We start from the raw sequence: 144,179 nt of genomic DNA, 5'->3' as shown, positions 1-144,179 counted from the left end.
ATTGAGGAAGTTAATGATGATGATCATGAAACTTAAGATCAAGTTACTACCGAACCTCGTAGGTTAACCAGAGTATGTTCCGCACCAGAGTGGTATGGTAACCCTGTTCTGGAAGTCATGTTACTAGACCATGATGAACCTATGAACTATGAGGAAGCGATGATGAGCCCAGATTCTACGAAATGGCTTGAGGTGGGATCCATGTATGAGAACAAAGTGTGGACTTTGGTTGACTTGTCCGATGATCGGCAAGCCATAGAGAATAAATGCAACTTCAAGAAGAAGACTGACGCTGACGGTAATGTTACTGTCTACAAAGCTTGACTTGTTGCGAAAGGTTTTCAACAAGTTCAAGGAGTTGACTATGATGAGAACTTCTCACCCGTAGCGATGCTTTAGTCTGTCTGAATCATGTTAGCAATTGCCGCATTTTATGATTATGAAATTTGGCAAACGGATGTCAAAACTGCATTCCTTAATGGGTATCTTAAAGAAGAGTTGTATATGACGCAACTAGAAGGTTTTGTCAATCCAAAAGGTGCTAACAAATTGTGCAAGCTCCAGCGATCCATTTATGGACTGGTGAAAGCATCTCGGAGTTGGAATATACGCTTTGATAGTGTGATCAAAGCATATGGTTTTATACAGACTTTTGGAGAAGCCTATATTTACAAGAAAGTGAGTGGGAGCTATTTAGCATTTCTAATATTATATATGGATGACATATTGTTGATTGGAAATAATACAGAATTTCTGGATAGCATAAAATGATACTTGAATAAGAATTTTTCAATGAAAGACCTCGGTGAGGCTGTTTATATATTGGGCATCAAGATCTATAGAGATAGATCAAGATGCTTAATTGGACTTTCACAAAGCAGATACCTTGATAAAGTTTTAAAGAAGTTCAAAATGGATCAGTCAAAGAAAGGGTTCTTGCCTGCGTTACAAGGTGTGAAGTTGAGTCAGACTCAATGCTCGACCACTGCAGAAGATAAAGAGAAAATGAAAGTCACTCCCTATGCCTCAGCCATAGGTTCTATCATGTATGCAATGTTGTGTACCAGACCTAATGTGTGCCTTGCTATAAGTTTAGCAGGGAGGTACCAAAGTAATCCAGGAGTGGATCACTGGACAGCGGTCAAGAACATCCTGAAATTCTTGAAAAGGACTAAGGATATGTTTCTCGTTTATGGAGGTAACAAAGAGCTTGTCGTAAATGGTTACGTCGATGCAAGCTTTGACACTGATCCGGATGACTCTAAGTCGCAAACCGGATACATATCCGATAACCCCCAGAACCATTCCGATGTCCGAATATAGTCGTCCAATATATCAATCTTCATGTCTCGACCATTTCGAGACTCCTCGTCATGTCCGTGATCACATCCGGGACTCTGAGCAACCTTCGGTACATCAAAACTCATAAACTCATATTATAACCCGCATCGAAACGTTCAGCGTGCGGACCCTCCGGGTTCAAGAACTATGTAGAGATGACCGAGACATGTCTCCGTTCAATAACCAATAGCGGAACCTGGATGCTCATATTGGCTCCCACATATTCTACGAAGATCTTTATCGGTCAAACCGCATAACAACATGCATTGTTCCCTTTGTCATCGGTATGTTACTTGCCCGAGATTCGATCATCAGTATCTTCATACCTAGTTCAATATCGTTGCCGGCAAGTCTCTTTACCCGTTCCGTAATACATCATTCCGCAACTAACGCATTAGTTTCAATTCTTGCAAGGCTTTAAGTGATGTGCATTACCAAGAGGGCCCATAGATACCTCTCCGACAATCGGAGTGACAAATCCTAATCTCGAAATACGCCAACCCAACAAGTACCTTTGGAGACACCTGTAGAGCACCTTTATAATCACCCAGTTATGTTGTGGCATTTGGTAGCACACAAAGTGTTCCTCCGGTAAACGGGAGTTGCATAATCTCATAGTCATAGGAACATGTATAAGTTATGGAGAAAGTAATAGCAATAAACTAAACGATCAAGTGCTAAGCTAACGGAATGGGTCAAGTCAATCACATCATTCTCCTAATGATATGATCCCGTTAATCAAATGACAACTCATGTCTATGATTAGGAAACATAACCATCTTCGATCAACGAGCTTGTCAAGTAGAGGCTTACTAGTGACACTCTGTGTGTCTATGTATTCACACATGTATTATTTTTCCGATTAATACAATTATAGCATGAATAATAAACATTTATCATGATATAAGGAAATAAATAATAACTTTATTATTGCCTCTAGGGCATATTTCCTTCAATAGGATCGATTGTCGTACTATCAAGGGGGGGCTCTCGATGAGTAGCTTGATCGTATCATTCGTTGAGAGCTCAAACCATTGCATCCTTGCATCATCTTTCTTGGTTCTTGTTTGGTTCTCGTTGTGATTCTTAGAGCTTATGGTCATCTTGATGACAAGCTCGAGTTCATCGAAAACGGAGTTCACATGCATCTTCTATGATGTTTTCAATGTTGGAGGTTATGCTCGTTCTTCTCTGTTGAAGGTCTCACTCCTCCATTTGTTAGGCATACCTCCCCTGCCTCTTCTTACGTCTCTGTTGAAGGTCTCACTTCTTCTCTGTTGAAGGTCATCTTGTTTCCAACAAGCTTGAGTTTGCTCAATTCGGAGCTCATATGCAGAAGTTATGGCAGTTCTTGTTTTCTTGAGTGTGGTTTTTGTCTGGTCCCAGCGGTAGTACCACGAGCCCAAGCGGTAGTACCGCTTGGAGCTCTCAGCCGTAGCACCGCTGCAGTGCCGCTCTTCTACCGCCTCGATTTTGGGTCCTGCTCTTTTCGTGTCAGGTTTAGCAGTAGTTGCACGACAGTAAGGCACGGTAGTACCGCCTAAGCGGTAGTACCGCTTTGGTCGGGCGGTAGTACCATTTCTGCTTCACTGCCGCCATACTCTGCTCTGCCTGCCTCTTTTGGTCCCGTGTTCTGCTCCTCCAGCGGTAGTACCACAGGGGTGAGCGGTAGTACAGCTTATATGCGGTACTACCGCCCCAAGGTTCATGTTTTGTTGCTCCTTTTCCCGGTTTCTTCCACCTGAGCGGTAGTACCGCTCGTGTGCGGTCTGAGCACATAACAGTTGGATTTTTCCCCTCCTATAAAAGGTGGTCTTCTTCCCCAATGAACCTTATACTTTGAGCTCGTGTTCTTCCCCCATTGTTGACCTTCTTCGAGCTTGCTAACTCTCAATCCCTTCATGGATTCTTGCTAGTTTTTGAGGGAAAATAGAGAGGAGATCTAGATCCACATTTCCACCAATCACTTTCTCCTCTATGTGAGGGGAACCCCTTGGCTCTAGATCTTGGAGTTCCTCGTGTTCTCTTCTTCGATCTTCCTCTCATTTTCCTCCCTAGCATTTATTGCTTCGGTGGGATTTGGGAGAGAAGGACTTGGGCACTCCGTGTGCCCTTGCCATTGCATTTGGTGCATCGGTTTGAGTTCTCCACGGTGATACGTGGAAGTTACAAGTTGAGAAGCTTATTACTCTTGGGTGCTTGGTACCCTTGAGCTTGTTCCTCTTGGATGCTTGGGCGCCCTAGACGGTTGAGGTCACCTCGGAGCCATATTCCATTTTGAAGCTTCGTGGTGTCGTTGGGGAGTTAACCCCAACCTTTGTGGTGTTCGGAGCTCAATCATTGTGGTGTAAAGCTCCGAGCAAGCATCGGGGTCTCCAATTAGGTTGTGGAGATCGCCCCGAGCAATTTGATGGGTTCCGGTGACCGCCCCCAAGGGTTGCCAAAGTGTACGGGTTCGGTAACTGCCCCCAAGGGTTGCCATTTGTACGGGTTCGGTGACCGCCCTCAAGGGTCCCTTAGTGGAATCACGGCATCTTGCATTGTGCGAGGGCGTGAGGAGATTACGGTGGCCCTAGTGGCTTCTTGGGGAGCATTGTGCCTACACACCGCTCCAAACGGAGATTAGCATCTGCAAGGGTGTGAACTTCATGATACATCATCGTCTCCACGTGCCTCGGTTATCTCTTACTCGAGCCCTTTACTTATGCACTTTACTTTGTGATAGCCATATTGTTTCTTGTCATATATCTTGCTATCACTTAGTTGTTTATCTTGCTTAGCATAAGTTGTTGGTGCACATAGGTGAGCCTAGTTGTTGTTGGTTTTGTGCTTGTCAAATTAACCGCTAGGTTTATTCTGCATTTGTTCAAGCCTAAACCGTAATTATTTTAAAGCGCCTATTCACCCCCCCCCCTCTAGGCGACATCCACGATCTTTCAAAGGGCCATTATATTGCTGAGTGTGTTGCTGAGTTGTGTGACACTTGTGGCAAGCCGGTGAAGGAAATATGCCCTAGAGGCAATAATAAAGTTATTATTTATTTCCTTATTTCATGATAAATGTTTATTATTCATGCTAGAATTGTATTAACCGGAAACATAATACATGTGTGAATACATAGACAAACAGAGTGTCACTAGTATGCCTCTACTTGACTAGCTCGTTGATCAAAGATGGTTAAGTTTCCTAACCATAGACATGAGTTGTCATTTGATTAACGGGATCACATCATTAGGAGAATGATGTGATTGACTTGACCCATTCCGTTAGCTTAGCACTTGATCGTTCAGTTTGTTGCTATTGCTTTCTTCATGACTTATACATGTTCCTATGACTATGAGATTATGCAACTCCCGTTTACCGGAGGAACACTTTGTGTGCCACCAAACGTCACAACGTAACTGGGTGATTATAAAGGTGCTCTACAGGTGTCTCCAAAGGTACTTGTTGGGTTGGCGTATTTCGAGATTAGGATTTGTCACTCCGATTATCGGAGAGGTATCTCTGGGCCCACTCGGTAATGCACATCACTATAAGCCTTGCAAGCATTGCAACTAATGAGTAAGGAGACTTGCCGGTAACGAGATTGAACTAGGTATTGAGATACCGACGATCGAATCTCGGGCAAGTAACATACCGATGACAAAGGGAACAACGTATGTTGTTATGCGGTCTGACCGATAAAGATCTTCGTAGAATATGTAGGAGCCAATATGGGCATCCGGGTCCCGCTATTGGTTATTGACCAGAGAGGTGTCTCGGTCATGTCTACATAGTTCTCGAACCCGTAGGGTCCGCACGCTTAACGTTCGTTGATGATATAGTACTATATGAGTTATGTATGTTGATGACCGAATGTTGTTCGGAGTCCGAGATGAGATCACGAACATGACGAGGAACTCCGGAATGGTCCGGAGATAAAGTTTGATATATGGGATAATAGTGTTTGGTCTCCGGAAGGGTTCCGGAATTCACCGGAAGGGGTTCCGGATGTTTCCCAAAATGTTTGGGTACGAGAACACTTTATTTGGGCCAAAGGGGAAAGCCCACAAGGTTTTTGGAAAGCGCAAAAGGAAGTTTTGCGGAGTCCAGGGGCCAGACGCTAGGGTCCCTGGTGTCTGGGTCCAGACGCCGAGAACCCTGGCGTCTGGCCCTGAAGTCCGAGAAGGACTCTTGCCTTTCGGGTGAAACCGACTTGGTGGAGGCTTTTATTCCAAGTTTCGACCCCAAGGCTCAACATATAAATAGAGGGGTAGGGCTAGCAACCAAGACACATCTAGAAACACCAAGCCGTGTGTCGGCAACCCCGTCCCCTCTAGTTTATCCTCCGTCATAATTTTCGTAGTGCTTAGGCGAAGCCCTACGGAGATTGTTCTTCACCAACACCGTCACCACGCCGTCGTGCTACCGGAACTCATCTACTACTTCGCCCCTCTTGCTGGATCGAGAAGGCGAGGACGTCACGGAGCCGAACGTGTGCAGAACTCGGAGGTGCCGTGCTTTCGGTACTTGGATCGGTCGGACGTGAAGACGTACGACTACATCAACCGCGTTGATATAACGCTTCCGCGAACGGTCTACGAGGGTACGTAGACAACACTCTCCCCTCTCGTTGCTATGCATCTCCATGATCCTGCGTGTGCGTAGGAAATTTTTGAAATTACTACGTTCCCCAATAGTGGCATCCGAGCCAGGTTTTATGCGTAGATGTCATATGCACGAGTAGAACACAAGTGAGTTGTGGGCGATATAAGTCATACTGCTTACCAGCATGTCATACTTTGGTTCGGCAGTATTGTTGGATGATGCGGCCCGGACCGACATTACGCGTACGCTTATGCGAGACTGGTTCTACCGATGTGCTTTGCACACAGCTGGCTGGCGGGTGTCAGTTTCTCCAACTTTAGTTGAACCAAGTGTGGCTACGCCCGGTCCTTGCGAAGGTTAAAACAGCACCAACTTGACAAACTATCGTTGTGTTTTTGATGCATAGGTAAGAACGGTCCTTGCTCAGCCCGTAGCAGCCACGTAAAACTTGCAACAACAAAGTAGAGGACGTCTAACTTGTTTTTGCAGGGCATGTTGTGATGTGATATGGTCAAGACATGATGCTAAATTTTATTGTATGAGATGATCATGTTTTTTAACCAAGTTATTGGCAACTGGCAGGAGCCATATGGTTGTCGCTTTATTGTATGCAATGCAATCGCCCTGTAATGCTTTACTTTATCACTAAGCGGTAGCGATAGTCGTGGAAGCATAAGATTGGCGAGACAACAACGATGCTATGATTGAGATCAAGGTGTCGCGCCAGTGACGATGGTGATCATGAAGGTGCTTCAGAGATGGAGATCACAAGCACAAGATGATGATGGCCATATCATATCACTTATATTGATTGCATCTGATGTTTATCTTTTATGCATCTTATCTTGCTTTGATTGATGGTAGCATTATAAGATGATCCCTCACTAAATTAGCAAAGTATAAGTGTTCTCCCTGAGTATGCACCGTTGCAAAAGTTCTTCGTGCTGAGACACCACGTGATGATCGGGTGTGATAGGCTCTATGTTCAAATACAACGGGTGCAAAACAGTTGCACACGCGGAATACTCAGGTTAAACTTGACGAGCCTAGCATATAACAGATATGGCCTCGGAACACGAAGACCGAAAGGTCGAGCGTGAATCATATAGTAGATATGATCAACATAGTGATGTTCACCATTGATACTACTCCATCTCACATGATGATCGGACGTGGTTTAGTTGATATGGATCACGTGATCACTTAGAGGATTAGAGGGATGTCTATCTAAGTGGGAGTTCTTAAATAATATGATTAAATTGAACTTAAATTTATCATGAACTTAGTACCTGATAGTATCTTGCTTGTCTATGTTGATTGTAGATAGATGGCCCGTGCTATTGTTCTGTTGAATTTTAATGTGTTCCTTGAGAAAGCAAAGTTGAAAGATGATGGTAGCAATTCCACAGACTAGGTCCGTAACTTGAGGATTATCGTCATTGCTGCACAGAAGAATTACGTCCTGGAAGCACCGCTAAGTGCCAAGCCTACTGCAGGAGCAACACCAGATGTTATGAACGTCTGGCAGAGCAAAGCTGATGACTACTCGATAGTTCAGTGTGCCATGCTTTACGGCTTAGAACTGGGTCTTCAACGACGTTTTGAACATCATGGAGCATATGAGATGTTCCAGGAGTTGAAGTTAATATTTCAAGCAAATGCCCGGATTGAGAGATATGAAGTCTCCAATAAGTTCTATAGCTGCAAGATGGAGGAGAATAGTTCTGTCAGTGAACATATGCTCAAAATGTCTGGGTATCATAATCACTTGACTCAACTGGGAGTTAATCTTCCTGTTGATAGTGTCATTGACAGAGTTCTTCAATCACTGCCACCAAGCTACAAAAGCTTCGTGATGGACTATAATATGCAAGGGATGAATAAGACTATTCCCGAGCTCTTCGCGATGCTAAAAGCAGCGGAGGTAGAAATCAAGAAGGAGCATCAAGTGTTGATGGTCAATAAGACCACCAGTTTCAAGAAAAAGGGCAAAGGGAAGAAGAAGGGGAACTTCAAGAAGAACAGCAAACAAGTTGCTGCTCAGGAGAAGAAACCCAAGTTTGGACCTAAGCCTGAGACTGAGTGCTTCTACTGCAAGCAGACTGGTCACTGGAAGCGGAACTACCCCAAGTATTTGGCGGATAAGAAGGATGGAAAAGTGAACAAAGGTATATGTGATATACATGTTATTGATGTGTACCTTACTAATGCTCGCAGTAGCACCTGGGTATTTGATACTGGTTCTGTTGCTAACATTTGCAACTCGAAACAGGGGCTACGAATTAAGCGAAGATTGGCTAAGGACGAGGTGACGATGCGCGTGGGAAATGGTTCCAAAGTCGATGTGATCGCGGTCGGCACGCTACCTCTACATCTACCTTCGGGATTAGTATTAGACCTAAATAATTGTTATTTGGTGCCAGCGTTGAGCATGAACATTATATCTGGATCTTGTTTGATGCGAGATGGTTATTCATTTAAATCAGAGAATAATGGTTGTTCTATTTATATGAGTAATATCTTTTATGGTCATGCACCCTTGAAGAGTGGTCTATTTTTTCTAAATCTCGATAGTGGTGATACACATATTAATAATATTGAAGCCAAAAGATGCAGAGTTGATAATGATAGTGCAACTTATTTGTGACACTGCCGTTTAGGTCATATCGGAGTAAAGCGCATGAAGAAACTCCATACTGATGGACTTTTGGAACCACTTGATTATGAATCACTTGGTACTTGCGAACCGTGCCTCATGGGCAAGATGACTAAAACGCCGTTCTCCGAAACTATGGAGAGAGCAACAGATTTGTTGGAGATCATACATACAGATGTATGTGGTCCAATGAATGTTGAAGCTCGTGGCGGATATCATTATTTTCTCACCTTCACGGATGATTTAAGCAGATATGTGTATATCTACTTAATGAAACATAAGTCTGAAACATTTGAAAAGTTCAAAGAATTTCAGAGTGAAGTTGAAAATCATCGTAACAAGAAAATAAAGTATCTATGATTTGATCGTGGAGGAGAATATTTGAGTTATGAGTTTGGTCTTCATTTGCAACAATGCGGAATAGTTTCACAACTCACGCCACCCGGAACACCACAGTGAAATGGTGTGTCCGAACGTCGTAATCGTACTTTACTAGATATGGTGTGATCTATGATGTCTCTTACTGATTTACCGCTATCGTTTTGGGGATATGCTTTAGAGACGGCCGCATTCACCTTAAATAGGGCACCATCGAAATCCGTTGAGACGACGCCTTATGAACTATGGTTTGGTAAGAAACCAAAGTTGTCGTTTCTGAAAGTTTGGGGCTGCGATGCTTATGTGAAAAAGCTTCAACCTGATAAGCTCGAACCCAAATCGGAGAAATGTGTCTTCATATGATACCCAAAGGAGACTGTTGGGTACACCTTCTATCACAGATCCGAAGGCAAGACTTTTGTTGCTAAATTCGGAGTTTTTCTAGAGAAGGAGTTTCTCTCGAAAGAAGTGAGTGGGAGGAAAGTAGAACTTGATGAGGTAATTGTACCTGCTCCCTTATTGGAAAGTGGTTCATCACAGAAAACGGTTTCTGCGACACCTATACCAATTAGTGAAGAAGTTGATGATGATGATCATGAAACTTTAGATCAAGTTGTTACTGAACCTCGTAGGTCAACCAGAGTAAGATGCGCACCAGAGTGGTACGGTAATCCTGTTCTGGAAGTTATGTTACTGGACCATAACGAACCTACGAACTATGAAGAAGCGATGGTGAGCCTAGATTCCACAAAATGGCTTGAGGCCATGAAATCTGAGATGGGATCCATGTATGAGAACAAAGTGTGGACTTTGGTTGACTTGCCCGTTGATCGGCAAGCAATTGAGAATAAATGGATCTTCAAGAAGAAGACTGACGCTGACGGTAATGTTACTATCTATAAAGCTCGACTTGTTGCAAAAGGTTTTTGACAAGTTCAAGGGATTGACTACGATGAGACATTCTCACCCGTAGCGATGCTTAAGTCTGTCTGAATCATGTTAGCAATTGCCGCATTTTATGATTATGAAATTTGGCAAATGGATGTCAAAACTGCATTCCTGAATGGATTTCTGGAAAAAGAGTTGTATATGATGCAACCAAAAGGTTTTGTCGATCCAAAGGGAGCTAACAAAGTGTGCAAGCTCCAGCGATCCATTTATGGACTGGTGCAAGCCTCTCGGAGTTGGAATAAATGCTTTGATAGTGTGATCAAAGTATTTGGTTTTATACAGACTTTTGGAGAAGCCTGTATTTACAAGAAAGTGAGTGGGAGCTCTGTAGCATTTCTGATATTATATGTGGATGACATATTACTGATTGGAAATGATATAGAATTTCTGGATAGCATAAAGGGATACTTGAATAAAAGTTTTTCTCTGAAAGACCTCGGTGAAGCTGCTTACATATTGGGCATCAAGATCTATAGAGATAGATCAAGATGCTTAATTGGACTTTCACAAAGCACATACCTTGACAAAGTTTTGAAAAAGTTCAAAATGGATCAAGTAAAGAAAGGGTTCCTGCCTGTGTTACAAGGTGTAAAGTTGAGTAAGACTCAATGCTCGACCACTGCAGAAGATAGAGAGAAGATGAAAGATGTTCCCTATGCTTCAGCCATAGGCTCTATCATGTATGCAATGCTGTGTACCAGACCTGATGTGTGCCTTGCTATAAGTCTAGCAGGGAGGTACCAAAGTAATCCAGGAGTGGATCACTGGACAGCGTTCAAGAACATCCTGAAATACCTGAAAAGGACTAAGGATATGTTTCTCGTTTATGGAGGTGACAAAGAGCTCATCGTAAATGGTTACGTTGCCGCAAGCTTTGACACTGATCCGGACGATTCTAAATCGCAAACCGGATACGTGTTTATATTAAACGGTGGAACTGTCAGTTGGTGCAGTTCTAAACAAAGCGTCGTGGCGGTATCTACGTGTGAAGCGGAGTACATAGTTGCTTCGGAAGCAGCAAATGAAGGAGTTCATATTCGATCTAGGTGTCATACCTAGTGCATTGGGTCCAATGAAAATCTTTTTTGACAATACTGGTGCAGTTGCCTTGGCGAAGGAATCCAGATTTCACAAGAGAACCAAGCACATCAAGAGACGCTTCAATTCCATCCGGGATTTAGTCCAGGTGGGAGACATAGAAATTTGCAAGATACATACGGATCTAAATGTTGCAGACCCGTTGACTAAGCCTCTTCCACAAGCAAAACATTATCAGCACCAAGGCTCCATGGGTGTTAGAATCATTACTGGGTAATCTAGATTATTGACTCTAGTGCAAGTGGGAGACTGAAGGAAATATGCCCTAGAGGCAATAATAAAGTTATTATTTATTTCCTTATTTCATGATAAATGTTTATTATGCATTCTAGAATTGTATTAACCGGAAACATAATACATGTGTGAATACATAGACAAACAGAGTGTCACTAGTATGCCTCTACTTGACTAGCTCGTTGATCAAAGATGGTTAAGTTTCCTAACCATAGACATGAGTTGTCATTTGATTAACAGGATCACATCATTAGGAGAATGATGTGATTGACTTGACCCATTCCGTTAGCTTAGCACTTGATCGTTTAGTTTGTTGCTGTTGCTTCCTTCATGACTTATACATGTTCCTATGACTATGAGATTATGCAACTCCCGTTTACCGGAGGAACACTTTGTGTGCCACCAAACGTCACAACGTGACTGGGTGATTATAAAGGTGCTCTACAGGTGTCTCCAAAGGTATTTGTTGGGTTGGCGTATTTCGAGATTAGGATTTTTCACTCCGATTGTCGGAGAGGTATCTCTGGGCCCACTCGGTAATGCACATCACTATAAGCCTTGCAAGCATTGCAACTAATGAGTTAGTTGCAGGATGATGTATTACGGAACGAGTAAAGAGACTTGCCGGTAATGAGATTGAACTAGGTATTGAGATACCGACGATCGAATCTCGGGCAAGTAACATACCGATGACAAAGGGAACAACGTATGTTGTTATGCGGTCTGAATGATAAAGATCTTCGTAGAATATGTAGGAGCCAATATGGGCATCTAGGTCCCGCTATTGGTTATTGACCAGAGAGGTGTCTCGGTCATGTCTACATAGTTCTCGAACCCGTAGGGTCCGCACGCTTAATGTTCGTTGACGATATAGTACTATATGAGTTATGTATGTTGATGACCGAATGTTGTTTGGAGTCCAGGATGAGATCACGGACATGACGAGGAACTCCGGAATGGTCCGGAGATAAAGTTTGATATATGGGATAATAGTGTTTGGTCACCGGAAGGGTTCCGGAATTCACCGGAAGGGGTTCCGGATGTTTCCCGAAATGTTTGGGTACGAGAACACTTTATTTGGGCCAAAGGGGAAAGCCCACAAGGCTTTTGGAAAGTGCAAAAGGAAGTTTTGCGGAGTCCAGGGGCCAGACGCCAGGGTCCCTGGCGTCTGGGTCCAGACGCCGGGAACCCTGCCGTCTGGCCCTGGAGTCCGAGAAGGACTCTTGCCTTTCGGGTGAAACCGACTTTGTGGAGGCTTTTACTCCAAGTTTCGACCCCAAGGCTCAACATATAAATAGAGGGGTAGGGCTAGCACCCAAGACACATCAAGAAGAACCAAGCCATGTGTTGGCAACCCCGTCCCCTCTAGTTTATCCTCCGTCATAGTTTTCGTAGTGCTTAGGCGAAGCCCTGCGGAGATTGTTCTTCACCAACACTGTCACCACGCCGTCGTGCTGCCGGAACTCATCTACTACTTCGCCCCTCTTGCTGGATCGAGAAGGCGAGGACGTCACCGAGCCGAACATGTGCAGAACTCGGAGGTGTCGTGCTTTCGGTACTTGGATCGGTCGGACGTGAAGACGTACGACTACATCAACCGCGTTGATATAACGCTTCTGCGAACGGTCTACGAGGGTATGTAGACAACACTCTCCCCTCTCGTTGCTATGCATCTCCATGATCCTGCGTGTGCATAGGAAATTTTTGAAATTACTACGTTCCCCAACAGCCGGCACATGAGTCGGGGGTTTGTCCGCTTCTGCGAGATCAGGCACCATCTCTTATGATGTATGGAGTGTATTGTGCTGAACTCACGTTTTTTGAGTCTCCTAATGAGAGGGAGGTTCCTAACGAGATCCAGAGCATGACCACTGGGATTGTCAAGGTGACCAGAGGAGAGGTTTCTGAGACCCAGATTGTGCAGAGGCTCCGGGCGTTGGTCCCTGGGGACTTCCAGTGGGAGCTCGTCGGTCTTGCAGAAAAGAGTTTGAAGGTTGAGTTCCCTTCGGTAGAGGATTTGCAAAGGCTTCTGAGTTTTGGGATGTGCAATGTGCCAGGTACTGATTGCATCCTCGAGTTCCATGAGTGGAAGCAGGTAGAGCCTCGGGGTAAGCCGCTTACTCAAGCGAGGCTGCGTTTCTCCGGGGCTCCTTCGAAGCCCATGCAGGATGCTCGGGTCGTGGCTAGCTTGGGCATTATGGTGGGGAAGACTGAGCGAGTGGACATGGCTTTTACCAGAGCTCACGGGATAGCTCGTCTACTGGTTAGTATTTTGGACATTGAGTACGTGCCCGAGTTCGTCAAGTGGACATATCTAGGCCAGATTTATAACCTTCAGATCGAGTTTGAGGATGAGAGCCTGTTGACCGAGGTGGCTAACGGGACTGATGTTGATATGCACGACGGAGATGATAGCGCAGGAGCGAAGGAGCCACAGGTCGATGATACTGGACGAGAGTTGTCCAAGGAACCAGGGACCATGTCTACGACGACCGGGGATGGGGCGGCTCCACCCTCCTCGGTGCCTACGACCTCGCTGAGATTTGGGTCTTTCGAGCCTGCTTCTGCACCCGCGAGGCTTTGGAGTGATCGGGTGGAGTCTGACGAGGCTTTTGAGCTCGCGCTGCCTACTTTGGTGTTTGAGGATGCTCTGAGCCCCGCTCCTGGGGCCTCGACGGTCTCAGTCAGGGGAGAGGAGGAGGCTGTCTCTCCTCCGGTCGAGGGTCCGGTGATGGAGGTTTTGTCTTCGGGAGGGGACCAGGGGCCGGCGGCCCCAGCTCCTTCTTCTCTTTCCGAGGTGCAGGTGCTGCAGGGGACAGCGCCGTCTTCTGAACGGGACTCGGGGCAGGTGGTACCCGTGTCTTTTTCGCCGCCTGTGGTGGACGAGATCTCGGCGGAGGCGGTCTTACCGCTGGGAGTGGGCCCGGGGCAGGTGGCCTCGGAATCATCTTCTCCCATCGCGCTGTCGACTCTGCAGGGGGCGGTCTCGCCGGCGGGAGGGGGCTCGGGGCAGGTGGCCTCGCTGTCTTCTTCACCTGGGGCGCCTATGGTAGCCGTCCCTCCAGTGCTGGGTGTGGAGTTCGGGCAGGTGGCCTATGCACTCCCATCCCCCGGTGCTTTGTCGTCTCCGTGCAGTGGGGCGCGACCGTCGTCTGCGGCACTGGCGAGTGCCCCACTGCTTCCTGGCGTTAAGGCTGGGGCGTCTGTGGAGGCTGACCGGCTTCGTATTTGGGGTGAGGCCGAAGGCCCCACCTCGGGCAGGTTTTCTCGGGAGGAGGTCATAGCTTTTGGAGGGATTCGGGATCCGGTTTCTGAGGGATGACGGTTCAGCTGCTGTCTCCAGAATCAGCGAGAGGTTGACGACATTCAGCAGCGGTGCGACATGAGGGCGGCCAAGCTTCGTGACGTTGAGGTCACTACTGGTATGTCCGTCAATACTTCTAATTCCATTTTGCATTTTTCTAATACCGAGATTATTAATAATGCAAATCAATTAGGAGTTTCACTAGGTAGTAATGATAGTGAAATTTCAAAATATGTTAATGATCTCCTGGATTTAGAGGCTGAGCGGGCGTTAGAGATGATTCATAACTTAGCAGCGGTAAAGCCCATGAGTGACTCCGAAGTTGATGCTTTGGGGGTCAGGGTACTCGATAATTTTTGTGCGGATCTTATACCTCCTCTACCTGAACCGGAGGAGGATGATGATACTTCTGAGAATGATGTGGTTCGACCTTCTGAGACTGGTTGTGAGGACCGGTTGCAGATTCAGAACATTACTAAACGCAAGTGGAAGCGAAAGGTGTACCCGGTGTCCGCGGTGCGTAGGAGTGCTAGAATCCGTACGATAAAAAAATTCCATGATGAATTATGAAAGGGATCTTTTGGAATAGCAGAGGTCTAAAAGACTTGGCTAAAAGAAGGTTTCTTGCAGAGGCGTCTATCAAGCATAGGTTAGATTTTATTGCATTGTCCGAAACTGGTAGAGATAATTTTGCGCCTCAATTTCTTAATACTTTGTCGGGAGGTATTGATTTTGACTCGCACTGCCTACCACCGAGAGGGAGATCGGGTGGGATCTTGCTCGGAGTTCGATGCGATTCGCTGGAGGTTCGTAGTGTGGTGATGGGGGATTTTGCTGTTAAGTTTCGGGTATGGTCGACGGCCGATGGGTTCAATTGGGATTTGGTGGCGGTATATGGTGCCGCACAACCCGAACTCAAACCCGAGTTCTTGGCTGACTTGGTTAGGATTTGCGGCTCTGAGCAGCTTCCTATCCTGGTAGGGGTGATTTCAATATTATTAGAAGGCGTGAGGAGAAGAATAATGATAACTTTGACGGAAGATGGTCGTTCATGTTTAATACTATCATTGAAAGCTTGGATCTGAGAGAGATTGAGCTTTCGGGAAGAAAATTCACTTGGGCTAACGCGATGCCAAATCCGACGTTTGAAAAGTTGGATCGAGTATTGGCTAGCGTCGAATGGAAACAGAAGTTCCCCTTCGTTACAGTTCAGGCTCTCTCCCATGGAATTTCTGATCACACGCCTTTATTTCTGGACTCTGGTGAGGCCACCCACGTGGGTAACAAAAACTCGTTCTCTTTCGAGCTTGCTTGGTTTGAACAAGAAGGTTTCTTTGATCTCGTAGCCAGAGAGTGGGCTAAGGACACAGGTGGTAGGACTGCGCTTGAGCGCTGACAGAATAAGATCCGGCATTTGAGAAGTTTCCTGCGTGGGTGGGCTAAGCATCTTAGTGGGATTTATAAGGTTGAAAACGAACGGCTCCTTACCCTTATTCAATCCTTAGATGTAAAAGCAGAAACCACAATTCAGCCGGCCCCTGAACTTCATGCCAAGCTTGACACGGAGATGAGGCTGAAAGAGCTTCTTCGTGAAGAGGAATTGAAGTGGGCGTTACGGGCCAAGGTCCGACGAGTAGTCCAGGGGGACGCGAACACTCAATTCTTTCACATGATCGCTAATGGTAAACATAGAAAGAAGAGGATCTTTCAGCTTGAACAAGATGAAGGAACGATTTTAGGACAGGAGAACCTAAAATTATACATTACCGAGTATTACAAGCAGCTATTTGGACCACCAGAGGACAACTGCGTCTCTCTGGATGAGGCTAGAATTGAGGATGTTCCTCAACTAACTGCAGTGGAGAATGATATTTTAGCTGCTCCTTTTACGGAGAAAGAAGTGTTTGAGGCCATATCCTAGATGAAAAATAATAAGGCTCCCGGCCCGGATGGATTTTCGGCTGAATTTTACAAGAAGTGCTGGCATATTATTAAGGGGGATCTGTTGCCTTTGTTTAATGATCTATTCTCTAGACAGATTCAGCTTTTTCGACTGAATTTTGGAACGATAACCCTTCTTCCTAAGAAAACAGAGGTTGTGAGAATTGAGCAATTCAGGCCCATCTGTCTTCTTAATGTTAGTTTCAAAAATTTTACCAAGGTCGGGACTAATAGGCTCACACAGATCGCGCATACTGTGGTACAGCCTACCCAAACCGCTTTCATGCCGGACAGGAACATCCTAGAAGGGGTTGTGGTCCTTCATGAAACGCTCCATGAGATTCACACGAAAAAACTAGATGGTGTTGTTTTCAAGGTGGATTTTGAAAAAGCGTACGATAAAGTAAAATGGCCTTTCCTCCAGCAGGCCTTACGCATGAAGGGTTTTGATGAAGCTTGGCGACGCCAGGTAGAATCTTTCACGCAAAAAGGGAGTGTTGGAATAAAAGTGAATGACGACATAGGTCATTATTTCCAGACACACAAGGGCCTGAGACAAGGAGATCCAATGTCTCCTGTTCTGTTCAACATTGTGGTTGACATGTTGGCAATTTTAATAGGAAGGGCAAAGGAGGCCGGTCAGGTGGGTGGTCTGGTGCCCCATCTAGTTGATGGTGGTGTGTCCATCTTGCAGTACGCTGATGATACAATCATCTTTATGGAGCACGACTTGGCTAAAGCGAGAAATATGAAGCTGGTGTTATGCTTATTTGAACAATTGACAGGATTGAATATTAATTTTAATAAAAGCGAGTTGTTCTACTTTGGTAGAGCCAAGGAGGAACAAGAGGCTTATAGGCAATTGTTTGGATGCGAATTGGGGGCATTACCTTTCACGTACTTAGGTATACCCATTCACCATCGTAAGCTGACTAATAGAGAATGGAAGTGCATAGAGGACCGGTTCGAGAAGAAATTGAGCTGCTGGAAGGGCAAACTCATGTCATATGGAGGCCGACTGATTCTTATTAATTCGGTGCTCATGAGTATGCCTATGTTTCTCTTATCTTTCTTCGAAGTCCCAGTTGGTGTTAGGAAAAGGCTGGACTTCTATCGATCACGGTTCTTCTGGCAAAGTGATGAACTTAAGAGAAAATACCGACTTGCCAAATGGGATGTCATCTGTAGACCAAAGGACCAGGGGGGGCCTTGGTATTGAGAATCTTGAAGTGAAGAATAGATGTCTTCTCAGTAAGTGGCTGTATAAACTTTCTATTGAGACGGAAGCCACGTGGGCACATATTCTCCGTAATAAGTATCTGCAGTCGAAGACGTTATCCCAGGTAACTGTGAGACCGACAGATTCGCCGTTTTGGAAGGGGCTTATGAGAGTCAAAGTTGCCTTCTTTAATCGAACAAAATTTATAGTCGGAAATGGAAACACCACTCGCTTCTGGGAGGATACATGGCTTGGGGAAACGTTGTTAGCCATTCAGTATTTGTCCCTGTATCGTATTGTTCAACAACGTGATGCTCTTGTGGCCACGATTTTGCAGTCCATTCCACTTAATATTCAGTTTAGGAGGGCACTTGTGGGCGAACGGTGGGAAGCATGGATTCATTTGGTGCGTAGAATGATGGAGGTTCAGTTATCTCATCAGTCCGATCAGTTGTGTTGAAAACTTACTAGGTCTGGACAGTTCACAGTTAAGTCAATGTATATCGATGTCATTAACTCTTGTGTGATTCCTAGTTCCAAAGAGGTTTTGAAAGTCAAAGTTCCTTTGAAAATTAAAATGTTTATGTGGTTTTTTCATAAACAGGTCATCTTAACAAAGGATAATTTGGTTAAGCGCAACTGGACAGGATCTACTAGGTGTAGTTTTTGTGATCGGGACGAATCTATCAAGCACCTCTTTTTTGACTGCCCGTTGGCAAGGGTCTTATGGCACACGGTGCATATTGCCTTTAACATTACTCCGCCGAATTCGGTCAGTACGTTATTTGGAACGTGGCTGGATGGGATAGAGTCCGAAACAGCTAGACACATTCGTGTAGGAGTATGTGCTTTGTTGTGTGCAATTTGGAATTGCATAAATGATTTGGCTTTTAACAGAACAACAAATGTTCATTTTTTGCAGGTTTTATTCCGAGCTACTGCGCTAATCCGTATTTGGTCATTACTCACTCCGATGAAGGCCAGGGAGCGTTTGGTTACTGGATCTGTCCAGTGGGAGATAGTAGCGCAGGATATCTACAACCGGTTTGGATGACGGTCATGTAATAGGATAGGCAATTAGTTTACCTATCTTTGTTTTGCCAGCCGGTTGTGGCTTCTGGCCTTTTTGTTCGTTGGCGTTGTGGCTCTTTGTGAGCTTGCCGATTTTTTGGTTTCAGACTTTAAGACCTTGTTGAACTCCTTTATTTATTTATATATGTGGCTGTGTGCATCGTTCTGATGCAGAGGCCAGTGAGTCCCCCCTATTCGGAATAAAAAAGTAGATTGTAATGAGGGTGTTGACTGAGTAATGCAAGTATTTACCCGGAAAAAAACTTATTCAATTTAGCTATATGTAAGTCGCCAGAAAATTAAATTTGGGTCAGTCACTTTTTAGGTCGTTGATTTCTACTTTAAGATTTGTGTACTTTCTTTTTCTGAATTATTCTGTGTGTAGTCTTGGTTTTTTTTTACTGAACCCATATTTGGGTCAGTCAATTCTTAACGGTACGAAGCCTATTCCAGTGCGACGTAGCCTTCTTCTTTCTCCTCTGATTTTCTGTTTTTTGTATCTATGCGTTTTTCTTTTTTCTTTCCTTTATTAGTTTATTTTGCAGGTATTTTTCGAATATTGGATGAGTGTAATTATATACATACAAATACTATATAATTTGCATCAAAATTTCATGATTATATGATTATTTTTTGCATATTACAAAAAATGCAATTTTGGTGCAAAGTTGTGTGTAAGTTTTAAATTTTCTTTCTTTTGGAAGGAATTACCAATGCACTAATTCATTCTTTTTTATAGAAAAATTATTATTTTGATATTATTTTAGTCTTTATTTCATAGTCATTCTACTTTAAGGGTAATATCAATGTCACTAATTCATTCGTTATTAGATTATTTTTCTGCAAAAAGTTCACTTTTATATACTTATTCTTGCATATTTTTTAAAAGTGCATTTTTGTGCTTATTTTGACGTTGTTGATTTTAGATTCTTTTTCCCATTTTCTTTCTTCTTAAATGGCAACCAATGCCATTAATTCACTCTTCCTTAGGAAATTTAATTTGAGTTTTTTATATTTTATTTTCATTTTGTTTCTTCTTAAAGGGTCATACTAATGTAATTAATTAATTCTTAATAAAATTATTTCTTTTCCAAAATTCCACTATTATATGCTTATTCTTGCATATTATTAAAAACACAACTTTTGTGTAAATTGTGTGTAAATTTTATCATTATTTTATTTTATAGTTTTCACTTTCTTTCTTATTAAAGACTAATACAAATGCCACTAATTCATTCCTTTTTAGATTTTTTTTCCTTTTTGTGTGTGTAAGTATAAATGCAATTGCTAGATATATGCGTGTAAGTTCTAGTTGAATGCGAAAATCGCCCTATATGTGCTTATTCCTTGCATATTTCAAAAGTGCAATTTCAGTGCAAAGTGGTGTGCAAGTTTTGATAGTTTTTTTTTCATTTCCGTTCTTCTTAAAGTGTTTCATTATTTCTCTCTATCAGTTTGATTTTGTATTTCTTTTCTTCTAAAAGGGTAATAGCAATGCGATGAATTCATTCTTCCATAGAGAACTTCCTTTTTTTATTTTGTTTTAGTTTGTTTCAGTTTTATTTTGTTTCAGTTTTCATTTCCTTTTTTGTAGGGGTAATACCGATGTCACTAATCCATTACTTCTTAGAAAGTACTTTTTTGCGGAAAACTCACTATTATATGCTTAATTTTGCATAGTAATAATACATTTTTCATATGTATGTATGTATGTATGTATGTATGTATGTATGTATGTATGTATGTATATGTGTTTATTTGTATTGTATGCGTGTATAAAAAAATATACATGTGTGAGATTGCACGTATAGTCACTAACCATTGCATGCAAATATATATAGGAGTGCTATTCAGCGTTCACCTACAAAGGCTTGATCAACACTACATATACTAGAGCAGCCTATAATCAACGTATGGAAAGTTTTGCCACCTGAAGCAAGAAGCGACCCAAGAAGCTGGATATGGAAAGTTTTGGAGAAGCTAGATGGTTTCAGAACAGGCCTTAAGAAAAAGAGGTTGGCTTGAGAGTATAGGAGTCGAGCAGCCCATGCTCCAGCTTGGGCACGCAGCATGAGCTTGTGCGGCGGCATGCGCTGCAAATCGATTGACCAAAATTTGTGGTCAGTCGACTTGTAGGTAGCCGTTCCCAAACTTATTCATTGTTTTAAATATATATGGCACAAATATTGCCATATCTTTACGATAAATTCATGGGGTTTATCCTTTATTCCACTGTTTTTGCCTGGTTCAAAAAGCATAGCCATTCTTTCTTTTGGTATACTAATGTAAAAGTGATGTTTTTGGTATTTTCTTCGAGAACATGGAGTTCTATGTCAATGATTTACCATCTTTTTGTTTTCTGGCAAACTCATGTACCCATTGACTTGGTACCCTTCATGTCGTTGCCAGTTTGAGGGCATCTCATAGGCGCTCAATGAACCAGCTGTCGAACAAGGAATCATGGAATCATGCAGTTTCACAATAGTTTGTTGTATTTGGATGTTGTGCATGCAAAAATGTGTAGGTGTTATTGCATATAAGGAACTAATGACTGCATAGCTTTCAAGATAAGAAGATAAAATGGCCTGCTCAAATTTGTCTAACTTGGAGTGATCTTGATCATTCCGATCATTGCAAAACCATGCACTTTAACCTCATGGATATATCGAGGCTCTCCTATCGGCAAAACTCAACGACCTTTTCGGTCGTATAGCCTTTAACTATGCTTCCCTTCTTTCGGGTGTTCTTGATTGATTGATTCCCAAGTCCCAACACAACGCTCTCAGAATTCTCATAAAGCATTCACTAGTGCAGAACCGGGCAATAGCACCGGTTCGTAAGGCCCTTTAGTGCCGGTTTGGTAACTGGCGCTAAAGTGTAGGCACTAAAGCCCCCCCCCCTTTAGTACCGGTTCAGCACGAACCGGTGCTAAAGGGCAACCACGTGGCACGAGCCAGCTTCGGGGGCAGGCAGGGAGCCCTTTAGTACCGGTTGGTGTCACCAACCGGTATTAAAAGGTTTGGGGGGTTTTGGGTTTATGATTTATTTTTCATTTAATTTTGTGTTTTCCATTTAATTCTTTTTCGTTTGCTGGTATTTTATGATACTACATATTGTACACGTTATGCATATATATAAATAGAATTTCTAGTAGAACCGATCTGCTCCTTTGGGAGCCAGTGGCATTAGCCTAATTGGTGCCTTCGGAGCACGATAACAATTGAAAGTGGTTCATGGGGGCGGTAGCGGGTAGTAGTATTCTCCTTTGGGATCTATGACCTGGTCGAGCAAAAATCCCGCTATTTCCTCTTAAATTGCTTCTATGCGGTCCTCTGTTAGGAGCTTCTCCCGCACCTCTTTGAACTGTTAAGAAGGAGATCAATATGCATGTGTATTAGTTGTGTGACTAGATATCGATAATGGTGTAAAAATTGTGAATAGTGTTCTGACAAACGTACCCACTCCTGTCTTTGAGATCTGCTCCTTTCGGACGCCATCATGCGAATGTTCTCGCAAACGTAGTATGCACACAGATTATTCCCCGGCGCCTGCTTCAGGGCCTTTACGAGAATGGAATTTGATCAGATAATAATTAATCAAGCATGATAATTAAAGAGATGGCAGCTAGGTAGTACTACTTAATTACTTACCTGGGGTCGATACAATTTCAGATTTTATTTCCATGGGCCTGGAGTGGCCGTGGTGAACTTTGCCCAAGCCCTGCCCGCCGACAAAGAAAATGAATAAATGGGTTATTAAATAGTTGTTATCAGGAAATGACGAACTAATTAAATAGGCCGAGATATAGTTAATAATGACCGAAATTACTTGTTGACTATCCCCTTCACGATGGTGTAGTCACTTGCTTTCTTAAGTAGTGAGTCTAGTACTTCAACTGTTCCTTCATCAACTTTAATGATTAACAAGATCCAGTGAAATCTGCATGCACACACGTTTGCATGTCTTAATTAAGCGGGAATATGTAAGCAAAAACATGTAGCTAGCTAGTAGGCAAAAACAGAATTTGTAGTACAAGACAGTGTGACTCACTCGAAGTTGTAAGGAAGTAGTATATCTTCATTGTATTTGAGGCGCTTGAAGAACTCTAGCATGCTTTCCTCTACACTTTTTTCGTAATATGAATCTAATTTCCATGTGTATTCATTAATGGTATTTGGGTCAATGAACCCAATGCCATAGCGTCCATCTTTTTTCATTTCATAAATTTTCATCCTGCATAATACCACAGAAAAGAATATAGTGAGGATAATTACAGGTAAGGATTGATCAAAATGATCACTACAGCTAGCTTGAGACTTAAATTACAGAAAGAAATCACTTACAGACAATAGCAACTAACGATAGATTTGTCGAGTGCGTCTTGATTGTATAGCTGAAATAGTTCTGAATACTCAACGGTCACAGCTTTCTCATGGTAGTAATGATCCTTCTTGACATTCACCATGAGGGACTCTCGATTGGAAATCTTGGTAATGTCCATGTACTATTGATGCAATTCATACATTCTCGTTGGGAGCTTATTGACCTCGTCTGGCTCGACCAAAGGTTGGCCCCGGACATATTTTCGTTTTATTTCCTCCTCTCTAGTTGGAGACATGGGCTCGATATCGAGGAGTTGTCCAACAGTGATCCCGATTGTTTCAGCCTGCTCAATATGCTCCTCGGTTATTACCACATCGCCCACCCCGGGAACGTTAATGGTTTGCCCACAATAATATTGGGCGCGCCTACTCTCATGTGTTGTTGGCACAACAAGCGGGGGGATTGATTGTGCCGCCTGTTCTCCCAGCTGGGGAACGGTTTTACCGCTCCTTTTGCCAGCTGATTTGCTCGATCTCGAGCTCACCTCTTTCTGTAGACGTGCTCGATTTAACTTCTTGATGTGGCGCTCATAGTCTGTGTCAACAGGCTTGGGAGCTGGTGCTCTAGCCATACGAATGAAGTGGTCAATCTTTTCCACAGGCACTTTCTCCCTTGGCGGCGGTGGCAGTTTCGGTGCAAAATGGGCTTCCACCTCGGCCTTCGATATGGCTACGTTTTCCTCCTCGGACTTGTCATAAGGCCTCTGCGGAAGAGGCGCGAGGCTTGGACCATATTGAAATCGCTTGCCTCCGCCTGTACCTCCAATACTACCTCGACTTGTACCACTACGCACCATAGCTGAGGCGGCTCTTTTCCGTGATTGCTGAGGCGGCGAAGACGGCTGACGTGGCTGAGTTGGAGGAGGAGGAGTCGCCTGAAGCTGTGCCGGACTTGGAGGAGGAGTGGCCTGAAGCTGTGCCGGACTTGGAGGAGGAGTGGCCTGACGCGTTGGTGGACTTGGAGGAGCGGGAGTCTGCTGACTCGGTGGCGGACTTCGACGAGGAGTCGGATGACGCGGTGTCGGTGGCTTTCGAAAGATGATGCAATCCTTTCTCCATAGAATGATACGATGGTTGGCCTCGAATATTGGTCCACCACCTCATCAACCAAGACACGAGCATAGCCCGGTGGAATCGGTTGCAATGGAATGTTGCCTCGGGGGGATTTGTAAAAGCAAGGGTGTCCGCCACCTTCATGGATATGTTCTTCATTTTGAAGTGTAGCTTGCAGTTAGTGTTCTCCATGATGTCATCCACTGGGTAGCTATCCAGCAATGCGTCGCCCGGGGCGGAACCCACGCTGCTTCTCGGCATGGATGGGACGGTGCTATCCAATGGTGGATCATCTGCTAGCTGCTGAGACCCCCTTTGCTGGCTAAGTGAGTCGATCTGCTCCTGCTGCCGCTGGAATTTGACTGCCAAGTCCGCGTGCGCTGATTCTAGGCCTTGAAGGCGTTCATAGTCTAGCTTCCTCTGCTCCTCCTCCATCTTCCTCTTCTTCTCCTCCACAATCTTCTTTCTCGCACGGGTTCTGTAGTCGGCGTTCTAGTCCAAAAACCCCTCATACCACGGAATAGCTCCCATGCCTCGTGTTCTTCCCGGGTGTTCAGGATTTCCTAGGGCACGCGTAAGCTTGTCGTTCTCTCTGTTGGGCTCGAACACCCTCGATCGAGCCTCTTCTATTGCAACAAGTAGCTTATCTTCGGCTCCGTCCAGACATGCCTTCTTCGAAACTTTGCCTGTCTTCGGGTCCAACTCCCCCCCATGCGCATAGAACCATGTCCTGCACCTGGGGGGCAGCTCAATGTTTCTGGAGTGACACCTGCATCCAGCATCTCTTTCTCGGACTTATCCCACTTAGGCATTCCCACCGCATAGCCACCTGGCCCCAGCTTATGGAACTTATCCTTTTTTGCGGCATTGGCCTTGTTTATTCTCGACCGTTCCTTAGATAATTTTGAATCCTTGAATTTCAAGAAATTGTCCCAATAAGCACTTTGCTTCTCTAGTGTTCCCTCGAATACTGGAGTCTTCCTTCCTCCCTTTACATACTTGGCCCATTCACGAATCTTGTGGTTCTTGAATGCAACCGCCATCTTCCTAAGAGCAGCGTCCTTGACTTTCTCCACATCTGCATCTGTGAAATGATCTGGTAGGGTGAAATGTTCCATGAGCGTTTCCCAATGCAGAAGTTTTTGTCTGTCATCGACAAAAGTAACTCCTGGACGTGGCTTTGCTGGCTCTCTCCATTCTTGAAGGGAGATCGGGAGTTGGTCCTTCACAAGAACTCCACACTGACGAATGAACTTGTCCGCAATCTTCTTAGGCGCTAATGGTTCGCCATTAGGTTTGATGGCCTCGATATTGTACTTTACGCCCTCCTTCAACTTTTTGTTCGGGCCTCGTTTCCTGTTGCCTGAAGATTTGCTCTATCCGGATGGCTGAAAGAAGAAAGATCGATTCGTTAATATATCTTCAAGTCATTTAAAACATGTGATGATCACCAGATGCCTGCTTATATAAATATATATACCTCGCCGGTCTTTGTTGTTTCAAGATCAACATTTTCTTCGTCATATTCATAGTTCATGACTTCATCAATTCGGTCGTCGCGATCGAATATCATATCACCCTCCCCGGTGTTGTTTAGATATTCGGAGCCGTCATAATCTTCTTCATTCTGATCATCATCTGGCCCGCGAGGATTGCGTATGATATTGAACAGGGCCTCTTCTCCCTCTCTGCCGGTATTGTCCGCCATAGGTTTTGTTTAACTAATCCAAAATAAATATATTCAAATTACAATGCATGGATGCAATCAATTAATAAGGAAAAACTGAATCAATCATAGTACATAATAAGCATCATCGAATATAATCTCGAATACGTCATCTCGAATAATAGACATAATCTTGAATACATCATCTCGAATAATATATGTAATCTCGAATAAATCATCTTGAATATTATATATCGAATACATCACTAGCTAGCTAGCTAATAAAGATTGAATACTAGAGAGTAATCTAGGCGGTGGACAACCAAAGTGAAGGAACCATCACTGGATCATAGCTCGGGTGATCTTCCCAAAGAACCTGCCAGGTATTGGAGAACCTGATGTCCATAGCAGCCATGTAGCGATGGACGTGCTCGTCCTCCTCCCTGACACGGCGACGTACCACCTCCGGCGGGGCCGGCTCCTTCCGCACCGAAAGTGGCCCACGCGAACGCCACCAAAGGAGATGAGGGTCGACAACGGGACCCGGGGCCGGGTTCCTCACCAAGCATTGTGCCCCTGAAGGTAGCACCTCCCAGTGCCAGCCCGGCGGAGCCCAGTCCCGGACATGGGTCCTCTGAAGCAGGACGTCGTCGTGAACGGGTCGACGGCGAGGATGCGGGCCGGGCATCGTCGACAACAAGTACTATATGCCGCAAAAGTAAAGTAACATTTTTTAAATGATGGATTGTGATTTCATATATGCAAATTCTAAATTTTATAACTAAAACTAACATTTCTAATATTTCTATAACTAAAACTAACATTTCTAATATTTCTATAACTAAAAAACATTTCTATATAACTAACATTTCTATATAACTAACATTTCTAATATTTCTATATAACTAACATTTCTATATAACTAACATTTCTATAACTAAAACTAACATTTCTAATAATTCTATAACTAAAAAATAGAAAGATTGCTAACAATTCTATAACAATGTGTGTGTGTGTGTCTATGTGTGTGTGTGTGTGTGTGGTTGGCGGCCGGGGCAGGAGCTCACCGGCGAGGCGCGACGACGGTGGGCGGCGACGGGGACGGGGACAGAGACGGAGATGGCAACAGGGACGGGGCGATGACGACGGGGACGGGACGGGGACGGGCCGGGCAGGGATGACGGGAGGACGGGGCGGGGCGCGACGACGGGGCGCGGCGCGGCGAAGGGGACGGCGACGAGGGGCGGCGGCGACGGGGCAGAGGAGAAAGAAGCAGGGAGAGATGAGAAACTGACAATTTTTTTTGAAGTGTTTTCTTATATAGAACCCACCTTTAGTACCGGTTGGAGCCACCAACCGGTACTAAAGGTCTGTTTTGGCCAGGCGAAGCGGTGGGAACCGCACCCCCTTTAGTACCGGGTCGTGGCGCCAACCGGTACTAAAGGCCCCCCCTTTAGTACCGGTTGGAGCCACAAGCCGGTACTAAAGTGTGTGCGCTGCCAGGCGAGGGGCGCAAAAGTTTAGTCCCACCTCGCTAGCCAAGGGGCACTCGCACCTGCTTATAAGCCCCGCCGTCGCTGCTGTCTCGAGCTCCTCTCTTAAGCAGGCCTTCTGGGCCTACCTCTGCTGCGATGCCCTGTTGGGCCTACTGGGCTAGCGGGCCTGCATCCTGGCCCAACTAGAATTTGGGTTTCTAGTCATATGCAGGCCGCTGTGGCCCAGTAGGTGGGCTTTTTCTTTTTTTTGCTTTATTTATTTTTGTTTTATTTATTTTTGAGTTGTTTTTTGCTGTATTTAGAGTTTCTTTGTGAATATTTTTGCTTTAGGTACAAAAAATTACGAACTTTCTGTTAGTACCGGTAGTTTACAAATTTGAATAGTTTAAATTTTGAATTATTTGAAATTTGTGTGAATCACTAGTTTGTGAATAACTTAACTTTGAAAATAGATTTTTCAGTGATTCTTTTTTCTTATGTTTAATATTAGTGTGTTTTATCATTATATTTAATTTGGTAATGCTTAGGTTATTTAAAAAATGAAATGCCTTTGTAACGGATGAGTTTTCGTCCGAAACCCTGATACTTCGAAAGAGATTGTCCATTTTGTACACGAAGTGCATTCAGTTTTTGCGGTAACCCTCTCTACATTTTTGCACATGCTATGTGGGTGAAATTATGATACCATGCCAACTTTCAACCTTTTCTGAGTTCATTTGAAATGCTTTTCAATTTTAGGGTCATTTAGCTGAAAAAATCAGTAAATGCATGAAAGAATTTGCTTGCACATAAAATTTCTTCGCGTTTCAAATGCCAAAACACATAATTAGCTACCCTAACTATTACAGAGATTCCCTCCTGGGTGTGAAACACAGAAGAAAGTGATGATAGTGAAGCCGATCACATCCCAGATCTTTGGGTGTGAAACACAGAAGAAAGTGATGATAGTGAAGCCGATCACATCCCAGATCTTTGGGTGTGAAACTTTTTCTTCGCCTCCTGTGTCCCCTTGCGCCGTAGCCATGGAAAATCTTCATCATTTAACTGGATGCTCGGGTCAATATTCACTGTGAATGGAGCAATTTCATCAAACTTCTCATAATCTCCTGACATGTCTGTCTTGTCATCCACTCCCACGATGTTTCTCTTCACAGAAAGAACTATGTGCCGCTTTGGCTCATCATACGATGCATTCGCTTCCTTATCTTTTCTTTTTCCAAGTTTGGTAGACATGTCCTTCACATAGAAAACCTGTGCCACATCATTGGCTAGGATGAATGGTTCGTCTGCATACGCAAGATTTTTGAGATCCACTGTTGTCATTCCGTACTGCAGGTCTTCCGTTACCCCGCCTCATGTCATATTGACCCATTTGCACCGAAACAAAGGGACCTTCAAACCACGTCGATAGTCAAGTTCCCATATGTCCTGTATATAACCATAATATGTTTCCTTTCCCGTCTTGGTTTCTGCATCAAAGCGGACACCACTGTTTTGGTTGGTGCTCTTCTTATCTTGGGCGATCGTGTAAAATGTATTACCATTTATCTCGTACCCTTTGAAAGTCATTATATTCGAAGATGGTAACTGGGACAACAAGTACAGGTCATCTTCAATAGAGGCGTCATGCATGGTACGTGTCTGCAACCAGCTGGCGAAACTCCTGGTTTGTTCATGTGTAATCCAGTCATCAGACCGCTTCGGGTGTTTGGAGCGTAGCAAATTCTTGTGTTCATCCATATACGGAGCCACCAAGGCGGAATTCTGTAGAACTGTGTAGTGCGCTTCAGTGAGAGAATGTCCGTCCATACATATTATTTGTTCCCCTCCTAGAATGCCTTTTCCATCCAGTCTGCCCTTATGCCGCGATTCAGGAACACCAATCGTCTTAAGGTCAGGAATAAAGTCAATACAAAACTCAATGACCTCCTCATTTTCATGGCCCTTGGAGATGCTTCCTTCTGGCCTAGCACGGTTATGAACATATTTCTTTAAGACTCCCATGAACCTCTCAAAGGGGAACATATTGTGTAGAAATACAGGACCCAAAACGTTAATCTCTTCACATAGGTGAACTAGGACGTGTGTCATGATGTTGAAGAAGGATGGTGGGAACACCAACTCGAACTGACAAGACATTGCACCAAATCATTCTCTAACCTTGGTATGATTTCTGGATCGATTACCTTCTGAGAGATTGCATTGAGGAATGCACATAGCTTCACAATGGCTAATCGGACGTTTTCCGGTAGAAGCCCCCTCAATGCAACCGAAAGCAGTTGCGTCATAATCACGTGGCAGTCATGAGACTTTAGGTTCTTGAACTTTTTCTCTGCCATGTTTATTATTCCCTTTATATTCGACGAGAAGTCAGACGGTACCTTAATACTGAGCAGGCATTCAAAGAAGATTTCCTTCTCTTCTTTGGTAAGAGCGTAGCTTGCATGACCCTGATGTATGCCGTCTTTTCTGTGCATATGTTGCTGGTCCTCCCGTGCCTCAGGTGTATCTTTTGTCTTCCCATACACGCCCAAGAAGCCAAGCAGGGTCACACAAAGATTCTTCGTCGCGTGCATCACGTCGATTGCGGAGCGGACCTCTAGGTCTTTCCAATAGGGCAGGTCCCAAAATATAGATTTCTTCTTCCACATGGGTGCGCGTCCGTCAGCGTCATTCGGAACAGGTTGTCCACCAGCACCCTTTCCAAAGACCACCTTCAAATCCTTGACCATATCATGTACATCAGCACCAGTACGGTGGCGAGGCTTCGTCCGGTGATCCGCCTCACCTTTGAAATGCTTGCCTTTCTTTCTTACGGGATGCCTGCTCGGAAGAAATTGACGATGTCCCAGGTACACATTCTTCTTACAATTAGCCAAATATATACTATCGGTATCGTCCAAACAGTGCGTGCATGCGCAGTATCCCTTGTTTGTCTGTCCTGAAAGGTTACTGAGAGCAGGCCAATCATTGATGGTCACGAACAGCAACGCCTTTAAGTCAAATTCTTCCCCCATGTGCTCATCCTACGCACATACACATGTTCCATTCCACAGTTGTAAGAGTTCTTCAACTAATGGCCTTAGGTACACATCAATGTCGTTGCCGGGTTGCTTAGGGCCTTGGATGAGCATTGGCATCATAATGAACTTCCGCTTCATGCACAACCAAGGAGGAAGGTTATACAAACATAGAGTCACAGGCCAGGTGCTATGGTTGCTGCTCTGCTCCCCAAAAGGATTAATGCCATCTGCGCTTAGACCAAACCATACATTCCTTGCGTCATCTGCAAACTCCTTCCCGTACTTTATTTCGATTTTTCTCCACTGCGACCCGTCAGCGGGTACTCTCAACTTTCCATCTTTCTTACGATCTTCTTTGTGCCATCGCATCACTTTGGCATGCTCTTTGTTTTGGAACAAACATTTCAACCGTGGTATTATAGGAGCATACCACATCACCTTGGCAGGAATCTTCTTCCTGGGGCGCTCGCCCTCGACATCACCAGGGTCATCGCGGCTGATCTTATAGCGCAATGCACCGCATACTGGGCAAGCGTTCAAATCCTCGTACTCACCGCGGTAGAGGATGCAATCATTAGGGCATGCATGTATCTTCTGCACCTCTAACCCTAGAGGCAAGACAGCCTTCATTGCTTCGTACGTACTCTCGGGCAATTCGTTGTCCTTTGGAAGCATATTCTTTATCATTACCAGCAACTTTCCAAATCCCTTGTCAGATACACCATTCTCTGCCTTCCATTGTAGCAATTCTAGTGTGGTGCCTAGCTTTTTCTTGTCACCTGCGCAATTCGGGTACAACAATTTTTTGTGATCCTCTAACATGCACTGCAACTTCTTCTTCTCCAAATCACTTGCGCAGTTTCTCTTTGCATCGGCAATGGCCCGACCTAGATCATCAATGGGCTCATCCGATGCCTCTTCTTCAGCTTCTTCCCGCATTGTCGGCTCAGCTTCTTCCCGCATTACCGGCTCAGCTTCTTCCCTCATTGTTGTATCATCGTATTCAGGGAACCTGTTGGGGATATTACTACTGGGCATAAACCGGCCTATCTGGGCCGGATTAACTTCACCAGTAGTTAAGCAGGTTAAAGCCCATGAAGATAGATGAGGGCTCAAGACCCATAATCGGTTGAGAGCCTGTAGCCGTAAACCGGCGTCAATATGTAACTTGTATTGTAAGTTAGGAATAAGTAGAGACCAAACCGGACACATCTATGAGTCGGTGTTAGGACTCTGTAAACCGACGGGCGTCACCCATGTATATAAGGGGACGACCCGGCGGCGGTTCAAGGACAACAGACAACAACTCGAGACATAGGCGAAGCTTGTTTGCTCCCTAGTCATCGAAACACCCATCAATTCCATCACAACTAGACGTAGGCTTTTACCTTCATCGAAGGGGCCGAACTAGTATAAACTCTCTTGCGTCCTTGTGTCCGCTTTAACCCCTTCAAGCTAACCCGTCGCGATGGCTCCACGACTAAGTCCTTTCTCTAGGACATCTGCCGTGAAAAAACCACAACAGTTGGTGCCCACCATGGGGCTATCGCACGATGGTTTCCGGTTCTTGGAGGGCCGCTTTGAAGGACTCGAGGGCTACGTTGTAGGCCGGATGACTAAGAGTCATCGCGGCAAGCTCTACATCGACGACGCAGGCTGGGCCCCCGAGGCCGGCTCAATTGAGTACGGGTACCGGGTCCCCTTTGGTAGCATTCACGTTTTCATTGGCAAGATCAGTGAACCGGGCCCTGAGCTGGACATCTGCACTGACCTCGTCGAGACGGCTCAGCGTGCGCGATCCGCCCGGGTTAAACCGGCCATGAAGCGTGCCTTCGTGGGAATGATCCATGGAGGGAGTTATGATGACGGATCGGAGCTTCACGGGGCGACTGCCGTTTGTTCCGGTGACGAATCTTCGACCGGAGAAACCGAATCTCTTTATCAGCTACAAGATGGCCGGATTGAGAGCTGTTCCGATGGCGACAGTATTCCGGACCCCTCTGATCTACCTAACCGGGTGAGAATATTCATGACCAGAACACAAGCAGCGCTTCATTCTTCGACAACCGCGGCAACGATCTCCGGTTCAGCAGCGGCAACGGCTGCCGGGGCAGGAGGCCCTGTGCGCCCGCCGGCTTAGGTTCTATCAGAACTATTTGATGCGTTGGCTGTGCTTATGGCAGCAGTTAATCCACCAGATCAGGACGCTCACAACGCGGAGATTGCAAAGGTAAAGGAACAAATCACCCAGGCCAAGACGGATCTGGCAGCTGAGGATACCAGGATGGCCGCGGAGCGGGCCGCTTTAGACGCACAGGCCTACAGGCTTATGTTGGACCAGAGCGCGTCGCATGAAGTCATGAGGAGGAAGCACCGATCCCGCTTACCTCCGGTTTTCGAGGCCAGAGACCTTTTCAATACTCCAGGACCAAGAGCCGGCAATCCGCTGGAGGGGAACCGGGCAGAAGCCCCTAGGACCGTTGTGCCGGTTCAGCCCCGTCAGATGGACCCACCTCGTCAAAACACCGTTATACCTCAGGATGCTTTAACACCTCCGGGTCACTACTCCAACCCAATGGACAATCTTGTTGCCATTGCTGCATGACTGGAGGCCATTCCAATTGAAGGTGACTCGCCGCAGGCAGTAGAGACGCGACGGGTCAAGGGACTTCTGAGGACAGCTTTGGCCCAACAGGAAGCGTACTCGTACAGCCGCGGCCGGATCCACTCGACCCCCCGTCCAAGCCGGAGCTATAGCAGACATATGGATGAGCCAGCAGTGTCGAGTAATGAACGACGTGGAGCACCCCGTGGCAACAACCCGACGGGTGGTGCTGATGACGCTCAGGAAGTGGTGAACCGGGCCCGAGCGCGCAGGGAGGCCGAGTTAGCCACGCAGCATCAGGCTCGGCAGCTCACGCCGGTTCGTCCAACCATCTCGATCGAACCTGGTGTTACTTCTAGTTCTTTGGGGGTGCCTTGCCTTATTCCCGCTTTACGCAATGTGCGCCTGCCCAAGGATTTCAAAGGCCCATGCAAGGTACCAAATTACACGGCGGATCAACCTCCGGAGACATGGGTGGAGAGCTATGAGATGGCCATGGAGATGCTGGATGTGGATGACACGGCGTGTGCGAAATACTTCACCATGATGCTTGAAGGAACGGCCCGTACTTGGTTAAAAAGCTTGCCAGCTAATTCTATCAATTCATGGGCCCAATTACGAGCCCGGTTTATCAACAATTTCAAGGATACCTGTAAACAGCCTATGTCGATAGTGGACTTAGCTGCATGCGTCCAGGAGGAAGGAGAATCAACGACTCATTGGGTGCGCCGGGTTTCACAAGTGTTGCATTCCTCAGACCGCATCAATGCTGACACCGCAGTATTAACCCTAGAAGGCAACTGCCGGTTTGGGCCCCTGAAGTTGAAATTGGGACGGATGAAGCGTCATTGCACTGACATGGGGACCCTCATGGCCGCTTTGGTAAAATATGCTGATTCTGATAATACCAAGGATCCCGAATCTGATGATGACAAGACAGGGAAAGGGAAGAAGAACAGCAGCTCCAAAGGTCAGCAGCATCACTGGGTAGGCAATGGCGGAGGAGGCAAGCGTAAAGCGGATGGTAACATGGATTTTGTGGCTAATACCAACGCACAGGACAATGGCCAGCGACGCAAGGATAGGCCGAAAAATCGTAGTGGAGCGCCCAACCCTAACCCAAACCGCCTGAACTATCTGCTAAGCCAGCCCTGTCCAAGACATGGGACAAAGGAGGAGCCAGCAAACCACCTTTGGAAGGATTGCTTTATTATGCAGGAGTTCAAGAATTCTAATAATTTCCGGTATGATCACGGATCTGGCGGTGGCTCAGGGTCCGAGCCGGGTTACGGTGGAGGAAGTTCCGGTTCAGGATTTAATGGTAATCCGGGCGGGCATAATGGTCAAAACAGTCAGAACAACCAGGGTGGTTACAACCAACAGCAGCAACAGTCAGGTTACCAGAGCAACCCAAAGCAGTTGAGTAGTGGGCAGTACCATGTCTTCACCACTAGCTTGGACAAGCGGGACCGGAAGGTTCAGAGGCAGGCAGTCAACTCTGTTGAAACGGCCATACCCCGTTATCTACGTTGGTCTGAACAGCCGATCATATGGAGCAGAGAGGATCGCCCACCCCAGGTCGATAATCCGGGTCAGTTGGCTCTGATAGTGGCGCCTCAGGTGGGAGGTTATAATTTCACCAAGGTGCTCATGGATGGGGGGAGCAGCATTAACATCCTGTACTATGAGACCTTCCGTCGTATGGGACTAACATATAAGAATCTCAAACCGTCTAATACGGTGTTCCACGGTGTAGTGCCTGGCAGATCAGCATATCCCATTGGTAAGATAGCTCTCGAAGTGGCCTTTGGGGATGATCATGATTCCAGGTCGGAGACATTGACGTTTGAAGTGGTGAAAATCGAAAGTCCATATCATGCCCTGTTTGGGCGACCGGCGTACGCCAAGTTTATGGCTCGGCCCTGTTATGTGTATTTGCAGCTCAAGATGTCGGGTCACAAGGGGACAATAACGGTTCATGGAAGCCGCAAAATCTCTTTGGAATGCGAGGAAGGAGATGCGGCTTATGCAGAGTCGGTTTGTGCCACCGAGGAGTTGAAGTACTATAAAGACAATGTTGATCCAGCAGACATGACTCCGTTGAAGAAGCCAACTACGGAGCATGATCCGGCCCTGAAGTTCAAATCGGCAGCAGAAACTAAGCTTGTTGACTTCGTACCTGGCGATTCGTCCAAGCAGTTCAGCATCAGTGCCAACTTGGATCCGAAATAGGAAAGCGCGCTCATCGAGTTCATCCGTGAGAATCGGGACATTTTTGCATGGAAGCCCTCTGACATGCCAGGTGTACCGAGGCAACTCGCTGAGCACACCCTTAATGCAGATCCTAAATACAAACCGGTGAAACAGTTCCTCCGCCGGTTTAACGAAGAAAGACGCAAGGCGATTGGAGAAGAGGTAGCCAGGCTCTTAGCAGCTGGCTTTATTATTGAAGTTTTCCACCCTGAGTGGCTTGCCAATCCAGTGCTGGTCCTTAAGAAAAATGGCACCTGGCGCATGTGTGTGGATTACACGGATCTTAATAAGGCTTGTCCAGCAGATCCTTTTGCCCTCCCCCGTATTGATCAAATTATTGATGCTACGGCGGGTTGTGAGCGTTTAAGTTTTTTGGATGCGTATTCTGGCTACCATCAGATCAAAATGGCAGTTAAGGACCAGGAGAAGACATCATTTATAACTCCCTTTGGAGCCTTCTACTATGTGTCTATGCCCTTCGGGCTCAAGAGTGCCCAGGCAACTTACCAACGGTGTGTACAAAATTGTCTTCACAAGCAGATTGGCCGTAATGTACATGCTTACGTGGATGATATCGTGGTTAAATCCAGGGAGAAGGAGACTCTGATTGATGATTTGAGAGAAACCTTTGATAACCTGAGAACATACAAGATGATGCTTAATCCGGACAAGTGTGTCTTTGGTGTACCGGCGGGCAAGCTATTGGGTTTTCTAGTGTCCAACAGGGGAATTGAGGCTAATCCGGAGAAGATCACGGCTATCACCTCCCTGGCTAAACCGAAGTGTATCAACGATGTTCAACACCTGGCAGGCCGGATTGCTGCGCTTAGCCGGTTTATCAGTCGCCTGAGTGAGAAGGCAATCCCTTTGTATCAGATGTTGAAAAAGACGGATCAGTTTATCTGGAGTTCTGCTGCTGATGAAGCATTTGAGGACTTAAAGCGGCAATTGGCCAATCCGCCTGTGCTCGCCGCTCCCATTGACAAGGAGCCGTTACTGCTATATGTTGCTGCTAATGTTCGGGCGGTCAGCGTAGCTATTGTGGTGGAGCGAAAAGAGGCAGGTAAGGAGCATCCGGTTCAATGTCCAGTCTATTATATCAGCGAGGTGCTCATTGAATCCAAGCAAAGGTATCCGCATTGGCAGAAGCTGGTGTATGGTGTTTTTATGGCAAGCCGGAAGCTTAAACAATATTTCCAAGGGCACTCAATTACGGTAGTCAGTTCTGTTCCTTTGGGAGATATCATCCAGAACCGGGAAGCAACTAGCCGGATTGCAAAGCGGGCTATAGAGCTGGGGCCGTACGGTTTGAAGTATGTGCCTCGGACAGCGGTTAAGTCTCAAGCATTTGTTGATTTCATCAATGATTGGACAGAAATGCAAGCACCTGAAGAAAAGTCGGATCATACATATTGGACCATCCATTTTAACGGATCCAGGCAGTTGGAAGGCTCGGGGGCTGGAGTCGTATTAACTTCCCCACGAGGTGATAAGTTTTGTTATGTTCTCCGTTTAATGTTCCCTTGTACTAACAATGAGTATGAAGCCTTGCTCCATGGTCTCCGGATGGCTAAGGAGATGAATCTAAGTCGAGTTAAGTGCTTCAGTGACTCAGACCTTGTGGCTCAGCAAGTGTCCGGCACTTGGGACCCCAAGGACCCACTCATGGCAGCATATCGTCGTGAGGTGGATATTGTTGCAGGTTATTTCAGAGGCTATCAGGTGGAACATGTAGACTGGCGGAAAAATGAAGCGGCAGACGCTTTAAGCCGGCTGGGCTCTCAGCGCAAACCGGTCCCGCCCAATGTTTTTCTGGATGTGCTGCACAACCCGTCGGTGAAGATCCCTGGTGAAGAGGATTTGGCTATTCCTGATCCGGAGGCTCAATTGGTGGCAGTTCTTCATGTTATTCTGGATTGGACGCTTCCTTACCTGGCGTACAAGAACCAGGGAGAGTTGCCAGAAGATGAGATTCTGGCCCGGCAGATAATCCGGCGATCCAAGTCCATGGCTGTCATCAACGGTGAGTTGCATCATTGCAGTGTATCAGGAGCTTTTCAACGTTGCGTGTCTCCTGAAGAAGGCCGTGACATTTTGCATGAGATCCATGAAGGAGATTGTGGTCACCACGCCGGTTCAAAGTCTCTGGTGGCTAAAGCGTTTCGCCATGGTTTCTATTGTTTAACTGCTCATGCTGATGCGAAGGATCTGGTCAGACGATGTGATGGTTGCCAAAGGTTTTCAAGACGTGCTCATGTACCGGCTCAAGAATTGAGAATGATTCCAATTACTTGACCGTTTGCAACTTGGGGGCTGGATATGGTTGGGCCTTTCGAAAGGTCCAAAGATAAGAAGACCCACCTCCTGGTGGCGGTTGACAAGTTTACAAAGTGGGTAGAGGCAGAACCTGTTAGCAAGTGTGATGCGGCCACGGCGGTTTAGTTCATCAAAAAGGTGATTTTCCGGTTTGGCTTTCCACACAGTATTATCACAGATAATGGTACCAATTTGTCCAAAGGTGCTATGAAGGAGTTCTGCGAATGGGAGCATATCCGGCTCGACGTTTCATCAGTGGCACATCCACAGTCCAATGGTCAAGCAGAAAGAGCTAATCAAGAGATCTTGAGAGGCATCAAGCCCCGGCTCATGGTTCCTTTGCAGAGAACGCCGGGTTGTTGGGTAGAAGAATTACCATCTGTGTTATGGAGCATCAATACAACACCCAACAGATCAACAGGATACACACTGTTCTTCATGGTTTATGGAGCGGAGGCGGTTCTCCCTAGTGATATCTGTCATGACTCACCTCGTGTCATGGCTTATATTGAAGCGGACAACGAGACAGCATGGCAAGATGCTTTGGACCGATTGGATGAAGAGCGTGACATCGCAGCCGCCCGATCGGCGATTTACCAGCAGGATCTTCGTCGTTATCACAGTCGTCGGGTCAGAACCAGAGCCTTTCAGGAAGGAGATTTGGTGCTTCGGCTCATCCAAGATCAGACTGATATGCATAAGCTATCCCCACCTTGGGAGGGGCCTTTCGTGGTCAGTAAGAATCTGCACAATGGGTCGTACTATCTGATCGATATTCGAGAGCATAAGGACTCATGTACATCAGAGGAGGAGACTAACAGGCCGTGGAATATAGCTCATCTTCGGCCTTACTATACCTGAGCCATTGGCTATACTTATGTACATATTACGACAATGTATATATTATGAGTAAATATAATAAACCGGAACCTCAACTAAAGCGGGGTATCTGTTCTTTTACATCATGTGAGGTTACACGGAGTTGCTCTAAAGCGGCCTCCGGTTTACCCCTTGAGTTCGCTTTGCTAAAAGCATCGTGTTATATCACTTGGAGGATTGGTCGTGTCCGAACCAATACCATGCCTCTTGATAGGCGAGAGCCACCAGATCACTTGGGGACTTGGTCATGTCTGAACCAGTCATGCCTCTTGATCGGCCTAAGGCCACAGAATCACTTGGGGGCTTGGTCGAACCCAAACCATGACCACGCCATTTGGTCGGCATAAATGCCACAAGAATCACTTGGGGACCTGGCTAACTAGAACCATAGTTACACCTAACGGGAGCTTGGTCGCGTTTGGCCATGGTAATGCCATTTGATCAGCTTAAATAAATCTTTTTGGCAAACCTTTTTGTCATTGCTTTTGCTTCATACTTTTCTTTGAAGGGGGTTTTTTGCTTTTTATTGTGTTCTTTAAACCGACAAAGTTTTTTAACCAATCAATTGACGGAACACAGTTCACGTCAATCCGGAGACTATTTGTCCGGTTTGATCCTTGTTGTTAACATCCTCTTATGGAGTAATACGGTGTTTATTATAACCCGGCACGGTTTACATGGTAACCAGCGTTATATACATATACAGGAGTTGTTATTTCCTCCAACAGCGTGGGTTTGCAAAACTCCGCTTCAAGGTTGGCCAAGCCAACTTCACACTCAACGGTGGCAGGTATTATGTATCTCAAAATTTTGATCGTATACTTAAAATTTTGTTTTGGATGTTTTGACTTTATATATACAGACATCATATTCCGCCTGACGGTACAGCCGCGGTGGCACTTAACGAATTTCTTATTTCAGAAAGTGTTTTGGAAGGTTCATTACCACAGGAAGAACAAGTTATGCACGAAGGCATATCAACATCAAAGGTATCAGCTAGCCTATTACAAGGCAACATGGTGCCCATAATAACATAATTGTTTTTCACAAAGGAGAGGCAGTTTTAAAACCGGCTTCCGATTTAAGCTTGGCCACCAGCCTGGCCTAATGGTTGTGGGTCATCCTGCGCCGCTTCAGCTTCCGTTTCTCTACCCAGTGGCTGGAAATCCACAGTTGTCCAGTAGATTCCCATTAATGCTTGAAAAACAGCTTCGTCATGGATTAGCGAAGACGGGTCAATATCGGGAGCGTAAGTATGCTTACGGATTGGAGGGATCAGATTTTCCGATTCATGGATTGGTGCAGCTATTCGCTTGTTCTGGCTGTCATATTGGGCTTGATAATGAGACAAATCTGCTTCCTCAGCCAGTTGACAAGCTAGCGGACGTACCTCCCGGTTTATGGCTCGCAAATCCGCTTCACCAAATTCTGACCCGTCTTCCTTCAAGCTGGGATAACCCTGAGCCGCTTCAATAGGATCAAAATACGGCACCTAGGCTTTTGCCCGGATTAAAGCATTGATTGCACCGGTTCGAGCAGCAGATTTCTTCGGCTCTTCAACCCGGGCAGGAAGCACTGACAGTTTCATCAGAGTATCTTGAATCAAACTGGGCGCCGGTTTGTTATGAGACGCGGTACAGATGATCCGCTGAGCACTAGTATACAATTGTTGAACCAATGTATAGGCGGCTTTTAATTTCTTCCGCACATCTGACCCCAAATGACCAATGCGTGTCCCTGAAATACCATAAAGGGTTAATAAACTGGCGACTCTATAAGAAGGCAGAACCAATTCAGAAGGCAAGCTGGCTTACCAAAGATAGCAGTGGTCATGGCATGAACGTGCCGCTTTATGCTGGTCAGTTCATCCGTCACCGGTTTTAGTGCAGCCTCGGCATCCTCTGCTCGTTTGATCAAAGCGGATTTTTCAGTGGCCCAATCCGCCCGTTTCTTCTTGAAGTTCTCCTTAAGTTGTTCCATGGAGCTTAAGGCACTGGCCAATTCCTCTTTTGCTTTGGAGGTTTCAGCCTGTTGGGTTTTCAGGTTTTCTTGCAGATCGATGACTTGGTTTTCTTTCGCTTCAGCTCCGCCTGCGGGCATACAGATATATGTTTCAACAAATCGGTAGAAGGATTCAAGTACCAACCACATAACAAGTTATGCGCTTAGCACTTGGGGGCTAATGCGTATTCGATCTTCATCTTTCAATTGTTTACAAAGTCCCAAGATCAATACAAGCATTCAACTTGGCACTTGGGGGCTAATGGCTATTTGATCATAGGTATTCGGATGCGACAGTTTCAATTACTTAAAGCACCGGTTTAACTACGCTAAGTTGAACCGGCCCTTGGGGGCTACATCAGCAAATTTTAAAGCATCAAGATTTATATTATTAAGTCCCGGTTTGAAAGAATAGTTCAAACGGCCCTTGGGGGCTAGGAGAGTCAGCAAGAATAAAAGCATACAAGCAGGAAGGAGCATATGGAAGTTACCTCATATTTATCTTTCATCGTATTAACCAGACCGGCTTCGTAGTCACGGCTGGTATACAGCCGGTTCAGATAGCCGGAATGGATATCTTGGGCGTTCAGAGCAGCGTAAGCCGTCAGATCAGCGTTCCACGTGCCTTTGCCAAAAGCAGCAAATTCTTCCTTGGCAGAATGTTTGGATAAAGCGACAGGGTTGCTTGGCTCAGTATGGCCAGTGCCAGTAATGACAACCTCATCATCCTTGGTACCGCCGGTTTGCACTGGAGCTGTTGGCTTGTCAGTAGGTTTTGCTGGACCGGTGGAGCTTTCAATCTGGATGGAACCTGTGGGCTGATGGATAGGACCTGAGGTATCAGTAGGTCTCTCTTCAGCAATAAGATCATCATCTGGCTGCGGTGGATTGTTGGGAATATCCTCAGAGATAGCCGCTTCAAGAATGACATCTTCTTCGGCTGCTTTGTCCAGGCGGGCCTTCTTGCTTGGCCTAGGTTTGGCCCTGAGAAGAATAACCAAATTAAATACAGCATGTGTTCTAAGGCAAGGTACTGCAAACATCACAATAAATATAGCTTACCCAAGCACCGTTTTGAGCGGTGGGAGCTGAGTAGCCGATGACTCGCCAGAAGATGAGTGGGAAATAACCTAGTAATCGGAGTCAGACGGATTAAGAGGTTGACGAAAGCAGCACGCTGTAGGAAAAGCACTGACAAGCGAATTAGAGACCTCGGAATGACGTTTCCGAAACGGACTGTTCGGTAAACCGGCGGAGGTAACTACCTGGCCGCTGTGCCGGGTGGTGCGGCGAGCTTCGTGTTGTTGAGTCTTCATTAGAAGTTTAGGATCCAAATAAGCAAGAGGATGAGAAAATTTAACTTTTCGGTTTGCCTGACGGATTTTTTGTGAACGCAAAGTTTCTGAATCAGAAGAGAGAATAATTACCTCTGCAACATCCGCGTGGCTGGCTTCAGCATCATCCTGACAAATATCATCATCAATAAGACGCATGAAAAATAAACCAAGTGAGTCAAGCTCTACCTCAAAGTCCGGATTATCCACCTCATCATCAGGGGCTGGATTAGAAGATGCAGTGGTTCTTTTCCTGTGAGCAGTCTTCTTCACGGCCTTAGTCTTTTGCCGGGTTGCTCTTTCCGGTTTGTCTGGTTTCCCTGGTTTCTCCTGCGGCAGCTTTTTGCTCCAAAACGGATCATCGCCCTGATTATGCAGACACTAATATTACAAACAATGACCAGACATATCAATAATAGATTCAGCAAAGAGAAAAATCAAAGTCTTACAGCTGGCGGTTTGTTGGTGGCACAGAAGGGAAGCAGGCCGGTTCTAGCACAGACGTGTTCCGGTTCATTCAGTATCTTGCGCACAGCCTCTGTGATTTCTTCACCGGAGAGTTGGAGTTTTGAATGTCGCAGTTGGTCATCAACACTATCAGTATACTCGCACATCAAACCGGAGCGCTGACTAAGGGGAAGTATGCTCCATGATATCCAACAGCGAGCGAGATCAACCCCGATTAAACCGTTGGCCATAAAGGCTCTGAGCTTTGACAGCTGGGGAGCATATTTGCTTCTCTCCTGGGCAGTCAATCTTTGAGGAAAAGGGTGTGTATTGCTGAGCCGCTCCGGACGAAAGCCAGGCAAGGGATTCTCACCAGCAGGGGAGGTGTCTTTGCAGTAGAACCATGTCTGATTCCACTCCTTGGGGTGACTGTGCAGCTTGGCATGAGGGTATGTGACCTCTTTCCTTTTCTGAATTGCCATGCCACCCAACTCCGTATTAGAGCCATCGGTAAACTCGGTACGGCGGTTTAGATGGAAAAGATCTCTGAATAATTCCACTGTGGGCTCCTCTTGAAAGAACACCTCATAGAGTACTTGGAAGTGGCACATATTTGTAACAGAGTTGGGGCCAGTGTCTTGCGGATGGAGTTGGAAATCGGCTAAAACATCCCGGTAAAATTTAGAACCGGACAGCTTAAAGCCCCAGGCTAAGTGATCTACGAAAACAACAACCTCTCCTTCTCGAGGTGTGGGAGGGCATTCTTTGCCAGGAGCCCTCCAATGGATGATATCTTTGCTGCCTAAAGCGCCAATCAGGACTAGATCGTTCAGTTGATCCTCTGTGACGCGAGAAGGAACCCAATTGCACTCATATACTTGCTTGGCCATGATGGAATCTACAAGGCAGAAGATCCCGGTTCAAAAATGCATTTGATCAAGGTACATTGGTATGGGCACTGTTAAACCGGAAATAGAATTATCTGAACCGGAGTTTCATGAAGCAACCAACATCCGGCGGTTCAACAAGGGGACTAATGGTATATACCGGTTTGTAAAAAAATTCTACAAAGTTAAACCGCCTGGTCTAAGCATTGAACAGTCAAGACTGCAGATGAGTAAGTACACAAAAACAGATTTCACAAGATTATACTACAGCTTTGGATCTGGAACATGTTTATAAAGGAGATAAATATTCAAGGCCCAAAAGGAGCAGTGCCGAATCAATAAGCGAAAGTACGGATAAGATCTATGGTCTCAATATGCGAAAGTGAAAACGGAGGATAAAAACTACTGCTACACAGAGCGAAGATTCACAGACTCGTCTAAGGATCTATCATATGAACAAGAAGCAAGCGATGAACACGGGAGAACATGGAAACCCTAGAATAGATCTATGATGGAAAGGATAGAAGACTTACCGGAGCTGAGGAAGAAGCGGAAGGTCGCCGCGGTGCTCTGGTACGCTCAGGGTGATGCAGCGGCCAAGGTTGGTGCAGAGGTCGACGGCGGCGGCGGAGCTCCGAAGACTGGGCGACGCGAGGAAGATGAAGCAGAAGGGCACGAAGGGGAAAAAATAAATGACCCTTCGGTCCTATTTATAAAGCAAGGGACAAGGATCAGGCGCGAAAATCAAGGGGCCGCAAGTTTGGAAACAGAGCTGTCGCCTCAATTATCGCAGATCTATTAAACAAGAAGGTATCATGGATAATTTCTTTATGACAGATGACGTCACGCCGGTTTACAGCAATGAGAGAAGATGACATCACGGCGGTTCACCAAACTACAAGAAGATGTTGAAGATGAAATTTTTGCTAAGGATTGACATGAACCTGTTCAAATCAATCTGGGGCCTAATGTTGGGGATATTACTACTGGGCGTAAACCGGCCTATCTGGGCCGGATTAACTTCATCAGTAGTTAAGCAGGTTAAAGCCCATGAAGATAGATGAGGGCTCAAGACCCATAATCGGTTGAGAGCCTGTAGCCGTAAACCGGCGTCAATATGTAACTTGTATTGTAAGTTAGGAATAAGTAGAGACCAAACCGGACACATCTATGAGCCGGTGTTGGGACTCTGTAAACCGACGGGCGTCACCCATGTATATAAGGGGACGACCCGGCGGCGGTTCAAGGACAACAGACAACAACTCGAGACATAGGCGAAGCTTGTTTGCTCCCTAGTCATCGAAACACCCATCAATTCCATCACAACTAGACGTAGGCTTTTACCTTCATCGAAGTGGCCGAACTAGTATAAACTCTCTTGCGTCCTTGTGTCTGCTTTAACCCCTTCAAGCTAACCCGTCGCGATGGCTCCACGACTAAGTCCTTTCTCTAGGACATCTGTCGTGACAAAACCACGATAGAACCCATGGCCAGGATAGCTGTCGTCGTCCTCTTCTTCTTCATTGTCTTCCATCGTAACCCCTCTTTCTCCATGCTTGGTCCAAACATTATAGTGGGGCATGAAACCGGACTCAAACAGGTGGACGTGAATGGTTCTTGACGTAGAGTAATTGTGACCATTCTTATAGCCAGCACATAGACAAGGCATAAAACCATCCGCCCGCTTGTTTGCCTCAGCCGCAAGCAGAAAAGTACGCACGCCATTAATGAACTCGGGAGAGCATCGGTCATCGTACATCCATTGCCGGCTCATCTTTAATACACAGCACCGAAAACACCAAATTAATACAATACATAAAGTTCATACATAAAGATCATACAACACTTAAATGCAACAAACAAATAACTCTCTAGCTAAAGAATTTAAATGCAACAACAAATGTGATCAATATCGCAACTAAGGTAACAATTGATCCAACAGCATAATGATATCAAGCCTCACTATGAATGGCATATTTACTAATCTTTCTAATCTTCAAGTGCATTTTCTCCATCTTAATCTTGTGATCATCGACGACATCGGCAACATGCAACTCCAATTCCATGTTCTCCCCCTCAATTCTTTTCAATTTTTCCTTCAAATCCTCGTTTTCTCTTTCAACTAAATTTAACCTCTTGACAATAGGGTCGGTTGGAATTTCCGGTTCAACTACCTCCTACATACAAATATCTATGTCAACTTGATGGGCATAATTTGTCATAAACACGAAATGCAATGAATAGTTTTAAAAGAGAATATACCACATTTGAATCATAACCCGGACAAGGGCCGACGGGGATGGATATCAAAACCATGGCACTATGTATAACAAACAACGTATGGGTAAGATAATTATACGAGTAACTATATATCCAAATCACACAAACATCAATTTTTTATATAAAACTTCATGAACAAGAGGCTCACCACAAGGTGGTGCCGGCGACGGGACATTGCGAATGATCGACGGTGGTCACGACGGAGATTTAGAAGGTACTAAGTAAACCACACCTACATATGCAAACTAAGTGTTATTTTTGACCTCAAATTGCATATAAATCAAATACTAGCACATATATATAATTCCTCCCAAATTAGTAAACTCAAAAATCAATCACTATATAAAGCATTGCACGAGCTAATCTAGCAATGAGAGATGAAAGGACAAAGTTGCTAACCTTTATGATTATTTGAATGGATGGGGCCTTCAAATCTTGACAAATTTTGGGCAAAATGTGTGATGAGCTTGAGAGGAAGAGGGAAAAGAACAGAGAGGAGAGGGGAAAGGGGAAGGACAGAGCGAGCTCGGGTGGACGAAGGGTCAATGTAGGACGACCTTTAGTACCGGTTCGTGATACGACCCGGTACTAAAGGTGCTGGAGGGGCTCCGGACTGACAACATCCTGCCACCACTCACTTTAGTACCGGCTCGTGGCACGAACCGGTGCTAAAGGTTCACCACGAACCGGTACTAATGAGAGCGGCCAGCTAGCCGTTGGAACCGGCACTAATGCACACATTAGTGCCGGCTCAAATTCAAACCGGCACTAATGTGCTTCACATTTGACCCTTTTTTCTACTAGTGATTAAAAGGGATATGTGCTATGTAAGAATACACGGTTGTACATCTTATCTCATATGCACAATGTGATGAACTATGATACCCAAGAACGATGAAGGAAATATCATCTCTACATTGCATGTAGTCTCACCATGTCTGGCTGTAGGTCATCCAACATGTTTGGATCGATCACCTTGTGAAAAATGATGTTACAAAAATCACACGACTGCACTAGTATTTGTCGGATATTGGGTGGCAAGATATTCTTGACTGTGACTGGAAGCGTGTGTGTTATAAGAACATGGTATTCACGAGGCCACCGAGGAGAGCGGCGTCATATTTGAATTTAACTAAACTTCGATCAGCTATCCAAGTTCTTCATAAGTTCAAACTTGGGCCCTTCCCACCGGTGTCCCCATGCGGCGTGCTCTTGCCTGCAGTACATCGTGCGCCTACACACGAGAGTTATATCTCGCATTAAGCAAGACAGTAGTAGTTCTCATTGAAGGATTTTTTTTTCTACTGTAGCAATTGGGCCGGCCCGCTTAATGAAAGGAAAGGATTTGAAAAAGCGATCGAAACCAGGATTCGAACCCTCGTTTCCTGGATGCACTGAACGCACAACCTCCTTTAAGGTAAACTAGCAAATATGTCCGTGCATTGCAACGGGAGAAAAACAATATATATAAACGAGTCAACATGCCACGTCTACTCCGGTGTCTACCTACTTCAATACAATTGCACGCCACATCCTCTCTGAGTCTTATAAATGTTTGGCTTATTTCCTATTATTTGTAGTCAAAATAGTTCATGACAAACATACCACTTTCGATAATAATTGTGGCCATGGTGGTCTTTCTAATCCACCTTGGTATCTTTGATCCAAAAAAATTTCATTGAAAGTTCATAGATCCATATGATTTTTTTTCTAGGCGCTCTTATTATACGAGTGAATTAATCCTATAGAAAGAAAATTGTACAAATTCTTTTGCACTACATTCCATAGGAAGTTTCATTCCGCGCACTAACCTTTTGGAACGATCCTTCATTTTTATTAAAGTGCATTCTAACTAAAATAGCTCGCTCGCAAATTTAATCAAAAATCAAATAAGTAAATGCCACATATGAACCCAAGGAATAAAATTTGAGTCTATTGTTCACCTCCTGTAAGAAGATCATGCGCTGGCATTGAATGGAACTAAACTTTGTACTGCATGGAAGGCATTTGTTTGTTTGCACATTTGGGAAAGCGGGTCAGGCCACAGGCAATGATGGTTGATGGATTCTTAGGGGAAAATAATCAATAGGGGGAAAAATTAATGGCAAACAATTCTCAATAAAAAAGTGTCGGTAGAATAATTCAAACTTGTGTGTTGGTCTGCATCTGTTAAATAGAATTGAACAACAATAAAACTAAACTATGTATGTTGTGTCTTCCTAAGCATACAGGCAGCTGAAAATGCAGTGAACATATTTGGTTGACAAATTTAAATACATTATAACTGAGCACTTTTCCAGCCCTCCCAGGCCATCAACATTTCTATCAGTTGGATCGACAGTTTTAGGCTTTTTTGACCGTCAGATTTGCTCTTAATCCCACCTAATCTTCTGTACAGGCTAAATCACCTGTCAGGCTGGGCTAGCCTTCTCGGGCTGCTGCTCCAGCGTTTTTTTGGGCGTCTGTGGTTCAATTGGGCCTACTGGCGTACTGGGCCTGTACTACAACCCAACGCAACACGCAATTATAAAATGCAGAAGTGTACAACCCTAAGAGCATCTCCAACAGGCGCCGGTCGCGCCGCGCGCAAAAAACAGATATGCCGCGCGCGCATCGCCTGGTTTGGCTGTCGGTGTACTAGAGTAGGGGTACCCTAGTATCCCGAACTTGTGCACGGGCAGTCGCAGCATCCCGCGGCAAGGCTTGCCGGGTGACCGCCAAGGTCCTCCGTGGTTCCCCTGGAGCCATTCAAGGAGACAAGACCCCGGCAAGAGGAGCTTGCCGGGAAGGCCAACCAAGGCATATCAAAGCCAAGGAGACAAGACCCCGGCAAGAGGAGCTTGCCGGGAAGGCCAACCAAGGCATCTCAAGGAACTTGCCGCGACGCGCCACACGTCCCTGCAAGGCCCGGTGAGCGACAAGCTCCCGGACGCGGCAAAACAACGACCGTGGCAAGGCGCTTGCCGCGGCAAGCCACCACTCTGTGTCCGCGCTCCAGCACATCCACCAACGTGTCGCTCTGGGACCCTTCCAGGCGTACGTGGCGGGAGGCTGTGCAGCCAGCGGTGCGCGGTGGCAAGCGGCGTTGACAAGATTGCCATCGTGGCGAGCAGTGGCGCCCCTGACGGTCCCTTTTTGCACTATTTAGGCGACACAGACGGGCATTTAATGCCCTTGTCCCCTGCCGTCAGGGTTAGGTATGATACACTGTAGCAGGTAGCTGTACCAACCGCAGCACCTTTCCATTTTTACCCTTGTCTACGTTGCCACCTGTCGGTGACCCCTTGAGCATATAAAAGGAGGCCCATGCGCAACGTAGAGGGGGGGTCGGGAGAAAAGAGAACACTCATGCTCGGTCTCGTTAGCTGCTGGAGGGTACTGTAGCACTCCGCGCTCCCGAGCAAGAACTCAATACAAACCACAAAGCAGGAGTAGGGTTTTACGCATCCGTGCGGCCTGAACCTGGGTAAACTGCTCGTGTGCTTCGCCTCGATCCGCTCTTCGTGCGACCTTCGCCCCCGCCGAACCGAAAGGGACTCGGTCCGCCGGTCCCATAGGTGCCCGTGGATCAGTACCCCATCAACTGGACAGAGCAAGAAGAGGAAGTTGATTTCTGGTGACTATTTTCCGGCAGAGCTTCCCGAAGCCGCCGCCAAGAAGGTCCCCAAGATCAACGCCAAGAGCGCTGAGGAGCAGTCTGCTCCGGCAAGCCCTAGGGTTTGTTCCGTTGAAGCAGAGGTTCCCGATAAGTTTTGCTCCGACAAGCTTGTCGGGGAACGTCAAGCTCCCGCAGAGCCGCAGGTTCTCGCCGTAGAAGCGGATGTTCCCGCAGTAGCTGAGATCAACGCCAAGAGTGCTGAGGAGCAGTCTGCTCCGGCAAGCCCTAGGGTTTGTTCCGTTGAAGCACAAACTCCCGACAAGTTTTGCTCCAGCAAGCTTGCCGGGGAACGTCAAGCTCCGGCAGAGCCGCAGGTTCTCGCCGTAGAAGCGGATGTTCCTGCAGCAGCAAATTTGCCTTTAGTCCTTGTTGTCAAGCCACAAGCTCCAGCATGGGCACAGCAGATTGTCCGTTTCCTTCAGACAGAAGAACTTCCCGAAGAGCAAGAAGAAGCGGAAAGAGTAGCCCGGCAGTCAAGTATGTACCAGTTTGTCGACAAGACACTGTACAGAAGAAGACTCAACGGTGTGAAATTGAAGTGTATTCACCGGGAAGACGGACAAAAGCTGTTGGCAGAGATACATGGAGGCATATGTGGTCACCACATTGGCGCAAGAGCACTTGCCGGCAAAGCATTTCGGCAAGGTTTCTTTTGACCGACAGCCCTCCAGGATGCAACTGCACAAGTAACCAAGTGTGAAGCGTGCCAGTTCCATTCCAAGCAGATACACCAACCAGCTCAAACTCTCCAGACGATCCCTTTATCCTGTCCATTTTCGGTCTGGGGGCTCGACATCCTCGGCCCCTTTCCCCGAGCAGTCAGGGGCTTTGAGTACTTGTACGTTGCAATCAACAAGTTCACAAAGTGGCCGGAAGTGGAAGCAGTGAGGAAGGTGACAGCACAGTCAGCAGTCAAGTTCTTCAGGTCGATTGTTTACCGCTTCGGGATCCCTAACAGGATAATCACCGACAACGGTGCGCAATTTACGAGCCGCACCTTCATGCAGTACGTCCAAGATCTTGGCGCCAAGGTCTGCTTCGCTTCTGTTGCTCACCCGAGAAGCAACGGTCAAGCGAAGAGGGCAAATGCTGAAGTGCTGCGTGGGCTCAAGACCAGGACTTTCGACAGGCTGCACAAGTGCAGAAGAAACTGGATCGAGGAGCTGCCGGTGGTTATTTGGTCGATCAGGACGATGCCAAATCGAGCCACTGGCCAGACACCTTTCGCTCTAGTCTATGGAGCAGAGGCAGTTCTCCCCACAGAACTCGTATACGGGTCACCTCGAGTGCTCGCTTATGATGAGCTTGAGCAAGAGCAGCTGCGACAAGATGACGCGCTGCTCCTTGAGGAAGACCGTCTTCAGGCTGCTGTGCGAGCTGCTCGCTACCAGCAAGCTTTGCGCCGCTACCATAGCCGCAAAGTTAATGCCAGAAGTCTCGAGGAAGGCGACCTTGTTCTTCGGCATGTTCAGTCCGCCAAGAATCCCAACAAGTTGATGCCGAAGTGGGAAGGCCCTTACCGGGTGAAACGAGTCACTAGGCCTGGCGCTGTCCGCCTTGAGACCGAAGATGCCTTTCCGGTGAGCAACTCCTGGAACATTGAGCACCTTCGTAAGTTTTACCCGTAAGGCGCGGTTGCCGGAACTTGTTCCGGCAACCACCTTTTGTACAAGTCTTGCCGCTGTTGCATGTAATCCTTTATACAAAGCCGGGCGCAGACCCCGTGCATAAGTAAAGCTCATGTGCTCCGCACATCTTGTCAATTTCATGCTTCCTATTTTTTGCATGTGTTATCTGACACTTTGTGCAGCACCTACCCCCGGTAAGCAATAACGAGCCGTAAGGCTCCATATCTTTATATTCTCCTCTTTCTTTTTTCTCAAAGAAAGGAAGGTTCCCTCGCCCACAAGTTTGACGGGGGAAAGGAGAAGATAATGGTATGGACCAGGCGTCGTTCAAGAAAGTTTTGCCTTACCGGGAAGCAAACAACAGAAAAGCTAAGTTGCCAAAGTTTGAGCAATCAGATTTTTTAAACTTTTAAGTTATCTCCCTTGAACGACCGCACTTTGTATGGAAACCTGTGCGCGGAGGAACCAACTCGTAGCTAGTTGCGCCCTTACTTTGTTTCGAGTCCGCTCAACAACTTAAGTGAGCTGCGACTAGTTGCGACGAGGTTTTTTGTCGGTAGCGGCACCGCCAGCAGGCTGCTGACATCCTGCACTCAGCGCTCGCGGCTAAGGTGCCTGCACCGGCAAGTTCCCTAAAAGCGTAGGGCAAAAACATACAAAGGGAGGAATCAAGTAAAGGGAATAACATTGCAATCATTACCCAGAAAAGAGCTATATTACAAAATAGCTTGTCGCGGCTCTAACAGATTGTTTTCGTAACATGACCAGCAGCGACAAGAAAAGAAGGAAATGGGCGGCCTAGTCTACACGATCGCCCTCAATCCTCTTGATACCGCTCACCTTGTCCACAATGGGTGCGACAAGGGTCTTGAGCGCCTCCAGGTAAGCATCCGGCGGCAGGGTCTTGAGGACGTTGGTGAGGTTGAGGCCCGGGTTGCGGAAAACCACCTTCATCAACACCTTTTGAAGAGCTCCCGCGCAGATCTTGCACGACTCGTCAGCCAGCTGCTTTGGGATCTTCTCCCGGAGCCGCTGGAGGGCCGTCGCCACGCCTTTGAAGAACAAGGTGAGCTTGGCGCTGGGTTGAAGGTTCTCATCGGAGGAATACCCGAGATCCTCCACCCCCAGCTGCGCCAGCTCCCTGTCGATATCTGCGGCAGCACTCACAAGACCCTCCGTCCAGTGCTCCACTTTCACCAGCGTCTTGGTCAAAGTGGTCAGCTTCAACTCAAGATCTGCGTTGGAATCCTTGGCGGCGCTAAGCTCTTTGCCCTTCTCAGCGAGACGAGCCTGCAGCTCTGAGTTGCTCTGGGCGTCCTTCTCCCGCTCAAGTTTGAGCGCGGCAAGCTCTTCACCACTCGCCTTGAGATCGGCCTCCAGCTGCGCCACCTTCGTCTCCAGCTCCTTCTTGGCGGCCTCGGCAACTGCGGCAGCATCCTCTGCTTGCTTAAGGGCTCCGCCGAATTCTTGCTCACGCGCGGCAAGCTCCTCCTCGTGGCTATCGAGGTTAACTTTCCGCTGCGCCAGCTCGCCCTCCTGCGCAAACAGCTTCTCAGCGGCAAGCCGCTGTTGCTCTTCAACTTCGGCTTTCTCGAGGAAGAAGGCCTTCTGCGCTTCGGCAAGTTGCTCCCGCTCCTCTGCCAGGGACCGGAGAGTTTCCTGGTAGAGACCCCAGAGCTCATCTGTGCGCTTCTCGATATCTGCTCCCGCCTTCGCGACAAGCGCCTCGCGGGATTTCAGCTTGGCTTGCCGCGCGCGGTAGAGCGACAACAGCTTCCGCAGCAGCCGCTCCTCCTCAGGCTCGCCGCTGCTGCTGCTCGGCGCGTCAACTAGCGTCAGCCCAGCGGAGGCGAGCACCTCTCCGTCGAAGCTCTCTCCCTTGACCGGCGCCCTGGAGCTTGACGCCCAGGGGAGGTTGATGAAGACGCCATCGCCGGCCTTCAGGTAGACGCTTGGCCGGGGCTCTTCGGAGCCTGGCGCTGCGGCAGCGGCGGACGGGTCGGCGGTCGACGTAGCGCCTGGCGCTCCTGCGGCCTCAGGGCCGTCAGTGCGATCGCCAGATCCCTCGCCAGCTGCTGCGGCGGCAGCTTTGGCGGCCTCGTCGCCAGCGGGATCATCAGCGCCGGCTGTTTCTTTAGTGGCAGCTGCGTTGTCGACAGCAACCTCAGTCTCCATCGGCTCCGCAGCAGATGGGTCTGATTGCCGGAGAAGCGAGAAAAATCAAGCAAATATCCAAGAAGAAGAACCCAAGGGAAGCCTTGAAGAGAAGATTACCTCTACTGGGTTCAGCAGTCGTAGTCTCCGTCGCCGGGGGAACGCTGGTGTTGTCCCTTGCCGGAGAACTCTCACTTGCCGGAGGACTCTCCCTTGGCATTTCGGGGACGGTCTCCGGGCGCTCCTGGTGGGGCTACTCTGTGCCTACACAAACCAGCAGTCAGATGTCAGCCAAGAAAGAGTATCCATGCGCGCCTAACAACGGCAAGTAAACCATATACTTACGCTGGGGACTGCTCTAGAGAACAGTTGCCGGGTCCGGCAAGGTGGTCTCGGGCGCACCTCCTGCTGTCGCGGTGGGTTCGTCCTCGATGACAATCACCGGGACCTTGGCTCTCTTCGCTGCTCTCTAGGCCAGAGTCCTGAAAAGGAGCAAGTTCAGAGTAAAGCAAATGAGATACAAGATAAAACAACAAGAATTGAAGAACTACAGGTACAACAAGAGAAGCTTACTCTTCTTCTTCCTCCTCGTCGGAGCTAAACGCGGAGAAGTTGAAGTCCGGCCCATGTCCAGCGCGAGGAGGCGGAGGAGTAGGTTCCCTTGGCCGCTTGGCGGGAACGGTGGCGGTGGCCTGAGACGACCCCGCTCCAGTTGCCGCAGCAGCATGAGGTGCTCCCGCAGCACCAGTGCTTGCCGCGGTGGAGCGCGTCACGCGGCGCGGCGACTGTTCACCCGCCTGCCGCCCCGCTACGTCCCCAACCTTGTGGAGACGCCTTCTTGGCGGGGATGGAGACTCTGCTTGTGGCGAGCTGCCTGAAGATGAGGAGGAAGAGGAGTTGATCTCCAGCGAGCCGCTCGTATCCTTGGCGGGCTTGCTCGACTCGGCGTTATGCCCGGCAAGCCCTTTCCCGCCGGCGGGCTCCCCTCGCTCGGCACGGCTTGCCGCCTCTGCTGCATCTGCCTCCTCCACGGTGAATCCAAATTCGCCCGCGGCTGCGGCTGCCGCCGCCTCTTCTAGCCTGATGGCGATGCGTGTCATCTCCTCATCGGTGGTGTCGCGGGTGAGCCTATCCTTTTCATCGGAGCAGATCGGCACTTCTACCAAGTCGTCAAAGAACTGCTGCACAACGTCATCTGCAGGCTCTTGCCAAGTTGGGGCAATTCCATGCGAATCGCACAGCGGCATCATTGCACGGATGCGGTCGAGCGCAGAGTTGTTGCACAGCGGAACAACACCCCCCGGCAACCTAAACACTTCGGGATGCTGAGGGTCGTACTTGAATAGCTCCTGGAGCATTGCGTTGAGCTCCAAAACAGTGAAGTTGAAATTGAGGCCTGGACGCAGCCTCATGATATCCACCGCATTCTTGAATTTTCAGGTGGGTCTCCCCCATTCCTGCAGGGGGCAATGCGGCGGCGAAGAAAGTCTGCGCCAACAGCGCCTACAGTGAGCCCGGCAAGCCTGAGGCGTAGGATCCGAGCGACGGCAATCTTCAGCCTGTCATCTTCCGGGGCCACGTCACTCCAATCGCTGCCGCGTGCTACTGGGGTTTGGCGCCGGGCGGTAAACGGCTGCGGATTCTCCTCGTCAATCCAGCACCAGTCTGCTCTCCATTCTTCCCACTTGCCGCGGAACTCTCCCTCCAAATAAGTGTCCTTCTTGCCGGCCCTCGAGATCTAGGCGATTCCGCCGGATAAAGGTTCTCCTCTCTCTACTCGGGGCATAAAGAAGTGGCGAAAAAGGGCTACATTGGGATGGACTCCGACAAAGTTTTCGCAGAGATGTGTGAAAACTGCCATGGTCAGAACGGCATTGGGGGTGAAGTCAAGGAGGTGGAATCCGTAGGTGTTCATGATATCGCAGAAAAACTCAGAGAAGGGCGGGCAGAGCCCGCAGTAGAAGAACAAGGCGAAGAAAGGATATCCGTTTGGAGCCATTTTCCAAGCGGCGGCTGGAAGTACCTTCGTGCGCGGATGCGCTCGCGTCTCCGTCGACCAGAAGAGATAGTAGTTCTCCCTCAGCTCCCTCGCGGCAAGCTTGGGGGGGAAGACTGCCCGCTCCTTTCGCAGCGCCGCAAGCCGCTGCGCCTCGGTCGACTTCACAACCTTCCCCTTGTCGGCTTTCGGAGCCATGGCGGAAGTGGTGGAGGAGGTCGACGGCGTTGGTGGTGCTGGTGGTGATGGGGGGCGAGGCGCTGCTCTCTTTCAGCTTTGGGAAGACGAGGGAACGGCGGAGATTTCCGAGATTGGAGTAGCAACCGGCGAATGGGCAAACTGCCCCTGTTTCCCCTGCTTATAAGGAGGGAGGGGGCGGACGTTCCGCATTTCCGAATAAAGAAACCACCCACGATCTCTCCCACGACGCCGCATTCAACGCGTGCCGTTCGGGGAGGGCGCGGTGGATACGGAGAAAGATGCTGCGTAATCTAGGCCGCGCGTGCCCGTGCCCTGTTTTGGGCCTGGCCCAACAGCGCTCGGCACCGTGTATGGCCCAGGCCCGGGGGCTCCTGTCGGTGTACTAGAGTAGGGGTACCCTAGTATCCCGAACTTGTGCACGGGCAGTCGCAGCATCCCGCGGCAAGGCTTGCCGGGTGACCGCCAAGGTCCTCCGTGGTTCCCCTGGAGCCATTCAAGGAGACAAGACCCCGGCAAGAGGAGCTTGCCGGGAAGGCCAACCAAGGCATATCAAAGCCAAGGAGACAAGACCCCGGCAAGAGGAGCTTGCCGGGAAGGCCAACCAAGGCATCTCAAGGAACTTGCCGCGACGCGCCACACGTCCCGGCAAGGCCCGGTGAGCGACAAGCTCCCGGACGCGGCAAAACAACGACCGCGGCAAGGCGCTTGCCGCGGCAAGCCACCACTCTGTGTCCATGCTCCAGCACATCCACCAACGTGTCGCTCTGGGACCCTTCCAGGCGTACGTGGCGGGAGGCTGTGCAGCCAGCGGTGCGCGGTGGCAAGCGGCGCTGACAAGATTGCCATCGTGGCGAGCAGTGGCACCCCTGACGGTCCCTTTTTGCACTATTTAGGCGACACATACGGGCATTTAATGCCCTTGTCCCCTGCCGTCAGGGTTAGGTATGATACACTGTAGCAGGTAGCTGTACCAACCGCAGCACCTTTCCATTTTTACCCTTGTCTATGTTGCCACCTGTCGGTGACCCCTTGAGCATATAAAAGGAGGCCCATGCGCAACGTAGAGGGGGGGTCGGGAGAAAAGAGAACACTCACACTCGGTCTCGTTAGCTGCTGGAGGGTACTGTAGCACTCCGCGCTCCCGATCAAGAACTCAATACAAACCACAAAGCAGGAGTAGGGTTTTACGCATCCGTGCGGCCCGAACCTGGGTAAACTGCTCGTGTGCTTCGCCTCGATCCGCTCTTCGTGCGACCTTCGCCCCCGCTGAACCGAAAGGGACTCGGTCCGCCGGTCCCATAGGTGCCCGTGGATCAGTACCCCGGCATTGGCGCGGAGCGCAGCACTGGCTCCAGCAGCCGCGCTAAAATGCAGCGCGCAAAAATGCAGCGCGCGCGACTCGCACAAACAACATATGCATTCGAAAACAAAAGCAAAAAATCAAAAATAAATAGTTCAATTTCATTTATTACAACTCAAACAAACAGTTTATCATTCAATACAATAAATAGTGCAATTAAACACAATAGATAGTTCAACAATACAATAACGAACGCACAAATCATGATGCTCTTTGTCGTCCATTCCATGCCCACCACTCCTCAATGAGATCCTTCTGAAGATCATTATGCGCTGCAGGACGTCGAATGGCATGATAGGAGGCAACAAAATGGGCCACCCTTTCAGCCCTCCGTCGCACTCGCACGGGATATCCCAAGAGCTCATACTGAGAGTAGTCTACATCTTGGCCACGCTCATTCTCGATGATCATGTTGTGCATGATCACACAAGCGTGCATTATGTACCAAAGCATCTTTTGATCCCAAAATCTAGCCGGTCCTCTCACAATAGCAAATTGGGCTTGCAAAATCCCAAAAGCTCTCTCCACATCTTTTCTAACCGTCGCCTGAGCATTGTGGAAATCAAGATTTTTCTTACCTTCTGGCTTTTTCAACGGCTTGACAAAGGTTTGCCACTTTGGATAGATGCCATCCGCTAGATAATAGCCATAGTTGTATGTACGGCCATTTGCTACAAACTGCACCGGTGGCAACTCCCCATTTGCAATCTTACTCATCAGTGGTGACCGGTTGACAACATTGATGTCATTCAAAAATCCAGGCATTCCAAAGAATGCATGCCAAATCCAAGTCTCTTGATCGGCCACCGCTTCAAGGATTATAGTCGAACCCTATTTTGGCCGTGGAATTGCCCATGCCATGCCTTTGGACAATTCTTCCAAGTCCAATGCATGCAATCTATTGAGCCAAGCATGACAGGAAAACCGCGAGCTTTGTTCATCGCTAAAAGCCTTGCGACGTCTTCAGCGTTGGGAGATCTCAAATACTCCTCGCCAAAGACTTGCACAATTCCGACTGCGAAGCGCTTGACACACATGATGGTTTGGCTCTCACCCATAGCCAAGTGATCATCAACTAGATCAGCCGGTATACCGTATGGCAACATACGCAAAGCGGCTGTCACCTTCTGAAAGGTGCTATGCCCGAGCTCTCCAGCGGCATTCCTCCTTTGCTGAAAAAAGCGGTCATGGCTCGCTAGTTTCTCTGCAATGCGTCTGAACAACTCGGTGCTCATTCTAAACCGGCGACGAAAATACGACTCGGGGTATGTGGGATTCTCCGCAAAATAATGCCTAATCAATCTGTTGTGGGCATCGATCCTATCCCTCCAAACTTTTTGCCGACCCATAACCGAACCACCGTGCTTCGGTTTTTTATTAATATGCATAGCTAGGATCATTGCAAGATCCTCCTCCTCTTCCATATCAAATTCTTCTTCGGAAGAATCATACGACGAACTCATCTACAATGTTGAATACTATGCTATAAATAAAAAACTACAATCAACATGCACGAAATTCATGGCTTTTGGGCAATACATACCTTCTAGGCATTTTGTCGAACACCTTGCGGGCGCCGAGCGGCAGCGAGCGCGCGGGCGCTGTTCGTTGGCGGACCAGCACGCGCGCGGGTCGGCGGGCCTAGAGGGGGGCCGGAGAAAGTGCGCGCGGGGCGGGGATAGGCCGGGGAAGCACCGGAACGGTCGCCGGGTGGCGCGGTCGGCGGCGGCGGCGCGGCTGGATGGGGGGTGGGAGGTGCGAGCGAGCGCGCGAGAGTCCAGCGCGCGGGAGCGGGCGCAGCAAATAAGCAGCGCGCGGTTGCGTTTCGGCCCGCGCGCTGGACTATGTATGCCGCGCACGCGGTTTTCGCGCACCCGCTGGAGCAACTATTCCGGTTGCGCGCGTGCTAAAAGGGGGGATTTTGCGGCGCGGCGCTAGTTTTGGCGCGCCTGTTGGAGATGCTCTAAAACCGGTCACGACCCTGCTCCTCCTCTGTTCTGATTGTGCGGCCTGACCACGGTCTCGGATTGCATCGGCGGCTGTGCTGGGTTTGCACGAACGAGGCGTACATCGCCTCCGTGGTCCGTCAGTCCAGCGGCGCGGCAGGATGGTCCGTTTCTAATGGCCGGCGCCTCATCTGCTGGTAACTGCTCCGCTCAGACTTCAAACACGCAATCATACTTTCGTATTGAAGCACGCATTCATGGCCGGGCTGACGACTCATCTCCTTGAAACTTCAGTTTCTACTAGGTGGTATGTGTATATATGCTTCTTCCTCCCTGCCTTTCATCCGATCCAATCGATCTGTTAGGGAGAGGGAATAAAAGCCAGCGAGGCTGGCCTATGCGGACGAGGCAGAGGTGATGCGGGGGCGTGCCGATGGCGTGCGAAGTGCGGTGATTCGGCTCGCAAAGCGGCGTGATGCAGGGTGGCTCCACGTAGGCATGGACGATTAATGTAGAGCGAGGCGACGCAGCTTCCAGCAGGTGATTTAGACAGGGAGACGGCCGCGACGCAGCTTCCAGAAGGTGATTTAGACAAGGAGACGGGAACCACACCTTCGTTTGGTTATAGGTCATTGAAGGCTATCAGCCGGCGTGAAGGTAGTTCCTATTCTTGGTAGTTAAGTACGTCACTTACTGTCCGCGATTAATCCAGGTACGTTACTGGCAACCTACACATGCTTGAGTTCATGCGCATGTGTGAAAATATGTTTTTGGTTAGGTTGCTTCTTCGTCTTCGTCTTTCCTGCAGAATTTATTTCCCCTACAATTTGCCTCTCCCACCCAGTGATTCCAATGTGCTAATGTGTTTTCAATCTCAATTTTGTACAGGAAGTGCTCATCCTGTTTCTGGTTAATTGATTTGGGCAAATCTTGGAGGTTGATTCTTGTATATTGGCTTGGAGTATTCTTCTCCTGACAATGTGCAACAGCTGATATCCAGCTAATTAGTTCACGTAGACTGGCAAAGCAGATCCCTTCATACTTTAACATCCATCTATCTAGGACGTGTGAATGCATGTATATGTTTTACTCATGACATGGTACTGTTTGTTGATGTATCCGGCAGATTTCTTATAATGATACAGTAAAATGAGCAAAAAACACAATCAAGATATTCTAGAAAGAGGTGATGCCAAGAAAACACCAACAATCTCTTTCCTAAATACATGGTACAACATCCAAGAAAGGACGAATGTATACATACATGCATGATATAGCATATATTGACTTTACTGCTTATGAATCTATGTCTTGTGTTGTTGCTGCTACCAATGTACTCTCATGCATATTCTGAACCATGAAGTGCCTGGGTTCTTTTAATCTACTGTATATAATGAACCAACAAACTCTAAGCACACAATTCTTTTAATTTACTTGACTTAAGCTACATGCGTGCATAATTAAAAAAATATCATGTTAAGCTGATCCATCTCATTGATAACATCATATATCTGATCTTGTCAGTAGAAATTGTGATACGCAGTTGACAGGAAACTTGGACGGTTGGATTTTTTTAATCTGTTGTACACTGGTCAGGAAACTTCTCGATAGCTTCCTGATGCTCTAACTAGAAGTTAGGCTATTTCAAGTGCGAAAAAACATCCAAAAGGCTATTCATCTTGCATGGTTCCATCTGTACAAGGTGAAATCATCACTACTGATGTTTTATTTATAAGAAGGCATCTTCATTGATGCTCCCAAAATCTTAGGCTTAGCAAAAAAATTCAATTGGCCAAAAGGAACCAATCATACTGTTATTTGATTTCCAATGTGTATATATTCCCTATATCATGAAATGAGCCACATGATCTTTCTTATTAATAGTATTGGCATGGAAAAACTCACACTTCTAATGACTGTACGGTACTTGTTTGCTTTGCGCATGTAAAAAGATAAAGTGACCCTCCCATGAGCACATCAGGTTTCTTTTTGTTAGCTAATTATGACCATTACCAGTGTTGTGTACCACTTACACTTGCAATTCTGCAGAAATTCTGGCTTTCAAGTAAAGAAGAAAACACAATCAGATGCTAAATTGTCCAAGACGGATTATGCCGAGAGGTAGGTGGCCCTGATGAATCATAAGGCAGATTGAGAATGGCGAGCACAACGGCAAGGGAAGAATGACAAGCCTGCCTAGCCACCCAAGGACTAAGGCCATGTTCGGGAGAGGAGAAGCAAGGCCATGGCAACTAAGAGCCACAACATTCCAACGTGGGTTCAATATTATGTTCATGGATTCTTCTGCACATTCTTGATAGAAGAGATTATAAATTGGGTAGTGCATATTGCCTTTACGCAGTCCAGGTATGTCATTAGTGGAAATATTGAATCCTTTTAACACTGAGGGAGACCAGTGAGATCTTTTCCTGGACTATGTAACCCCAACTAATCAGCTAAAAATTGTGTTAAAAAACTAATCAACTAAAAATGATGGATTATAAAATAGAGCAGTGCAATTACAACAAGTGAACGAAATAAAGCAGCGCAATCACAACAAGTGAACGCCCATCACTGATTTAGGGTATGATAGACCAAATTAGCTTAAAGTTACAAATATATACAGTACATTATCATATTAAAACAATATATTTGTATCAATCCTTAACATTAGAGTGCAAAAATAGATGGGCGCAGCAACGCGCGCCATAAATGATCTAGTGTAGGTTCATAAGAACACAAAAGGTACACATGCTTCCTACTCCCTCCGTTACTAAATATAAGTCTTTTTAGAGATTTTAATACGAACTACATACGGATGTATATAGACATATTTTATATCATAGATTCACTCATTTTAGTCCATTCTGGAATCACTAAAAAGACTTATATTTAGAATAGAGCAAGTATATTCCAAGCAGATCAAGCAGAATGTTCCTTTGGATAGCTTATCTTGTCTCACAATTGATACGGTGCCAAGCATGCAGTGCAATCATCTCATGCTCATTCAAACAGTTGTTGTTGTTTTTGTTGAACTGTCACGTTACTCTTGTAAACCTGTGATGTATATCTTGTTGATGTTGTAACTATTAGTCCTAGTCTCCAGGAGCCTTCCTAGTCTAGAGCCATCTCCTGTAATCATGCCCTGCATGTAGGGCAGCAACGTGTATATGTAACCGGCTCTGACTAAGGCAATACATCACGTGAGATTCATTATCCTGTTTGGTAATCAGAGCCATGACTACTCCTCCCTCCTCTCCGCGCGAGGCTGATGCCGATCAAGCCACCGCTGCCGCAGCCGCCACCGCTGCCGCCGCCGCAGCCGCCGCCGCTGCCACCCTCCCTGCCGTAGACCTGCGCCCTCGTGCTCCGGCCACCGTCGACGCCTCTGGCTCCGTCGACATCTCCGACTCCACCGGTCTTCCTCTTTCCACCCTCCCTCCCAACACCACTGCCAACACCGTGACCCTGCCGTCCTCCTCCAACCCCAAACCACCTCTTCCCACTAGCGTCGCCGGCGTGATCAACTTCAAGCTCGCCCTCAACGGGGCCAACTTCACCCGCTGGTGCAACTACATCACCCTGCTGCTCGGGCGTTATCACGCGGAGGACCACGTGCGGGCTGTCTCGGCTCGTCGGATGGGCGATCCCGACTGGCGCGATGACGACAACACCGTCGTCCTCTGGTTCTTCTCCACCATCGAGGGGGACCTTCTTGACGTGGTCGCGCCGGCCGGCTCGTCTGCCTTCACCATCTGGTCCCGGCTCCATGAGTACTTCCTGGACAACGAGGCGGAGCAGGCCATGCATCTGGGCCAAGAGTTCCGGTCGACCATCCACGGCGATATCAGCGTCAACGACTACTGGCGTCGCCTTCAGGGCCTCGCCGCTGCTCTTGCTGATGTCCGGGAGCCGGTCACCGACCGCACCCTGACTCTGCAGATGCTCGACGGCCTCGGGCCCAAGTTCGCGATGCAGGTGGCCATCATCCAATCGACCGTGCCCCTCCCGACGTCCAACCAGGCGCGATCTCGGCTCGTCCTCGCCGAGCTCTCCATGGACAAGCGCGCGCCGAGGGGGCGCAGGTCCTTGCCGTCCAGCATGATGAGCACGGTGACCGCGCTGGAGATCATGGCGGTCCTCGCGGCGGCGACCGCGGTGGCGATCGCGCCCCCAACGATGGCAATGGGCGCGGTGGCCAACTTGGAGTAGTGCGCGCCCAGCGTGGAGGCCGTGGGCGCGGCTGTGGGCGTGGGCGTGGTGACGCTCCTGCCGGCCGCGGCGCCGGCGCCCAGCCCTGGCTTGGGTACTTCGCGCCGATGGGACTACCGTTTCCTCCCCCACGCGCGCCCTGGATCCCTCCCAATTCTGCCGGCGTCCTCAGCCCCCGCCCCGGCGCGCCGCACGAGGCGTATCCGCTCCTGTTGAGCCACGCCCCGCCACCCCCGGCTCCTGCACCCTACAGCGCTCCTCCCGGCTTGGATGCGGCGGCCATGTACCATGCCGCCCTCACCTACGGCTCCGCCTTCCCCACCAACGCCGAGTGGATCATGGACACCGGCGCCGCCTCCCATGTCACCGGGGATCCAGGTACCTTGTCCTCTTATCATTCTGTTTTAGCTCCTTATACTCGTCACATCATCGTTGGCAATGGTTCTCGCCTTCCCGTCCTTGCTGTTGGTACTGCTCACCTCCCTCCCAAGCCCTTTTATTTGCGCCATATCCTTCTTTCTCCCAATATTGTCAAAAATCTTATTTCCGTACGCAAGTTCACCCGTGACAATTTATGTTCTGTGGAATTTGACCCTCATGGTTTTTCTGTGAAGGACCTAGCCACCAAGGCGCTGCTCCTGAGGGTCAACAGTGACGGGGACCTTTATCCTTTCTCCGACAATAATGGCGCTACCACCTCCACTGCCTTCGTCATCTCCACGACTGATCTCTGGCATAGGCGGCTTGGGCACCCTAGCTCCTCCACGTTTTCCCATTTTCCTTCAGATTTTCTTTCTGCATGTAATAACAAGGCTCGTTCCTCACACTTGTGTGATGCGTGTCAAATGGGCAAACATACTCGGCTACCTTTTCCCACATCCACCTCTTATACTTGTGCCCCGTTTCAATTAATCCATTGTGATATTTGGACCTCCCCTGTTGTTAGTTACTCTGGCTACAAGTACTATCTGGTTATTGTTGATGATTACACGCATTTTTCATGGAATTTCCCTCTACGCACCAAGTCTGACACATGTGACACCCTTCTTCGCTTCTTCAAGTTTATCTCTACACAGTTCGATGTACTCATCCGGTGTGTGCAATGCCATAACGGGGGCGAGTTTCTCACCACGTCTCTTCGTGATTATTTTTCTTCCCATGGTGTTGTGTCCCGTCTCACCTGCCCTCACACCTCTCCGCAAAACGGGAAAGCAGAATGCCATATTCGCACCACTAACGACGTCATCCGCACGCTGCTCCTCCAAGCCGCCCTACCACCTCCCTTCTGGGTTGAGGCCCTACACACCGCCACCATGCTTCTCAACATCCGACCCTCTCGTGTCATTCATCACTTCACCCCATATTTCCTTTTATATGGTGTCCATCCTACATACGACCACCTCCGGATGTTCGGATGCCTCTGCTTCCCGAACCTCTCCGCCACAACCCCACACAAGCTCTCGCCCCGTTCCGCACGTTGTATTTTTCTTGGCTATCCACGCGAACAGAAAGGTTACCGGTGTCTCGACCTAGCCACCCATAAGGTTATCGTTTCCCGGCACATCACTTTTGACGAAAGCGTTTTTCCCTTCTCTGTTTCCGCCGGATCCGCAGCCGCAGAAAATCCTAACCCCCACGTTCCCCGTACCTCGTACCGCTGCACCCTGCCAGATCTCCCGCCCGGCAAGCCCGCCCCTCCCGCACCGCCAGCTGGCCCAACCACCGCGCCTCCACCATCCCCTCCCAGTCCCGCCGCTGGACCCGCCCGCCATGCAGCCAACCAGCCGCGAGCTGCGGGCCCCTCCAGCCATGCACCACCTACCCCGCCCACGTCTCCCGCGTGTTCCCCGTCCTCCGCGCCCGACTCCCCACCACTCATGCCTTGCACCGCGCCTCCCTTGGGATCACCGCCAGGGGGTTTGACCCCATCGCATCTCTCGGGATCACCCCGCGCATCGCACTCGCGTTCCGTGCGGTCTCCTTTCCTTCCCAGTCCCACGCCGCCACGCCTCCCGCTGCCTTCTCCCAAACCCCAGCTACCGCCACATGCCGTCCATGTTTCCCCGCCCAGCAACCCACACCCGATGCGTACCAGGAGCAAAACCGGCTATGCCATGCCCAAACAAGTCCTTGATCTCCACGTTGCCGACGTACCTTCCCCTATCCCTTCCTCGTACCGTTCAGCCCTTAAGGACCCGCACTGGCATCCGCGATGGTCGATGAGTATAACGCGCTAACTTGGAATGATACGTGGTCTTTGGTTCCTTGTCCTGCAGGTGTCAACGTGGTGACCGGGAAGTGGATTTTCCGTCACAAGCTCCATTCTGACGGCTCTTTGGCGTGATACAAGGCACGTTGGGTGGTGCGTGGTTTCACCCAACAGCCGGGTGTGGACTACAGGGAGACATTCAGTCCTGTGGTCAAGCCGGCCACGATCCGGGTGGTCCTCAGCATTGCGACCGCCAAATCTTGGCCCATTTGACAAATGGATGTCAAGAATGCCTTTCTCCACGGTGATCTTGCCGAGGTTGTGTATTGCCAGCAACCCTCCGGTTTCGTCGATGCCACCTCTCCCACACATGTTTGCCGTCTGAACAAGTCCCTCTATGGGCTTAAACAAATGCCTCGCACTTGGTTCCTCCGGTTCACCCGTTTTCTGCACTCCCTCAGTTTTGTGTCTTCCAAGTGTGACACCTCGCTCTTCATCCTCCAGCGCGGCACCTCTCTAGCGTATCTACTCTTGTATGTTGATGACATCATTCTCACCGCCAGCACCACCTCTCTCCTCGAGTCGCTCGTGCACGCTCTCACCGGCGAGTTTTCTATGAGTGATCTTGGTGACATTCACCATTTTCTTGGGATCAACGTCCATCGCTCCACCACCGGTCTCTTTCTCTCCCAGGAGCAGTACACGCTTGAGATACTCGACCGCGCCCAGATGCTCAACTGCAAGCCCATCTCTACTCCTGTTGACACTAGCAGCAAGATTTCTGGTGCCGACGGTGTCCCTTACAATGATCCCACACACTACCGTCGCCTCGCTGGTGCACTCCAGTATCTCACGCTCACTCGCCCGGACATCTCTTATGCAGTGCAGCAGCTATGTCTTGTTATGCATGCACCGATGGAGGGACACTACCAGCTGCTCAAGCGTGTGTTGCGCTACCTCCGTGGCACCACTCACTACGGGCTCCAGCTCTACCGCTCTTCCTCGCGTGATCTTCTCGCCTACAGTGACGCTGATTGGGCCGGTTGCCCCGACACCCGTTGTTCCACCTCCGGGTTTTGTGTGTTTCTTGGCTCTAACCTCGTCTCTTGGTCATCCAAGCGACAGCACACTGTGTCCCGATCCAGTGCTGAGGCTGAGTACCGCGCAGTTGCCAACTGCGTCGCCGAGTCCTGTTGGCTTCGCCAACTTCTTGCTGAGCTTCATCGCCCTCCTCGACGAGCCACCATTGTGTATTGTGATAATGTGAGTGCCGTGTATCTCTCATCCAACCCCGTTCAGCACCAGCGCACCAAGCATGTCGAGATTGATTTGCATTTCGTGCGCGACCGTGTGGCCCTTGGAGAGGTCAAGGTGCTGCATGTTCCGACAGAGTCCCAGTTCGCCGATGTCTTCACCAAGGGGCTGTCGTCTTCGGTTTTTCGTGACTTTCGCTCCAGTCTGAACGTCTTCCCTGGCGCCGTTCGGACTGCGGGGGGTGTTGAACTGTCACGTTACTCTTGTAAACCTGTGATGTATATCTTGTTGATGTTGTAACTATTAGTCCTAGTCTCCAAGACCCTTCCTAGTCTAGCGCCATCTCCTGTAATCATGCCCTACATGTAGGGCAGCACCGTGTATATGTAACCGGCTCTGACTAAGGCAATACATCACGTGAGATTCATTGTCCTGTTGTTTTTGTCTGTGCATGATGATTGTCTCATGTGAAATTACATTAAGCGTGCCTAGAGACTATAAAAACTTGCGAACTGTAAATGATCCATAAACAAACAAATGCATGTAGTGGTAGAACAATATGATAGACACACACATCCTTGTATAATTGTTCTCTGCATGCATACATATTGTTCTGAGTGTTGTGTTGGAAATATGCCCTAGAGGCAATAATAAAATGGTTATTATTATATTTCTTTGTTCATGATAATTGTCTATTGTTCATGCTATAATTGTGTTATCCGGGAAATCGTAATACATGTGTGAATACATAGACCACAACACGTCCCTAGTGAGCCTCTAGTTGACTAGCTCGTTGATCAAAAGATAGTCATGGTTTCCTGACTATGGACATTAGATGTCATTGATAATGGGATCACATCATTAGGAGACTGATGTCATGGACAAGACCCAATCCTAAGCTTAGCTCAAAGATTGTGTAGTTCATTTGCTGTAGCTTTTCTGAATGTCAAGTATCATTTCCTTAGACCATGAGATTGTGCAACTCTCGGGTATCGTAGGAGTACCTTGGGTGTGCCAAACGTCACAACGTAACTGGGTGACTATAAAGGTACATTACAGGTATCTCCGAAAGTGTCTGTTGGGTTGGCACGAGTCGAGACTGGGATTTGTCACTCCGTATGACGGAGAGGTATCTCTGGGCCCACTCGGTAATGCATCATCATAATGAGCTCAATGTGACCAAAGGGTTGGTCACGGGATCATGCATTATGGTACGAGTAAAGTAACTTGCCGGTAACGAGATTGAACAAGGTATTGGGATACCGACGATCGAGTCTCGGGCAAGTAACGTACCGATTGACAAAGGGAATTGAATACGGGATTGATTAAGTCCTCGACATCGTGGTTCATCCGATGAGATCATCGAGGAGCATGTGGGAGCCAACATGGGTATCCAGATCCCGCTGTTGGTTATTGACCGGAGAGGCGTCTCGGTCATGTCTGCGTGACTCCCGAACTCATAGGGTCTACACACTTAAGGTTCGGTGACGCTAGGGTTGTAGAGATATTAGTATGCAGTAACCCGAAAGTTGTTCGGAGTCCCGGATGAGATCCCGGACATCACGAGGAGTTCCGGAATGGTCCAGAGGTAAAGATTTATATATAGGAAGTCCAATTTCGGCCAGCGGGAAGGTTTCGGGGGTTACCGTTATTGTACCGGGACCACCGGAAGGGTCCCGGGGGTCCACCGGATGGGGCCACCTATTCCGGAGGGCCCCATGGGCTGAAGTGGCGTGGGAACCAGTCCCTGATGGGCTGGTGCGCCCCACCTAAGGGCCCAAGGCGCCTAGGGTTGGAAACCCTAGGGGGCCGTTGCCCCCCGAGGGGGCATGCGCCCCCCTGGTTGGAAACCCTAAGGGGGCCGTTGCCCCCAGGGGCTGCCGCCCCCCCCCCCCCTTTAGATGGGATCTCCAAGGGGGCATGCGCCCCCCTAGCCCCTATATATAGTGGAAGGGAGGGAGGGCAGCCGCACCTTGCTCTTGGCGCCTCCCTCTCCCTCCGTAACACCTCTCCTCCCCGCTTGTGCTTGGCGAAGCCCTGCCGGGATCCTGCTGCATCCACCACCACGCCGTCGTGCTGCTGGATCTTCATCAACCTCTCCTTCCCCCTTGCTGGATCAAGAAGGAGGAGACGTCTTCCCAACCGTACGTGTGTTGAACGCGGAGGTGCTGTCCGTTCGGCACTTGGTCATCGGTGATTTGGATCACGGCGAGTACGACTCCATCATCCCCGTTCACTTGAACGCTTCCGCTCGCGATCTACAAGGGTATGTAGATGCACTCCTATTCCCCTCGTTGCTAGAATACTCCATAGATTGATCTTGGTGATGCGTAGAAATTTTTTTAATTTCTGCTACGATCCCCAACAGTGGCATCATGAGCTAGGTCTATGCGTAGTTACTATGCATGAGTAGAACACAAAGTAGTTGTGGGTGTCGATATTGTCAATTTGCTTGCCGTTACTAGTCTTATCTTGATTCGGCGGCATCGTGGGATGAAGCGGCCCGGACCAACCTTACACGTACGCTTACGTGAGACCGGTTCCACCGACTGACATGCACTAGTTGCATAAGGTGGCTGGCGGGTTTCTGTCTCTCCCACTTTAGTCAGATCGGATTCGATGAAAAGGGTCCTTATGAAGGGTAAATAGAAATTGGCAATTCACGTTGTGGTTTTGGCGTAGGTAAGAAACGTTCTTGCTAGAAACCTATAGCAGCCACGTAAAAACTTGCAACAACAATTAGAGGACGTCTAACTTGTTTTTGCAGCAAGTGTTTTGTGATGTGATATGGCCAAAGGTTGTGATGAATGATGAATGATATATGTGATGTATGAGATTGATCATGTTCTTGTAATAGGAATCACGACTTGCATGTCGATGAGTATGACAACCGGCAGGAGCCATAGGAGTTGTCTTTATTTATTTATGAACTGCGTGTCAACATAAACGTCATGTAATTACTTTACTTTATTGCTAAAGCGTTAGCCATAGTAGTAGAAGTAATAGATGACGAGACAACTTCAAGAAGACACAATGATGGAGATCATGATGATGGAGATCATGGTGTCATGCCGGTGACAACGATGATCATGGAGCCCCGAAGATGGAGATCAAAGGAGCAAATGATATTGGCCATATCATGTCACTATTTGATTGCATGTGATGTTTATCATGTTTTACATCTTATTTGCTTAGAACGACGGTAGCTTAAATAAGATGATCCCTTGTAATAATTTCAAGAAAGTGTTCCCCCTAACTGTGCACCGTTGCGAAGGTTCATTGTTTCGAAGCACCACGTGATGATCGGGTGTGATAGATTTTAACGTTCGAATACAACGGGTGTAAGCCAGATTTACACATGCAATACACGTAGGTTGACTTGACGAGCCTAGCATGTACAGACATGGCCTCGGAACACAGAAGACCGAAAGGTCGAGCATGAGTCGTATACAAGATACGATCAACATGAAGATGTTCACCGATGTTGACTAGTCCGTCTCACGTGATGATCGGACACGGCCTAGTTAACTCGGATCATGTCAAGACTGGAGGGATGTCTATCTAAGTGGGAGTTCATTTAATAATTTGATTAGATGAACTTAATTATCATGAACTTAGTCTAAAATCTTTACAATATGTCTTGTAGATCAAATGGCCCACGTTGTCCTCAACTTCAACGCGTTCCTAGAGAAAACCAAGCTGAAAGACGATGGCAGCAACTATACGGACTGGGTCCGGAACCTGAGGATCATCCTCATAGCTGCCAAGAAAGATTATGTCCTAGAAGCACCGCTAGGTGACGCACCCGTCCCACAGAACCAAGACGTTATGAACGCTTGGCAGACACGTGGTGATGATTACTCCCTCGTTCAGTGCGGCATGCTTTACAGCTTAGAACCGGGGCTCCAAAAGCGTTTTGAGAGACACGGAGCATATGAGATGTTCGAAGAGCTGAAAATGGTTTTTCAAGCTCATGCCCGGGTCGAGAGATATGAAGTCTCTGACAAGTTATTCAGCTGGAAGATGGAGGAAAATAGTTCTGTCAGTGAGCACATACTCAAAATGTCTGGGTTGCATAACCGCTTGACTCAGCTGGGAGTTAATCTCCCGGATGACGCGGTCATTGACAGAATCCTTCAGTCGCTTCCACCGAGCTACAAGAGCTTTGTGATGAACTTCAATATGCAGGGGATGGAAAAGACCATTCCTGAAGTATTTGCAATGCTGAAATCAGCACAGGTAGAAGTCAAAAAGGAACATCAAGTGTTGATGGTGAATAAAACCACTAAGTTCAAGAAAGGCAAGGGTAAGAAGAACTTCAAGAAGGACGGCAAGGGAGTTGCCGCGCCCGGTAAGCAAGCTGCCGGGAAGAAGCCAAAGAATGGACCCAAGCCCGAGACTGGGTGTTTTTATTGCAAGGGAAGTGGTCACTGGAAGCGGAACTGCCCCAAATACTTAGCGGACAAGAAGGCCGGCATCACGAAAGGTATATGTGATATACATGTAATTGATGTGTACCTTACCAGTACTCGTAGTAGCTCCTGGGTATTTGATACCGGTGCGGTTGCTCACATTTGTAACTCAAAGCAGGAGTTGCGGAATAAACGGAGACTGGCGAAGGACGAGGTGACGATGCGCGTCGGGAATGGTTTCAAGGTCGATGTGATCGCCGTCGGCACGCTACCTCTACATTTACCTATGGGATTAGTTTTAAACCTCAATAATTGTTATTTAGTGCCAGCTTTGAGCATGAACATTGTATCAGGATCTCATTTAATACGAGATGGCTACTCATTTAAATCCGAGAATAATGGTTGTTCTATTTATATGAGAGATATGTTTTATGGTCATGCTCCGATGGTGAATGGTTTATTCTTAATGAATCTCGAGCGTAATGCTACACATATTCATTGTGTGAATACCAAAAGATGTAAGGTTGATAATGATAGTCCCACATACTTGTGGCACTGCCGCCTTGGTCACATAGGTGTCAAACGCATGAAGAAGCTCCATGCAGATGGACTTTTAGAGTCTCTTGATTACGAATCATTTGACACGTGCGAACCATGCCTCATGGGTAAGATGACCAAGACTCCGTTCTCAGGAACAATGGAGCAAGCAACCAACTTATTGGAAATCATACATACTGATGTGTGCGGTCCAATGAGTGTTGAGGCTCGCGGTGGCTATCGTTATGTTCTCACCCTCACTGATGACTTGAGTAGATATGGGTATGTCTACTTAATGAAACACAAGTCTGAGACCTTTGAAAAGTTCAAGGAATTTCAGAGTGAGGTTGAGAATCAACGTGACAGGAAAATCAAGTTCTTGCGATCAGATCATGGGGGAGAATACTTGAGTCATGAATTTGGCACACACTTAAGAAAATGTGGAATAGTTTCACAACTCACGCCGCCTGGAACACCTCAGCGTAATGGTGTGTCTGAACGTCGTAATCGCACTCTATTAGATATGGTGCGATCTATGATGTCTCTTACCGATTTACCGCTATCATTTTGGGGCTATGCTCTAGAGACTGCCGCATTCACTTTAAACAGGGCTCCGTCGAAATCCGTTGAGACGACACCATATGAATTATGGTTTGGGAAGAAACCTAAGCTGTCGTTTCTAAAAGTTTGGGGATGCGATGCTTATGTCAAGAAACTTCAACCTAAAAAGCTCGAACCCAAGTCAGAAAAATGCATCTTCATAGGATACCCTAAGGAAACCATTGGGTATACCTTCTACCTCAGATCTGAAGGCAAGATCTTCGTTGCCAAGAATGGATCCTTTCTAGAGAAGGAGTTTCTCTCGAAAGAAGTAAGTGGGAGGAAAGTAGAGCTTGATGAAGTACTGCCTCTTGAAGCAGAGAGTAGCGCAGCTCAGGAAAATGTTCCTGTGGTGCCTGCACCGATTAGAGAGGAAGTTAATGATGATGATCAAGATACTTCAGATCAAGCTCCTACTGAACTTCGTAGGTCCACAAGGACACGTTCCGCACCAAAGTGGTACGGCAACCCTGTCTTGGAAATCATGTTGTTAGACAACGGTGAACCTTCGAACTATGAAGAAGCGATGGCGGGCCCAGATTCTGACAAATGGCTAGAAGCCATGAAATCCGAGATAGAATCCATGTATGAAAACAAAGTATGGACTTTGACTGACTTGCCCGAAGATCGGCGAGCCATAGAAAATAAATGGATCTTTAAGAAGAAGACAGACGCGGATGGTCATGTGACCATCTATAAGGCTCGACTTGTCGCTAAGGGTTATCGACAAGTTCAAGGGGTTGACTACGATGAGACTTTCTCACCCGTAGCGAAGCTGAAGTCCGTCCGAATCATGTTAGCAATTGCCGCATTCTATGATTATGAGATATGGCAAATGGACGTCAAAACGGCATTCCTTAATGGCTTTCTTAAGGAAGAATTGTATATGATGCAGCCGGAAGGTTTTATCGATCCTAAGAATGCTAACAAGGTGTGCAAGCTCCAACGCTCAATCTATGGGCTGGTGCAAGCATCTCGGAGTTGGAACATTCGCTTTGATGAGATGATCAAAGCGTTTGGGTTTATGCAGACTTATGGAGAAGCCTGCGTTTACAAGTGAGTGGGAGCTCTGTAGCATTTCTCATATTATATGTGGATGACATACTGTTGATGGGAAATGATATAGAATTCTTCGAAAGCATAAAGGCCTATTTGAACAAGTGTTTTTCAATGAAGGACCTTGGAGAAGCTGCTTATATATTAGGCATCAAGATCTATAGAGATAGATCGAGACGCCTCATCGGTCTTTCACAAAGTACGTACCTTGACAAGATATTGAAGAAGTTCAATATGGATCAGTCCAAGAAGGGGTTCTTGCCTGTATTGCAAGGTGTGCGATTGAGCACGGCTCAATGCCTGACCACGGCAGAAGATATAGAAGAGATGAGTGTCATCCCCTATGCCTCAGCCATAGGGTCTATTATGTATGCCATGCTGTGTACCAGACCTGATTTAAACCTTGCCATACGTTTGGTAGGTAGGTACCAAAGTAATCCCGGCAAGGAACACTGGACAGCGGTCAAAAACATCCTGAAGTACTTGAAAAGGACCAAGGATATGTTTCTCGTTTATGGAGGTGGCGAAGAGCTCGTCGTAAAGGGTTACGTCGACGCTAGCTTCGACACAGATCTGGATGACTCTAAGTCACAAACCGGATACGTGTATATTTTAAATGGTGGGACAGTAAGCTGGTGCAGTTACAAGCAAAGCGTCGTGGCGGGATCTACATGTGAAGCAGAATACATGGCAGCCTTGGAGGCAGCACAAGAAGCAATCTGGGTGAAGGAGTTCATCACCGACCTAGCAGTCATACCCAATGCGTCGGGGCCGATGACTCTCTTCTGTGACAACACTGGAGCTATTGCCCTTGCCAAGGAGCCCAGATTTCACAGGAAGACCAGGCATATCAAGCGTCGCTTCAACTCCATTCGTGAAAGTGTTCAAAATGGAGACATAGAAATTTGTAAAGTACATACGGACCTGAATGTAGCAGATCCGTTGACTAAACCTCTCCCTAGAGCAAAACATGATCAACACCAGAACTGCATGGGTGTTCGATTCATCACAATGTAACTAGAATATTAACTCTAGTGCAAGTGGAAGACTGTTGGAAATATGCCCTAGAGGCAATAATAAAATGGTTATTATTATATTTCTTTGTTCATGATAATTGTCTATTGTTCATGCTATAATTGTGTTATCCGGGAAATCGTAATACATGTGTGAATACATAGACCACAACACGTCCCTAGTGAGCCTCTAGTTGACTAGCTCGTTGATCAAAAGATAGTCATGGTTTCCTGACTATGGACATTAGATGTCATTGATAACAGGATCACATCATTAGGAGAATGATGTGATGGACAAGACCCAATCCTAAGCTTAGCTCAAAGATCGTGTACTTCATTTGTTGTAGCTTTTCTGAATGTCAAGTATCATTTCCTTAGACCATGAGATTGTGCAACTCCCGGCTACCGTAGGAGTACCTTGGGTGTGCCAAACGTCACAACGTAACTGGGTGACTATAAAGGTACATTACAGGTATCTCCAAAAGTGTCTGTTGGGTTGGCACGAATCGAGACTGGGATTTGTCACTCCGTATGACGGAGAGGTATCTCTGGGCCCACTCGGTAATGCATCATCATAATGAGCTCAATGTGACCAAAGGGTTGGTCACGGGATCATGCATTACGGTAAGAGTAAAGTGACTTGCCGGTAACGATATTGAACAAGGTATTGGGACACCGACGATCGAGTCTCGGGCAAGTAACGTACCAATTGACAAAGGGAATTGAATATGGGATTGATTAAGTCCTCGACATTGTGGTTCATCTGATGAGATCATCGAGGAGCATGTGGGAGCCAACATGGGTATCCAGATCCCGCTGTTGGTTATTGACCGGAGAGGCGTCTTGGTCATGTCTGCGTGTCTCCCGAACCCGTAGGGTCTACACACTTAAGGTTCGGTGACGCTAGGGTTGTAGAGATATTAGTATGCAGTAACCCGAAAGTTGTTCGGAGTCCCGGATGAGATCCCGGACGTCACGAGGAGTTCTGAAATGGTCCAGAGGTAAAGATTTATATATAGGAAGTCCAGTTTCGGCCAGCGGGAAGGTTTCGGGGGTTACCGGTATTGTACCGGGACCACCGGAAGGGTCCCGGGGGTCCACCGGATGGGGTCATCTATTTCAGAGGGCCCCATGGGCTGAAGTGGCATGGGAACCAGCCCCTGATGGGCTGGTGCGCCCCACCCAAGGGCCCAAGGCGGTTGGAAACCCTAGGGGGGCGTTGCCCCCCGAGGGGGCATGCGCCCCCTGGTTGGAAACCCTAAGGGGGCCGTTGCCCCCAGGGGCCGCCGCCCCCCCCCCCCCTTTAGATGGGATCTCCAAGGGGGCATGCGCCCCCCTAGCCCCTATATATAGTGGAAGGGAGGATATATAGTGGAAGGGAGGAAGGGCAGCCGCACCTTGCTCTTGGCGCCTCCCTCTCCCTCCGTAACACCTCTCCTCCCCTCCGTAACACCTCTCCTCCCCGCTTGTGCTTGGTGAAGTCATCTTCACGTCTTCCCAACCGTACGTGTGTTGAACGCGGAGGTGCTGTCCGTTCGGCACTTGGTCATCGGTGATTTGGATCACGGCGAGTACGACTCCATCATCCCCGTTCACTTGAACGCTTCCGCTCGCGATCTACAAGGGTTTTTAATTTCTGCTACGATCCCCAACATGTTGATCGTCCTGAAGAAATCCGTACCTGAACATCCATGCTGATGGTCATGAATAAATCCCATATAGCCGCTGAACTTGCCATGCGAAATTCAAACAGGGGCAACCCCTCGCCCACATGTGTGCATCCTGATAGGTCCAATATAGCTGCAGAACTTGGCATGCTCATAAATCCCATATTTCTCTTTCTTAACATATACATTGCTTTTTTTAACACACAAAACATGTCATTTTATTCACAAGTACGAAACTGAGCAAAGGGAGATTCCACTTTCCAGAGAGGAGGGCGTGAGGAGCAACAGCGGGAGATTAGAGAGAAGAATACATGAGTTGTTGCACCATGCGTCTCTGTCGCCCGCTAGCTCTCTGCAGAAGCACCTCCTCTGTTCCGGAGACCTCCCCTCGCTAGCCACTCGGCGTGATGGTCAGCTGCTAGAGCTCGCGCCCCTTTTCTCTCCTTGAGATCTTTGTCGCTCTCTACTGCTCTGAGTCAACTCGCGGGCATATAAAAAGTGATAGAATTTACAATAAAAGAGCGAGGTGGGATTCACTTACGTGCATATACTTTTCATTGCTCCTTGTCGGCGGAAACAAATACGGAGGATGCCCAGCCCATGCGGTGGACCCTATGTGCAGCCCACGTACAAAAATTCCTAGACAAACTTTTTTCGAAGAGCCGATTTTCCATATTTTTTATTTTTGTTTTCTTTTGCTTTTTTCCTTTTTTTCTCCCGTTTTCCATTCTTTTTGCATTTGTTCCTTCGGTTTTATTTTTTGTTTTCTTTTTCCTTTGGTTTATTTTGTTATCCTTTTCAGTTTTTTATTATTTTAGTTCCTTTTATTTCTCTTGGTTTTTATTCTCCATTTTTTGTATATATTGACAATATTTTTCTAATATTTGTTGAAGGTTTTTCTAAATTTAGCATTTTTTAATATAGGTATTTTTAAATTATTTATTAATATTTTCCATATACAAGATTAAAAAATTATACATGGTCAACATTTTTTATATACATTCTAAAAAAGGCTTAATTAATAGTTTTGAAATAAAAAGATTACATTCTTTTAATACATGGTCAACATTTTTTCTATACACATGTAAAATTTTCCAAATGCTTGATTAACATTATTCAAACACTTGTTCAACATTCCTTCAAATGCTTAATTAACATTTTTACATACATGAATAATTTTTTTCATCAATTTTTTAATACATGATCAACATTTTTATATACACATTTAACATTTCCCAAATGCTTGATTAGCATTTTTCAAATATTTGTTCAACATTTTTATTCAAATTCTTGATTAAAAATTTTAAATACATGATAAAAAAATTCATCATTTTTTAATACTCGATCAATAATATTTATAAACATGTTCAACATTTTCTAAATGCTTGATTAACATTTTCAAATACATGTAAAGTATTTTTCTGAATGCTTGATCAACATTTTTTCAAATATTTGTTCAACAGTTTTTAAATACTTGTTCAACACTTTCTGAATGCTAGATTAACATTTTTGAAATAATTGTTCAACATTTTCCAAAAAACATTGTATAGGGTTTTTAATAATATATATATATAATTTTTAAAGTATAAACAAAAGCAAAAAAGAAACATAAAACATAAAAAATATATTATTAGAAAAGAGGCTGTGACCTCCCGCGCGCGTGGGCTGGTCCATCTTGCTGGCCCCCTTCAGCGAGTCAGAACTAAAATGTGTATAGAGAAAATGCTGATCATGTAATAAAAAATGATGAAAAAAATTTAATCATGTATATAGAAATATTAATGTCTGACCAAAGGCGTGAAATAGGGGTACCCGCGCGTACATGCTGCGTTCACTTTTTGGCGAGAGCGAGTTATGGCACCCTCAGGGTCCACGTCGATGCATGTGAGCCCGCCGCCTCCCTCCCTCCACGTACAGCCCTTTGGACCTCGTTCACGTGGCCATGGCCGCGTCCACCGGCGACCTCCTCACGGCCGCTATAAAGTGCATCAGCTACTCGCTCACAGAGACACAGCAAAACAACACCAGCCAAGTGACATCGTCCATCCATTAAGCCAGCACTAACTTCTCAGTTCTCTTCGTGCCTTGAGTAATGGCGACCATGGTGGCTTTGAGTTCCTTCGCCGTCGTCGGCCGGTCCGCCGCCCGCTCTCCAGTGGCGGGCCCGCGCCGGAGGACCCTCGTCGTCAGGGCCCAGTCTGAGGTGAGCTTTCACGTCACACACTTGACTGCATCGCATGTTGGCTAGTTGGAGACTCGACCTCAACGTGAGATTGTTTGTGTATGTGCAGCCTGGCATGGACTCAACCAAGGAGACGACGAGCGCATCGACCTCCTCCTCCCCGAGCACGAGCCCGACCCCGATCCCGGCGGCACCCAAGCCCATGACCAAGAAGGCGAACCCCTCGGTCTGGGACACGCTCGCCTTCAGCGGCCCGGCGCCGGAGCGCATCAACGGCCGGCTGGCCATGGTGGGCTTTGTGGCGGCGCTCTCCGTCGAGGCGGCACGCGGCGGCGGGCTCCTCGACCAGGCCGGCAGCGGCGCCGGGCTGGGCTGGTTCCTGGTGACCGCGGGGGTGTTCTCCGCGGCATCGTTGGTGCCGCTGCTGCAGGGCCAGACTGTCGAGAGCAAGTCGAGCGGAATCTGGAGCGCCGACGCAGAGCTCTGGAACGGCCGCTTCGCTATGCTCGGCCTCGTCGCGCTCGCCGCCACCGAGTTCATTACCGGCGCTCCCTTCGTCAACATCTAAGACTATGTACTGTAGCGCTGAGGATTCTCTTTTCATCAGCTAACAAAATTGTAATAGTAGTAGTACTAACTGTTGTAGCCACGTTTATGTCAAAAAAAAAAATTTGTTGCAGCCACGTTTATGCCATGATCTGATGTAGTGATTTTATTTCTATAGCTTCTTGGTGGATGTGAATTATATTATGTTTTCATGGAAGCCTTCTCTTTCCCCTCTCTCATCTTATTCAACACAATCTTTACTTTCTTGGTGCTTCCAAATTCCAAATTCATATGCTATGTTCATGCAACCTAATACGTTCACGAATAATCACTATTTGTTGGCATGCCCTACCACCATCTGTGTCCGGTCACTCTAATGTGGTTACATCGTGCAGACGGAACGAGATCCTCTAACATCACGAAGGGATGTCAGAGAAGGTACAGTATCATAACATCCCTTCTTCACATTCATATGATTAAGCCTAAAATGACTTGAATTAATTTACAAATTATAAATCTACTGTATACATTTACGAAAATTACATACAAACAAAATTATGGTGCAATAAAATTAATTTTGGATTTTATTTTCCATGAACAATAATTGCGCACAGTGTCTTTGCTACAGTGCCCGTGACATCCCTTCTTCGTTTTGCACTGGGATTGCACTGCAGCTTCGTGACATCCTTTCATGGTGTTAGAGGATCCGTTCCCCGTGCAGACATGTTCTGTCATGGCACATTTGTTTGCGATATTCATCTTTGGGAGCCCCTAATGTTTGCACTGATCAAGTAACGCACATGCTACTGCACCCTTTGTGGTCAAATCATTAGCTTCAAAGCTATCGGGATACAGGATATGCTCTTTTATCTGACGGAGTTTCTTTTCCAGTTATATTTTTGAAGCTGGAGAGTGTTTCTTTTCCGGTTATGTTTCTTAAGTTGGAGAGTGTGCTCCTTGTCCGTCAGAGATGCTAGCTGATAAAGAAACATCCAGGTTCAAAGATTATCATGAATACTCAGAAATCCAAGATGCGCACTTCAGTTACTGTCTCACTTCCTTTATTCTGTATGCATTAAGGGCATTTCCAACACAGATTACCAAACGGACATTAATAAACAATTTTTGAACTCGCAACATGTTTGAATTTGTTAAAAATCAAATTCAATAATATTCAAATTTGAGTACTTTTTCGAATTTATGAACTTTTTTGAATTCATGACCATTTTTTCAAACCCACAATTACTTTTTGAATCACGAATAATTTTCAGATTCAGGAGCATTTTCAAGTTGGGCTGTCATTTTTTCAATTTTATGAACAATTTTGTATTCACAAACATTTTTTAAATTTTGCAGACATTTTTGAATTCACGAACAATTTTTGAGTTCATCGACATTTTTTGAATTCACAAATCTTAATACCAGAAAATCTTTTTTAAATTTATGAACATTTTTCATTTTAGCACTCATTTATCAAGTTTTTTTAATTCAAGGTCTTTTTAGAATTCATGAACATTTTATAGACTCGTGAATATTTTGAAATTTGGGGACATTTTTAAACAAGGCAAACAGATTTTTGAATTCACAGATAATTTTGCAAATACATGAACAGTTTCTGAATTCACTAGAATTATTCAAGTTCAGAAGCATAATTTGAATCCATATACATCTAAAAAATATGAATATTTTTCAAATTCATGAACACCTTTTCAAATTCTCAAACATTTTTATCTTTATCTTTCTTCGTACATGAAATCAGATGGTAGTAAATCAGAAGGAAAAAAACGATGATGGAAAGAGGAGAGAGTTAGCAACCGGTTTGCCTACACCCCTGAAAAGAAACTAAAATATTGAATAACGCTCCTCCCCTACTCAATCGAAACCTGCACAGACAAGCAGAGGTACAAAAAAAAGTGAGATATAGGTAGTCTGGAATAGACATATCTATCATAACGAAAACAAGTACGACATCACTATGCCCTAGAAATCAAGTATTATAGGTGAAAAATAATCCATGGAAAAACATCAGGATCAACTATGGCCTATGGGACACGTAGAAAGGGAAATACCCAAACCTGCGACCCACAGGTAGAAATATCTAGTACTCCCATCCTTGAGGTACTCCCCATGCTCCAACTTCAAATAAATTAATTTTAAATGTTTTAAAAAATTCTGGAAAAAAATATGCATGTTTACAAGGAATGTGACTACAACTCCTAAAAATTTCAGGTCCAAACTCTAAATGCACATTGAGGAACAAAAATGTGAAACCTAGCATGAATAGTGTCATAAAAAGACAAAACCAACATTTGACACTATTCACATCTGAATTTGTCTTTTTTGTTTCTCAATATATATTCCGAGTTTGGACCTGAAATTATTTGAGGGTGTAGTCACATTGCTTTTGAACATTCACACTTTTTTCAGAATTTTTGAAACATTTGAAATTGATGTTTTAGACTTGGAGTATAGGGAGCACCTCAAGGATGGAAGCACCTGATATTTCCCTAGCTAGATTATGATAGGCAAAAAATACCACGAAATGGCATGCGCGAACTGAATGCAAAAGGGCCGGAAGTAAAGGGCCCTAACAAAATCAATGGATGGCCTAGTTAGGATTCGGCCCACAGAGGGGGCGACTATTCCGCGCGTTAGGATTCGCCCCTGCTGAAGGCCTCGTCAGGGATCTGGACTCCTGTCTCCGTAGGCGGCGAGGGCGTGCGAACTGGGGGGAAGGCAACCGCCGCGCTGCCTCTCCGCCCTCGGCTCCCCTGCCGCCGCCGGCCTCTCCGTGCCCTTCTCTCCCCCGCGGGCGCCTCCCCACCTCGCCGCCTCCCCACCTCGCCGCCTCCCTGCCGCCACTGACTATGGATTCCGTGCGTCCCCCGACACCGCCGCCCTACCCAGTCCGTGCTTCTTCGCCGCTGCCCCCCTCCTCTCCACCGCGCCGCAAGCAACCTCGGCCTCTTCAAGGAGGGGCCAAAAGGTTCATCCTCGCCGTCACCGGGGAAGCACCTTCGTAGCGTCACCAGGTAAAGATTTAATGCTCTACGCCACTATTTGATTTCTGTTGTTCTGCACGAATGTTTGGCGTGTTGTCTATTTCTGGTTGATGAAACGTATATACAATTGTAGAAACATGTTAGAAATTCGGTCCTTGATGGACTGATGCTTTCTTGCGAACTAAATCAAATAGTCAGATTTAATTTTAACTGTTCGTTTGGTAGCTAATGTCCATACCTCGTGTCCCATGCGCTTGTGTTAGCTCCTCGTTTGGTTGACGCGGTACTACCTTTTCTTGTGCCATTTGCTAAACTTGTATGATCATTTAATCTTGCAACAATTGAATGCAGTTGTGTCGGTGAATTAAATGTGCTAGTCATATCATTCATGATGTTCTTTTTATGTTTCAATTCTTATCTTTTCTGTGAGCATCATTGAAATCATCATGCCTAGCTAGAAAGGCATTAAAGAAAAATGCTTGTTGGGAGACAACCCAACATTTATATCTATTGTTTTTGTGTGTTCACATGATTATGCTACTGTAGTAATCATGTTTTATAGCTTTTGTTTCAATAAAGTGTCAATTAAGACCTTTGGGATGGCTTACGGTGATAGTTGATTTGATTTTGCTGAAAAACAGAAACTTTTGCGCCCAGGAGATTAGTTCTAATTTTTAACAGAAGCGCGATAAAATACTGATTCTTTTTGCAGAGGATTAATAAAAAAATTGCCTAGGACTTCCTGATTTCTCAGGATTTTTGGAGTTACAGAAGTATTCGAGAGTTACAAATTACTACAAACTGTCCTGTTTTTGACAGATTCTGTTTTCGATGCATAGTTTGCTTGTTTTCTAATTTCCGTGGCTTATATTGTTTAATATAAATTGTAGAAATGATAGGGTACAGTAGGCTTCATGTGAGAAAAATTATGAATTTTGTCTTGGCAGTACCTAAGTGGTGATTTACTTTCTTATACTAACGGAGCTTACGAGTTTTCTGTTAAGTTTTGTGTTGTGAAGTTTTCAAGTTTTGGGTAAGATTTGATGGACTATGGAATAAGGAGTGGAAAGAGCCTAAGTTTTTGCTTGTTCACATGATATGTGCTATCCTTGCAATGTAACTTTATTTTGTTTTGCTTGCTGTTTGAATAAAATACCAAGATCTGAAATTCTTAAATGTTAGAGAGTCTTCACATAGTTACATAATTATTCGACTACTCATTGATCTTCACTTATATCTTTTGGAGTAGTTTGTCATTTGCTCTAGTGCTTCATTTATATATTTTAGAGCACAGCGGTGGTTTTATTTTGAAGAAATAGATGAACTCTCATGCTTCACTTATACTATTTTGAGAGTCTTAAACAGCATGGTAATTTGCTTTGGTTATAAATTTAGCCCTAATATGATAGGCATTCAAGAGGGATATAATAAAAACTTTCATATAAAGTGCATTGAATACTATGAGAAGTTTGATGCTTGATGATTGTTTTGAGACATGAGGATGGTGATATTAGAGTCATGCTAGTAAATTAATTGTGAATTTGAGAAATACTTGTATTGAGGTTTGCAAGTCTCGTAGCATGCACGTATGGTGAACCGTTATGTAACGAAGTTGGAGCATGAGATATTTTTTGATTGTCTTCCTTATGAGTGGCAGTCGGGGACGAGCGATGGTCTTTTCCTACCAATTTATCCCCTAGGAGCATGCGCGTAGTACTTCGTTTCGATAACTAATAGATTTTTGCAATAAGTATGCGAGTTCTTTATGACTAATGTTGAGTCCATGGATTATACGCACTCTCATCCTTCCACCATTGCTAGCATCTCTTGTGGGGCGCAACTTTTGCCGGTACCATACACCCACCATATAACTTCCTCAAAACAGCCATCATACCTATCTATTATGGCATTTTCATAGCCATTCCGAGATATATTGCCATGCAACTTTCCACCGTTTCGTTTATTATGACACACTGTTGGGGAACGTAGTAATTTCAAAAAAAATTCCTATGCACACGCAAGATCATGGTGATGCATAGCAACAAGAGGGGAGAGTGTTGTCTACGTACCCTCGTAGACCGAAAGCGGAAGCGTTATGACAACGCGGTTGATGTAGTCGTACGTCTTCACGGCCCGACCGATCAAGCACCGCAACTACGGCACCTCCGAGTTCTAGCACACGTTCAGCTCGATGACGATCCCCGGACTCTGATCCAGCAAAGTGTCGGGGAAGAGTTCCGTCAGCACGACGGCGTGGTGACGATCTTGATGTTCTACCGTCGCAGGGCTTCGCCTAAGCACCGCTACAATATTATCGAGGAGTATGGTGGAGGGGGGCACCGCACACGGCTAAGAGAACGGTCACGAAGATCAACTTGTGTGTCTATGGGGTGCCCCCTGCCCCCGTATATAAAGGAGTGGAGGAGGGGAGGGACGGCCCTCTCTATGGCGCGCCCTAGGGGAGTCCTACTCCCACCGGGAGTAGGATTCCCCCCTTTCCTAGTACAACTAGGAGTCCTTCCAAGTAGTAGGAGTAGGAGACAAGGAAGGGGAAGAGGGAAGAGAAGGAAGGAGGGGGCGCCGCCCCTCCCCCTAGTCCAATTCGGACTAGTCAATGGGGGGCGCGCGGCCTGCCTCTCCCTCTCCCCTAAAGCCCAATAAGGCCCATATACTTCTTCCCCCGTATTCCCGTAACTCCCCGGTACTCCGAAAAATACCCGAACCACTCGGAACCTTTCCGATGTCCGAATATAGTCGTCCAATATATCGATCTTTACGTCTCGACCATTTCGAGACTCCTCGTCATGTCCCCGATCTCATCCGGGACTCCGAACTCCTTCGGTACATCAAAACTCATAAACTCATAATATAACTGTCATCGAAACCTTAAGCGTACGGACCCTACGGGTTCGAGAACAATGTAGACATGACCGAGACACGTCTCCGGTCAATAACCAATAGCGGAACCTGGATGCTCATATTGGCTCCCACATATTCTACGAAGGTCTTTATCGGTCAGACCGCATAACAACATACGTTGTTCCCTTTGTCATCGGTATGTTACTTGCCCGAGATTCGATCGTCGATATCTCAATACCTAGTTCAATCTCGTTACCGGCAAGTCTCTTTACTCGTTCCATAATACATCAACCCGCAACTAACTTATTAGTTGCAATGCTTGCAAGGCTTATGTGATGTGCATTACCAAGAGGGCCCAGAGATACCTCTCCGACAATCGGAGTGACAAATCCTAATCTCGAAATACGCCAACCCAACAAGTACCTTTGGAGACACCTGTAGAGCACCTTTATAATCACCCAGTTACGTTGTGACGTTTGGTAGCACACAAAGTGTTCCTTCGGTAAACGGGAGTTGCATAATCTCATAGTAATAGGAACATGTATAAGTCATGAAGAAAGCAATAGCAACATACTAAACGATCGGGTGCTAAGGTAATGGAATGGGTCATGTCAATCACATCATTCTCCTAATGATGTGATCCCGTTAATCAAATGACAACACATGTCTATGGTTAGGAAACATAACCATCTTCGATCAACTAGCTAGTCAAGTAGAGGCATACTAGTGACGTTTAGTTTGTCTATGTATTCACACAAGTATTATGTTTCCGGTTAATACAATTCTACCATGAATAATAAACATTTATCATGAAATAAAGAAATAAATAATAACTTTATTATTGCCTCTAGGGCATATTTTCTCCACACACTTTATCATTGTCATATTGCTTTGCATGGTCATGTAGTTGACATTGTATTTGTGCCAAAGCCACCGATCATAATTCTTTCATACATGTCACTCTTGATTCATTGCACATCCCGGTACACCGCTGGAGGCATTCATATAGAGTCATATTTTGTTCTAAGTATCGAATTTTAATTCTTGAGTTGTAAGTAAATAAAAGTGTGGTGATCTTCATTATTAGAGCATTGTCCCATGTGAAAAAAAAGAGAAGGCCCAAAAAATGAGAGAAAAAAAGAGAAGGGCAATGCTACTATCCTTTTACCACACTTGTGCTTCAAAGTAGCACCATGATCTTCATGATAGAGAGTCTCCTATGTTGTCACTTTCATATACTAGTGGGAATTTTTTATTATAGATAGGCATCTCAAATGATGGGCTTCCTCAAGTGCCCTAGGTCTTTATGAGCAAGCAAGTTGGATGCACACCCACTTAGTTTTTCTTTTTGAGCTTTCATACACTTATAGCTCTGGTGCATCCGTTGTATGGCAATCCCTACTCACTAACATTGATATCTATTGATGGGCATCTCCATAGCCCGTTGATACGCCTAGTTGATGTGAGACTATCTCCCTCTTTTTGTCTTCTCCACAACCACCGTCTATTCCACCTATAGTGCTATGTCCATGGCTCACGCTCATGTATTGCGTGAAAGTTGAAAAAGTTTGAGAACATCAAAAGTATGAAACAATTGCTTGGCTTGTCATCGGGGTTGTGCATGATTTGAATATTTTGTGTGATGAAGATGGAGTATAGCCAGACTATATGATTTTGTAGGGATAAGCTTTCTTTGGCCATATTATTTTGAGAAGACATGATTGCTTTATTAGTATGCTTGAAGTATTATTGTTGTTATGTCAATATTAAACTTTTGTCTTGAATCTTTCAGATCTGAACATTCATGCCACAATAAAGAGAATTACATAGATAAATATGTTAGGTAGCATTCCACATCAAAAATTCTGTTTTTATCATTTACCTACTCGAGGACGAGCAGGAATTAAGCTTGGGGATGCTTGATACGTCTCCAACGTATCTATAATTTTTGATTGTTCCATGCTATTATATTATCTATCTTGGATGTTTTATATGCATTTATATGCTATTTTATATGATTTTCGGGACTAACCTATTAACCTAGAGCCCAGTGCTAGTTTCTGTTTTTTCCTTATTTTTGAGTTTACAAAAAAGGAATACCAAACGAAGTCCAATTGACGTGCCAATTTTTGATGATTTTTTATGGACCAAAAGAATCCCCCGGAGTAAAAGAGTTGGATCAGAAGAGTCCCGAGCCATCCACGAGAGTGGAGGGCGCGCCCTACCCCCTGGGCTCGCCCCCTATCTCGTGGATGGCTCGGAGACCCCCCCCCCTGACGTGAGACCGACGCCAAAAATTCCTATAAATACAAAAACCCCCGAAAAGAAACCTAGATCGGGAGTTCCGCCGCCGCAAGCCTCTATAGCCACCAAAAACCAATCGGGACCCTGTTCCGGCACCCTGGTGGAGGGGGGATCCATCACCGGTGGCCATCTTCATCATCCCGGCGCTCTCCATGAGGAGGAGGGAGTATTTCACCCTCGGGGCTGAGGGTATGTACCAGTAGCTATGTGTTTGATCTCTCTCTCTCTTTCGTGTTCTTGATATGGCACGATCTTGATGTACCGCGAGCTTTGCTATTATAGTTGGATCTCCCCTCTATCTTCTTGTGATGAATTGAGTTTTCCCTTTGAAGTTATCTTATCAGATTAAGTCCTTAAGGATTTGAGAACACTTGATGTATGTTTTGGTGATCAACTTGCGGGTTCAGTGACCTTGTGAACTTATGCATAGGGGTTGGCACACGTTTTCATCTTGACTCTCCAGTAGAAACTTTGGGGCACTCTTTGAAGTTCTTTGTGTTGGTTGAATAGATGAATCTGAGATTGTGTGATGCATATCGTATAATCATACCCGCGGATATTGAGGTGACATTGGAGTATCTAGGTGACATTAGGGTTTTGGTTGATTTGTGTCTTAAGGTGTTATTTTACTACGAACTCTAGGGCTGTTTGTGACACTTATAGGAATAGCCTAATGGATTGATCGGAAAGAATAACTTTGAGGTGGTTTTGTACCCTACAATAATCTCTTCGTTTGTTCTCCGCTATTAGTGACTTTGGAGTGACTCTTTGTTGGATGTTGAGGGATTGTTATATGATCCAATTATGTTATCCTTGTTGAGAGAACTTGCACTAGTGAAAGTATGAACCCTAGGCCTTGTTTCAACGCATTGCAATACCGTTTGTGCTCACTTTTATCATTAATTACCTTACTATTTTTATATTTTCAGATTACAAAAACCTATATCTACCATCCATATTGCACTTGTATCACCATCTCTTCGCCGAACTAGTGCACCTATACAATTTACCATTGTATTGGGTGTGTTGCGGACACAAGAGACTCTTTGTTATTTGGTTGCAGGGTTGTTTGAGAGAAACCATTTTCATCCTACGCCTCCCACGGATTGATAAACCTTAGGTCATCCACTTGAGGGAAATTTGCTACTGTCCTACAAACCTCTGCACTTGGAGGCCCAACAACGTCTACAAGAAGAAGGTTGTGTAGTAGACATCAGCGGCAACGCACGACGCGGGCGTCGGTCGGCTGAACAGGGAAAGGGAAGGCAACAGCGGAGGAGCTGGGCCAGCTCAGGTGGGCCGCGCAGGGGGTTAGGCCCAGGAGGGGTTGGGGCCTTCTTTTTTTGCTTTAGCCTTTTTCCCTTTTTATTTTCCTGCTTCTGTTTCATTTATTTTAGGGCAATAAACCACTTTATAAAAAGTTGGTTCATCACCAATATTTAGTTATGGAATATTTTTCACACTCTGAACATTTTAGTTTTGACATTTAAAAACTTTATTTGTTTGACTTGATTTTGAATTTTGAAAAAAAGGTGGGTTTGAAACATCGCGAGTTTAATAACAGTAATCATGATGACATGACATCATTAGCAGGAAATTACTGTAGTTCAATTATATCCGGGCTTCACAATTCATGAGGCTTCATGTTGATTAGTCTGTTATATTATTTAGTAATAATTCTCTGCTATTGCAAGGGCGCCTTGTAGGAGATCACATGTAATGCAGACTACCACAAAATCCATTCCCTTTTGCTGTGGATAAAGTATTCCTTGGAAAAAAAGTTTGCGTCTCACCTGATTGGTTGCGTGAAGAGGGACCGGAACAAGCTCACCCATGGCCTTGCTGCTTTGGCTTCTAGGACGGGCGACTTCTTTCTGTTGGCCGCAATGCCAGATGAGCTTAGAAAGACTCTGGTCAAAGATTGTAACCAGGCAGGTGCATACAAGACAACTTTCTTTTTGTGCAAGGGATGGCACGCCACTTCCACCGCACAAAGAAGCCGATGCTACTGATCAAGCTCGACATTGCCAAAGTATTTGATACGGTATCCTGGACATACCTCCTCGACATGCTGAGGGCCAGGGGTTTCGGACAGCGATAGTGTGATTGGATTGCCTTGTGTCTGGCCTCGGCCTCCTCCCGGGTGCTCGTCAATGGAGTAGCGGGGTGGCCGATTCGGCACCGGCGTGGCCTCCGTCAAGGTGACCCGCTATCACCATTCCTGTTCATCCTAGCGATGGAGCCGCTGCAGCAACTGTTGGTGCAAGCGGTCCATGATGGGACACTGAGCCGGTTGCATGGGCAAGTTCCTGCCTTCCGCACATCTATGTATGCGGACGACGTGGCAATCTTCGTCAACCCCATCTGAACGGAAGTGGAAACGCTGCACCAGATCCTGCATGCATTCCGGGAGGTCACCGGCCTCAAGGTGAACTTCCAGAAGAGCACAATTCTGCCAATCTAGGGTGCACTTTTTGATGTTCAGCATGTCACTGAACCTTTGGGGGCCCCCTGTGCGGCCTTTCCATGCAAATTCCTCGGACTACCATTGTCTCTCAGAAAATGGCGCAAGGTTGACCTCCAACCCCTGCTCGACAAGCTACTGGCACGACTGGCTTGCTGGAAACTTAAACTTTTCGCGGCAGCGGGCAGGTTGGTGCTCCTCAACTCGGTCCTGACCGCCTTCACCACCTACTGGTTATCTGTCCAAGACATGCCAGCGTGGGTGCGCCGCCAAATTGACAAGGTCAGAAGAGCTTGGCTGTGGCGTGGGCAAGAGGAATGCCATGGTGGTCACTGCAAGGTTGCTTGGGGGAGGATCTGTAGGCCGAAGGAGCTAGGCGGCCTCGGGATCTTGGATCTAGTGCGGTTCGGACATGCCTTGAGGCTATATACGTTGGTTGTGGCTTGAACGGACGGCACTGGAAAGGCCATGGATAGGTTTGCATGTCCCTTGCACCCTACAAGAGAGAGTTATGTTTGCGGCCGCAACGGCGGCGCAAGTCAGAGACGGGAAGACGGCGTCCTTTTGGTACGACAGCTGGATGCAAGGGGAAGCACCCTTCCTAGTAGCACCTAACATCTTCCAGTTGGCGCGCCGAAAAAACAAGACGATACATGCGGCGCTCCGAGACAACAGCTGGGTGCGTGATGTGCAGGGGCGGGTGACCACGGGGCTGCTGCCTCAATTTGTCAACCTCTGGACGAGGGTGACGGCAACTGGCCAACTGTCGACAGGACAGGATGTCTTCTCTTGGAAACTGACGGAATCAGGCATCTTCTCCACAAGCTCGGCGTACCACATGCAATTCTTGAGATCCACGAGATCACCTCTCATGGCGGCAGTGTGGAAGGCACGGGCGCCGGCAAAGATCAAGCTGTTCGCCTGGCTTCTTGCCATCAACCGGCTCCTTACAGCGGGCAGGCTGATGGCGAGGAAATGGCCAAATTGCTACTTTTGCCCTCTCTGCATGCGCAACCTGGAGACCAACATGCATCTGTTCCAAGAATGTACATGGACGAGACGTCTATGGGCGATGGGGGCTGACCGCTTTCAGTTACCCTCATGCCACCCAGATAACTGGAGTACGACGACTGACACAACAGAATGGCTCCTGGGATTGACGATCAACGCAGCACACGCCAAGAAGGCCAGGTCCATCTCTCTGCTCATAGCTTGGACGATCTGGGGCGAGAGAAACAACCGGATTTTCAGAGGCCAAGAGCGATCTGTCGAGAGAGCGCTGGACTCCATTGGTGATGAGATCACAACCTGGACGTGGGCAGGCGGGAAGCACTTGATACCGCGAGAGTAGGACCTAGGCGCCCTTTCTCTCTCTTTTTTTTCTTTTTTCCTTTTTTCTGCGAGCTCGCTCGCGTTTGTACAGTTGGCGTTCCTTCGCCGTTTTCATCTTATAATGAAATCGCAGCTCTCCTGCGTTTCCTTCAAAAAAAAAGATTGTAACCAGCCTGTTTGATCGTTTATTTAATCCTCAAAAAGTTTATGTTTCTTAATTTAAGTCTGAGAATATTGATATTGCTTGATAAAGTGCAAATTAACTCACATTTTTCTTGCCAAAGGTGGCACGTGAAGATTCTATCCCTGTCAGCCGGTCACAGTTGGAATACCATACAGCTTGAGGCTCCGTTTGGATTAGCGTTTCAGCTCGTTTTCTGGCTGGTTTAGGATACAGACCCTCTCCCGTCGTTTTCATCCCATGCAGGAATCAAAAGTTGACCTATAATTTACACCTATAATATAAATACAGGTGTAAAGTTTTGCACCCAATATTCCAAGCGAGGACTAAAAATATTCTCAGCGAAGGCTTTAGCGATGGTGTGTATAATTATTGGGTGTTTCATCATAGAAATGAAGTGTATGTATTTGGTGAACCTGCCCACCAACTAAGATGTTTTTTATCACAGAAATAATTTGGTTTCAACTCAGTGAAAATAATCTAAGGTACAATAAGCCATATAAAAACGTCAAAAAGTCAAGAAAACACAACACAAACACCGACGAGAGCGACGTCATATTTGAATTTAACTAAACTTCGATCAGCTGACAAGTTCTTCAGAAGTTCAGGCTTGGGCCATTGCCGCCGGTGGCCCCATGCGGCACGCTCTCGCCTGCAGTACATCGTGCGCACACACAAGAGAGCTATGTCTCGCATTAAGCGAGACAGTAGTACTTCTCGCTGAAGGATTCTTTTCTCTACTGTAGCAACTGGGTCGGCCCGCTTAATGAAAGGAAAGGGGGAGAAAAAGTGACTGAAACCAGGATTCGAACACTCGTCTCCTGGATGTACTGAAGGCACGACCTCCTTTAAGGTAAAAGAGCCGATTTTCTATGGTTTTTTTGTTTTTCTTCTCTTTTTTGTTTTATTTTGTTTTTTCCCTTTTCTTCTCTGTTTTTTCATTCTTTTTACATATGCATCTTCGGTTTTATTTTTTATTTGGTTTATTTTGTTTTATTTTTCGGTTTGAAAATTATTTTAGTTCTTTTTATTACTCTTGGTTTTAATTGTCCATTTTTGCATATGTCAACAACATTTTTCTAATACTCGTTTAAGGTTTTTCCAATACAAATTTAACATTTTTAATATATGATCAACATTGTTTCTATACACATTTTTAATATTTTTTCAAATTCTTGATTAACATTTTGCATATACAAGATTAACATTTTTAATACATGGTTAACATTTTTTCTTTACATTTTAAAAAAGGCTTGATTAACAGTTTTCAAATAAAAAGATTAACATTTTTTCGAATACATGGTCAACATTTTTTCTACACACATTTAACATATTCCAAATGCTTGATTAACATTATTCAAACACTTGTTGAACATTTTTTCAAATGCTTTATTAACACTTTTATATATATGATTAAATTTTTTCATAAATTTTTTTAATACATGATCAACATTTTTTCTATACACATTTAACATTTCCCAAATGCTTGAATAGCATTCCTTGAATATTTGTTCAACATTTTTATTCAAATTCTTGATTAACATTTTAAAATACATGATCAAAAAAATTCATCATTTTTCTAATACAGGATCAACAATATTTCTAAACATGTTCAACATTTTCTAAAAGCTTGATTAACATTTTTTTAATTCATGTTCAATATTTTTCTGAATGCTTGATCAATATTTTTTCAAATACTTGTTCGGCATTTTTCAAATATTTGTTCAACATTTTCCAAGAAAAATTGTATAGGGTTTTTTATAGTATATATATTTAGAATTTTCTGAAGTATAAACAAAGGTAAAAAATAAAGCAAAAAAGAAACAGAAAACATAAAGAAACAGAAAAGAGGCTGTCGCCTCCCGCGCGCATGGGCTGGTCGCCCCCCTTGAGCGAGTAAGAACCTAGTCTCGCTGAAAGCGTGAAATAGGAGCGCCGCGTACACGCTGGGTTCACTTTTTGGCGAGAGCGAGTTATGGCGCCCTAGGTGTACACGTCGATGCATGTGAGCCCGCCGCCTCCCTCCGTCCACGTACAGCTCTTGCACCTCGTTCACGTGGCCACGGCCGCGTCCACCGGCGACCTCCTCACGGCCGCTATAAAGTGCATCAGCTACTCGCTCACAGAGACACAGCAAAGCAGCATCAGCCAAGTGACATCGTCCATCCATTAAGCCAGCACTACTTCTCAGTTCTCTTCGTGCCTTGAGTAATGGCGACCATGGTGGCTTTGAGTTCCTTCGCCGTCGTCAGCCGGTCCGCCGCCCGCTCTCCAGTGGCGGCCCCGCGCCGGAGGACCCTCGTCGTCAGGGCCCAGACCGAGGTGAGCTTTCACGTCACACACTTGACTGCATCGCATGTTGGCTAGTTGGAGACTCGACCTCGGCGTGAGATTGTTTGTGTATGTGCAGCCTGGCATGGACTCAACCAAGGAGACGACGAGCGCATCGACCTCCTCCTCCCCGAGCACGAGCTCGACCCCGACCCCGATCCCGGCGGCACCCAAGCCCATGACCAAGAAGGCTAACCCCTCGGTCTGGGACGCGCTCGCCTTCAGCGGCCCGGCGCCGGAGCGCATCAACGGCCGGCTGGCCATGGTGGGCTTCGTGGCGGCGCTCTCCGTCGAGGCGGCACGCGGCGGCGGGCTCCTCGACCAGGCCGGCAGCGGCGCCGGGCTGGGCTGGTTCCTGGTGACCGCGGGGGTGTTCTCCGAGGCATCCTTGGTGCCGCTGCTGCAGGGCCAGACTGTCGAGAGCAAGTCGAGCGGAATCTGGAGCGCCGACGCAGAGCTCTGGAACGGTCGCTTCGCTATGCTCGGCCTCGTCGCGCTCGCCGCCACCGAGTTCATTACCGGCGCGCCCTTCGTCAACATCTAAGACTATGTACTGTAGCGCTGCGGATTCTCTTTTCATCAGCTAACAAAATTGTAATAGTAGTAGTACTAACTGTTGTAGCCACGTTTATGTAAAAAAAAAAATTGCAGCCACGTTTATGCCATGATCTGATGTAGTGATTTTATTTCTATAGCTTCTTGATGGATGTGAATTATATAGTAGAAACTGAAAAGAAGCTATAGAAATAGTGATTTTATTTCTATAGCTTCTTGGTGGATGTGAATTATATCACGTTTATGCCATCTCTGACGGAGTTTCTTTTCCAGTTATATTTTTTAAGCCGGAGAGTGTTTCTTTTCCAGTTATGTTTCTTAAGTTGGAGAGTGTGCTCCTAGTCCGTCAGAGATGCTAGCTGATAAAGAAACATCCAGGTTCAAAGATTATCATGAATACTCAGAAATCCAAGATGCGCACTTCAGTTACTGTCTCACTTCCTTTATTCTGTATGCATTAAGGGCATTTCCAACACGGATTACCAAACGGACATTAATAAACAATTTTTGAACTCCTGAACATGTTTGAATTTGTTAAAAATCAAATTCAATAATATTCAAATTTGAGTATTTTTTTGAATTTATGAACTTTTTTGAATTCATGACCATTTTTTCAAACCCACAATTACTTTTTTGAATCACGAATAATTTTCAGATTCAGGAGCATTTTCAAGTTGGGCGATCATTTTTTCAATTTCATGAACAATTTTGTATTCACAAACATTTTTTCAATTTTGCAGACATTTTTTAATTCACGAACAGTTTTTGAGTTCATCAACATTTTTTGAATTCACAAATCTTGATACCAGAAAATCTTTTTTAATTTATGAACATTTTTCATTTTAGCACTCATTTATCAAGTTTTTTAAATTCAAGGTTTTTTTATAATTCACGAACATTTTATAGACTCGTAAATCCTTTGAAATTTGGGAACATTTTTAAACATGGCAAACATATTTTTGAATTCACAGATAATTTTGCAAATACATGAACAGTTTCTGAATTCACTAGAATTATTCAAGTTCATAAGCATAATTTCAATTCATATACATTTAAAAAATATGAATATTTTTCAAATTCATGAACACCTTTTCAAATTCTCAAACATTTTTATCTTCATCTTTGTTCGTACATGAAATCAGATGGTAGTAAATCAGAAGGAAAAAAACGATGATGGAAAGAGGAGAGAGTTAGCAACCGGTTTGCCTACACCCCTGAAAAGAAACTAAAATGTTGAATAACGCTCCTCCCCTACTCAATCGAAACCTGCACAGACAAGCAGAGGTAAAAAAGGTGAGATATTGGCAGTAGTCTGGAATCGACAGATCTAGCATAACGAAAACAGCTACGACATCACTATGCCCTAGAAAAGCAAGCATATATAGGTGAAAAAAATCCATGTAAAAACAGCAGGATCAACTATGGCCTATGGGGGACACGTAGAAAGGGAAATACCAAAACCTGCGACCCACAGGTAGATTATGATAGGCAAAAAATACCACGAAATGGCCTGCGCGAACTGAATGCAAAAGGGCCGGAAGTAAAGGGCCCTAACAAAATCAAGAGATGGCCTAGTTAGGATTCGGCCCACAGAGGGGGCGACTATTCCGCGCGTTAGGATTCGCCCCTGCTGAAGGCCTCGTCAGGGGTCTGGACTCCTGTCTCCGTAGGCGGCGAGGGCGTGCGAACTGGGGGGAAGGCAACCGCCGCGCCGCCTCTCCGCCCTCGGCTCCCCTGCCGCCGCCGGCCTCTCCGTGCCCTTCTCTCCCCCGCGGGCGCCTCCCCACCTCGCCGCCTCCCTGCCGCCACCGACTACGGATTCCGTGCGTCCCCCGACACCGCCGCCCTACCCAGTCCGTGCTTCTCCGCCGCTGCCCCCCTCCTCTCAACCGCGCCGCAGGCAACCTCGGCCTCTTCAAGGAGGGGCCAAAAGGTTCATCCTCGCCGTCACCGGGGAAGCACCTTCGTGGCGTCACCAGGTAAAGATTTAATGCTCCACGTCACTATTTGATTTCTGTTGTTCTGCACAGAATGTTTGGCGTGTTGTCTATTTCTTGTTGATGAACCGTATATATACAATTGTTGAAACGTCTTAGAAATTCGGTCGTTGATGCATGCCTGATGCTTTCTTGTGAACTAAATCAAATAGTCAGATTTAATTTTAACTGTTCGTTTGGTAGCTAATGTCCATACCTCGTGTCCTATGCGCTTGTGTTAGCTCCTCGTTTGGTTGACGCGGTACTGCCTTTTCTTGTGCCATTTGCTAAATTTGTATGATCATTTAATCTTGCAACAATTGAATGCAGTTGTGTTGGTGATGCCAGTTAGAACCTGGAAAATATGGTTGGTCACCATAAGTTTCTTTTGCACGGCAAGATGGGCCTATAAGATGTTATGGGGCCTTAGAAAAATAGTGCCAACAAGGATTTCCGTTTCCTTTTATTTTGTTATCTCTATGTGAGATAATATATTGTCCATTTCTTTCTTATATAACATGCTTCCCTTGCTGCTGCTGCTGTCTGAACCTGCAATATTTCCTAAAGTGACTTTGGCAGGTCAAAACAACTTCCTGGAGGCCACAAAGGGGGTTTGGACATGATTGATGATGAGGCTAACTTTGGCGACATCACTGATGCCCCTGCAGAAGCGGAAGCTGCTGCAAAGTTTCATCCTAATAAGCTGCGTGGCAAGCTTCGGAAGAAATCTGTGCCATCAAGATCTGTTGTACCCAATCGTACAGTGGAAACAAGTGATGAGAAGGCTCTAGCTTTAAGTCAAGATAATTTGTCTCAAGGACTTGCTACGAATCAAGAAATAGCATCTTCGGCCGTTCATGGTAGTGAAACGATTGGTGGTGCGGAAGTTTGTGGGGGCACTATTTACACACCTTCTGATGATGTGCTGGCAGTTTCTTCTGTAGATAGGGTTTCACAAAATGACGATCCTCATGATGATCCATCTGAAGTAGCTACGCTCCAAGAAAGCTTGGTTGTTTCAGATACCCAAGCATCATCCACCCATCCAACTAGCAAGACAGTTGATGATTTAGCTGACTTTGGGGAACTATTTGACACACATTCTGAAGAGGAAAACGCTGCAAAGTCCAAGCTAAAAATTAAGGTGAAACTCAGCAAGGCAGCATCCAAGTACCGAAAGACTGGCCAAAAGAAGGCAGCTTCAACTGTAGACGTGGTCTCACAAAATAAAGAGGATGGTAACGATGATGTCAGAGGATGCAACGATGAGCAGGTACAAGCTCAACATGAAGAACATGTACAGACCTCAGATTCTCAGCCACCCTTGGGAACTGATGATGGTACAGTTGACAATTTTGTTAACCACAACCGCATCCTTGAAGAGCCTGGTCCAGAGGAAACGGCTGCAAAGTTATGCCCTAAATCACAAAGAAAACCTGGCGGGGCTTCATCCAAGGCTGTTGGGACTAGTGATGATTATGCAGCAGCTAATCTAAAGGTCAGGGTTGAAATCTGTTAGAAATTTAACTAAGTTCACAAATATGATATGCTGATGCTCTGCTTTTGATTGCTTTTAGGATATCAATGCTAGTGTTGATATAGACTCTCAAGATGGGCTGATAAATCCTCATACTGATGATACTCAACCGATCTTTGGAGAACCCTCAGGTGCGTGTTTGATTTACTTGTGGAACTTCTTTTCCATGCACATCTGGCATAACGCTCATTCTGACCATACAGTATGTCATGAGTTGTTGGCTGCACTTATCACTTTATATTGCTTCGTCTAGCTTTCCTGCTTATTTACTCATAATGAGCAAACATATTTCTGGTACAGCTGAAGCTGCTGCTACATTTCTACTTGATCTTGGAAAGAAAAAGAGCAAAGGCAAATCAGTAACATTTGTTCTACCAGATGATTATGAGGGGGTCGCTGCAACAGATACCAACCATAATGACATAGGATCTGATGAAAATTTGAACACCTTGCCTCAGCAAGCACCTCAAAAGGTAAGTCCTTGCTGAAGTCTACACTTGTGATTAGAATTTTCTTAGCACCTCAAAAGGTAAGTCCTTGTCTCATTGGTAATTTTTGCAGCATTGTCTTACTGAAGAACATTCAGACGATCAGGAATATACTGATAGGGAGAGCCAGTACTATGAGGGGGAGCGATCAGATCATGGTGTTGAACAACAATCCAAATTGGATGTTGGAAAACAAGAATTATCAATGAAGTTAAGAAGCAGGACAGAGATTCAGAAGGTTGGGTTATCTGAGCATATTGTTGACGATCATCTTGATGAAGATTTTGTTGAACCTTCAGCAGCCGAACAAAATAATGATAGTAGCGACGAGAACACTGCTGGAGGAAAGCAGAAGGCACCAAGAAAGTCAAGGAAGAAAGATCCAAATAAAGAACCTTTGAGGGGTTCCAAGCGCACCTCGACGAAATCCACTTCGGAAAAATCACAGCCGAACCAGCAGAAAAATAAAAGTGAAGTATCGTCACGCGGTCGTAAGAGAGCCTTGAAAGATACAATGACAGAACAGCCTGAGAAGAAGCTTACTCACAGAATTCGTCAAAAAAGAGCTCAAGGTATCTGGCTAAAATAACAACGGTACCCAAATAACAAAGCATCAATTTAACATGCTATGAGCTCTTGACTCTTGTATTTTTGGCCTTTGTTGTTTTATAGAAGTGCAAACGTTACTTCAAAAACCTGATCATGAGATAGATCGCATGAAGCTAAGTGTGACGCATCTCAGGTTGTTACAAGAGGCCAGAGAGCGTATTCAGGTGAGTTGTGCACGTTTGCTGGGTCTACCTTCTTTATTGGAGTATTATGCTGTTGCTCATGATTTTTGTTTTGGCCTTTCCTAGAGTAAAACACCGTCAGGACCATCATCCTCTAATCAAAGGTAGGCTCTTTTCCCAACTTAAAATATTATTTATGAATATTTTCTCTGTATCTTGTTTAACTACCATTCTGCATTTTCTGTTTGGATATTTTTACCTAAAGTGTAGTAAAATAACCAGTCATTGACAACAATGCTACAGTTCTATTTGCAAGCTTTCTATTTTATCATATAGATACTTCACTTTTTCAGATAGGGTATTTGAAGTTGGTGTTGCTGCTGCAGTTTTTATTCCAGCATCTAAATTTGTATTCTTAAATTTGATGAGTTGGTATGCTGCTTTAACCATGATTTCACTGACTTTCGCCTGTCATGTTCTTTGTTGATGTCTTTTCACAGCAGCTCCCGTTTTGGAGATACTGACGATTTTGATCCTTTTGGAGATAACTATGACAATGACAGAACAGAGAATCAGGCGCTAGAAAGTGCTACTAAACTGAATTACCATTCTTATATGGACAAAAAGACACGGGCCAAATGGACAAAATCTGACACTGACTTGTTTTACCAGGTATTTGGAAATCAACTACACCCTCTATAACTTAATAGTATAAGATGTTTTTTGACACTGTCATGCTGACGTTTTGGCTTGCCTATGGGAAACTTCAACTTTTTTATCTGTTCTGGTCCAGGGTCTTCAACAATTTGGTAGTGATTTTGCAATGATACAGCAACTATTCCCAGATAAGTCCCGTGATCAGGTACGGCAAAAGTTTAAAAGTGAGGACAAAAAGCATCCAATGCAAGTCCACGATGCTATACTTCATCGCTCGAGAGGTCAGCGGTTGCTTCATACCTGGTCCAGCCCATATATTTTGATTTCTGATTTCTGATTTTGCTTAACCTAACTCTTCTGTCTTACAACTGTATACAGATAACTTGTATTTAAAACAAGTAATGAAACAGCTCAACATTGAAGATTCGCTCAAAGACATCAACATTACACAAAAACAAGAGGTTGCATCAACTGAAGGGAACACTGGAAATGATGTTATTTCTGAAACTAACACGTTCAGTGTTGAGAATGTTTCGAATTTGTCAGATGAAGAGATGGGCACGCACCAATCTGAGGTCAAAGAAGGGGAGGATGTTGCAGCTGGAAATGCTGATGATGTTGACCTGGATGTTTTTGATTGGTACTAGCACGATAGTCACGCTGAAAATCAGGCAGAAATTATTTAGGATCTCACGGTTCTGCCAACCCTGTGAGCCAAGGACATGTTCTATGTCGAACATTTTTGCTCACAGGTTTAGCTAGTTAGGGATGCGAGATACGGATGCAGATAGTACGGTTGTTACGTTGATTACCGTTTTATTTCACTCTTGCAAGTTACTGCTGTACTCTTCAGTAGTGTTGGTTTTTCTATTTCATGCAAACTTTGTAGTCTCCCTCGAAAGTTGCTGAAGTTTGCTGCTTCGTGATGTCTCCTGCTAGGTGCAGAGCTGATGGCGGCTCTCACTTTGCTTCTAGTTTTCTGAATAAAAGAAGTTGTGGCTTGTTCAGAAAGGTATATATGTGCCTATCAAATGAATTGCCCGTAATATTGCTTGTTCTTACAGGGTCTCAAAATGTAGAGTACTGATGAGCATTTCACTGTTTTTTTATGGATACTTTTACAGCCAGCACAAAGTATCCAAAAGGGTGAAATGCAAATGAACTTTTTTGAACTGTGTCCCATCAGGCTTAGTTTTCGTTTGACGAATTGCTACATTATGTTGATGCAACCCAATATTTTCATGAGCAATTGGTATTTATTGCCTAACATCAACTGTATCAGGTCGCTCTAGTATGTGATTTTTCCGGCTAGTTCTAACATGGCATTTTCCGTCCGCTGTCATTAGGCCAACTCCACCGCGTAACCCATTTCTACCCCAAATCGTTCGTTTGTGTCCGTTTGGGGTAAAACGGGCAAATGAAACGACCCAGCGCATGGGAGCATATAGACGTTTTGTCCGGTCCGTGTCCGCTTTTGCCCCATTTCCAGACCAAAGTTGCTCTCGGTTTGGGGCCAAAGCGGACAGAAAGCGGACGTCTTCGCGTCCTCGTCGTCCGTCTGTGTCCGCCTCGACCCCACATGTCACTCTCTCCTTTTTTGTACATGGCCCACCACGTGCACCAACGACCACGACGTATGGGGTGAAAATGGGGTAGTAGCGCTGCGTGCAGCGAGTTTGTGCGGCCTCTGTCCGGCGTTTGTTCTCCCTATTTCTACACCATACAGACAAAATCCGGACAAAATAGGTATAGATTTAGGATCGTGCGGTGGAGTTGGCCTTAGCGGCGGGTGCCCATATAGGAGGCCCTGCAATTTACACCTACGTAACCTTTTTTATGTATCTTACGTACTGTCCGATCTGGCAGTTTTTTATTGGTAATTACTTGCACGCACGGGCCCATCCTGAAAATTGAGGGGGGGGGGGGGGGGCGTTTAATTAGCGATGAATGAATTTACGTAAGTTTCATACACCAATTATATTGAATTTAAAACACCAAACAGGCGAGGTTGTCGGTTTAAGTTTTTATTGGTCGGACTGTCGGTTCATTGGTCCATTTGTGATAAAAAAAACCAGAATATTCAAAAATTTGACCTCACATCAAATTAATATGCATAATATTGAATCTAAATCATTAACAAATCATGAAGTATTACAATCTAGTTGGTTATTGGGCAAAGAGCTGGTTCAAGGTTTTTGCAGTCAGACCGGCAAAGACCCACGATCACCGTTAATCAACCCGTTCTTCCTCCCTCTTCTGCTCACCGCGCGGCGGTCGTATGTATGGAGACTCCAGCCGGAGAAGATGGCCTCGTCGACGCCCGCCCGCAGCTGCCAAGCGGCGGATCGCCGGCCTCGTGTGCCAGGCGAAATGCATCACAGAAGGGCACGGTGGACGCCCGCCGGGAGCGCCGCCGGCACCAGATCAGATTTCGTCCGCCCGCCAGGTGCTTGTGTTTATTCCCCATCCGTTCCACCACCCCTACTAGTGACCAACCACTCGCCACGCTTCGCTTTGCTTTGCTTGGACTCGCCTACTTGGATGCTTCCTTCGTGGTATCGAGGTGTGGCCAAGACAAGAAACAGAACTGAGACTTCAGTTCTCCCACCCATGAATATCTTAGAGGGCAGAGTGGACTAGAATAACCAACACAAGGATTCGATAGGTTTGATGGGCCGGCCTGAAGTCAGTCATAGAAATAAATAAATAGTGGCCATTAGATGCAAATCACAAGATCAGACAAGCCCACAGAGTCAAGTGGTACAATATAAAACATGTGGACAACGCCGTAGTTATTAGGTTGCAACGAATCGGACTCTCACTTTTGTGCGTGCATGACTTCACTGATGATTGAGTGAGATCTGGAGATATCACGCAAGGACCAGGGATGGTGGACCTTGAGGCCAACAACCATCTTCCTGATCAAGCACAAGGAGAAGATGATGTGGTGGATCTTGAGCCCGACCATGGATCTCAGACGCAAAGCACACGGACAAGTAGAGCCCAAGTTGATGACTATAATGTGGACCTTGAGGTCTATAAGCTATTTGTGGACCTTGCATCGTCCTATCCTGATCGACTTGGCATCCTAAAATCCTTTGGGTTGCTTCATGAGAAGCAAGCATATGTTTTGTTGCAAAATAGGCTATCCAATACGTTTAATCTTTTATACCCGAAAAAGAAGATGATCGAGCTGTGTGACGAAACGGGGGAACAACCAGATATGAATCCTGGTGCTTTGTTCATACGTCTACCAGCTATGATACTGCCATGGGCAGCCCTCGCCCTCTTCCACAATAGCCACAGAGAAGGTTATGATGATAACGACGTCAAGGTTACATATGTCTTGTTCTGCTGTACCGCAGTGTTGGAGTACTTCTGCAGGTTTTTCTCAACTAGTCATATTTCTTCAAAGGCTCAAAGGCAAGTCCATTCGAGTTCTAGGACGCCTGATGGGGATTGGGCAGTACAATTGGTAACATGGGCGCTTGACCAAGTTGCAAGGATAAAGCTAGAGAATGCCCAACGGCGAGGGAGTGCAGTTCCCCCGTTCCAGTGGCAAAGGACCATCCTGTACAAGCTTCAGTGGGCAAGAAAGAAGGATGCCCTGTCCATCAGTGAGCTAATAAATATCATGAGCATTGGTGCACTCAAAGATAGCCTCGTAGGCCAATATGCTCTTGTAGGGTTCTTTGTCCACAACAAAAAGCACACCAAGATGACCAGCATCCTGAGTTTTTTGAATTGCAACGACTTCTTTCACCAACATTGGCTCATGAAGCCCTGCAACTCTTCCTTTGCAATAACAGAGTTAGTCCTCAAGTATGTAAAGAAAGGGTGGGAAGATCAGATAAAAGATGTTGGCAGTTACTGGAAGTTCAATGACCGCAGGGGGCAATGGACTCTTGAGGCTAACAAGTGCGACCAAGACCTGGGTTGGAGCTTAAGGAGTCCATTTGACGAGAGCGTCCTTCTCTGGCACATCGCCACGGATTTCTGCTTCTACCACTTGGGCGCATCAGCAGATCACCAATGTGCCACTGCTCAGTGTATTGAAGATGCATCAGGTGAAGGCCATGGTTGTGCTGTTTGGTGTGAAAGATCTCATCATCACGGTAGAGCCGTCTGGGTGCCGGGAGATGTCCAACTACTTGATGTACCTACTACTCCCTCCATTCCAAAATATAGTGCGCCCGCGCTTTCCGAGGTCCAACTTTGACCATAAATTTAACCAACGAGACCAACTGCGGCGGGAGAAAAAATTATATAATTGAAAACTTCTTTCGAATACGAATTCACTGATATAATTTTTGCTCCCGCCACAATTGGTCTTGGTAGTTAAATTTACGGTCAAAGTTGAAGCACGTGGATAGAGGAAGCACTACATTGTGGAATGGAGGGAGTATTTGTTAACCCTGAGATGCTACTCTCGGGTTCTAGGCGGAATCTGCTTATCACCGCTAATGCCGAACTGGAGGAGATTCTCAAGGATGATGATCTGTCGCTCGAGAAGGTCATCAAGGGTGACAAGCCTTCGCTCATGGAGATCCTCGGATGCAGTAAGCCATTTCTGAAGTTCTTCACAGGCAGAAAGCCATTGCTCGATGAAATCGAAAGAGAATTTACGCAGAGAATAATTGGCAAGGTGCAGCCCACACAATGCCAAGAACAAGTTGTTGAACACACACATTCGCCACCTGGTGCAAAGAAATATCCAACTGCACAGGAAGGTTGTTTTATCCGTGATGCCTGTAAGATTTCTGAAGCGCTGTTGTCTTTGGGTGATGAGAACAAGACATGGGAAGTGATCGAAGGTGTGTGGGTGGAGATGCTCTGCTTCTCAGCCAGTAGGTGCCGAGGATACCTACACGGAAAGAGCCTGGGCACTGGCCCTGAGCTCCTCACTTATGTCTGGCTGCTGCTATCACACATAGGGATGGAGACCTTGCCGGAGAGGCTGCAGAGGATGGAGCTTTCAAGTGAAGGAAATGCCGGTGCCCCTCCATCGACTTCCCAGGTCAGCATTGTCACTGGCGAAACCTTTTTTTTAAATGGTGCTTATGGATACCATTTCTACTCTGCATTTCAATTTTACGCTTATTTGCTTAGCCATGGAAGGTTTTTATGTTTTTTGTTCGTTGTGATGTTCCTGTTATCTCCATGGTTTTCTAGTCTTATATTGTTCTTCAATGAAAGTTTGGAGGTATTATAACAGTGTGAATATGTGATCTACCAGATACCTGGGAGCGAAGATCCACCTCCTTGCAGACGCTCAAGGCCTCATGAAGCTGCTGCTGCCGGCGCATCCATGTCTGAATCCCAAGAAATAGTACCAGCTGAATAATCTGAGAAATCATACTCTATCGTTACACGTACATGGAAATAGCCCGGTGTCAATATCACCCATGTGTCGTTCGTGTCATTTGCTTACTCACTTGCAGCTGCTCCTCGGTGCAGAGCTTGATGCACTAGTCCAGTCTGATGCCTGGCAGTCTGTTTGTGAGCTGTTGGAGCTGCCAGATTACCAAGTCTGTAGTATGGATGCCAGGTTACTCCACGATTGCCCCATGTTGAATTCTCTAGTAATGTATTTCTACCTGAGGGTCAGAAATTTCAGTGTTGTTTTTCTTCCTCAATCTCCATCATTTTATAACCATGTGAATATTTGATCTACCAGAAACAGGGGGGGTGGGAGGGAGTACCGGCTGAATAACCTGAGAAATTATTGTCTGTTTATTTACAGTTGGAAATAACCCGTTTCTGCATTACCAATCTGATGTGCCTGATTTTAGTTTGCAGCTGCACTATTGTGCAGAGCTTAATATACTATGGCTGCTGTTAACCGCCCATTTCCTATTCTACAATGAGCATGTTTGTAGAACTGCATGTTTGTAGAACTGTCGCCCCATGTTAAACACAGTGGCGAAACGACGTGTCTTGCCTCGTCAAGATTATGATAACATGCCGTAATCTTGGCTTCTTATTTGCTTACCAGTGGAAGCTCTGCCTTAATTGATTCGTTGCGATATGCTGTTCTTTGGTGTGGTTCTCTGGTTTTCTCGGTGAATAAGAGCCATCTGATGCCTGTTTGTTTCCAGTTACAGTGCCTATCAGTCCACCACCATTTTTGTAAGAGTCTGGATTTGGTGTTGGTGGTTTTATTTTATTTTTGAACTTGAATACTCTATTGATTCAATCAATTTGATTGTAATAATGTATTACTACCCAAAGGTCAGATGCTTTTATCTTCCTTGATCTCCATGATTATCTTGTTGGTATATCACTTCCCAGAGGCACTGCTCCATCTCAAAATGCTTACGAGATTGGAGTTATTTATAGGTAATTTTGTAGATGGAGTAGACTGGAACCCGACCTGACTGGTATCTTTATTTGTAACTGTAAATGTGTGATTTAGCAGGGTTTTCTTCTTGGGAAGGAGGACCTAGGCCTCATGAAGCTGTTCATCTCTTTATGCAGGGAAATAATCCCATGTTTGTGTTTCTTGATTTTTTTTTTCGAGGTTAAGGGGTTCGAAGGGCGACGAGCTGTGTTGGTTCAGGATAAGTAAAAGACATCCTATCGCTCCTTTCTCCTTGCAGAACTTTTGTGGTCAAACTGTTCATTATCTCTATATAGTTATTATGAGGATTCAGGACATGTTCTTTTATTTTGCTTATTATTATATTTGTGGAGCTTCATATCATGGACACCCAAATAAATCAGAACACATACATCAATTCCTATCTTCCTTATTTGTATGCATAATATCAAGGTCCAGGTAGGCTGAAGATATGGCGGCACTGCGCACTGAAGCTGTATGATCTTGCCTCTTGATTTGCAGAGGGATGGAGGCCAGCATGGCAACATGTCTTGCCTCTTGATTGGTCCGGCGGCAGCTATCTGCTTATTGGAGTAAACTTTTTTTTTTTGCGGGTTGCTTATTGGAGTAAACTTGAATGGATGCTACACGTGCAGAGGGATGGAGGCCAGCATGGCAACATTTTCCTTTCCTTGGCCAGTTTTGCACTGAGCTCGGGTTTGTTTTGTTTTCCGAAACCAGGGCAACATTGCTATTCCGCTGACCGTGAAAAACCCGGCGAAAACCGATACATTCAGACGCCCTCAAACTGGTGTAAAACGATACAATCAGGCAGCCTCGACACTGCTCCTTAGGCCTTGTTTGGTTACACCTCTTCTCAAGAGGATTGGAGAGGATTTGGGTGGATTTTGACTTGTGGGAGATTATATCCACCTCAATCCCTGCCAAACCCCTCCTAGATCCCTATCAACCGAACAAGGCTTAAGCTGTTGCTGTCTCCATCCGCTAGCTGCAGTGAAGACTTCACCTGTCACCCGTTCACTCTCATTTTTCCCCCTTTGAAAATGGATGCAGCTCGTTGCCGCTCTGAAATTGCTGAACTCGGGTCGGCAGCAGTGAGCGAGAAGAAAAGGAGCACGCACGCTCCACGTTAATCCTAGCTACTAGTGTGCTTACGAGTACGGCCGATACGGCCTGATTCCATTGCTCCTCCGGCTTATATGGCACGGTCGGTCCTTATTTTGTTTTCCCGGTCATTTATGTTCGTCCTGAATAAAATTGAGCGTGGAGCGTGTGTTCTTTTCCGGAGGAGGCAGGCAGAATGTTGCTTGCTCACGCGGCCATCTCCGGTCTGGTCAGTGCCGAACAAGCTAGCATAAACACTACTACTCCCTCCGTTTCAAATTACTCGTCACAGAAATGGATATATCTATAACTAAAATATATCTAGATACATTCATACGTGCGATAAATGATTCGGAACGGAGGGAGCAGCAGACAGCAAATCAGGAGATCGGAGCCCGGGTTGCTCATGCACAGGCTAGCGTGTGCGCACTGCGCACACATCTCGCAGGACAGAAGAGGAAAAAGAAGCCACAGACCAACCACCACCGGAGAACCGTACGATACCCAATCTTCCCATCACCGGAAAGCAGAGAGGAAAAATAAAGCCGGCCACACGGCGCGTTGCGGTCGCCGAAGCCGCGGACGATCGGCCGCCGAGGCGCCGCCCGTGTGCACGTCGAGGGCGAGAGAAAGCATCGCATCGTATCCGCCGAAATCCGAAGCGTGACAGGACCGCGTCGGGCGCGGTAGGCCCACGAGCACGAGGCGTCACCGCCGGAGGGGACACATCCAAATCCACCTCACCTGCCGCGATCGTGCGTCCCCACGGCCCATCACGCCGCTCGCCCGCCCGCCGTCGCAGTCGGTCGACAGTGGCCGGCCATCAGGCCATGGCTCGTCCATGTACTATTAACTGTACTCGTAATAAACAACGATAAAGCTTGGGCGCCGCACCTGCATGGCTGCGTCCACACATGACTGACGCAGACTCCACCTACTACCGCTACTGCGTGCAGGCAGCAGCAGACCGGCGAAGCATCGTGCCCGCGGTCGGTCAACGAAAGTCACGAGACTACCACCACTACAACCAGCACCGCTCGCTGACATGTGTGATTCATCTCCCTGACGAGTGAGTCGACGCGCAGGTACGGCTAATCGTGGTTGATAGATAGATAGCTCAAACAAAGATGAGACTGACTTTGAGAGCACACGGTGTCGCTGACCAGACACTCTCTTCCACCTCCAACGGAATCTGGATGCGCACGAATGTGCAACCCAACCCAACCCTGCAGAAATTCCAGCTGCAGGCATAGCGTAGACGATCCGGCGAATCCGGAGTCATGCGGGGGCAGCGGCAGCGCGTGGAAGGAAAATGAAGGGAAAGTAAAACGAATCAAGTCGATCGGTGCACCTCACCACACGGCGTGGAGAGAGGGACCGGGCGACTCTGCTGGAGCTCACCGCCGCCGACGGAAAGGCGACGGCGACCCCGCGGGCTGGCGGGCATACGTCGACGTGCCACTGACCCGCCGGGAAGGTGGAGCGGAGGGAATAAACCAAACCCATGCCTTATCTGAGAATCCAAACGGCTAGTGTCCATGGATCTCCAAGCACCATAGCCCGCGACCTCGACGAGATCCGGAATTCCCAACACCGCTGGCTCCTAGACGAAGGCAAAAGCCTCGCCCGACCGCGAACGGAGCCTGGAGAAATTTATTCCGACACGACACCACCGCAACGGCCTCGGCAGCGTCTCCCTCAACCCTAACCCTACCACATACCCACCTAGCGAACGGACCCGAGGTTCCCTCTCCCTCCCGCCGCCGGAGCGACCGACGGAGATAGAGGGAACCGGCGGCGTCACCGGTGGCGCGCAAGGGATCCCTCTTCGCCTCCTTGATCGCCTAGATCCTACTTTTTCGGTTCAGGTGTGTTTCGTGCTGTGGGCGCGCATGGATTGATTTGTTGGCTAGGACTTGCCTACACCAAAGATGAAGGTATTGACATAGAAGCAAATTTAAAGTTCATGTCTATTTTAGAAAATAATAAGGCTCCATGTCCACCACAAAATGTTATGCTAAATATAAAAATATGCGGTATAATATTTTTAATCATATGTATTATGTGAACTAATGATTAATGTGCTTTCTAAAAACACATATATTAACAGCCACACATCCCCCCTCCCCCCCCCCCCCCCCTAATAAAGAATAACCACATATTTATGTTGTTCGTATATTATATTAGATTTGTACACAAAGCTAAATTTGGAGCATGAGCTAGCTCATGATTTTTATTTGATGTTGGATCAATATATGCACAGGTCCAAATCTGATGTTAAGATCGTCTCCGTCTAGAACAGGGCACTGACGCTCTCTTCTCCGACGATTTAGCATAACATTTTGTGGTGGACATAGAGCCATATTATTTTCTAAAAAACGCATGAACTTTATTTTTTTTTATGTCAATTCAAACTTAGAACGAATTGGTAGTAGGTTAATTAGTCTTATCAGGGAACTGAAAAGAATTGGTTCAAAAAAAAGGAACTAAAAAGAATTAGTAGTATGTTTCATTTAGCAAAAAACATCAGTAGTACGCTTTCATTCTAGAACATATGAAACCATCCAAATAGTATGGTTACACTGTTGCTTATTGGGCTGTGCTAAATAAGTTAGTTACACGGCCACTTAACACGGGATTAATCCATCCAAACTGCATGTATTTCTTAAAAGAAAACAGTCAGAGAAGAAAAAGCACAGCATAATACTTTGGCTTTCCAGCTCCTCACATAATTAATCAGCCACACTAACGAACACCAAACCAGAATAATCAAACGGGCTCAGTAGGCTCAAATCGCCAAGCCTTGTGGCGTTTGCTCCAGACGCCAAGCTATATGGCGTTTGGCTCTGCGACTTCGGCGCCAGCTGGACAAATGTGGGCCAGGCCCAAACGCCAGCATTCATGGCGTCTCCCGTGCAAGCCAAACGCCAGGGATGTTGGCGTGATCAAAAAAGGTCAGATTCGAAATTCTTCTGCAAACTGGGTCAATTCTTGATTAAGTTAGGAAAAAGATCAAAACAGTAATTTCGTCCTCCACACCATGACTGACGCAGACTCCACCTACTACCGCTACTGCGTGCAGACAGCAGCAGACCGGCGAAGCATCGTGCCCGCGGTGGGTCAACGAAAGTCACGAGACTACCACTACTACCAGCGCCCGTGCTCGCTGACATGTGTGCAGGATCCATCTCCCTGACGAGTGAGACGACGCGCAGGTATGGCTAATCGTGATTGATAGATACGATATGATTAAACAAAGATAAGAGTGACTTTGAGAGCACACGGTGTCGCTGACCGGACACGCCTTCCAACGGAATCTGAATGCGCAGGAACGTGCAACCCAACCCTGCAGAAATTCCAGCTGCACGCGTAGCGTAGACGATCCGGCGGATCCGGGGTCATGCGATCCACGGGCGGCAGGAAAATGAAAGGGAAAGTGAAACGAATCCGCGACTCTGCTGGAGCTCACCGCCGCCGACGGAAAGGCGACGGCGACCCGGCGGGCGGGCGGGCATACGTCGACGTGCCACTGACCCGCCGTGAAGGTGGAGCGGAGGGAATAAACCAAACCACGGGCGCGCGCGGCGCCGGCGCCTCAAAAGTCGCTCTCCGCGTCGGGGGGGCGGCACGGGCCCGGCGGCGGGCGGAAATGCGGACAGCGAGAACGGGACGGGAGGCGGGCACGTAGTCGTCGTACTACGTACGTACCCCAGGCAGGGGCGGCCGGTCGACCGGTGGCTGGCTGTCCCTTTCCGGGCGGGTCCACGGCTCGCGCGAATTATTCCGCGCCCAACCGCGACCAGATCCCCGGCTGCGTGATCCGCCATCCGCCAACTATGATGCCACCGAGCCGCCGGCCGGGACCCATGTGCGTGACTGCTGCGTGCGAGACGGACGTGGTACTAGTAGCTTGTGTGTGCTGCCGGCAGTGTGATCTCCGGCCGTTGGTGGCAGGAGTATTCCTTTTTAAACGATTGTGTCGACCCAGGTTATTTGGCGCCTAATCTAATCTGATCCGGGAGCGAATTAGGGGATACATGGATATTATTTTTAAGAGGCGGCGAGCTGATGCGTGGTGCATGAGCGGCAGGCCGGCAGCTTCCTCCTCCCTCCCTGCCAGGAGAGGCCCTCTCCGTTAGCAGCCGGTGGAGGAAAAAAAATACTCTGACAGCAGTACACTCTCGTTTCCGTTGGTTGATACGTACAGTATATTACAGTAATACACGAACGTGGATGCCAACTTGTACATGTTCTTCAGTACTGCGGTATATTAGTATGCCCCATCTACAGTACATGTTCTTCAGGAAAGAATTCAGATGCCCGAGCCGGCGGCCCGCGTCTCCGGTCGTGGCTTTACCGAGATGTGACCTTTCTTCACTAGATGGATATTGGATGCCCTCCCTTATCCTTCCCCACACGTGCATCACACTTCTAATTGTGGCGCTCTCGGCTAATCTAGTCCGTTACCAGTGGGGTCTGACCAACATCTCACCTTGACAAAGTTTAATCTAGCACGTAGCAGTGGTATATAATTGTGATCAAGCACACCTTTACTGACCCTTTGATTCGTTCTGATGCAATCCAACAGCAACGGTTGGCATCCGCCATTAAAAAACCGCACTGCTGAGAGTCATGCATCTGATGGAGCACACGAACAGATAGAACCATTGCTGTGCGGTCCAAGGATTACAATTCTAAAGTTGACAGGACACGGTATGGCATCCATGTATGCCACGATGCAGAAAAGTTCCGCTGATGAAACGCGCCGCACGTGTGCGTTGCTCTTTGTACGAGCATCGACTATGGCCAGTTCTTTTCGCCTCATGATTTTTCAGAATCTGATTTTAGCAAACTGCCCACAGAATCGTCTACCTACAGATTCATATGTCCAGTTTTTTTCTGTGATTTCAGCCTGTGATTGTTGTATGAGTTGTGTGCTGAAATGTCTGTAACACCTCTAAATTAGAATCGAGTGTTGGACTGTTAACAGTTGGTTATTTTCACGTCTAATACGAACAACTTGCAACTCATACGTCGTTCCAACCACACACACATATGAATGAGAAAATTCTAACTACAATTTGTAAACACTTGCCCCCATAAGCATTATTGCAAACATCTTTTTTTTTTCTTTTTCGAAAAGGAGGAATACCCCCGGCCTCTTCATCAATCGATGCATGCAGCCATATTATTAAATAAAAATGTAACAAGGTCATAAGGTCCCAAAAAGCTCATAACTCAGCAGTAGTCGAAAGCAAATAAATCTGAAAAGCACCACACCCGGTGATATAGAACTAAAAAAGTGCCACATCCGGCGATAGAATAATAAGCTACAATGCCTACACACCTAACCTATTATTCGCTCGCCACCCAAATCGGCTGAAGGTAGCCCGTGCTACCGTCTCCCAACGGTTGTACCCAATAACCAAAGGCTTTTTGAAGTCCGCATGAGTGAGTAAGGACCATATACGGATCCAAACTGTAGCTTTGTAGATAACCTGCAAAAAATTGGTGAATTGTGTCCCATTAAAAATCATATCATTTCTACTGTTCCATATAGCCCAAAACAATGCACATACTCCCATCCGAATATGTTTAGCTAAATGTATGTCCATTCCATTAAGCCACGTTCCAAATAACGTGTGTATGCTCCTTGGAGGTTGAACGTTAAAGGCTACATGAATTGATCGCCATAATAATTGTGCAAGAGGACATTCGAAAAAGAGGTGTTTAATCTTTTCATTTTGATCACAAAAACATCACCTAGAGTTACCAACCCAATTCCTTTTTGTCAAGTTATCATTGGTTAGAATAACCTCTTTATGGACAAACCACATAAATATTTTAATACGAAGCGGGACTTTAATCTTCCAAATATGTAACGACCTCGACAATGGCCCGGAATCAATTAGGTCTGAATACATGGATTTCACTGAGAAGATTCCATTCGTGGTTAACTTTCAGCGAATTGTATCCGCCTGATCAGATAGGTGAACTTCCATCAACCTACGAACCAGGTGCAACCAAGCATTCCAACGTTCCCCTACTAGGGATCTCCTGAATTGGATATTAAGCAGTATCGAGTTTAATATTGTGGCAACATAATCCCCCTTACGTTGCACAATATTATATAAGGATGGATATTACAAAGCCAAAGGCGTCTCCTCAAGCCATGTATCCTCCCAAAATCTAGTAGTATTACCATTACCAACTAGGAATTTCACTCGTTGGAAGAAAGTTGCTTTCGTCCTCATTAATCCCATCCAGAAGGGTGAGTCCGTTGGCCTAACGGTAACTTGGGCCAAAGTCTTAGAGTGTAAGTTTTTATTTCGCAAGATTTGTATCCACATACCCTCGGTCTCAGTAGATATTTTGTATAGCCACTTGCTAAGCAGACATCTATTTTTGACCTCTAAATTTTCGATCCCTAACCCGCCCTGGTCGTTTGGTCTGCAAATAATATCCCATCTAGCCAACTTGTACTTCTTCTTGGCCTCATCACTTTGCCAAATGAATCGGGATCTATAAAAGTCAAGTCTTTTTCGTACCCATATCGGTACCTCAAAGAAGGATAGAAGGAACATCGGCAGGCTCATCAAAACCGAATTTATCAAAACCAACCGACCTCCGTATGACATGAGCTTACCCTTTCAGCAGCTCAGTTTCTTTTCAAATCGATCTTCTATACATTTTCATTCCTTATTCGTTAAACGTCTATGATGAATTGGGATCTCTAGATAACTAAAAGGTAAGGATCCCATTTCACAACCGAACAAATTTCTATAGTCATCTTGTTCCTCTTTGGCTCTCCCAAAACAGAACAATTCACTTTTATTGAAATTGATTTTGAGCCCAGACAGTTGCTCAAAAAGACACAATACAAGCTTCATATTCCTAGCTTTTGCAAGATCATGTTCCATGAATATAATTGTGTCATCCGCGTATTGTAGGACGGAGACTCCCCCCTCTACTAGGTGTGGGACGAGTCCTCCTACTTGGCCACTCTCTTTGGCTCGGCCAATTAGTACTGCCAACATATTTGCTACAATGTTAAACAACACCGGAGACATGGAATCTCCCTGTCGTAACCCCTTCCGTGTCTGAAAAAAATGTCATGTATCGTCGTTGACTTTTATTATGACACTACCTTTTTGTATGAATGAACCCACCATATATCTCCAAGACTCATCAAACCCCTTCATACGTAAGGCTTGCTGCAAAAAGGGCCATTTGACCTTATCATGCACTTTTTGAAAATCCACTTTGAAGATAACACCATCTAATTTCTTCGTATGGATTTCATGTAGTGTTTCATGTAAGACCACAACCCCTTCATGGATGTGTCGTCCTGGCATGAAAGCAGTTTGTGTTGGTTGCACAACCGAATGGGCTATCTGTGTCAACCTATTCGTGCCAACCTTTGTAAAAATCTTAAAGCTTACATTGAGAAGACAGATCGGTCTGAATTGCTCAATGCGAATAGCCTCAACCCTCTTTGGCAACAACGTGATTGTTCCAAGATTGAGGTGAAAGAGGTTTAAGTGGCCATCGAACAAATCATGGAACATAGGCATAAGATCTCCCTTTATGATATGCCAACATTTCTGATAAAATTCCACCAGTAACCCGTACGGTCCAGGGGCTTTATTATGCTTCATTTGCATTATTGCATCAAACACCTCTTTCTCAGTGAACGGAGCAGACAACAACTAATTCTCTTCTAAGTTAAGCTGAGGTATGTCCCCGATCAAACTCTCATCTAGAGCTACGAAACTTTCTTCTGGCGCTCCAAAAAGCTTCTTATAATATTCAGAGATGTACAATTTTAGGTTCTCATGTCCTACAATTGTACCATCATCTTGTTCGAGCTGTATTATCTTCTTCTTTCTATGTTTCCCATTAGCTATCATATGAAAAAACCTTGTATTATCATCTCCTTGGACGATCTTAGACACCTTTGCTCTAAACGCCCATTTCATTTCCTCCTCTCTCATAAGGGCCTGTAACTTCTTCTCGGCCTCATTCTTAATATCTTGCTCCGACATATTAAGAAGGGTGGATTCCGCTTTCACGTCAAGTTCATTAATAATTTGTGTTAGCCTCTGCTTTTCAATTTTGTAAATACCACTTTGATTTTTGGCCCATCCCCTCAAGTACTGGCGCAAATGTCTAATTTTGTTTTGCCATATTTCCACATGAGAAGTCCCGCCAGACTCCCTGGCCCACTCTGTGGCAATAAGATTTAGGAATCCCTCCCTCTTGAACCATCCTAGTTTGAAAGAGAACGTATTTCTATTGACCACATGGGTCGATTCCCCAGAATCAACCAGCAAAGGGGTATGGTCCGAAATGGCTCTCTGTAGAGCACGAATCGTTACAAGTGGAAATTTCTGTTCCCTCTCAACAGTAGTAAGGACCATGTCCAATTTCTCATACGTAGGAATTGGTAAGGAATTAGCCCACGTGAATTGTCTACCAGAGAGTTCAATCTCCCTCAAGCCGAGACTCTCAATGATCATATTGAACATGAATGACCACCTTCCATCGAAATTGTCACTATTTTTCTATCAAGCAAAATCCTTACACATGTGAATAAACTTGAACATGCACCGGAAAAATCATGTGACAATTACTCATCAAGATAAAATCGTTCTTATATTCTCACAATTATCAAATCTACAACAAGTAATCATCCAATACAAAAAAAACAAGGTAAATTTGACAAATAGAGGATGGATGGAGTTGTCGACGCCATACAGATGCACGAGCACCGTGCCGGCGTCTGTGGTCATTCTAGAGGAACCATGCGGTGGAGGAGGCCATGTCGTTGGCCTGCCAGACCCCGGCACCAGCGGAGGTGCGCCACAGGGAGCCACACACTAGGGCACCGCGGTGGCCGTGGCGGAGGACAACATGTGAGGTAGAGGATCGGGGAGGAGTCAAGCGGCGGTGACGTTGGGTTGATCTTCTCATGATCAAATGGCAGATCAAGCTAATGCCCTGCCATTTCAATCAATGCATGGGAAAGACAGTTAAGGGTTAATCTTCTCATGATCAAACAAGCTCAAGCATCAGGAGAATTACTCTGCCTGGATTGAACAAAATCTTAATTGATTTCTAATGATTTCCAACTGTTTTCCAACAACTTGTATTGGCTAGAGTTGTTTGTGGGCTGTTTTGTAGCACTTGTTCATTTGTACCTTTTTATTATTAATATATAGTTATGGGATTGCTAAATCTCACTCGAGTGAGAATTAACCAAGTCTCAGTCGATGCTATATTTATGGGATTTTACATGGAGATGTGCGATATGCGGGAAGCGTCTTACCTCGTTGGAGGGACGCGTTGCATGTTTATATGGCAGGGGCGCACCTCCCTGGATAACAACGCATACAAGAGTTTGTTAAGATTACATTTCTTAGAGAAGAAGGGATAAGAGAGAGGAAGGATTCGGTTATATCCACCAAAACCATTTAAACATCTATCCCTAGTCTATCTCTACAATGCTACGTTTAACACCCTCCCTTAATCACAACTTCATCAAGTTGAGATTATGCTTGAAATCTTCGAAACTCCATGTGGGCAAAGCCTTGGTGAATCCATCGTCAACTTGATCTCTAGAGTGAACAAACCGAATGTCAAGTTGCTTGTTAGCAACCCTTTCTCTGACAAAATGGAAATCTATCTCTATATGTTTTGTTCTGGCATGAAACACATGATTGGCAGACAGATAGGTAGCACCAAGGTTATCACACCACAAACATGGAGCTTTGGTATTTTTCACACCAAGTTCCTTAAGAATAGATTGAACCTATATAATTTCTGCTGTTGCATTTGCCAATGCTTTATATTCTGCCTCTGTATCTAGACACAGTTGCCTGTTTCCTTGCACTCCATGAGATGAAGTTGGGACCAAAAAACACTGCAAATCCACCAGTGGAACGCCTATCATCCAGGCTGCCTGCCCAGTCAGAATCAGAGAAGGCACTAACCAAGGTAGATGGTGACTTGCTGAAATTAAGACCAATGCTCAAAGTATTTTTGACATATCGAACTATACGTTTAGCAGCAGTCCAGTGAACAGTGGTGGGTGCATGAAGAAACTGGCATACTTTGTTGACAGCAAAAGAGATGTCAGGTTGTGTCAAAGTTAAGTACTGTAATGCACCAACTAAGCTCCTGTATTTAGTGTTGTCCTCTTTGCTGAGAGGTGTACCTTCTGTAAGAGACAGTTTTTCAGAACTTGACAAAGGAGTGGGTGAGGGTTTACAACCTTGCAAGCCAGCCTTTTTTACCAAATCAGTGGCATATTTTTCCTGAGAGAGATGAAGTCCATCATCATGTTTCTTCACTTCAATCCCTAGGAAATAATGAAGATCTCCAAGATCCTTAAGAGCAAAATCTGTACTCAAATCCTTCAACAATGCAGTTAGTGCTTCATCAGATGAACTTGTAACAGTAATGTCATCAACATAAATGAGAACAAATATGGACGTGTTCAGTTTATTGTAAATGAACAGTGACGTGTCAGACTTGGAAGGAACAAAGCCAAGCGTCTGCATCTTATGACAGAGGCGTGAGTACCATGCCCTTGGTGCTTGCTTTAGCCCATAAAGTGCTTTGTCAAGTTTGCATACAAATGAGGGTGCTTTTTCATCTTCAAACCCAGGAGGTTGTTTCATATAGACCTCCTCTTTCAGAACGCCATGCAGAAACGCATTCTGAACGTCTAGCTGCCTGAGACTCCAGCCCCTAGAAACAGCAATGGACAAAACAAGGCGTATGGTTGCAGCTTTAACAACGGGACTAAAGGTGTCCTCATAGTCTATTCCATACCGTTGTTTAAAACCTTTGGCAACAAGTCTTGCCTTGTACCGGTCTATGGTTCCATCAGATTTCCTTTTTATCCTGAAGACTCATTTACAATCAATAAGGTTTTTACCTTGGTGTGGAGGGACTAGATGCCACGTCTTATTTTTCTCAAGTGCCAAATATTCTTCCTTCATTGCCTTTTTCCACTTTTCATCATCAAGTGCTTGCTCAAGTGTAGTTGGCTCACTTGGTTCACCTGTAGAACAAACTAGGCCATATTTTGTTATATGCTTATAATCAACAGGTTTGATCACACCATGTCGTAGTCATGTTTGTCGTTGTAACGGTGCAGCAGAATCGGCAGCCACAGAAAATCCTGGGCCAGGAACAGGAGTTCCGGACACTGCAGGAGATCTGGGCGCTGCAGACTCTGAGGCCGATTCGCCTCGTGCTCGCCCCGGATCTTCTGTGGCTTCGGCCCATGAACCAGGTGCTGTATGTGCCATAGAAGATCCCGGCCTCCCGACCGACTCGTCAGGTGCACGCGATTGCGCGGGCCCGCGCGAATCTGCACCGGATTTAGCGCCTGTCAGTCGCACCTCAACGCGCCGCTTGTAGCAGCTCGATTCGTCCGGAAAACGCGCGCCGCTTCGACCACCCGGATGCTGCCAGTTGCCGGGTGCTGAGTGGTGCGGGGCACGCGCGGGGTCAGCTCCAGCTGCGGACGGGCGCGTGGCACGCGCGGAGTCGCTGCCGGTCGCACGGGCGGGCGGACCCGCTGTCGGTTATGGCGCGTCAGCGTGCGCAGTTCCCGGCGAAGATTGCCTGTGCTGCTGCTCCTGCGATGATCCCGAGGCGGATCCAGCGCACTCCGAGGCAGATTTGCTCCCCCCATCGTGACACATGAAATATGACACTTGGGGAGTAATCTGTGCATCATTTTCTTCTCTGTTTTCACTTCCGTTTTCTCCTTCATCATCACAAAGCTCATGTGCATGGTTAGGAGGGTTAGTCATCATTGGATCATCACAATTATTTTCTCCCCCGTGATCAAGGCCGGATAGATGAGGTGGCAAAAGAAGTATTTCTTGACGGAGTCTAGCGCCGGCATTAGGATGAAGATCAGCAAAAGGAAATTTGGTTTCATCAAAGACCACATCTCTAGAGATATAGACACGGCCGGTGGAGATGTCAAGGCCCTTGACACCTTTATGAAGTGGACTATAGCCAAGAAACACACATTGCTTTGAGCGGAACATGAGCTTACGATTATTGTAGGGACGAAGATTGGGCCAACACGCACAGCCAAACACACGAAGTGACTTGTAGTCAGGTTTTACATGAAGAAGCCTCTCTACTGGAGTCTCATTATTGATAACACGACTAGGAAGCATGTTGATGATGTGGACAGCCGTTAGGAAAGCCTCATCCCAAAACTTGAGGGGCATGGAGGCGCCGGCTAAGAGGGCTAGTCCTACCTCAACAATGTGTCGGTGTTCATGTTCTGCAGAGCCGTTTTGTTGGTGAGCGTGAGGGCATGATACATGGTGAGAAATACCAAGATTTTGGAAGAAAGAGTTCAACTTTTCGTACTCTCCCCCCCCAGTCTGATTGAACAGTAATAATCTTGCTGTCAAACTTGCGCTCAACGAGAGCTTGAAAGTTTTGAAAGACTTGAAAGACGTCGGATCATTTCTTAAGAAGATAGATCCAGGAATATTTGCTGTAGTCATCTATAAAGCTTACATAGTAAGTGTGTCGACCAACAGAGCTAGGGGCAGGACCCCAGACATCAGAAAAGATTAATTGCAATGGTTTTGTAGACACACTAGTTGATAAAGGATAGGGTAACTGATGACTCTTAGCACGTTGACATGAATCACAAACTGTTTCAATATTGCGCTCACCAACAAACGGGAGCTTATTTTTCCTAAGCAATCTTTCAACTAAAGAAAAATAGGCATGGCCTAATCGACCGTGCCATCGGGTTGACGAAAGCTTGGCAACACTGTAGGCTCGTTTATTGAATCTTTGACACTCCGGAAGCAATGGGTAGAGCTCTCGAACGCATCTACCTCGATAAAGCACTTTCTTCGTTGCCTGATCCTTGATCAAAAAGAAAGAAGGATGAAACTCGAGAAAGACATGATTATCAATGGCAATTCTATGAACGGAGAGAAGATTCATACTAGCACTAGGGACATGCAAGATTTTATTTAGATGAAGGTTGCGATGGGGAGTTTTAATAACCATATGACCAACGTGACGAATCCTCATACCTGCACCATTGGCAGTGTGGATCTGGTCCTTGCCGCGGTATTTCTCCCATGTGGTCACCTTCTCAAGCTCGCTGGTGATGTGTTCAGTGGCCCTGCTGTCGACGTACCAATTTGTGTCGACGCCGTAGGAGCCGTCCGCAGCTGCAGCAACTTTGTCCTCGTCTTGGGAGTCGTTGTCATCTTTATCGTAGCGGTACCAGCAGTCTTTGGCCATGTGCCCAAGCTTGCCACAGATCTGACAGCGAGGGGCATCCGGACGAGACCTGGCGGAGCTGTCGCCACGGCGAGGTTTGGAGTTGGGGGAGCGGCCGCCGCGGGAGTTGGAGGATCCACCACTGTTGATGGTGCCGCCAGGCTGCCCTTTGGTGCGGCGAGAGCCACGACCGCGACCACGACCGCGAGATGCGGCATTGGCCGAGGACTTGTAGCCGCCGGAGGAGCCATGAAATTGAGCCATACGCTGATCGAAGTTTCTCAGCATGGCATAGAGCTCATCGAGGGTGACAGGCGTGACGCGGGCGTCGAGGGCGGAGACGAGCGGCTGGTAGTCGACGTCCAGCCCATGGAGGATGTACGAGATCAACTCGTCATCCTGGGTGGGTTTGCCGGCGGCGGCGAGCTCATCAGCGAGGCCGCGGAGGGAGGCGAAGTAGGAGGCAACGGACTGGTTGCCCTTCTGCGCGTTGATAAGCGCAGTTCGGATGTTGTTGACGCGGCTGAGGGATTGGGACGAGAACATGCCCGCCAGAGCCAACCAAAGTTCACGCGCCGTGGTGATCGCGGTGACCGCGACCAAGACCTCCCTGGACAGCGTACTCAGCAAATAGCCGAGCACCTGTTGGTCCTCCTTGACCCAAAGCGGGTGGACAGGGTTGGGCTCAGAAGTCTCCTTGTCGTCTTTGTCCTTGGTGACGTGGAGTCTGGCCGGTTCAGGCGAGGTGCCGTCGATGTAGCCGAAGACACCGGCGCCCCGCAGGTGGGGTGTGACCTGCGTGCGCCAGAGCACGTAATTCGTGCGGTTGAGCTTCTCGGTGACCTGGCCATTGAGGCTAGGTTGGGAGGCGCCGGATGAAGACATGGCTATGGTACTAGATGGAATTGGGATAGCTAGATGGAGAGAGGAAGGGCTCTGATTACCATATGCGATATGCGGGAAGCGTCTTACCTCGTTGGAGGGACGCGTTGTATGTTTATATGGTAGGGGCGCACCTCCTTAGATAACAGCGCATACAAGAGTTTGTTAAGATTACATTGCTTGGAGAAGAAGGGATAAGAGAGAGGAAGGATTCGGTTATATCCACCGAAACCATTTAAACATCTATCCCTAGTCTATCTCTACAATGCTACGTTTAACAGGCGAATCATGCAAAAATTTCATTCATGTTTTTCTTTTTTTTCTTACATATTATATCACTAGACTGATTAAGTCTCAGTCAACAAAGATCTGGACACATCCATATAATTTTATCATAGTACGATTGTCTATGATTCTTGGTTGAGAAAAAAAAACAGACATCAAACAGGCATCGCTCCTTACTAATAATCCAAACGCGCCTACCAGCCAAACTAAACCACAGCTGCAGCACATGCGCAACCGCGCAAAAGGCACACCGGGGACATGAACTGCAGCAGAAACTGTCCAGAAACCTCGTAATCATGTCATGGGCACCGGGCCATCCTTACGTTGTTGCGGTCTCCATGCGCGAGCTGCAGTGAAGAGTGAAGACTTCACCTGTCACCCGGTTCTTCTTCTTCTTCTTTTATTTATTTTTTTGTTCCGTGAATGCAGCCGTTCTGGCAAAAGAAAACAAAAACAGAAAAGAAAAGAAAAATAGTGCTTCAAGTCAATTCCGTGTGGACTGCAACCCTTGGATCAGTGATGAGATGACATGCATACTATTACTAGCTGCACACGACAGAATATTCCAGTTCGGGCAAGGATTTTCCGTCATTCTTTCTTTTTTCCCTGTGCAAGGGATGCAGCCTCGTTGCCGCTCTGAATTTGCTGAACCCGGCTTCTCTCCAAGACCAGAGGAGCAGTCCCAGTCCCCCTCCATCAGTGGCAGCAGTGAGCGAGAAGAAAAGGAGCACGCTCCATGTTAATCCTAGCTACTACTACTAGCTAGTAGTGTGCTTACACCAGTAGGGGCTTGATTCCCATTGCTCCGCCGGCCGATACGGCACGGTCGGTCCTTATTTCGGTTTCCCGGTTATCTATGTTCGTCTTGCTGAAAATTGAGCGTGGAGCGTGTCTGCGTGTGTGCTTTTCCGGAGGGGGCAGGCAGGATGTTGCTTGCTTGCTCACGCGGCATCTCCGGTCTGGTCAATGCAGAGCAAGCTAACACACCACTGGCAGACAACTGATCAGGAGCTCAGAGCCACTTTCCTCTCCAGAGCTCACCACTCAGACAGCAAATCACGCGCCGCTCCTCCAGATTTCACGACCAACCACCACCGGAGAACCACACGGCGCGTTGCGGTCGCGGAAGCCGCGGACGATCGACCGCGGTGCGCACGTAGAGAGAAAGAGGGCATCGCATCGTATCCGCCTAAATCTGAAACGTCACTGGACCGCGTCGGGCGCGGGAGGCCCACGAGCACGAGCCGTCACACCGCCGGAGGGGACACATCCAAATCCACCTTACCTCACCCGCCGCCCGCGATCGTGCGTGGAGTGGCAGTACGTCCGCCCGCCCCCACGGCCCATCACGCCGCTCGCTCACCTCACCGTCGCAGTCGGTCGACAGTAGTTGGCCATCACGCCAACTCCACCGCGCGACCCTATCCTATCTGACCCTGTTCGTTTGAAATAAAACGGATAAATAGCGCGACCCGGCGCGCAGCCTTAAACAAACAAATGTTTGGATTCTGTCCGTTTTCGATCCATCCTTGGCCCAAACTTGCGCTCGGTTTGTGGTGAAACGGACGCGCGCGGACGGCCTGGGCGCACGCCCTTATCCCCCCGTGACCCGCCTGTCGGGGACACTCACAGTCCCTCCGCTCCCAACGCTTCCACCCACTCTCTCCCGCCCTGCCCCGTCGCAAGCGCCGCCGCTATTCTCCGGCCGCCTCCTCACCGCGCAGCCTCCGGCCGACCCTACCAAACCACTTCTCGACATGGCCGCCACCACGCCCGTGCTTTGGCCGTAGTTTTGGCCATCGATCGGAGGTTTGGCCGTCGCCGTCTTTGCCGGCCACATAGGGGACAGGACCGCTGGCGACGCACCACGGCGGCCTCGGCAGCTTCCGAGGAGAACTCCAGAGCGGCCAGTAGCCGGCCGGCAACCACCCCTGCTGCGTGGAGGTGATCATCGCGGCCTCTTCGCTACCACGACCGCAAGGTGTTCGGCATTTTGCCCACAAAGGTATTGACAGTGGAGACGAGTTTTTCTTCCATCACTTCCTTTGTTCATCGGACGATTCATCGTCGGATGATGAAGATCTTGTGGTGGCTGCACTGGTCGTTCACGATCACATTCAACGGCACCTTCCTCGATACAGGGGGTCAGTCCCTGGTCGTGCTCCCAACCTGAACCGCAACAGGGAGAGAGGCCACGCCCTACTCTATGCTGATTACTTTGCCAACACCCCGCTCTTCAAGCCGGATAAATCCCTCGCCGTTTTCGAATGGCAAGGCATGTGTTCAATCGTATCCGAGAGGGAGTGGTTGCTCATGATCGATACTTCGAGTGCAAGACGGATGCCCTTGGCAAGTTTGGATTCTCCTCTTACCAAAACCAAAACTCTCTACTGGAGTCTCATTATTGATAACACGACTAGGAAGCATGTTGATGATGTGGACAGCCGTTAGGAAAGCCTCATCCCAAAACTTGAGGGGCATGGAGGCGCCGGCTAAGAGGGCTAGTCCTACCTCAACAATGTGTCGGTGTTCATGTTCTGCAGAGCCGTTTTGTTGGTGAGCGTGAGGGCATGATACATGGTGAGAAATACCAAGATTTTGGAAGAAAGAGTTCAACTTTTCGTACTCTCCCCCCCCAGTCTGATTGAACAGTAATAATCTTGCTGTCAAACTTGCGCTCAACGAGAGCTTGAAAGTTTTGAAAGACTTGAAAGACGTCGGATCATTTCTTAAGAAGATAGATCCAGGAATATTTGCTGTAGTCATCTATAAAGCTTACATAGTAAGTGTGTCGACCAACAGAGCTAGGGGCAGGACCCCAGACATCAGAAAAGATTAATTGCAATGGTTTTGTAGACACACTAGTTGATAAAGGATAGGGTAACTGATGACTCTTAGCACGTTGACATGAATCACAAACTGTTTCAATATTGCGCTCACCAACAAACGGGAGCTTATTTTTCCTAAGCAATCTTTCAACTAAAGAAAAATAGGCATGGCCTAATCGACCGTGCCATCGGGTTGACGAAAGCTTGGCAACACTGTAGGCTCGTTTATTGAATCTTTGACACTCCGGAAGCAATGGGTAGAGCTCTCGAACGCATCTACCTCGATAAAGCACTTTCTTCGTTGCCTGATCCTTGATCAAAAAGAAAGAAGGATGAAACTCGAGAAAGACATGATTATCAATGGCAATTCTATGAACGGAGAGAAGATTCATACTAGCACTAGGGACATGCAAGATTTTATTTAGATGAAGGTTGCGATGGGGAGTTTTAATAACCATATGACCAACGTGACGAATCCTCATACCTGCACCATTGGCAGTGTGGATCTGGTCCTTGCCGCGGTATTTCTCCCATGTGGTCACCTTCTCAAGCTCGCTGGTGATGTGTTCAGTGGCCCTGCTGTCGACGTACCAATTTGTGTCGACGCCGTAGGAGCCGTCTGCAGCTGCAGCAACTTTGTCCTCGTCTTGGGAGTCGTTGTCATCTTTATCGTAGCGGTACCAGCAGTCTTTGGCCGTGTGCCCAAGCTTGCCACAGATCTGACAGCGAGGGGCATCCGGACGAGACCTGGCAAAGCTGTCGCCACGGCGAGGTTTGGAGTTGGGGGAGCGGCCGCCGCGGGAGTTGGAGGATCCACCACCGTTGATGGTGCCGCCAGGCCGCACTTTGGTGCGGCGAGAGCCACGACCGCGACCACGACCGCGAGATGCGGCGTTGGCCGAGGACTTGTAGCCGCCGGAGGAGCCATGAAATTGAGCCATGCGCTGATCGAAGTTGCTCAGCATGGCATAGAGCTCATCGAGGGTGACAGGCGTGACGCGGGCGTCGAGGGCGGAGACGAGCGGATGGTAGTCGACGTCCAGCCCATGGAGGATGTACGAGATCAACTCGTCGTCCTGGGTGGGTTTGCCGGCAGCGGCGAGCTCATCAGCGAGGCCGCGGAGGGAGGCGAAGTAGGAGGCAACGGACTGGTTGCCCTTCTGCGCGTTGATAAGCGCAGTTCGGATGTTGTTGACGCGGCTGAGGGATTGGGACGAGAACATGCCCGCCAGAGCCAACCAAAGTTCACGCGCCGTGGTGATCGCGGTGACCGCGACCAAGACCTCCCTGGACAGCGTACTCAGCAAATAGCCGAGCACCCGTTGGTCCTCCTTGACCCAAAGCGGGTGGAGAGGGTTGGGCTCAGAAGTCTCCTTGTCGTCTTTGTCCTTGGTGACGTGGAGTCTAGCCGGTTCAGGCGAGGTGCCGTCGATGTAGCCGAAGACACCGGCGCCCCGCAGGTGGGGTGTGACCTGCGTGCGCCAGAGCACGTAATTCGTGCGGTTGAGCTTCTCGGTGACCTGGCCATTGAGGCTAGGTTGGGAGGCGCCGGATGAAGACATGGCTATGGTACTAGATGGAATTGGGATAGCTAGATGGAGAGAGGAAGGGCTCTGATTACCATATGCGATATGCGGGAAGCGTCTTACCTCGTTGGAGGGACGCGTTGTATGTTTATATGGTAGGGGCGCACCTCCTTGGATAACAGCGCATACAAGAGTTTGTTAAGATTACATTGCTTGGAGAAGAAGGGATAAGAGAGAGGAAGGATTCGGTTATATCCACCGAAACCATTTAAACATCTATCCCTAGTCTATCTCTACAATGCTACGTTTAACAGGCGAATCATGCAAAAATTTCATTCATGTTTTTCTTTTTTTTCTTACATATTATATCACTAGACTGATTAAGTCTCAGTCAATAGAGATCTGGACACATCCATATAATTTTATCATAGTACGATTGTCTATGATTCTTGGTTGAGAAAAAAAAAACAGACATCAAACAGGCATCGCTCCTTACTAATAATCCAAACGCGCCTACCAGCCAAACTAAACCACAGCTGCAGCACATGCGCAACCGCGAAAAAGGCACACCGGGGACATGAACTGCAGCAGAAACTGTCCAGAAACCTCGTAATCATGTCATGGGCACCGGGCCATCCTTACGTTGTTGCGGTCTCCATGCGCGAGCTGCAGTGAAGAGTGAAGACTTCACCTGTCACCCGGTTCTTCTTCTTCTTCTTTTATTTATTTTTTTGTTCCGTGAATGCAGCCGTTCTGGCAAAAGAAAACAAAAACAGAAAAGAAAAGAAAAATAGTGCTTCAAGTCAATTCCGTGTGGACTGCAACCCTTGGATCAGTGATGAGATGACATGCATACTATTACTAGCTGCACACGACAGAATATTCCAGTTCGGGCAAGGATTTTCCGTCATTCTTTCTTTTTTCCCTGTGCAAGGGATGCAGCCTCGTTGCCGCTCTGAATTTGCTGAACCCGGCTTCTCTCCAAGACCAGAGGAGCAGTCCCAGTCCCCCTCCATCAGTGGCAGCAGTGAGCGAGAAGAAAAGGAGCACGCTCCATGTTAATCCTAGCTACTACTACTAGCTAGTAGTGTGCTTACACCAGTAGGGGCTTGATTCCCATTGCTCCGCCGGCCGATACGGCACGGTCGGTCCTTATTTCGGTTTCCCGGTTATCTATGTTCGTCTTGCTGAAAATTGAGCGTGGAGCGTGTCTGCGTGTGTGCTTTTCCGGAGGGGGCAGGCAGGATGTTGCTTGCTTGCTCACGCGGCATCTCCGGTCTGGTCAATGCAGAGCAAGCTAACACACCACTGGCAGACAACTGATCAGGAGCTCAGAGCCACTTTCCTCTCCAGAGCTCACCACTCAGACAGCAAATCACGCGCCGCTCCTCCAGATTTCACGACCAACCACCACCGGAGAACCACACGGCGCGTTGCGGTCGCGGAAGCCGCGGACGATCGACCGCGGTGCGCACGTAGAGAGAAAGAGGGCATCGCATCGTATTCGCCTAAATCTGAAACGTCACTGGACCGCGTCGGGCGCGGGAGGCCCACGAGCACGAGCCGTCACACCGCCGGAGGGGACACATCCAAATCCACCTTACCTCACCCGCCGCCCGCGATCGTGCGTGGAGTGGCAGTACGTCCGCCCGTCCCCACGGCCCATCACGCCGCTCGCTCACCTCACCGTCGCAGTCGGTCGACAGTAGTTGGCCATCACGCCAACTCCACCGCGCGACCCTATCCTATCTGACCCTGTTCGTTTGAAATAAAACGGATAAATAGCGCGACCCGGCGCGCGGCCTTAAACAAACAAATGTTTGGATTCTGTCCGTTTTCGATCCATCCTTGGCCCAAACTTGCGCTCGGTTTGTGGTGAAACGGACGCGCGCGGACGGCCTGGGCGCACGCCCTTATCCCCCCGTGACCCGCCTGTCGGGGACACTCGCAGTCCCTCCGCTCCCAACACTTCCACCCACTCTCTCCCGCCCTGCCCCGTCGCAAGCGCCGCCGCTATTCTCCGGCCGCCTCCTCACCGCGCAGCCTCCGGCCGACCCTACCAAACCACTTCTCGACATGGCCGCCACCACGCCCGTGCTTTGGCCGTAGTTTTGGCCATCAATCGGAGGTTTGGCCGTCGCCGTCTTTGCCGGCCACATAGGGGACAGGACCGCCGGCGACGCACCACGGCGGCCTCGGCAGCTTCCGAGGAGAACTCCAGAGCGGCCAGTAGCCGGCCGGCAACCACCCCTGCTGCGTGGAGGTGATCATCGCGGCCTCTTCGCTACCACGACCGCAAGGTGTTCGGCATTTTGCCCACAAAGGTATGGACAGTGGAGACGAGTTTTTCTTCCATCACTTCCTTTGTTCATCAGACGATTCATCGTCGGATGATGAAGATCTTGTGGTGGCTGCACTGGTCGTTCACGATCACATTCAACGGCACCTTCCTCGATACAGGGGGTCAGTCCCTGGTCGTGCTCCCAACCTGAACCGCAACAGGGAGAGAGGCCACGCCCTACTCTATGCTGATTACTTTGCCAACACCCCGCTCTTCAAGCCGGATAAATCCCTCGCCGTTTTCGAATGGCAAGGCATGTGTTCAATCGTATCCGAGAGGGAGTGGTTGCTCATGATCGATACTTCGAGTGCAAGACGGATGCCCTTGGCAAGTTTGGATTCTCCTCTTACCAAAACCAAAACTCTCTACTGGAGTCTCATTATTGATAACACGACTAGGAAGCATGTTGATGATGTGGACAGCCGTTAGGAAAGCCTCATCCCAAAACTTGAGGGGCATGGAGGCGCCGGCTAAGAGGGCTAGTCCTACCTCAACAATGTGTCGGTGTTCATGTTCTGCAGAGCCGTTTTGTTGGTGAGCGTGAGGGCATGATACATGGTGAGAAATACCAAGATTTTGGAAGAAAGAGTTCAACTTTTCGTACTCTCCCCCCCCAGTCTGATTGAACAGTAATAATCTTGCTGTCAAACTTGCGCTCAACGAGAGCTTGAAAGTTTTGAAAGACTTGAAAGACGTCGGATCATTTCTTAAGAAGATAGATCCAGGAATATTTGCTGTAGTCATCTATAAAGCTTACATAGTAAGTGTGTCGACCAACAGAGCTAGGGGCAGGACCCCAGACATCAGAAAAGATTAATTGCAATGGTTTTGTAGACACACTAGTTGATAAAGGATAGGGTAACTGATGACTCTTAGCACGTTGACATGAATCACAAACTGTTTCAATATTGCGCTCACCAACAAACGGGAGCTTATTTTTCCTAAGCAATCTTTCAACTAAAGAAAAATAGGCATGGCCTAATCGACCGTGCCATCGGGTTGACGAAAGCTTGGCAACACTGTAGGCTCGTTTATTGAATCTTTGACACTCCGGAAGCAATGGGTAGAGCTCTCGAACGCATCTACCTCGATAAAGCACTTTCTTCGTTGCCTGATCCTTGATCAAAAAGAAAGAAGGATGAAACTCGAGAAAGACATGATTATCAATGGCAATTCTATGAACGGAGAGAAGATTCATACTAGCACTAGGGACATGCAAGATTTTATTTAGATGAAGGTTGCGATGGGGAGTTTTAATAACCATATGACCAACGTGACGAATCCTCATACCTGCACCATTGGCAGTGTGGATCTGGTCCTTGCCGCGGTATTTCTCCCATGTGGTCACCTTCTCAAGCTCGCTGGTGATGTGTTCAGTGGCCCTGCTGTCGACGTACCAATTTGTGTCGACGCCGTAGGAGCCGTCCGCAGCTGCAGCAACTTTGTCCTCGTCTTGGGAGTCGTTGTCATCTTTATCGTAGCGGTACCAGCAGTCTTTGGCCGTGTGCCCAAGCTTGCCACAGATCTGACAGCGAGGGGCATCCGGACGAGACCTGGCGAAGCTGTCGCCACGGCGAGGTTTGGAGTTGGGGGAGCGGCCGCCGCGGGAGTTGGAGGATCCACCACCGTTGATGGTGCCGCCAGGCCGCACTTTGGTGCGGCGAGAGCCACGACCGCGACCACGACCGCGAGATGCGGCGTTGGCCGAGGACTTGTAGCCGCCGGAGGAGCCATGAAATTGAGCCATGCACTGATCGAAGTTGCTCAGCATGGCATAGAGCTCATCGAGGGTGACAGGCGTGACGCGGGCGTCGAGGGCGGAGACGAGCGGATGGTAGTCGACGTCCAGCCCATGGAGGATGTACGAGATCAACTCGTCGTCCTGGGTGGGTTTGCCGGCAGCGGCGAGCTCATCAGCGAGGCCGCGGAGGGAGGCGAAGTAGGAGGCAACGGACTGGTTGCCCTTCTGCGCGTTGATAAGCGCAGTTCGGATGTTGTTGACGCGGCTGAGGGATTGGGACGAGAACATGCCCGCCAGAGCCAACCAAAGTTCACGCGCCGTGGTGATCGCGGTGACCGCGACCAAGACCTCCCTGGACAGCGTACTCAGCAAATAGCCGAGCACCCGTTGGTCCTCCTTGACCCAAAGCGGGTGGAGAGGGTTGGGCTCAGAAGTCTCCTTGTCGTCTTTGTCCTTGGTGACGTGGAGTCTAGCCGGTTCAGGCGAGGTGCCGTCGATGTAGCCGAAGACACCGGCGCCCCGCAGGTGGGGTGTGACCTGCGTGCGCCAGAGCACGTAATTCGTGCGGTTGAGCTTCTCGGTGACCTGGCCATTGAGGCTAGGTTGGGAGGCGCCGGATGAAGACATGGCTATGGTACTAGATGGAATTGGGATAGCTAGATGGAGAGAGGAAGGGCTCTGATTACCATATGCGATATGCGGGAAGCGTCTTACCTCGTTGGAGGGACGCGTTGTATGTTTATATGGTAGGGGCGCACCTCCTTGGATAACAGCGCATACAAGAGTTTGTTAAGATTACATTGCTTGGAGAAGAAGGGATAAGAGAGAGGAAGGATTCGGTTATATCCACCGAAACCATTTAAACATCTATCCCTAGTCTATCTCTACAATGCTACGTTTAACAGGCGAATCATGCAAAAATTTCATTCATGTTTTTCTTTTTTTTCTTACATATTATATCACTAGACTGATTAAGTCTCAGTCAATAGAGATCTGGACACATCCATATAATTTTATCATAGTACGATTGTCTATGATTCTTGGTTGAGAAAAAAAAAACAGACATCAAACAGGCATCGCTCCTTACTAATAATCCAAACGCGCCTACCAGCCAAACTAAACCACAGCTGCAGCACATGCGCAACCGCGAAAAAGGCACACCGGGGACATGAACTGCAGCAGAAACTGTCCAGAAACCTCGTAATCATGTCATGGGCACCGGGCCATCCTTACGTTGTTGCGGTCTCCATGCGCGAGCTGCAGTGAAGAGTGAAGACTTCACCTGTCACCCGGTTCTTCTTCTTCTTCTTTTATTTATTTTTTTGTTCCGTGAATGCAGCCGTTCTGGCAAAAGAAAACAAAAACAGAAAAGAAAAGAAAAATAGTGCTTCAAGTCAATTCCGTGTGGACTGCAACCCTTGGATCAGTGATGAGATGACATGCATACTATTACTAGCTGCACACGACAGAATATTCCAGTTCGGGCAAGGATTTTCCGTCATTCTTTCTTTTTTCCCTGTGCAAGGGATGCAGCCTCGTTGCCGCTCTGAATTTGCTGAACCCGGCTTCTCTCCAAGACCAGAGGAGCAGTCCCAGTCCCCCTCCATCAGTGGCAGCAGTGAGCGAGAAGAAAAGGAGCACGCTCCATGTTAATCCTAGCTACTACTACTAGCTAGTAGTGTGCTTACACCAGTAGGGGCTTGATTCCCATTGCTCCGCCGGCCGATACGGCACGGTCGGTCCTTATTTCGGTTTCCCGGTTATCTATGTTCGTCTTGCTGAAAATTGAGCGTGGAGCGTGTCTGCGTGTGTGCTTTTCCGGAGGGGGCAGGCAGGATGTTGCTTGCTTGCTCACGCGGCATCTCCGGTCTGGTCAATGCAGAGCAAGCTAACACACCACTGGCAGACAACTGATCAGGAGCTCAGAGCCACTTTCCTCTCCAGAGCTCACCACTCAGACAGCAAATCACGCGCCGCTCCTCCAGATTTCACGACCAACCACCACCGGAGAACCACACGGCGCGTTGCGGTCGCGGAAGCCGCGGACGATCGACCGCGGTGCGCACGTAGAGAGAAAGAGGGCATCGCATCGTATCCGCCTAAATCTGAAACGTCACTGGACCGCGTCGGGCGCGGGAGGCCCACGAGCACGAGCCGTCACACCGCCGGAGGGGACACATCCAAATCCACCTTACCTCACCCGCCGCCCGCGATCGTGCGTGGAGTGGCAGTACGTCCGCCCGTCCCCACGGCCCATCACGCCGCTCGCTCACCTCACCGTCGCAGTCGGTCGACAGTAGTTGGCCATCACGCCAACTCCACCGCGCGACCCTATCCTATCTGACCCTGTTCGTTTGAAATAAAACGGATAAATAGCGCGACCCGGCGCGCGGCCTTAAACAAACAAATGTTTGGATTCTGTCCGTTTTCGATCCATCCTTGGCCCAAACTTGCGCTCGGTTTGTGGTGAAACGGACGCGCGCGGACGGCCTGGGCGCACGCCCTTATCCCCCCGTGACCCGCCTGTCGGGGACACTCGCAGTCCCTCCGCTCCCAACGCTTCCACCCACTCTCTCCCGCCCTGCCCCGTCGCAAGCGCCGCCGCTATTCTCCGGCCGCCTCCTCACCGCGCAGCCTCCGGCCGACCCTACCAAACCACTTCTCGACATGGCCGCCACCACGCCCGTGCTTTGGCCGTAGTTTTGGCCATCAATCGGAGGTTTGGCCGTCGCCGTCTTTGCCGGCCACATAGGGGACAGGACCGCCGGCGACGCACCACGGCGGCCTCGGCAGCTTCCGAGGAGAACTCCAGAGCGGCCAGTAGCCGGCCGGCAACCACCCCTGCTGCGTGGAGGTGATCATCGCGGCCTCTTCGCTACCACGACCGCAAGGTGTTCGGCATTTTGCCCACAAAGGTATGGACAGTGGAGACGAGTTTTTCTTCCATCACTTCCTTTGTTCATCAGACGATTCATCGTCGGATGATGAAGATCTTGTGGTGGCTGCACTGGTCGTTCACGATCACATTCAACGGCACCTTCCTCGATACAGGGGGTCAGTCCCTGGTCGTGCTCCCAACCTGAACCGCAACAGGGAGAGAGGCCACGCCCTACTCTATGCTGATTACTTTGCCAACACCCCGCTCTTCAAGCCGGATAAATCCCTCGCCGTTTTCGAATGGCAAGGCATGTGTTCAATCGTATCCGAGAGGGAGTGGTTGCTCATGATCGATACTTCGAGTGCAAGACGGATGCCCTTGGCAAGTTTGGATTCTCCTCTTACCAAAACCAAAACTCTCTACTGGAGTCTCATTATTGATAACACGACTAGGAAGCATGTTGATGATGTGGACAGCCGTTAGGAAAGCCTCATCCCAAAACTTGAGGGGCATGGAGGCGCCGGCTAAGAGGGCTAGTCCTACCTCAACAATGTGTCGGTGTTCATGTTCTGCAGAGCCGTTTTGTTGGTGAGCGTGAGGGCATGATACATGGTGAGAAATACCAAGATTTTGGAAGAAAGAGTTCAACTTTTCGTACTCTCCCCCCCAGTCTGATTGAACAGTAATAATCTTGCTGTCAAACTTGCGCTCAACGAGAGCTTGAAAGTTTTGAAAGACTTGAAAGACGTCGGATCATTTCTTAAGAAGATAGATCCAGGAATATTTGCTGTAGTCATCTATAAAGCTTACATAGTAAGTGTGTCGACCAACAGAGCTAGGGGCAGGACCCCAGACATCAGAAAAGATTAATTGCAATGGTTTTGTAGACACACTAGTTGATAAAGGATAGGGTAACTGATGACTCTTAGCACGTTGACATGAATCACAAACTGTTTCAATATTGCGCTCACCAACAAACGGGAGCTTATTTTTCCTAAGCAATCTTTCAACTAAAGAAAAATAGGCATGGCCTAATCGACCGTGCCATCGGGTTGACGAAAGCTTGGCAACACTGTAGGCTCGTTTATTGAATCTTTGACACTCCGGAAGCAATGGGTAGAGCTCTCGAACGCATCTACCTCGATAAAGCACTTTCTTCGTTGCCTGATCCTTGATCAAAAAGAAAGAAGGATGAAACTCGAGAAAGACATGATTATCAATGGCAATTCTATGAACGGAGAGAAGATTCATACTAGCACTAGGGACATGCAAGATTTTATTTAGATGAAGGTTGCGATGGGGAGTTTTAATAACCATATGACCAACGTGACGAATCCTCATACCTGCACCATTGGCAGTGTGGATCTGGTCCTTGCCGCGGTATTTCTCCCGTGTGGTCACCTTCTCAAGCTCGCTGGTGATGTGTTCAGTGGCCCTGCTATCGACGTACCAATTTGTGTCGACGCCGTAGGAGCCGTCCGCAGCTGCAGCAACTTTGTCCTCGTCTTGGGAGTCGTTGTCATCTTTATCGTAGCGGTACCAGCAGTCTTTGGCCGTGTGCCCAAGCTTGCCACAGATCTGACAGCGAGGGGCATCCGGACGAGACCTGGCGAAGCTGTCGCCACGGCGAGGTTTGGAGTTGGGGGAGCGGCCGCCGCGGGAGTTGGAGGATCCACCACCGTTGATGGTGCCGCCAGGCCGCCCTTTGGTGCGGCGAGAGCCACGACCGCGACCACGACCGCGAGATGCGGCGTTGGCCGAGGACTTGTAGCCGCTGGAGGAGCCATGAAATTGAGCCATGCGCTGATCGAAGTTGCTCAGCATGGCATAGAGCTCATCGAGGGTGACAGGCGTGACGCGGGCATCGAGGGCGGAGACGAGCGGATGGTAGTCGACGTCCAGCCCATGGAGGATGTACGAGATCAACTCGTCGTCCTGGGTGGGTTTGCCGGCAGCGGCGAGCTCATCAGCGAGGCCGCGGAGGGAGGCGAAGTAGGAGGCAACGGACTGGTTGCCCTTCTGCGCGTTGATAAGCGCAGTTCGGATGTTGTTGACGCGGCTGAGGGATTGGGACGAGAACATGCCCGCCAGAGCCAACCAAAGTTCACGCGCCGTGGTGATCGCGGTGACCGCGACCAAGACCTCCCTGGACAGCGTACTCAGCAAATAGCCGAGCACCTGTTGGTCCTCCTTGACCCAAAGCGGGTGGAGAGGGTTGGGCTCAGAAGTCTCCTTGTCGTCTTTGTCCTTGGTGACGTGGAGTCTGGCCGGTTCAGGCGAGGTGCCGTCGATGTAGCCGAAGACACCGGCGCCCCGCAGGTGGGGTGTGACCTGCGTGCGCCAGAGCATGTAATTCATGCGGTTGAGCTTCTCGGTGACCTGGCCATTGAGGCTAGGTTGGGAGGCGCCGGATGAAGACATGGCTATGGTACTAGATGGAATTGGGATAGCTAGATGGAGAGAGGAAGGGCTCTGATTACCATATGCGATATGCGGGAAGCGTCTTACCTCGTTGGAGGGACGCGTTGTATGTTTATATGGTAGGGGCGCACCTCCTTGGATAACAGCGCATACAAGAGTTTGTTAAGATTACATTGCTTGGAGAAGAAGGGATAAGAGAGAGGAAGGATTCGGTTATATCCACCGAAACCATTTAAACATCTATCCCTAGTCTATCTCTACAATGCTACGTTTAACAGGCGAATCATGCAAAAATTTCATTCATGTTTTTCTTTTTTTTTCTTACATATTATATCACTAGACTGATTAAGTCTCATCAACAGAGATCTGGACACATCCATATAATTTTATCATAGTACGATTGTCTATGATTCTTGGTTGAGAAAAAAAAACAGACATCAAACAGGCATCGCTCCTTACTAATAATCCAAACGCGCCTACCAGCCAAACTAAACCACAGCTGCAGCACATGCGCAACCGCGAAAAAGGCACACCGGGGACATGAACTGCAGCAGAAACTGTCCAGAAACCTCGTAATCATGTCATGGGCACCGGGCCATCCTTACGTTGTTGCGGTCTCCATGCGCAAGCTGCAGTGAAGAGTGAAGACTTCACCTGTCACCCGGTTCTTCTTCTTCTTCTTTTATTTATTTTTTTTGTTCCGTGAATGCAGCCGTTCTGGCAAAAGAAAACAAAAACAGAAAAGAAAAGAAAAATAGTGCTTCAAGTCAATTCCGTGTGGACTGCAACCCTTGGATCAGTGATGAGATGACATGCATACTATTACTAGCTGCACACGACAGAATATTCCAGTTCGGGCAAGGATTTTCCGTCATTCTTTCTTTTTTCCCTGTGCAAGGGATGCAGCCTCGTTGCCGCTCTGAATTTGCTGAACCCGGCTTCTCTCCAAGACCAGAGGAGCAGTCCCAGTCCCCCTCCATCAGTGGCAGCAGTGAGCGAGAAGAAAAGGAGCACGCTCCATGTTAATCCTAGCTACTACTACTAGCTAGTAGTGTGCTTACACCAGTAGGGGCTTGATTCCCATTGCTCCGCCGGCCGATACGGCACGGTCGGTCCTTATTTCGGTTTCCCCGTTATCTATGTTCGTCTTGCTGAAAATTGAGCGTGGAGCGTGTCTGCGTGTGTGCTTTTCCGGAGGGGGCAGGCAGGATGTTGCTTGCTTGCTCACGCGGCATCTCCGATCTGGTCAATGCAGAGCAAGCTAACACACCACTGGCAGACAACTGATCAGGAGCTCAGAGCCACTTTCCTCTCCAGAGCTCACCACTCAGACAGCAAATCACGCGCCGCTCCTCCAGATTTCACGACCAACCACCACCGGAGAACCACACGGCGCGTTGCGGTCGCGGAAGCCGCGGACGATCGACCGCGGTGCGCACGTAGAGAGAAAGAGGGCATCGCATCGTATCCGCCTAAATCTGAAACGTCACTGGACCGCGTCGGGCGCGGGAGGCCCACGAGCACGAGCCGTCACACCGCCGGAGGGGACACATCCAAATCCACCTTACCTCACCCGCCGCCCGCGATCGTGCGTGGAGTGGCAGTACGTCCGCCCGTCCCCACGGCCCATCACGCCGCTCGCTCACCTCACCGTCGCAGTCGGTCGACAGTAGTTGGCCATCACGCCAACTCCACCGCGCGACCCTATCCTATCTGACCCTGTTCGTTTGAAATAAAACGGATAAATAGCGCGACCCGGCGCGCGGCCTTAAACAAACAAATGTTTGGATTCTATCCGTTTTCGATCCATCCTTGGCCCAAACTTGCGCTCGGTTTGTGGTGAAACGGACGCGCGCGGACGGCCTGGGCGCACGCCCTTATCCCCCCGTGACCCGCCTGTCGGGGACACTCGCAGTCCCTCCGCTCCCAACGCTTCCACCCACTCTCTCCCGCCCTGCCCCGTCGCAAGCGCCGCCGCTATTCTCCGGCCGCCTCCTCACCGCGCAGCCTCCGGCCGACCCTACCAAACCACTTCTCGACATGGCCGCCACCACGCCCGTGCTTTGGCCGTAGTTTTGGCCATCGATCGGAGGTTTGGCCGTCGCCGTCTTTGCCGGCCACATAGGGGACAGGACCGCCGGCGACGCACCACGGCGGCCTCGGCAGCTTCCGAGGAGAACTCCAGAGCGGCCAGTAGCCGGCCGGCAACCACCCCTGCTGCGTGGAGGTGATCATCGCGGCCTCTTCGCTACCACGACCGCAAGGTGTTCGGCATTTTGCCCATAAAGGTATGGACAGTGGAGACGAGTTTTTCTTCCATCACTTCCTTTGTTCATCGGACGATTCATCGTCGGATGATGAAGATCTTGTGGTGGCTGCACTGGTCGTTCACGATCACATTCAACGGCACCTTCCTCGATACAGGGGGTCAGTCCCTGGCCGTGCTCCCAACCTGAACCGCAACAGGGAGAGAGGCCACGCCCTACTCTATGCTGATTACTTTGCCAACACCCCGCTCTTCAAGCCGGATAAATCCCTCGCCGTTTTCGAATGGCAAGGCATGTGTTCAATCGTATCCGAGAGGGAGTGGTTGCTCATGATCGATACTTCGAGTGCAAGACGGATGCCCTTGGCAAGTTTGGATTCTCCTCTTAACAGAAATGCAAGTTTTGCGAGACTGTGATCGAGGTGTTTGGCCCAGAGTACTTGAGGCAGCCAACTGCCGCTGATACAGAGAGATTGTTGGCGACCAACGCAGCTATAGGCTTTCCAGGCATGCTTGACAGCATAGATTGTATGCACCGGGAGTGGAAGAACCGTCCATTTCCTTGGCAGGGCCAGTAAAGGGGCATGTCAACGGGTGCATTGTCATATTAGAAGCGGTGGCATCGCAGGATTTTTGGATATGGCATTCTTTCTTCGGCATGGCAGGTTCTCACAATGATATCAACGTGCTGCAGCGTTCTCCAGTCTTCGCGAGGCTTGCAGAAGGCCACTCCCCACCTGTCAACTTTGAGATCAACGGCCACCAGTACAACAAGGGATACTATCTAGCAGATGGTATATATTCTCAGTGGTCAACTTTTGTGAAGACAATTTCGAAACCCCAAGGTGAGAAGAGAAAGAGATTTTCCTAAATGCAAGAGAGTGTTAGAAAGATGTGGAACATGCTTTTGGTGTGCTTCAATCCCGGTGGGGTATCGTTCAAAACCCTGCATTGTCATGGGATGAAAGGAAGCTTTGGGAGGTGATGACTGCTTGTGTGATCATGCACAACATGATCGTCGAGGACGAGCGTGATGAGAGTATCTTCGACCAAGGATTTGATTATTAAGGTGAAAATATTGAGCCCCTGCACCAAGACCCGGCCACATTTGGACAATTTGCCCAATTTCACCGTGAGATGCGTGATTGGCACATTTATTTGAATCTTCAAAATGTCTTGGTTGAGCACTGTGGGATCACATTGGCAACAAATATATGTATTGGTTCATTTTATGTTCAGTCAAAACAATTTCGATTTGGTTGTAAAACTATTTTATTAAAGACAATTTCAATTGGGTTGTAAAACTATTTTAATTTTCAGATAAATATTTGGGTTGAAAAACTAGTTTTGATGAAAATACGGGCATTTTTGGCCCTGACGAATAGGATGGGGCAAACGGATGTGGCCGCGTGCTGAACGCACGGCCACTGCATCCCCGGACACGCCCGGACACAACTCCATTACCTTACCCAAATGGACAGAAACTGGACAAAACGGATGTCCGTTTAGAGTCGCGCGACGGATTTGGCCTCAGGCCATGGCTCGTCCAAGTAATTGTAACTGTACTCGTAATAAACAACGATAAAGCTTGGGCGCCGCACCTGCATGGCTGCGTCCACGCGACGACTGACGCAGATTCCACCTAGCACTGCTACTACGCGGTGTAGCAGACCGGCGAAGCATCGTGCCCGCGGTCGGTCAACGAGAGTCACGAGACTACCACCACCGGCACTACTCGCTGACATGTGTGATTCTTGGAGCGTTCTCCTTCCCCTGGACTGACACGACGCGTGCGTACGCCGGGCTGATCGTGATCGATTAAACAAAGATAAAACTGACCTCGAGAGCACACGGTGTCGCTGACCAACCAGGCCTCCCGAAACGGAATCTGCGCGTGTACGAACATGCAACCCAGGAGAAACTCCAGCTGCCGCTGCCGCTGGCGCTGCCACGGCTGCACGCGTAGCGTAGACGATCCGGCGAATCCATCAGCAGCCGCAGCGCGTGGCAGGAAAACGAAAGAGAAAGTAAAACGAATCCATCAAACGACGGGCGCGGCGTGGAGAGAAGGACCGGGCGACTTTTGCTGGAGCTCGGCGCCGACGACGACGGCGACCCGGCGGGCGGGCATACGGCGACGTGCCACTGACTCGCTGGATGCTGGAGGTGGCCGGGAAGGTGGATGGAATAAATCAAACCACGGGCGCGGCGCCGGCACCTCAGAAGTCCCTCTCCGCGTGGGGGCCCGGCGGCGGGCGGAAATGCGGACAGCGACCACGGGACGGGAGGCGGGCACGTAGTCGTCGTAGTACGTAGTAGGTAGTACGTGCGCCTGTGAATCGTGATCGCAGGGGCGGCCGGTCGACCGCTGGCTGTCCCTCTCCGGCCGGGTCCCCACCGGCCACGGCTTGCGCGAATTATTCCGCGCCGCGCCCGCGACCAGATCCGCGGCTGCCTGATCCGCCCACTATGCCACCGCGCCGCCGGCCGGGGCCCATGTGCGTGCCTCCAGTGCGTGCGAGACGGACGTAGCTGTACTGGTACTAGCTTGTGCGTGCTGCCGGCAGTGTGATCTCCGGCCGTTGGTGGCAGGAGTATTATTTTTTAAACGATTGTGTCGGCCGAGGTCATTTGGCACATAATGGCTTACGCTGATGCGTGGTGCATGAGCGGCAGGCCAGCAGCTTCCTCCCTCCCTGCCAACCAGGATAGGCCCTCTCCGTTAGCAGCCGGTGGAAAAAGAAAGTCTGATGGCAGTACACTCTCGTTTCCGTTGATTGATACAGTACACTTTTTTTTTGAAGGCACAGTACATTTTTACTACAGACTACAGTACACGAAAGTGGATGCCAACTTGTTTGTGCTTCATCTTGAGAATAGCAACGACCGAGTGAACCGGTACCGGCGGTCCGCGTCTCCGTGGCTTTACCGAGTTGTGCCCTTTCTTCCCCGCACGTGCATCACACTCTAATTATTGCCGCCCTCGGCTAATCTAGTTAGTTAGTTAGTGGGGGTCTGACGAACATCTCACCTTGAGAAGGTTTAATCTAGCAGTGTGTAGTTGTGACCAAGCACTACGTTATTGAGCTTTTTGTGCTCATTCTGATGCAATCCAACAGTTGGCGCCACCATTTTGAAATCAGGCTGCTGCAAGTCATGTCTGATCGAGCACATGACCAGGTAGAACCATCACTGTGCGGTCCAAGGAATGCAATTCTAAAGTTGACATGACACGGTATGGCATCCATGTATACCACGATAAGGAAAAGCTCCACTGATGTGACACTGAAACGGGCCGTGCGTGTGCCCTGGCTCTTAGTACGACCATAATAAACAACACACACGAATCGTCATTAAGTTTGCTGCCGCTGAAACTTGCAGCTTCTTTGTTCGAGCGTCTGCCCCCCCCCCCCCCCCCCCCTCCCAGCGTCTGCTCCTTTTATTCAAGGAATAATTTGTTTTATGCCCCTAACTGGGTCACACTCAGACGCTTACATCTAGTTTTCAAAATACGCGTTCCTGTCCAAACCACTTTGCCCGTCTTATGCTTTTGCCCTTTGACTGTTTGACCATTATTTTTAAAACTTCATAAAGAATTCATACTAACTCGAAAAAATCCAAATAAGATATCAAAATGTTCAAAAAACACCACCTATATGTGCATGCAATTTGCATTCACCATAAAAGTGTTGGAAAGTCCCATCACCTACATAAGCTAAAATTGTGATGGGGACTTTCCAACACTTTTCTTATGAATATAAATGTCATGAACATATAGGTGATGTTGTTCTGAACATTTTGATATATTATTTGCATTTTTCTGATTTAATTCTAATTTGTTATGAAATTTTCAAAATGACGGTCAAATGCTCAAAGGGCAAAAGTATAAGACGAGCAAAGTGATTAGGGCAGGAACGCATGTTTTCGGATACTAGGGGTAAACCAGCCGAGTGTGACCCAACTAGGGGCATAAAATCAATTATCCCAGAAATAAAATACTCTACTGATTTTCTCATTCTTGATTCCCCATAAGATGATTTTTGTCCCATTATATTTGGTAAACCTTTCCTGAACACCATTAATACTTAAATAGATTGTGAGAAAGAAATTGTTAGTGTAAGCTTTTGTGATGTGTCTCATGAGTTTAATTTCTCTAAATTTTGTAGACAACCTCGTGATAAAGAATTATCTAGTAAGGATGGAATTATTGGTCTTGCTTCTATTCTCATGCCTCTTACTGATCCATTAGAACAATATTTGCTAGACCATCAAAATGATATGCATATAAATGAAAGAAACAAAATAGATGAGATAATCTTTAAACAAATGCTTGTTTTGAAATACAATTTGCCTGTTGAGACTCTTGGAGGTCCTCTACCACCCAAGAGCGGTCTTGTGTTCGATCTTAAACAATTACCTGATACTCTGAAATATGCTTATCTCGATGAAAAGAAGACATATCCACTTATTATTAGTGCTAACATTTCAGAGCATGAAGAAAAAGATTACTGGAAACTCTAAATAAGCACCGTGCTGCTATTGGATATACTCTTGATGATCTTAGGGGCATTAGTTCCACTCTATGTCAGCTAAAATTATTATGAAACCTGATACTAAACCAGTTGTTGATCACCAGCAATGATTAAATCCAACTATGAAAGAAGTGGTCAGAAATGAAATATTAAAGCTTCGGGAAGTAGGTGCTACCTCTTGAGCACTGCGTTGGTTTTCCCTTGAAGAGGAAAGGGTGATGCAGAAAAGTAGCGTAAGTATTTCCCTCAGTTTTTGAGAACCAAGACATCAATCTAGTAGCAGGCCACGCACGAGTCCCTCGCACCTACACAAACAAATAAACTCCTCGCAACCAACGCAATAAAGGGGTTGTCAATCCCTTCACGGTCACTTACGAGAGTGAGATATGATAAGATAATATTTTTGGTATTTTTATGATAAAGGGAAATAAAGATGCAAAGTAAAATAAAAGGCAAAATAAATAACTAAGTATTGGAAGATTAATATGATGGAGAATAGACCCCGGGGCCATAGGTTTCACTAGTGGCTTCTCTCGAGAGCATAAATATTACGGCGGGTAATCAAATTACTGTTGAGCAATTGACAGAATTGAGCATAGTTATGAGAATATCTAGGTATGATCATGTATATAGGCATCACGTCCGAGACAAGTAGACCAACTCATGCCTGCATCTACTACTATTACTCCACACATCGACCGCTATCCAGCATGCATCTAGAGTATTAAGTTCAAAAGAACAGAGTAATGCTTTAAGCAAGATGACATGATGTAGAGGGATAAACTTATGCAATATGAAATAAACCCCATCTTGTTATCCTCGATGGCAACAATACAATACGTGCCTTGCTGTCCATATTGTCACTGGGAAAGGACACCACAAGATTGAACCCAAAGCTAAGCGCTTCTCCCATTGCAAGAAAGATCAATCTAGTAGGCCAAACCAAACTGATAATTCAAAGAGACTTGCAAAGATAACCAATCATACATAAAAGAATTCAGAGAAGATTCAAATATTGTTCATAGATAAACTTGATCATAAACCCACAATTCATCGGTCTCAACAAACACACCGCTAAAGAAGATTACATCGAATAGATCTCCACAAGAGAGGGGGAGAACTTTGTATTGAGATCCAAAAAGAGAGGCGAAGCCATCTAGCTAATAACTATGGACCCGAAGGTCTGAAGTAAACTACTCACACTTCATCGGAGAGGCGATGGTGTTGATGTAGAAGCCTTCCGTGATCGATGCCCCCTCCGGTGGAGCTCCGGAAAAGGCCCCAAGATGGGATCTCACGGATACAGAAAGTTACGGCGGTGGAATTAGGGTTTTGGCTCCGTATCTGGTAGTTTAGGGGTACGTAGGTATATATAGGAGGAAGAAGTACGTCGGTGGAGCAACGTGGGCCCCATGAGGGTGGAGGGCGCGCCCCCTACCTCGTGCCTTCCTGGTTGATGTCTTGACGAAGGGTCCAAGTCCTCTGGATCATGTTCGTTCCGAAAATCACGTTCCCGAAGGTTTCATTCCGTTTGGACCCCGTTTGATATTCTTTTTCTGCGAAACCCTAAAATAGGCAAAAAAACAGCAATTCTGGGCTGGGCCTCCGGTTAGTAGGTTAGTCCCAAAAATAATATAAAAGTGTATAATAAAGCCCAATAATGTCCAAAACAGGATATAATATAGCATGGAACAATAAAAAATTAGAGATACGTTGGAGACGTATCAGTAGGTATAATCTATCCTATAGTTCATAGTAGATGGGTAAGTATTGTTCATTGTGTCCCTAATAAGGGAGGCATTACTGTTGTTCCTAATGATAAAAATAAATTGATCCCACAGGTAATTGTCACAGGTTATAGAATGGTAATTGATTTTAGAAAATTAAACTAAGGTACTAGGAAAGATCATTACCCTCTACCTTTCATTGCTCAAATGCTAGAAAGACTGTTAAAACATACACATTTTTTGCTTTCTAGATGGATATTCTAGTTTCCCAAATACGCGTGTCACAAGAGGATCAAGAAAAAACTACTTTTACATGCCCTTTTGGTACTTTCGCCTAAAGTCGTATGCCTTTTTGTTTATGCAATGCACCTACTACCTTTCAAAGATGTATGACTGCTATATTCTCCGACTTTTATGAAAAGATTGTTGAGGTTTTCATGGATGATTTTTCTGTTTACGGAACTTCTTTTGATGATTTCTTAAGCAACCTTGATCAAGTTTTCCAGAGATGTGAAGAACTAATCTTGTCCTGAATTGGGAGAAGTGCCACTTTATGGTTAATGAAGGTATTGTCTTGGGGCATAAAATTTCTAAACGAGGTATTGAAGATGATAAAGCTAAAGTAGATGCTACTGAAAAAATACCGTGTCCTAAAGATATCAAAGGTATAAGAAGTTTCCTTGGTCATGCTGGTTTCTATAGGAGATTTATCAAAGACTTCTCTAAAATTTCTAGGCCTCTTACTAATCTTTTGCAAAAAGATGTTCCATTTGTTTTTTATGATGATTGCGTAGAAACCTTTGACATCCTTAAGAAAGCCTTAATCTCTGCACCTCCTGTTCAACCACCTGATTGGAACCTACCCTTTGAAATTATGTGTGATGCTAGCAACTATGTTGTTGGTGCTGTTCTAGGACAAAAAGTTGATAACAAATTAAATGTTATCCATTATGCTAGTAAAACTCTAGACAATGCTCAAAGAAATTATGCTACTACTGAAAAAGAATTTTTAGCAGTTGTGTTTCCTTGTGATAAATTTAGATCTTATATTGTTGATTTTAGAATAACTGTGCAGACTGATCATGCTTCTATTAAATACTTTATGGAAAAGAAAGATGCCAAACCTAGACTCATTAGGTGGGTTCTCTTGCTACAAGAATTTGAGTTACACATTATTGATAGAAAGGGAACTGAGAACCCTGTAGTAGACAACTTGTTTAGGTTAGAAAATATTCTTGATGACCCACTACCTATTGATAATAGCTTTCCTGATGAAAAATTAGCCGTTATAAATGATTCTCGTAGTACTCCATGGCATGCAAACTATGCTAACTATATTTTTGCTAAATTTATACCACCTAGTTTTACATACCAACAAAAGAAAAAAAATCTTGATTTAAGACATTACTTCTGGGATGACCCACACCTTTATAAATAAGGAGTAGATGGTGTTATTAGACGTTGTGTACCTGAGCATGAATAGGAACATATCCTACGCAAGTCTTACTCCGAGGCCTACGGAGGACACCATGCTGGAGACAAAACTGCACACAAGGTATTACAATCTGGTTTTT

General features: G+C 47.2%; 4 protein-coding genes and 7 pseudogenes across 6 annotated transcripts; 5 read left to right on the top strand and 6 right to left on the bottom strand.

Moving 5' to 3' along the window:
• Window positions 1–28,334: 28,334 nt before the first annotated feature.
• On the bottom strand, window positions 28,335–44,896 carry LOC147992000 (uncharacterized; annotated as a pseudogene).
• Window positions 44,897–61,582: 16,686 nt separating this feature from the next.
• LOC147991999 (uncharacterized) lies at window positions 61,583–64,901 on the top strand (annotated as a pseudogene).
• Window positions 64,902–77,318: 12,417 nt separating this feature from the next.
• On the top strand, window positions 77,319–78,202 carry LOC125522936 (high molecular mass early light-inducible protein HV58, chloroplastic-like). Its single transcript, XM_048687979.2, has 2 exons — window positions 77,319–77,508; window positions 77,597–78,202. The coding sequence occupies exons 1-2, from the start codon at window positions 77,398–77,400 to the stop codon at window positions 78,053–78,055; spliced, it is 570 nt and encodes a 189-aa protein (XP_048543936.1). The 5' UTR covers window positions 77,319–77,397; the 3' UTR covers window positions 78,056–78,202.
• Window positions 78,203–92,310: 14,108 nt separating this feature from the next.
• LOC125522928 (high molecular mass early light-inducible protein HV58, chloroplastic) lies at window positions 92,311–93,171 on the top strand. The gene is made up of 2 exons (XM_048687970.2): window positions 92,311–92,497; window positions 92,586–93,171. The coding sequence occupies exons 1-2, from the start codon at window positions 92,387–92,389 to the stop codon at window positions 93,048–93,050; spliced, it is 576 nt and encodes a 191-aa protein (XP_048543927.2). The 5' UTR covers window positions 92,311–92,386; the 3' UTR covers window positions 93,051–93,171.
• Window positions 93,172–94,688: 1,517 nt separating this feature from the next.
• On the top strand, window positions 94,689–99,467 carry LOC125522918 (uncharacterized). Of its 2 annotated transcripts, none has more exons than XM_087527106.1 (10): window positions 94,689–95,040; window positions 95,605–96,535; window positions 96,615–96,705; window positions 96,875–97,047; window positions 97,136–97,634; window positions 97,735–97,835; window positions 97,920–97,957; window positions 98,297–98,465; window positions 98,587–98,731; window positions 98,829–99,467. In XM_087527106.1, exons 2-10 carry the CDS (start codon window positions 95,657–95,659, stop codon window positions 99,095–99,097), a joined length of 2,364 nt encoding a protein of 787 aa, XP_087383232.1. In that variant the 5' UTR covers window positions 94,689–95,040; window positions 95,605–95,656; the 3' UTR covers window positions 99,098–99,467. The 2 variants fall into 2 exon arrangements, with proteins under 2 accessions (XP_087383232.1, XP_048543918.1); XM_048687961.2 differs by having other exon boundaries at window positions 98,294–98,465.
• Window positions 99,468–100,615: 1,148 nt separating this feature from the next.
• Window positions 100,616–104,328, top strand: LOC125536734 (uncharacterized; annotated as a pseudogene). The gene is made up of 3 exons (XR_015607648.1): window positions 100,616–102,637; window positions 102,850–103,467; window positions 103,687–104,328. The product of XR_015607648.1 is annotated as an uncharacterized LOC125536734 (transcript).
• An 11,411-nt stretch (window positions 104,329–115,739) lies between these two features.
• LOC147991998 (uncharacterized) lies at window positions 115,740–120,063 on the bottom strand. Its single transcript, XM_087538897.1, has 4 exons — window positions 118,986–120,063; window positions 116,863–116,962; window positions 116,731–116,802; window positions 115,740–116,646 (listed from the first exon to the last, which is right to left on the bottom strand). Exons 1-4 carry the CDS (start codon window positions 120,061–120,063, stop codon window positions 115,740–115,742), a joined length of 2,157 nt encoding a protein of 718 aa, XP_087395023.1.
• LOC125533323 (small nucleolar RNA Z247) lies at window positions 119,448–119,586 on the bottom strand (annotated as a pseudogene).
• A 4,056-nt stretch (window positions 120,064–124,119) lies between the features above and the next one.
• On the bottom strand, window positions 124,120–124,258 carry LOC147991997 (small nucleolar RNA Z247; annotated as a pseudogene).
• Window positions 124,259–128,792: 4,534 nt separating this feature from the next.
• LOC147991996 (small nucleolar RNA Z247) lies at window positions 128,793–128,931 on the bottom strand (annotated as a pseudogene).
• A 4,533-nt stretch (window positions 128,932–133,464) lies between these two features.
• LOC147991995 (small nucleolar RNA Z247) lies at window positions 133,465–133,603 on the bottom strand (annotated as a pseudogene).
• Between the last annotated feature and the right edge of the window lie 10,576 nt (window positions 133,604–144,179).

This window comes from Triticum urartu, chromosome 1A, assembly GCF_056163025.1.
Source record: "Triticum urartu cultivar PI428250 chromosome 1A, HENAU_Tu73, whole genome shotgun sequence".
NCBI classification, from domain to species: Eukaryota; Viridiplantae; Streptophyta; class Magnoliopsida; order Poales; family Poaceae; genus Triticum; species Triticum urartu.
This window is presented reverse-complemented; position numbering and strand designations above follow the sequence as displayed.

What these genes read in the sequence shown, in the direction of transcription:
- LOC125522936 (XM_048687979.2), top strand. Translation starts at nt 77,398, where the DNA reads ATGGCGACCATGGTGGCTTTGAGTTCCTTCGCCGTCGTCGGCCGGTCC. An exon ending in TCGTCAGGGCCCAGTCTGAG is followed by an intron (nt 77,509 to 77,596) that starts GTGAGCTTTCAC and finishes GTGTATGTGCAG; the next exon opens with CCTGGCATGGACTCAACCAA.
- LOC125522928 (XM_048687970.2), top strand. Translation starts at nt 92,387, where the DNA reads ATGGCGACCATGGTGGCTTTGAGTTCCTTCGCCGTCGTCAGCCGGTCC. An exon ending in TCGTCAGGGCCCAGACCGAG is followed by an intron (nt 92,498 to 92,585) that starts GTGAGCTTTCAC and finishes GTGTATGTGCAG; the next exon opens with CCTGGCATGGACTCAACCAA.
- LOC125522918 (XM_048687961.2), top strand. Translation starts at nt 95,657, where the DNA reads ATGATTGATGATGAGGCTAACTTTGGCGACATCACTGATGCCCCTGCA. An exon ending in TCGTCAAAAAAGAGCTCAAG is followed by an intron (nt 97,635 to 97,734) that starts GTATCTGGCTAA and finishes GTTGTTTTATAG; the next exon opens with AAGTGCAAACGTTACTTCAA. An exon ending in CCATCATCCTCTAATCAAAG is followed by an intron (nt 97,958 to 98,293) that starts GTAGGCTCTTTT and finishes GTCTTTTCACAG; the next exon opens with CAGCTCCCGTTTTGGAGATA.
- LOC147991998 (XM_087538897.1), bottom strand. Translation starts at nt 120,063, where the DNA reads ATGTCTTCATCCGGCGCCTCCCAACCTAGCCTCAATGGCCAGGTCACC. An exon ending in CCACACTGCCAATGGTGCAG is followed by an intron (nt 116,963 to 118,985) that starts GTATGAGGATTC and finishes TTTGTTCTACAG; the next exon opens with GTGAACCAAGTGAGCCAACT. An exon ending in GCCAAAGGTTTTAAACAACG is followed by an intron (nt 116,647 to 116,730) that starts GTATGGAATAGA and finishes TGCTGTTTCTAG; the next exon opens with GGGCTGGAGTCTCAGGCAGC.